We start from the raw sequence: 144,179 nt of genomic DNA, 5'->3' as shown, positions 1-144,179 counted from the left end.
GACCCAATCAAAATAGCCATGAAAGAAAATGCCGTTTATCCCAATACCAAGCCATACAAAATGAGTGTCGAAGTGAGAGCAGGAGTTGCCATTGAACTAAAAAGACTGCTAGAAGCAAACATCATACAAGAAGTGATGAGTAGCCCATGTAACTCACCGATAATTGGAATTAAGAAACCTAGTGGCAAGTACAGAGTAGTGCAGGACCTGAGAAAGGTAAACAAAATAGTTGGTCCATGTTGTCCTATTGTTCCAAACCCCGCAGTAATCCTGTATCAGATTCCCTGGGATGCTGAGTGGTTCACCGTGATAGACCTATGTCATGCATTCTTTTCAATCCCATTGCATCCAGACAGCAAATTTCTTTTCTCATTTGCTTTCGACAGTCACGTGTACGTTTGGAATCGGGTCCCTCAAGGGTACACAGAAAGCCCCTCTATTTTTAATCAGATTCTAAAAAAGTGCCTTGAATCTTTAGTCTTACCTGGAAAATCTGTTTTGGTGCAATATATAGACGACCTTTTGGTGGCGTCTAAAAGTCATACAGATTGTGTTATTGACACCATTGCTTTACTGAATCACCTAGGTGAAAAAGGACATAACGTGTCCCCTGACAAATTACAATTCTGTACAAAGTCAGTGAAATATCTGGGGCACCAGATAGAAAAAGGCATCAGAAAAGTTACCTCAGAGCGAGTCAAGATAATTCGAAACATGCAGTTACCCCGTACTCAGAAAGAAGTCAGAATGTTCCTTGGGGTGGTAGGTTACTGCAGGCAATGGATTGTGGGATTTGCAGTCCTGGCAAAACCTTTGATAAAAATGACAAAGAAAGGAGCAAAGGACCCAGTGGAATGGGATGATGAAAGCTTAACAGCATTTACTAAATTACGAGAATGTCTGTGTACAGCCCCTGCTCTAGGAATGCCCGACTATTCCAAGGAATTTTCACTATTTTGTGATACCCGAGATAATTGTGCACTGTCGGTCCTAACTCAGGAGCATGGTTTGACTAGACGTCCAGTGGCATATTTTTCTGCCACTTTGGATCCAGTGGCTGCTGGATTTCCTGGATGTCTGAAAGCAGTAGCTGCAACTTGCACGAGTTTAGAACAGAGTGAATCCATTGTTATGGGACATCCTGTAACTGTGTATGTTCCACATGCAGTTGTGATTTTACTGACCAGAACTAAAACTCAGTATCTCACCCCTAGTCGGCTGACTAAATACGAGAAGATTCTCGTAGGTGCTGCGAATGTAGTCATTACTCGGTGCAACATTCTGAATCCAGCTACCCTGCTCCCTGACTCTATGATTGTAGAAGCCAAAGGAGAGAACGAGCATGATTGTATTGACCTGACAGAATTCAGTACTAAACCCCGCCCAGACATTAAGGAAATGCCTTTGCCTGTGGAAGATGAGGAGCTGTTCGTGGATGGCTCATGTACGAGACACGAACTTGTAGGCCTAAGTGCTGCTTATGCTGTAGTCTCTATAGACACCATTAAAGAAGCTTCCTGTTTATTTGGAGTGAAGTCTGCACAAGTAGCCAAATTGATTGCGTTGATAAGAGTCTGTAAAATTGGAAAAAACAAGAGAATAACAGTATATACTGACAGTCAGTACTGTTATGGGGTTGTGCATGACTTTGGCCAATTGTGGCTACAGAGGGAGTTTCTGACTTCTTCAGGTACTCCCATCAGAAATGGAAAGATTGTACAAGATTTACTGGAGGCAATCCAATTACCAAAGGAATTGGCAGTGGTCAAATGTGCTGCTCATAAATCTGGCATTGACCATATAACTTTGGGAAATAACTTTGCTGATGAAGTGGCCAAACAGTGTGCCAAAAATCGCATGTCTGTAAATGTCAAACTGGGGGGACCTGGAAACAGCTGCCAACTTATGGTGTTTGAGGAGGTGCCAACTTGGGAAGAGTTGAGAGATTGGCAGCATGCTGTGCCTTCAAAGGAGAAGGAAAAATGGAAAAAACGTGGTTGTCGACCGAGAAGTGAGGATGGTGTCATTGTGGGCCCAAATGGTATGCCTGTGTTGCCTAGACATCTACTTGCTTCTATGGCCAGACTGATACATGGAGATTCACACACTGGTAGGGATGCCATGGTTCTGGTTTTCCAACAAACATGGTACAATCCGAAGTTCAGGAAGGTAGCAGAATCACTCTGCCAAAGGTGCTTAACATGTCAGCAGTTTAACGCTGGGAAAAGAACAGTAGTCGAATTGGGCAAAATTGGAAAATCAGGAGGTCCCTTTGTAAGGATACAGATTGACTTTATCACACTGCCTCGCTGTGAGGGAATGAGATATGTCCTTGTCATTGTCTGCCTGTTTTCAAAATGGGTGAAAGTCTACCCTGCTAGAAAGAATGACGCCATAACTGTAGCAAAATTGTTACTACGAGAATTAATACCTAGGTTCGGGGTTCCAGTCACAATTGAATCAGATAGAGGCGGACATTTTCAGAATGAGGTAATTGAGCAACTCTGTAAAGCATTTAAGATCACACAGGTGCTACACTGTGCATATCGTCCAGAGGCGTCTGGAGTGGTGGAGCAAATAAATGGCACTATAAAATCGAGATTAGGAAAGATGTGTGAATCTACGGGCATGAACTGGATAAATGCTTTGCCTCTTGTTCTGATGGGACTCAGAAGTATTGCAGACCGAAAAACAGGCCTGAGCCCCCATGAGATCCTGATGGGAAGAGTGATGAGACAAGCATGGGTACCAGGACATAAACTGCTAAACATTTCTGATGATTTAGTACTTGAGTACTGCAAACAACTGGGTGACCAAGTGCATTCTATCTCTCGCCAGATTGGGAAAGACGCCGTCGCCAATCCAACAACTCCAGTCCATAAATTGGTTCCAGGCGATTGGGTCGTAATAAAGAAGCATACTCGTACAAGTTGCCTTGCACCGAAGTGGGGAAAACAACGCCAAGTGATACTGGTGACCACAACAGCGGTGAAGTGTGCCGGCGTTCCAAAGTGGATCCATGCCAGCCATACACAGAAGGTGATTCCAGACGAGAAAACTGACGCTGAAGGTTGTCCAGCTGAGGGGTCTGCAGACGTTGGTCCTGAAGTAGCTGATGACGAACAACCGAGCACCAGTCAAGATGATTGGATACCCATAATCGACCTGACTAATGACCCAATCAGAACAAGAGGCCAAACCTACGAAGATAGAGAGTGGAATAGAGAGGAAGAGATAGGCACAGGCGAAGATCCTCAGATTATTGAGATTCACGTCAAGTCTGAGGAAGAAGAAGGTCAGACAGGGACAGAGCAAGTAATTGACACACCTCCACAAACTCCTGAAATCGAAAAGGGACAGACTAGAACTAGTGCAAAAGTTCGAGCAGAAGAAAATCAAGAGATCGAAGTGCTTGAACAGGATCAGATAGAACTAGAAGAACGTGTTCAGGACACAGGAATAGAGACACTCGAGAACCAAAACCAGAATACACCTGAACAAGGCCAGCTTAGCAACCAGGCAGAAGAAATAGATACAAGACCTGGGACTAGTCACACAGGAAGGGAAGAAGCAGAAGCAGAAGTGCCACAAACAAACGAAAATAAAAGAGCATTAGAAGAAAGCCAAATAACAGTGCCAGCTAAAAGACTCAAGAAAAAGAAACATATCGAACCAAAATATATTAAGAGACTGAGACTGAGAATAAAAACAGTAGAAGAGAAACTTGCAGAAAGAAGGAAAAGTTCCCGTATTATAGAACAAGCTGGAGAAAACTCCAAAAGAAGGAGTGGTCGAATAAAAAGACTGAACGAAAAATACCAGGATCCTGAATGGACTTACCTAATTTTGGAGGAGTTTGAGGATCTTGATATAACTGATGAAAGTGACGAAGAACAGATTGCTGATCAGTCTGCCGAAGAAGACGAACCAACCTGAAGTTGCGCAAAGTACGCTACCTGTGCAAAGTTACAAAGAGGGGTTGAGAAACTTCTTCTGAACGAAAATGTCTGATTCAAATGTGAATGGAAGGCCTAAACGCAATTGTTGCAAAACATGCTGCAAAGTATGTATATGTAGTATAGCTATAGTGGTAATAATATGGATAGGACTAACAGTTTTCATTCCTTATATGGTGAGCAAAAATACTAATATTGACCCTACACAGACTATGAACGCTGACACTGAAGAACTGACAACACGAAGTGTAGAAAGACGTGAAAAAGCACTTAGACAAACAAAATCAGACTTAGAAGCATCAGATGAGGAAGGACTACATTATCACGGAGTTAAGAACCAAACACGTTTAAATGTTTTTGCAAACCTTTTAGTACATTATGTAGAAACTATGGAAATAGAAGACTGCTATGTCTGCATGAAGCTACCTACTTCTGTAGCTGAAGGCGTGACTTATCACCACCTACCTTTGACCTATGGAATTTCCTGTAGTATTTTAGCCAGTTTATTTTACAAAAGAGGACCGTTACAGTACTACTATTCTAACTCTGATGTGATATTTTCTGAACTTCCTATACGTGGAAATCTGAATCCTGTACATACCAAAAGTGATGTTACACGTTATATGGGAGAATACTTTCTGACTATAGGTACCATAGACTCAAACGAAGCACACAGAGATAACTTGACCTGTTCATTACATGAACAAGAACAAATGTTTTTAAACATGGCAGAGAAAAGAAGGGAGAGTTTCCAAAGAAAGGCAAATGATAAAAGACAGAAAACTCCTAATGGGCTGAAAACATGGAAAGCACCTCAAATGGTGGGAGTGGTCCTGCTTTGTTGCTGGATTTCGAGAGAAAAGGGAAACTCTGTCTTCACCGCGAGAAGACTAGTTATTATAATAACATTTTCATTGGTTCCAGTCAATGTGAGCACAATTACAAGGTAATTGGAGGTTGGGGTTTTAAAAATGGGTCAGAACCTGTGTTTCCCGGAATCTATTATATATGTGGAAACAAGGCTTATTTCAAATTGCCGGATCACTGGTATGGAAGCTGCTATTTTGGCATTGTCTTCCCGAAAATATACCACGTGAAGGAAATTGCTGGAAGCAATGACAACACTAATGGCTTAGTGCGTAGTAAAAGAGAAAGCGTAGGTGAAATAATGGGTAGTATTTTTAGTGCACTGATACCTGGAGTGGGAGTGGTTCTGAACACACACAGAATTTGCAAATTATCCACAATAGTGGATGTGTTGTCTACTGACACAGCTCATGGATTTCTGTTGATCAATACCGAAATGGTTGCGATCAGATCAATGGTTTTGCAGAACAGACTTGCGCTGGACACCTTATTAGCAAAAGAGGGCGGAGTCTGCAGAATGTTGAAAGCACAACATTGTTGCACTTACATACCTGACAAAAGTGTACAACTAAAAAGGTATGTGAAAAATATTACAAATTTGGAAAAGGAACTCAAACCACTGGAGGTTAATAGTGCCTGGAAGAGACTTGTTGATGGTCTCTCCACTGTAGGTCATTGGTTTGCTAATTTAGGTAAAAGTTTATTGTTTAAGGTACTGATTCCAATAGGAGTGATAGGTTTTGTCATATTCCTCATATTTGCCTGCTGCAAATGTCGTAAACACACAAAGAAATACTCTGTGAATAGAAGAGGTGTGAAACGGAGGGTGGATGAGCTTGAATTGGAAGATTTAAATAATCAGATTTACAAAAAGGTGAAAAATCCTCACCCCAATAAAGATGTGAAGGAGAAACTGAATCGAATGTTGGAAGAGATGGAAATGCACAAAGTGTGAAAAAAAAAAGTTGGAATCTGGTTCCTTTAGTTTGTGATGATAGTAAATATCATCAAAGAGGGGATTGATGAAGCAAGATTTCGCATATTACGCGACTTGCTTGAATCAAGAACCTCGAATAACATTTTAATCTTATAATTCAACCTGTACGTTTTACTAATTCCTTTATTTTTGGATGTATGTGTATCTTAGCGACGCTTGCCTATGTGTTTTACTAATACGAATAACTCTGGTTCCTAAAATGGCCGCCGGTTGGGGATTCTCTACTGCGCATGCGTTAGTCACACTCACGTGACGTGACGTAGTTGCAGTTCTGGTGGGAAAATGTGCGCATGCGTACTAGGCTCAAAATGGCTGTTTGGTGTCCTAACGTGGTGAAGCTTGCGCAGATGCTCTTGTGTTATTGTTTGTTGCACTAATTCGTAATGGCATAGTATATGTTTATAGTAAGAAGTATAAGGTAACTATTCTTAGTATACAATGAATTCATTTATGTTTATGTATTAATTTGTTTTCGCTTACTTTTCATGTACCGTGGTATTGAGGGTCTGGTGTAATGCTCAAGACTCCATATTGAGATGATGTTCTGCGCATGTCAAGTTTCTGCCGGTGGCATTGACAAAATGCCAACTGAAGGTCCCTGCCAAGATGTGCCTGGGAAGATGCACCTTCACCCAGCCGGAGAAACTGAAATGTACTGCATTGGATACAATTGTATATCTTTCTATTGTATTCTGTAGAATAGGTCATGGGAACCCCAAATCTGCTAGGCGGTTCCATAAAATGCAAATACGAGCTTGTAGAAGTTTGTTCTGATTGGTGTGTTAAGCCTATCCTACTTGGGGTCCAAATCGAAATTGGGGATTTTGACACTTGCAACATTTGGGGGTGGTACACTGACCCGAAAACAGTATAACTAGCCTAGGTTTAGCTAGAGAAATTGTCCGACTTGTCTGAATAGCTGACCTGTCACTGACCCAACGCACTCAATAGGTGACTGATACAGAGGTGCTGCGGAGCACTCTGTTTGGATTTTGACCATAGACTCAAAGGTTTTACTAAACCTTAAGTGCTGGCGGAGCACTTTGCTGGGGAGTTCGCTAACCCAATCGGGGTTCTGACTGATAGCTGCAGAGAGGGTGGAGCGCAGGCGTTGCTTCCAAACTGCGGGTGCTGGTCGTGCCTTGGTGGTCCTGTCCTGATCCTAATCTGGTTTTCCTGTCCTGTCCTGGGGTATCCATTCTGCACCTGCTGTCCATAGATGACTGTCCTTCCTTGGGGTATTTCCTGTCCTTGACTGATCCGTGGCCAGGGTTGGTTTTCACACCATTCTAGGTAAATATATTGCCGAAAACTCTATACTGCACCTTCTATTTTCTGTCTTCGCTTCAATAAAGACATACCTTTGCATACGTAAATTTTCCATGCTTTCCGCATTTTACTATATGAAGAGTAAATGCATTTATTTCCATAGCATGTTCCTATGTTTCCCAACCTTTTAGAGCACATTCTCTCCATACTGTTAATGAATTATAAATTGATTTATACTTTTCTCCTGCAATCTGATTGAAGTAGTGAGGTTAAAACTATAGCGTGTTCCACCTTTTTCCCCTCCTATAGATATATAGGATCTCCAATCTGTATCCACTTCTGAAGTATTTTTCCGAAAATAGTAAAATTCTAGTTTGTGTTCCGTTCCTAACTTTGTTTAGCCGGTTGCACTTTGTTCTTATCTTCCTATAGAATCATAAATGGTTGCTTTAATTTTCTTTTTATATGGTTACGTGCTCTTTGTTATTCTGATTATAGACTGCCTTATTGCTGTAAATTGTATGATCTCAGAATTTGAAATCTAAGATAAACTTTTAAAACTTCCCAGTAGTCCGTGTTCATTTGATGATTATTAATACAAATAAAGTTGGTATTTGTATTTTGCCTGCCTTTCTTTTACAGCTAGCTCCCTGATCCATTGTGGTCATAGGTACCCGTAATGGTGGATTGGTAAGTCGGGTACACTAGAAATAAATAGGAACGAAACCAGGGTTACTGGTAGCAGAGTGTTAGGTCACCCGATCAAGGTATATGATAAATTGGAAATATTATGGGCCTGGTACGTGTATGGTGAAATTATATGGCCGGGTGACCTGCGATCTCTTTCAGATCTGCCACTAGAGGCTCAGGCTTAGAACCACCAACTTGTCTAGCGTCCGCGGCAGCAATATTGGCCCACCAGTCACCTAATTCAATCGCATGATCCTCATGACGAATCTTTGCCCATAGAGGTTGAGGTACTACATTACCCAACAGCATATCTATGTCAGCTAAATTCATGATGCATGCTTCAACTGTCTGGGACAATTCTTTGTAATAGCCAGCTGGATTCTTACGGGGATCAGGTAAAGACTGTTTAAGGGCCAAAACTTCTACTCTCTTCCATGGTACATGTACCCATACTCTCTGAAAATGAGGCATAACAGGCGGATTAGCGTTTGCGTCCCCTTCTCTCCAAACTGGGGGAACCTCTCTCATTGGATATTGTCGTACCTTTCTCCTAACTGCGGAATCAGGCTCAAACAGTCGCTGAGAAGGGAAATCGCTCCTAAACGCAAGCACCATCGCAACCGCATCCTCAATTCCGGGACCCACTATCGTCCCTTTCGCAAACTCAGACTGGACATTTAGCAACTCTACCGGGACTGAACCCAAATCATTATCTGCCCATTCCTCACGAAGGAAAGTACACATTACATCAAACACATATCTTTGCTTGGGTGCTTCCCACTGCAGGAAGACATCCATAACTGACTCTAAATTATACCTCGAAACATTCGAAATCCACCTGCGAACCAGGAGATCCAACACGGCCCATTCTTCGGGACTAGGTAACTGACTACGCAGTTGTTTACGCGCAAAAACGGGGGTCATACTCTACGACCCAAGGAAAGGAGACAAAAGACTAGTAACAGTTTCGGCCATCCGTTGTCGAGCAGAAGGAGAAGCCGTCATAAGGACAGGAGACAAAGTGTTTTGAGGCAAAGTAGCAGAAGTCAAAGATAAAGGAGAGTAAGGCAAAGAAGGTCCGGACAAAACTGATAGCAAAGTTTGCGGCCCAAGAGGAGGCGGGGCCGTAGGAGGAAGGACCAGCTGAAGGGGAGCCGGTGGGTGAGCAGGACCAGGAGGTGGAACAACTGGAGGTGGAGGAGGTGCCGTAGCGTTCTGTGCATAAGGGGGTGGTAATCTCAATAGATGCAACATTAAAGGGTCCTTTTCAGGGTCCTTTGTCGCCTTCTCAAGAAGAGGTGGCAATGCTGGATAACATTTATCAATAGCCATATTATGTTGCCTATCTGATACCTCAATTGCTTTATCTTCTTCGTCTTCTTTAAACTGCTTGGCAGCTTGCATTATCGACAACCCCTTTTCTCTCTTATCTTTTTTAGCTTGTTTGATTTCTCATTGTCTGGCTTCTTTACGCCAGAGGCTAAAGGAGTCAAACATCGCCGGCTGGGCTTTCTTTCTAAACAATTTAGTTTCTAAATTATCTAAAATCTCAGTCTCAAAACTACCATATTGGGGCCATCGTAAAACCCCATCTTTCCTAGTATAACGGGCCCATACTTCATTGAACGTAATGGGGCCCACGTCGTGCTTAGAATAGAGTTCATAAGTCGGGGTTCCAACTGGAGGTATCGGACATGAATCCTCCAATCGGGAATCCCTGTTACAACCACAACAAAATATCCTCCTAATTTTGCTAAGACTAGGCATCTTCGCTCACTAATCTAGCTTCAAACTTCAAGGGATTATCTACAACGATAGTCTCGCAAATATACGAGTTCCTCGGCTTTGGAAATTGCAATACCCAAATCAAAGACCCAAAAACTAAGTATTCAAAGAACCAAAAAACAAAGAACTGGGAGCGACCCACGTATACTTAACTAAGGTATCAGTCACGTCACCAGAAGACCCGTCTAGCGTCTTGCTTTACAAAGCTGCACAAAGGGGGATCCAAGACAGGGCGGCAGTCATGGCAGCGGTCCTTCGTAGCCGTCTAGAAAGCGGGAAACCTCGCAGCAAAGACCTTCAGTCCACGTTCTACATACCGGGGTCGATGGAGTGGGGGCCCTTCTTCCGGAATTTCCTCACGAAGCTCCTCACGATCTTCAGGCTTGGACCGGTACCGCTTGATGTCGCCCCACATTGGGCGCCAACTGAAGAACTGGGTATTTTAGAACCCGGCAGCGCCAGGGGCACGCCCAAAGTCTTCGGGTTCACCTGTCTTAGAATACAGAGACACGTGACTCTTCGTGGTGACGTCAAAGATCGAATTTTATTGACTGCAGCCAGTAACAGAAGTCCTAGAAATCATCACGGTATGAGTTCTCAGGAGACTGCTCAATTTTACAAAGCAAGTCATCCCTTTTTATATCAAAAATCACATTCCAGACAATTACCTAATATTTACGAACTGTCCAATCACATGTATCCACACCAAAAGTATCTCATGACAGTAAAACCCACTTTTCAGTTGTCCGGCCCATGATCAATCATCGGACAAACCCAACATTCTTCTTTAGACAGGCCAAACGAACCCATAATAAAGAGGCCGCGACCCATATCATAAATAGACCACAAAGAAAGAAAGAGAAACAGCTAAGAATAGGATAAGGCATATTTGTGTGTAGTAAAAACTTTACGATGCCCTGCGCTCTGATCTTAGTCTTGATCAGCTAGCGGGCAAGAACTGGCTCAGCAAGGTCGGCTTCAGGCAACAAGGTCAGTTCACTTCGGGTCATGTAAAAGTTAGCACAACCCCCAGCTAAAGGGCACGCGTCTTAAAGACCCAGTCAGCCGCAGTCATCGGCCTATGTGAGGGCAACCACAAATGGCTGCCTTACACAGAATTAAAACTATGGTTCGGAACGGAATCTTCAAATAGACTGTGAATCCTTGTGTGTAACATGGCGAAAACACTCGTACTTGCCGAATCCATTAGTTACGGTTCCTTGTTACAAAAATCGTAACGGAACCATGACATTTAACATAAGGGTTCAGAATTCACGGAACCTCAGTCTGCGGTATCAATAATGTCTAACACAAAACAGATGAGCCCTCCTGCGCTGTAGTCGGTGATCCCTATGATAATTGGATGGCACTATATACACTGGGAGAAGGAGAAAGGAGAGCTAAAATATTCAAGACCATCTACCATTCCTATGTGACTCTTAGAGTATATCCATTTGTATCCCTTCCCTATGTATATAGAGATAACTCTAATCACTAGTATATGCAGTAGACCTTTGTACTATCTACCATTCCTATGTGACTCTTAGAGTATATCCATTTGTATCTCCTCCTTGTGTGACTTTACATCTTGTACATTTGCAATTTTTTTTCTGTTTGTATCCTTTATGTAACGCATGTAATCCTAAGTCCTTATGTTTTTCAACTGGTTCTTATGTAAAGCAATCTGACACCTTCGGGTACAGTTTGTGCTATATAAAATCGCATAAATAAATAAATAAATAAATAAATCCAGAGAAAGCCAAACATAGGCGTGGGACCAACAAACACAGTAAGCATTGTGAGGTGGGCTATTGACAGTGTTCAGTATATAGGTGTAATTGCAATTACTCACCCCAACCCCAACTTTTCCTTTCCCTTTGTTGGACTTGGGCCTTTTTGGCAGGTTCACCCCTAAACTTTTTGCCTTTAGCCTCTGCCATGGTAGTAGTGATTTTAGGCCTCTGCGCACTTTAGCACTGTGGCCCAGTGTAAAGTGCGTGTGCACTCTGAGTGTGTGTGGTGAGAGTGGCCTGCCCTCCCATAGGAATGCATGGGGGATATGTGTGTCCATGGTAATTCCTGATATGAGGGGAGTGCAGGGTCAAGTTTAGTATGTACAAACTTGTGTGAATAAATGCTGTGCAATATTGTGCACAGATTTATTGTGGTTATTTTAGAAATGCCACTTTTAGAAGTTGGCATTTCTGTGTGCTGTGTGATGTGAATTGCCTGTCTGGCTTGTGAGTGACAGCTGCTGGATGGTGTTGCTGGCTCCAGGAGCCAGGATGAGTCTGCCCGGTGGAAAATAGGGAGATCTGCATGTAGATGGGAGGGAGAAGTTGCACCTGGGAACTGAATAGGCTGTGCTGTGCCTTCCCTCCACAATGCTGGCTCCACCTCTTGTGGTGCGTCTGATGTCCCTGGCCTGTCTTGTGAAAGGGAGAGAGGAGCTGAGCAAAACAAAGTGCTTCTGAACCAGTTGTATCTGGTTCTCCCCTTGCCCTACAGTTGAGACAAAGGATTTAGTGGTATAAAAGAAGGGGCTGTGACCCCATGAAAATGTTCTTGTTCTTGGACTTGAAGCTGCCAGGGACGTGCTGCCGCTGGAGCCCAGGGGAGGGCCTGCCTCCCTGGGGTCTGCCCTGCCCCTTGATGCCTGGAGGACTTCTTGGGACCCTTCTGCTTTGCTGGTTATTTCCTTTGTGCTACCTCCTGCGCCCTGGGAGCATTTCACTTTCACTTCTAAGGGCACCTGGCTCTTTGATGCTGCAGGGGGGAGCGAGGGCTTCGCAGCGTGGCACTGCAGCCCTTTAAGGGGGAGTCCCCCGTGTAGAGATTCCCCTGCGATGCCTTGTTCTCAATGCGGGTGCCCACCCCGCTTATTTTTATATTTAATTGCAGGTGCCCACCCTGCATTATGACAGCTTGTTTTTATCTAATAGTGCGCGTGTGCCCACCCCGCAACTTTGTTTTATTTAGTGCGCGGGTGCCCACCCCGCGACTTTGCCCATATTTTTATTTAAACTACACGGGTGCTCACCGGTTGTATATTTTTAACTATGGAGGGAACCTACCCCTTGTTGCCCCCAAGAGACGAGAGCACTGTCCATGGCCCACCTGGTTGTGGGCGGGGCCACCGGATGGAAGCGGAAGTAACTAGGCCTCCCGTAAGCTGAAGGGGTGACCCGGGTGTTGCCAAAGCCAGGTGGGAGCCCACCCCGCACTGGCGACCGAAGGAGAATCCAGGCGGGAGCCCACCCCGTGCTGGTCTGTAGGAGGAGCCCCAGGTCCCAGGAGGGGGCCCGGGTGAACAGACGAAGGCAGCAGAGGCCGCCAACGGCAGTGCGGGGCTTCTAGGAGTCGAGTGAAGCCCAGCAAGAGAAGTGCTGCCATCGCGGGAGTGGAGTCCTGCCTCCAGAGCCAGTGAGTGATGGCTAGAGGGGGGCGGTGTGGTGCCAGTCAAGGCACTGATCCCGAGCGGTATTTGTTTAAAGGGGCCCCAGTGGGGGTCCCTTCAGTGCTTTATCCCAGCTGCCCCGGTGGCAGAGGGCAGCTGCACAGTGCTTGGGGGCATTATTTACTTTTCAGAGCCAATGTGGCTCCAACGTTTTGGCCCCATTATTTCTAGAGCCTGAGTTGCTCTGACGCTTTGTCCATTATTTTAAGAGCCCCGTGTGGCTCCAACGAAGGGGGCATATTTGTGTAAAGGGCCATTGAGGGCCCATGCCGCATTTTCCTACTTTCCAGCTGCCCAGCAGGTAGTGGGCAGCTGCACCGTTTAGGTTTTTTTCTTTTTGGGGACAGGTGTGAATTTAGGCGTGAGACGCACTCCTTGGCCCCATCTTGACCTTCACAGCTACGCAGCACTTAGTGCCAGCTGCTACATTTAGGCCTTCATTTGAGATTCACTGCGGCCCAGCAAGTAGTGGGCAGCTGCAACGTTTAGGTTTGCACAAAGTACGCACCCTTGACTGTCGCTGCATTGGCAGCAGCCCTGACTTTTGGACAGAGGGCATTTGAGCCCCTTAGAGATGGCCAGTTGGCCAGGGGGACTATTAGGTTTGTAGGGCGCCAGGCCCTAGTGTGATTTATATAGGTGCTAGCAAATGTAATTTATATGCTATGTTTTATGCACCCTAATTTATGCTTATAGATGTGATTTTATGCTTATTAGGGTTTACCTACTGTCTTATGTTTTATTTGATTCTCTACTATGGTCTAGGTTTGATTTATTCCCTACTGCAGTTTATGTTAGTAAGTTTGTTTCCTAATGCGAGTTATGTTTAGGAGATTATGGTCTACTATGTTTAGGCTTATGAGGTTGGCGCAGAATAGATTTCTCACCTTATGTGATACTGTGCATCATATGATTTATGTTACAGGTTGACGCTGAGTATAGTGTCTGCCAGTGATTACTGGCTATGTTCTAAGTTCATGATATATTCTTACTTTTACTATTTTTACCATGTGAAAATTCTGAGAGTGGCCCACGTGGCCCTGTCATGTTTAAATAATCCCCTGTAAACATTGCCCATTGCCAGTTGACACAGTGTATATTGTGTGATTACCATCTAATGTGTTTTATGATAATACAAAGGCTATTTTTATATATACCCTTGTGTGGAGTTCCTTTTGTGGTGTGCCTAGTATGTTGTTACTGTGTGTGTTGTGCAAATGCTTTACACATCGCGACCGGGATAAGCCTAACTGCTCGTGCCAAGCTACCAAGGGGGTAGCAGGGGTTATCTTTGGCATGTAACTCCCTTTCCCTGACTAGAGTGGTGGTCTCTGCCTGGCTTTGGCGCAAGCCTTAGCCAACCAGAGATCCCCATTTCCAACACCCTTTTACACAAAAACTCGCTGTTGTTTTGACCACCGGCACTGGCATTGCCACATCATAGTAATATTACTAATTTGAAAACACTTGAAATATTCAGTGACATTAAAACCCCACAAATCCCACATTTCATTTAGAAGCCATGTTACATTTTGTTCTCTTTCATACACATTTCTGCAAGTTGGCGGGGACAATGTATCTGGGGTACCTTGGTCCCCTGGCGTAAACCCTTGAGGTACACGTATATACTCTAAGACATTTTCATAGTCGGCTATTGTTATATTCATAGTATTAGAATGATAATGAGTTTATACCTTAGTAAAGAGCTGGAACCATGCTCCACAGCTCCCGAGGTAAGAAAAAGGCATGGACAGTAATATATCATTCTTGTGTGTTGCAGAAGGGAGCAGTGCACAATTCCAACAATTTGTGGCATTGGCCGTACTGTGGCCCTTATGCAACATTTGGAGGAACACGTTATCTACATATGTCTTTCTGTGTTCACCTTTGTGAGGAGCCAGGGTGACAAACATGTGTTCAGCGGGGACAGGTTACCTCTTTTTGACCAACTGGACCAACCAACCCCATCCCTCTCCAATCGTGGTGCTGTAACAGGCTGTTCCTCCTCAACAATTGGGCGACCAAAAGGATACATGGTGATTAGAGGGGAAGAAATGCAATGCAATGGGTCTGGCGACAAGGAAACAAGAGGCTAGGCAAAATGTTCCCAGCGTCCATTAAAAGCCTCGCAGGCAGACTACTAATGAAACAAGTGAACAGGCACATATTCCCAGCGTCCGTCAGAGCCTTGCTAGCAGACTCCTATTGTTCATCCACGGTGGTGCTATTGAGCACTTCGGTGGGGAAGCACGATCATGGCCCTTGGAAGAAATCCCATGTTGCTCAGGATAGGGCACCCCCCTTTCGGGAAGACACCCTCTGTTTATCCTGTCCAGTGTCTTGGACAATGTACCAATATCCCTTTCCCCAAGCTATCGTTGGTACCGCAGACAGGGTACATGCACCACCCACCGATCATAGGGGAAGGCAACGGTACCTTGTGGCAGTGATTGGTGTGAATCCAGTTCTTCCGACCGGTCACCTTCACAGCACTTATGGTAGCGGCCAAACACGACCTCATATGGTGATAATCCTGTCCTAGTGTGAACCGTAGCTCTGGTGGACAACAGGGATAATGGTAAAGCATCTGGCCATTTCAACCCTGTGCTTTCCTGAATTGTTGCCATTTTCAGTTTGAGAGTATCATGGTGCTTCTTAAACAATTCTTCTGACTGGGGGTGGTGTGCAGCATGGAACTTCTGCCTGATGTGTAGGCCATCACACACCAGCTGGATGACTTTTGGATTGAAGTGACTACCATTGTCACTCCAGATCAAACAGGGCAAACCGAAACAAGGGAGGACCTCCTTTAGGAGGGCGTTTGCCGTCGCTAAGGCTGTATTCTCCTTAGTGGGGTATGCTTCAACCCATTTACTGAATGCACAAACAACCACTAACACGCATTTCAAATTGTTGACCCGTTCCATCTCAATGTAGTCCATCGGAAGGACTTCAAAAGGGAATGAAGGGGGTGCAGAATTACCAGGGGGTATAGGAGTGCCTTTTTCAGGATTATACACCATGCATACCATACAATATTTTACCTAGTGAGCAACGGTCTAGGGGATGTTGTCATTCTGCCACACAGGGTCTAGTAGTTTGCATATGCCCTCTGCGCTAATGAGAGCTGGCCCGTGTGCCATACTGACTACAGGAAGGACATAGACGTCCAGCAGCATCCGCCTTTGCTTTCTTGACTTATTTGTCCAGCACCCATCCTCGTCCAAACGTGCTGTGCTTTTCTGCCATATTGCTAACTCCTCAATCGTTGCCTCACTCTGTATCTCTTTTACACCCTCCAGTGTATCCTCAAACACAGTAACTTAGGGTACCCATCTAGCAGGACCTGCCACAAACATCTTTTTCATGTTCGTTTGAGCCATCTCCTTAGCTGTTTGATCTGCAAAGGCATTCCCCCTTCCCATTCCCCCTTCCTCACTCACCACAACCCCCCCTCCCAGCATGTCCCCCACCCTTCCGGATGGCGCTCCCACTCTACACCCCCCACACTGGACCAAGATCCCTGTCTACAATCGCAACAATCGCCCCCGTCGCCCATGCAACCCTCTCTCGCACTCTCCCACTCTACACCCCCCACACTGGACCAAGATCCCTGTCTACAATCGCAACACTCGCCCCCATCGCCCATGCAACACTCTCTCGGACCTAGACATACTCACCCTCCTCCGCTCCTACGACCCAGCTCCCCTAACCCACACATCCACCACACACCTCTTCATTCCCACGATACACTCAACCCCCCGCAGATCCCCCACACTAAACAACAGAATCTCAATCCCTAATAACCTTAGAAAAGTCCCCCTCTCTCTAGAACCCTCTACCTCCCTCGACACACCCCGTCTCAAATGCACTCTCCTCAACTGCAGATCGGCCTCTAGACACTCCTCCGCCATCGCTGATCTCATCCTGACATTGGACCTTGACCTAATCATCATGACTGAAACCTGGCTAAAAGAGTCCTCTACTCCTATAATGGACATTCTGGTTCCCCCCAACTACCACATCATTAGACTTGACAGGACTGGCAAAATAGGTGGTGGAATTGCATGCATATACAGGAACAACCTCTCTGTTCTGAAAGTCACCTCCCCTTCCTTACCCTCCCCAACTTCCTTTGAATACATCTGCCTCGATATTATCAGTGAGGGCAAACCGATATGCTCTCTTCACGGCATTTACCACCCACCTGGGGACAATCTCACCTTCGCCCAGCAAATCATGGATATGATCTCAACCAATTCCGGACGACAGCTCACCCAAATATACCTTGGTGACTTCAATCTCCACTGGAATGATTACAATGACGCGGTGGTAAATAGTCTTAAAAACTTCCTCAACGCCCTTGACCTCACTCAAATATGCAACAGCCCGACCCACGAGAAAGGCTCCATCCTCGACCTTATCATCTCCAAAGAGGACTCTATCCAACTCGAGTCTATCCAACCCTGTGACTGGTCAGATCATCATATTGTCACATTCTTCATTAATGAAAAATTCAAACTCAACCCGGTCCAATCCTCCAAGCCTAAAATCTGGAAAAGAGACCTAAAAAAACTCAACCCAGGCTCCCTACCCCCTGGCAGCTGCAACCTCCGACTTCCTCCTACCGGCGTTACGGACGTCCAATCCTTGACTGACCACTATCTCAACGCCATGACCTCGATAATTAATGAGCCTGCACCCATGCAGCTAAAAAGAATCCCCGCTAAAATCTCCAATCCATGGTACGACGGGAGTCTCAATGAGGATAGACGAGCAATGCGAATGGCAGAGCGCACCTGGGGATCAGCTCCCTCTGCATTACACCTAAAAATACTGAAGAATAAGAGAAACGCCTACTTCAGGAAAATAAAACGATCAAAATCAGTCTTCTTTAGCCTCCAGCTCGACCAAGCAAAAAACCGTCCGAGAAAACTGTTTGAGCTAATCAGAACACAATCCAAGGAACAACCCCAACCACTCAGCACTATGCGCGAAGCACCCTCCTGTGAAGACTTCGCCGCTTTCTTTATTAAAAAAACTGACAACATAAAGAGCGATCTCCTCATTGACGCAAGCCTTTACGCTAAACCCCACTGCATAGCACACATTGAACCAAAAAACGATGCCACTTGGTCATCCTTTGGCACCTAAACTGAAGAAGAAATTGGCAAACTGCTCAGCACATTGAAACCATCAAATCACCTCCTAACGCCATCAAAGTCTTCACACCTCTGCTCCTTCCACTCTGGACTCAAATTATCAACAGCTCACTTCAACAAGGAACCATCCCTGACTCCCTCAAAGTAGGACAAGTCACGCCCTTACCAAAGAAACCTACAGCCGACCCCTCTGATCTAAACAATTATCGTCCCATTACCAATATTCCCACTCTCGCCAAACTGTTGGAAAAATGCGCACAACTACAATTGACTAAACACATTGATCAGTTTGATCTCCTCAACCCTCATCAATCAGGCTTCCGAGCAGGACACAGTACAGAAACTGCTATGACTCACATAATTGACGACGCCCTTCAAATCCTAGATCAAAACGATACCTGCCTCCTCATCCTTCTTGATCTCTCTTCAGCATTCGACACCGTCAAACATGATAATTTACTCGAACTATTAAACACAAGAATGGGTCTATCTGGGACTGTTCTCAAATGGTTCACTTCCTTTCTACACAACAGGTCGCAGGTAATTCAAGAGCAACAACTTGATGTCCTCGCCAATACCTGTTTGCTAGGCGTCCCCCAAGGATCCTCCCTATCCCCAACTTTGTTTAACCTAGTTATGGAACCTCTCACCACCTTGCTACAAGCATCCAATGTACACTTTCACATGTACGCCGATGACACCCAACTATATCTCAAATTACAATCCCCCAAAGACATTTTGCTCCTGAACTCAACGATCAGAAGCACCCAATCCTGGCTTGCCGATAATCATCTCAAACTCAATGCTTTGAAAACAGAGTTCCTTCTGATCTCACCTCCCGCGAAGATCGCTACCACTCAAATTTGGCTTAAACACCTAACTGCACTCAATGTCCAACCCACCATCGTGGACTCAGCAAAATCTTTAGGCATAACACTCGACACCAATCTCAACATGCAGCAACATATCAGCAAGGCAACTAAGGGAGCGAACTACCAAATCAATACCCTAAGGAAACTTAAACCCTTCCTCCCAGCCAAAGACTTCCAAACTGCAGTACAAGCACTAGTCATCCCGTGAATAGAATACGGCAGCACCGCCCTCTGCGGTCTCCCCCTAACTACTACTGCACCCCTAGGAGCTTCTCTAAACGCTGCAGCGAGACTCATCACTGGGTCAAAAAAACACTCGCATATTTCCCCTGACCTGAAATCCCTGAATTGGCTGCCTTTTGAAGCCAGAATACATCTGAAAATCGCCTGCATGACACACAAGGCTGTACACTTGAGCTCACCCGGATACCTCAACCAGAAGCTGACAATTTTTGGCGGCTCTAGAAACACTAGAGGCACAAATAATCTTTTGCTAAAACCTCGAAGATTCAGGAAGGAAAAAACGTATAAACGCTCCTTCTCAGGAATGGCACCCAGGATTTGGAACTCACTCCCTCCTGAAACCAGGCTCATCTCCTCCACTACACTTTTTAAGAAAGAAGTAAAGGCTATCCTCATGTCTAAATACACTTGAACTATTACTGTGGATTTGTTAAAGACTCTGCACCGACCTGTACTATCCGCTCGATCCCTGTGATTGTTTTATTACTTGTACTATTGTCTTACCTGACTGTCTTTGCTCCAACTTATTTGTACTATTAGCATTATTGATCTACCTGTTTTACTATAATCCCCCATGTACCTACCTCACCCCACTTATTACCTGCAACCACGCTATGCCCAATGGACTGTTATCTACTCTCCTGTTGGTATCCATGCTTTGTAAAGCGCTCTGATATCTGCAAAGATCTTGTTCGCGCTATATAAAACTTTCAAAATAAAATAAAAAAAATAAAAATCATCAGTAATTGCCTTGTGGGCACTGCACTTCACTATCTCTAACTTCTTGGGGAGTGTGAGAGCTGACAAAAGCCTATGTCTCAATGGGCCATTCTGGATATTTAACCCGTGTGAGATCAGGAATCCTCTCTCTGCCCAGAGCAGCCCAAAATTGTGGGCAACTCCAAAGGCGTACTGCCTGTCAGTATAAATATTGACAGTCAGTCCCTCACTTAGCTCACAAGCTCAAAGAAGGGCAACTAACTCTGCATTTTGGGCTGATTGATAGGGAACTTGTGATGTCTCGACTACTCTGTTTAAGGTGGTGATTGCATATGCTAAAGTTGTTGTGCTATCCAGTAATTTGAAACAAGAGCCATCGACATATAGCTCCCCTTGGGGTTCAGATAGGGGAACATCAGTCAGGTCTACCCATCCCTTCGTCTCTTCCTCAGTCCGAAAAATGCAATCATGTATGTCTATTTCCTCACTTTCAGAAGGAAGAGGTAGTAACATGGATGTGTTCAGGGTGGCACATCTTTTGATCGTGACGTGTGGTGCAAAGAGGGTCAGCTCATAACCAGTCAAACATGCACTGGTGAAGTGCTGTGTCTTCGTCTTGTTCAAAAGTGTATCCACAGCATGAGGTACCATGACTGTGAGATAGGTATCAAGGACGAGCCCTGTCGATTGTCAGATAGAGACGGCCACGGCCGCAACCACTCTTAGACAGATTGGGAGGGCTCTTGCGACATTATCAAGCAAAGCAGAAAAATAAGCACATGGCCTCTGCTTACCTCCAAAGGCTTGTGTTCAGGCAGAAAGCGTGCAACCAGCCGTCTTATGTACATACCGCACGAACTGCTTAGCGTAGTCTGGCATACCTAGCACAGGCTCAGAGCAAAGCACAACTTTTAATTGCTCAAAAGTTTGTTATCATTCAGGCATCCAAGGCAAGGATTCATGCACATCTTTAGTGGTTAGATGCAGCAGCGGCTTTGTTAGTAAGGAAAAGTTAGGTATCCAATGCCAACAATACAAAGTAATGGCAATGAAAGCTCACACATCCCTCTGAGTCTTAGGGATGGGCATTTTAACAATAGCACTAATGTGTTCAGGTGTCAGTCTCCTTCCCTCCTTCGACAGTAGGTTACCTAGATAGGTGATCTCCTGTCAACAATATTGGACTTTTGAAAGGGACACTTTATGCCCGTGATGTGACAAATGTAGCAATAATTTAACCATTGCATCTTTGCAACCTTCTTCAGTGTCAGAAGCAATCAAGATATCGTCCACGTACTGCAGTAATACATTACCTGGGGGAAGTGTGAGGGAATCTAATTGGCCTTTTAAAGCTTGACTATATATGCTAGGACTTTCAGTATAGCCCTGAGAAGCCCAACAGAATCTAAAGCTTCTGCCGGCTAGGGCAAATCCAAATAGATGTCTGCTATCTGGATGGATCAAAATACTGAAGAATGCATTTTTCAAACTGATAACTGAAAAGAATTTGGCACAGGAAGGAATAATTGTCAGAAGGTCAGTAATGTCGGGAATCACTGGGAACTGAGGGACCACAATCTTATTAACCACATGAAAATCAAGCAAAAAACGATAGACATCAGGAATGTCATCGAAGGAACCCGAGGGTGCCCTCTTAAGAATGGGAAGGTTAGGGCTATTACACATGCTCACAGTCATCTCTTCAACAACCCCTGACTTAATCAAGTCCGGTATGATCTGCAATAGTACTCGCACCCCTGCTTGCGGTATTTTGTACTGAGGAATAGGTGGCAAAACGGTGTTGTCTTTAACCTTAATAGAAACTGGAGGTATCTGCAACAGCCCTACGTCCGTATCACCTGTAGCCCGCAATGTGGGCGGCACATCTTTAAATTCAGCAGGGAGGGCCGCAACCTTGGACAAACACTGCTTGGTAGTAACCACATTAAGACACCTTGTCATATAAACACCTGCCGGGGAACAATAAATTGTAGCATGCATCTTCTTTAATAAATCCAATCCCATCAAATTCTCTCTGCAATTGGACATCAGCAAAAATGGCGAATCAACAGTAAAAGGACCAATGGTCAGGGCAAGGGGTTTGGATATGGGGTTCACAACCAGCACACCAGAAAAGCCTACCGAAACATTATTATGGCCAGACAGGGCTACCCCGGGGACACTTGAATGAGAAACAGAGCTGTTCATTACGCCTGTATCCACTAAGAATTCCTCCACTGAGCCCTGCAAGTCAGCAGTAACATAAGGTCTGCGCTGATCTTCAGGTGTATGAACTGGTCCCTCGCCCTGTCCCTGGCTGTCCTAACTGTGAATCAACCCTGTCAATTCATCCAAATCATAGTCATCATGATAATACTGTCTCCCTCGATGGTCATCAAAATAGTTCTGATCAGAGTGACCCTGCAACGCCTCATCTTCCTGAACCCCATCATGACCACCTGCTCCATGACCCCATCCATGAGTACCCTGTCCTTTAGGGGCCACACCTTTCTGCAACAACGCCGGGCACTCCTTGCACCAGTGTCCATCATCCTTACAATATGCACACTGGTTCGGCCCCATGGGCGCATCATTTCTGCTAGTGTGGGGCAGCTGTCAGGCCAGACCAGTGCTGCATCCTCTTCCATTCCCCCTAGATACCTGCTGCAGCAACACCTTCATCTTTAACTCCTCCTTTTTCTTCTCCACCTTCTCCTTCTCTTCATTCTCTCTATGCTCATAATAATGTGCACTACACAAAATCACTGAGGGAGAGGAGGTAGTCCAAGTGCTCTCCGAAGCCTGTAACCGAGTCGCGATCTTGGGAAGCAGGTTCGTAACAAATCTGTTAACGAACAATCAGACACCTCCTTCCATTGATAAACCCTGACCACTGAAATCCAAGAACACACCTTCAAACCGAGTAAAAAAATCTGATACACTTTCATCTTTCTTCTGACAACTTGCAGTTAACTTGTCCCAATCTACTCTTCTAGGTGGAATAAGAGAGTGCATGTAGGTAATAATTTGACCTGGCAATGCTAGTATCTCAGCCTTAGGCTTCTCACCAGGCTTCCTCTCCTTATCCCATGCTCTGATCTCGTACCAAGCGCCACCCAGTTCCACAACGTGGTCCTGTGTATGCACCTGCCACCAAATATCTACTGGTACCAACAAACCAAAAAACATCTCAATGTCTGCGAACGTCATCACTGTTGACGATGCGGCCTCTGTCAATTCTTTATAATATGCTGTAGGATTGTTTCTAGGATCGGGTAACTGATTCTTGAGGGATAGAACTTTGCTTCTCTTCCACGGGGGATAAATCCAATGCTCCTGAAAACAGCCTTCCACTAGCTTCCATACAACATCTTGTGCATTTCTTACCTCCGGTATTTCAGGGTGATACAAAGGGTGGACTTCCTACATCGGAAACTGTAGTATCGCCTTTGGAATTTTCTGAATCAACCTACCTCAATAACCGAGTAACACTGCAACATTACCAAAAACCTGATTAGGTGCCATGTCAGCTGCATATACATGGTCCCTAATATCATAAATGACCTGAGGAGCCACTCCACCAAAGCACTGCTCCCATAATCCAATCAGGGTAGCCAACATGTGATTGAGGGCATGTTGTTGCACAAATGGCTCGTAGTCCTTTAACACACTCCACACATCATCTATGCTATAAATGTGGTTACAAGCCCACTGGGCTGATTGATTAGCTAACATTTTCTTCTCCTCCTCTCCCACATCCGATCATATCAATACCTGTCCCAATCGTTCTTTAGCAGCCGCCTAGTCCCCACTTCCAAATCCACACACTGGTGTTCAAATACTCAAGGATGTTGGGGTATGGGAGAGCTGGGAGGCAGTAACAATGGAAGCATCCGGTACTAAAGTCATCAGAGACTGTGAAGTAGATGCGAGAGCTGGGGAAAGAGATGCCGAAGCAACAGGCGTAGCAGAAAGACTGGCAGTCGTAATAGCCACAGGGAGAGAAGCTGAAAGAGAGATTGAAGAGGCAATGACCTAAGCAGCCTGGTCGCTAGCAGAAGAAGCAGGAGCCACAGAGACAGGAGCAGCAGATGGCTGGGGCTGTGGGATAGCAGGATATATTCTCTGCGGGGCATATGGAGGTGGAGGTCGGGTCTCCAATAGTTCCTCCACAAATGGGTTATCTTCCTCCCTAGAAACATAAGACTTATCGCATTGTAATCAAAACTTCCTAACCGCACACTCTATCCCTTTCTCTATTTTCTGTCTATCATACTCTACAGCTTTCTGAGTTACTGTTTGCGTCCTCCCTTTCTGAGCCTCTTTTTTTGCCTTCATCCACGTCCTTTTAGTCTCTTTCTGCCAGGTTTGGAGTGAATTAAACATTGACTGCCTACTTCTTTTTGCAAATGACTTATCTTGCAATAAATTCAATGTTTGTTCATCAAATGTGCTAGTCAACGGCCACTGCAACTCGACGTTGTCCCTCGTATATTTGTGCCATAATGTACTAAACATAACAGGGCCAATGCATTCTTTAGTTACATTTCAAAATTTGGTGTGCCTTCTGGAGGTGCAGGTTGACTCTTTTCCAATCGAGCATCAGTATAACAACAACGACATCCCACGCAACAAAACTTGCTCAGACAAGGCATTCTCTCCTAAAGACGCACATTCACTATATATACCAAATAAATATTTGCAAGTACCTTGATCAAAATTGGGCCAAAGACCTCGTCAAATTCAATTCTCAAATGGTACCATGTTCAAAAAGAGCCCAACAAAATCAAGCGCTTGTCCAAAAAATGATCTGCAGACCGTATCCAATTCAAACTAATTTGGAGCCACATTCACAAAGAACAAGGGCAAACTCACCTGGTGCACACAGGTCAAACACATTTATTCTCCACTGCCGACTCTTTGGACCAAACGGTCAGATCCAAGGGTTTCACCTTTCAGGACCCCAGCCGGGACGACCACTGGGCGAGGCACTGTCTGGTCAGACAGGCAGGGCAGCTGCAAGTTCTAGGCTGTATCGTGCAGGGATCCCCGATCCGCCCATCCAACCCAATGTGGTCCCATCCTCCACACCTGTCCGCCGGCAATGATGGGTCACTCGCCCAAAGGCCTCCCTGTTCAGGCACCAACTGAAGTAAGTGACCCGATTTGGGGCACCTGGGTTACTCTCGACCACCTTTCAGCCTTCCATACAAATGAAAAGTCAGTCAAACAGTAGAGAATACAAACCAAGTTATTTATTAGTATTTCGCTGGAGCGGAGTCCAGTCTGACTAGCCTCCTAAGATGCTACCATGGAGTCTGACCCTCACCAACATTACATCTGATGTTATACATTTCTAATGCCCAGTAAGACCCACCCAAAACTGGAAATTTCAAGTTGGAGCAGGTTAACAAAAGGAGACACAGCAGATGAGCTACACTCCTGGGATCGGGTAGATGTTGGGCCATATGTATCAAGCTAACTAGCATTCGCAAAGGCCGAAATTCTGCGAATTTCGGCCTTTGCTAATGCTAATTTGACAAATGGTATGTATCAAACATGTTTGATGCAAAATAAGGAATAGCAAAATTTGCAATTCCTTATTTTGCGATTACACTTAAGGAATCGCAATTTTTGCGATTCCTTAAATGCAATGTATCAAACAAAAAATATTCAAAAAATGCCATTAAGGATTCGCAAATTACCACCAACTTCTAGTTGGTGGTAATTTGCGAATTCTTTTCAAAAAGCTTTTTTCCAAAAAACAAAAGGTGCCATATGACGCCCATACATGCCCTTAGGGCATGTATGTGCGCCATATGCCCCCAAATGTCTTTTTCAGGGGTGCAGCAGGGTGTTCTTCAGACACCCCTGCACCCATAGAAATGAATGGGTAATTTGCGATTAGCAATTTGCTAATCGCAAATTAGGAATTGTAAAGAATCGCTATTTAATAGCGATTTTGTACATGCATACCGTTTTGCAAATTCCAAATAGCGATTCCTTAAAATTCGCTATTTGGAATTCGCAAAACGGTAGTATGATACATATGGCCCGTTATCTCAGCCTCAAGGTTACTCTGCCCGTGCCCGCCACTGTAAGCATGAGAAGAGGCATGTCTAACAAGGAAGGTAAGCAAAGGCACATATTCATTCGGACAACGAAGATCAGCCTTGGAGAAATACAAAAAATATCAAAGCTGCTTTCTGCTGAGGCAGGCAAAATTAGATAGAAGTTAGTTTCGATCATCACACAAAATGGCGGCCAAATACAAAATGTTGCCACAAATGCTAACTCAAGCATAATGAATGAATTTCTTTATTTGTGTAGTTAATAAAAACCATTACAAAAGATAAAATGCCGTAATATTAAGAACAAAGAATATTAAAACTAAACTGGAGGTACGTACAGAATTAGAAGTTAAAATCAAATAAAAAGGATGGCGTTTGAAGTTCAAGAGACAGTTACACAGGGAATAGTTACACAGGTATTATAAGTTCAGGGTATGAATTGGATCTTTTCCAAAGTTCCTCTCTTTAAGCATAATGCTGATAGGAGGAGTCGACTGGTAGTATTTGTCTAGTCCAACAGGTGGTCGCACGGGCCCCCTCCCCAGGCCATTCTCAGCCTCAGGGACCCAACCCCCAAGACATGGCCATCTGGTTGGGGACCGCGGGGAAGCCTGAAGGCCCCTGCGGCCCCAGCCGGCTACTGCATCCTGCTGCTGACATGCAGCGCCCTGGGTGTAAAAAGCAAAGTGTGCTCCGCTTTGAACAAGCAAGAGCAAAATGCACTCACTTGTTCAAAGCTGAGCATTATGATAAAATATAGCCCCAGGAGTGGTGGTCCCCAGGGCTGAGGGCCCACGTGGCCCCACACACTTCAAACATTTAGCCCCGGGGACTGTCCCCGGGGCTGCTGGGGCCCTCACAGGCCCGCGCATCTTTATTTTTACTAGCACCGGGACCAGACCCAACCAGGGGCCTAAAGTAATTGAAGCGCAGGAGCCTGCCTTTCATTTTTTTTTCAGGTGGATTTCCAGCTCGACCGGGACTCCCACCGAAAAAAAATGTAACGCTTTTTTGAGGCCCTGGGGTCCCCTGTGGGACTCTCTGAACGGGCCTAGGGCATCAGGGTTTTTCTATCCTGCCCCCTTTTCTTTTTTTTTAAACCTTTTTGCTTGCGACTCATTCAACCGAGTCACTAGATGGCTGCAAACACTTCCTGCTTTGAAGTGTTGGCAGCCAATCAGATCTCAGGCACGAGATCGGGAGGGTTCCCAGATCCACCTTGGCCAAAGTTGTATACCTGATAAATCTTAACATTTCTCAGGAACTCCAGAACGGATATATACAATTAAACAAAACGAGTGCTTTCTGGACCAAGAGCTACCTTTTTGCCAAATATGGTTTCATTCCATTCAGTAGTTTAGGCAGTAGCCGTGTCTAAAGTTTCCTATGGAAATTAACATGGAGAAAAAGCATTTGGGACCCCCCCTATTTCTTGGACCCGCTTGACGGATCACTCTGAAATTTTCAAGACAACAGCTGACGTGGAAAATATGGGGAAACATGGCAGCCGCGAGGTAATGGGGCCGCCGGAGAGGTGAGGAGAGCAGGTGTGTAGGCATGTAGCCCCTCCCCCCCCCCCCCCGCGGCCGCCTCCGACATGGATAGCAGAGAGCGGAAAACAAAATGTACCTGCCGCATATTGAGGGAATGTGAGGATGCAGCCTTGGTCAGTGAGTGTCACTTGTCTGGGGCACCGCCCGGAGGCAGGAAGAGCAATCCTGGCATGGGTGAGGGCCGCCGTACATCTGATCCACTCACGAGCAGCACAGGCCCTCTCACATAGCGGCAGAATCTGAACAAGTCCTCAGGAGGAAGGTGCGGGTGGGGAGAATAGTGCGAGGGGGTTTCCAGATGGAGTCAGCTATATTACGGTCTCCCAGCATGTAGGTGAAGGCTGGCGGAGCAGCAAAGGAGGTCTGTGAGCACAACAGTGTCTTCCTATGGAGAATAACTCATTATCCTTGGAGAAAGTAGCTGACAAGATTTCCAGGTATGCCTTGTGCACTCGGGCAATTAGGAAATTGACTGGAGTAAGTTCAGATTTACAATAACCCCTAGCCATGGTGGCCCTCAGTGATACGAGTGCTGGCAAAGTAGGGGGGTCTGCCTCAATGAAGTTAGTGAGAGCTAGGAAGTCTGTAAGGCAATTGGGTAAGAGTTCACATGGAAGGGGAAAAAATCTCACCCCCAGAGGTTAGGGTCACTCCCTTACTTAAAACATTCTACAGGGTCTTGACTCACTAAACAACATGGGGGGTGGAGGGTGGGAAAACAGCAGCCGTGCCCCAGAAGGAGCCTGAGATGGAGTGGGTTAACCTCACGCAGACATCAAAATAGCCCAGGAGGACACTGGAGGTGCAGAAGCAGGCAGTGGATGTGGATTAGAGGATGGCTGCACTTTACGGGTACCAACAGAGAAATGTTTTTAGTGTGCTGGTAGTAAGAGATGAGGAAGACTGTGAGGGGAGACAACGATATGGTAGTGGAGTCAGGGGGTCCGAATCTGCAGTCTGAAGTCCCGCTGGCCTCCATCCTTCTGAATTTGAAAGAGTAATTCAGAAACAGGTTTAGGACATTGGAAGCCAATCAAGCAGACATACAAGCCTCCTGCGTGGCACTCGCACAGAAATTACATGATGTTACGGTGTAGACGGGCGCATTAGAGGAAGAAGTAGGGCTGATGAGGAAGGATATAGCAAAAAACACTGATGGACTGGGAGCACTGGTTAAAGAAAACTTAGGACTTAGGAAACATGTGGAAATATTCGAGAACCACTCAAGGAGAAATAACGTGAGAGTCCTAAACATCCCAGAAGCTGAAGAGGGGACTAACATTAAGGCTTTCATAATCAAGCTGCTAAAGGAGACCATCTTGAAAGATAGGTCAGATATTAACTTGGACCATGAGATACAAGGGGTCCATCGGGACCCCTTTAAGCGGAATATGTAGAGACAGAAGCCAAGGAAAGTACTTGTAAACTTCCTCTCATACACGGTTAAAGAAACCATTTTAACAGCAGAACTGAGGAATGGCCCATACACAGCTCAAAATTTCACTTTCGCCATCAGGTCCGATGTGTGTCGCGCAACAGATCAGAAGCAGTGGGAGCTGGGCTAAAGAATGGAGGAGTTAAATAAACTTGGATCTAGTGCCCAACTGAAATTCCCGGCGATGCTTCGTGTTATGTGTAACAACCAATTGCATAATTTTTGGACAGTCAAAGAAGCAGATAGTCTGATAGTCATTATAAAAAAGGGTGGAGCATCTTGAAGAGAAGAGCTCCCGAATTGAGAAGTTGAGGATGTAGGCTAAGAAACCACAGGTTTAAGGAGGTCGGATGAGTGGCAGTGGGGGCGGGGTGCATTGTTATAGTGTATAGTCCAGGGAGGCATCTGCTCCTCTCTGGTGGTCCTACAGGCATCATGCCTGATAGTCAAGGGAGGGTTCCAATGGTAAGGAGAGGGGGTATAGGAGAGGGGGTAGGGTACTAATTTCTGGAAAGCGCACCGCCGTTTGGCGGGTCCGGGTCCCGGGGTTGGACTCTTGTGGGCGCCATTTTGGCTAGGGTTAGTGGAAATTTAGGCGGGCGCCATCTTGGAGCGTCCCGACGCTCGAGCTCTTCATTGCGACGCCTACTTAAAGTCGTCCTCTCTCGCGCAGGGGGACGCCGTCGCTTAGCCGGAGTCGTGCCAGAGTCCTGCCCGTCTGCGCTCGTCCGCGTCGAGGAAGCGTGAGCGGGGCCTGGACTCTGGCATTTAGTCATCATACCATCATGCTGAATGCCTTGACGCTCAGGTACAATCGCGCCGCTCTGCTTTCTATTAGAGAGAGGCTCACGGTGTGTGTTCATGATTCTGTGCACCCGCTTTCGGGTCCTTATGATTGCGCCTGTGGCAGTTTGTCACTTGATACCCCGTCTGGGGTGCGCTCTGTGGAAAGGAATGCCCCTAATACACGTACTAATATCTCTGAGCGTGTACTTAGCATCTGGAGTCTGAACGTGAGATCATTGGTCAAGCACCATCAGCCCTTACGTGACATGATCGAAAAGGACTCTCCTGACCTCATCTTCCTCACTGAGACTTGGCTTCAGGATGCGGACACTGCAATAATCAATCTGGCATTCCCTTCCAACTATACAGTGTTCACTCGTAACCGCACTTCTAGAGGGGTGGCATAGCTATGGTGATAAAATCCTGCTTCCCAGCTGAATGGAAAGCTCTTGACCTACCAGCGTGTGAGAGCGCTTCTTTTAAGGTAGCCTTCAGTCATCAGTTTACACTCAGCGGTATGCTTATCTACCGCCCGCCAGGGAACGACACTGTCTTCAAGGCCGCTCTTGCTGACGTGGTCAGCTCTTTAGCTCCGAGATGTGCTAATTTTAACATCGTAGGCGATCTCAATATCCATTTTGATCAGGGGTCATTAGCACCTATTAATACCTTGCTAGCGGACCTTGAAGCCATGCAAATGGTCCAACTAGTTACCTCCCCTACCCACACAGGAGGTCATATCCTTGACCCCTTCTTTACCACACTGGAGCGGGCTAGGGTCTCTGACCCGATGGTGGTAGGCTGGACTGATCATCTGCTGGTTAAAGTGTCATGTCCTATAGATGACCCACAATTTAAACCTGTGGACAGACTGATCCTTAAAAGAAATTGGCATAAGCTCAAACTGGAGGAGTTTTATAAGATCTTGGAGGCGCTGCCCCTGGGCAATCTGCTGAATGTGGAACAAGGATATGAGCAGTTTCGTAACTGGGTCCTAGCCGCCCTTGACTCTCTTATACCGATGCGCTGGTCGAAATGCCATGCTAAAGTTCTCAGCCCATGGTATAATGATACTCTTGCCGAGCTTAAGAGAACGTGCCGGCAAGCTGAGAGGGCGTGGAGGAAATCCTTTGATCCCACCTTGAAATCTTCGTATTTTGCCCAGCTTAAGATCTATCACAGGGCAATCTGTCAAACCCGGGCCGCACACTATGCCTCCGAGTTTCAGAATAGCCCCAACCCGTCTAAATTAATTTTTAAGGTTCTCAAAGACCTTATGGGGAAACGGGCCACCTCGGTGGAAATCTGCACGGACTCTCACTGTGAAAGTCTGGCATCCTTTTTCATGGAGAAAGTGCAGGCGATCTACCGAGGATTCACGTCATCTGTGCCCGATGTTGAGCAAACCGGTGTGATAGCTACGGTTCATGAAACTCTGTCCTCCCTGCCAGTAATGTCTGACGAGGTCTTTGATACTCTGAGCCTCAAAATTAAATCCGGCTCTCCATTAGATCCGCTGAAGCCAGGGTTATTTAGACTTCTCCCTCCCCTATGTCGTGAGCCTATACTGGATCTGATCAATCTATCGCTCACATCGGGTGTGGTCCCTTCTTCCTGGAAGCAGGCAGTGGTCAGCCCAATTTTAAAGAAGCCTAACCTTGACCCCCTACTCCCAGAAAACTATCGTCCCATCTCCCTCCTGCCCTGGACCGCCAAGGTCACTGAGGCACACGTGAACTCCATCTTGTCTGCCCACCTTTCTCGAAATAACATTCTAGACCAGAGCCAGAATGGTTTTCGTGCACAACACAGCACCGAAACTGCACTGCTTTTTATGACCGAGCACTTGCGAACGGTGCTGGATGCTGGGCAGACAGCGGCGCTCCTCCTGCTAGATTTGAGCGCCGCGTTTGACACGGTGTCTCACGACATTTTGATCTGGCGCTTGGAGGCAGTGGGAATTGAGGGGACTGCTCTCCAATGGTTTCGCTCTTTCCTCTCGGACCGGTTTTTTAAAGTGGCTATTCCACCGTGTCAGTCCTCTTTCCATCCACTGGGGCTGGGGGTTCCGCAGGGCTCTGCGTTGAGCCCCACTCTGTTCAACCTATATGTGAAACCGCTGGCTGCAGTCGTCAGACAATGTGGCCTTACCATGACATCGTATGCCGACGACACGCAGCTGGCGGTGACACTCAGTGGTGATCCCGAGGTGAACGCTCCCAGATTCCGTGCAGGACTCATTGCCGTGGCAAATTGGATGCAAACTAACTGTCTGCAGTTAAATGCCAAAATAAACGAGGTCCTGATCTTAGGAAAGCAGGCGGAGCTCTGGGGAGACCAGTGGTGGCCTCCAGAATTGGGGGTGACTCCCATCCCAGCTGCTGAAGTTAAGAACCTGGGGGTCTGGCTGGATCCTACACTCTCCTTCACCAGCCATACGAAGAAGGTTGCAGCTACCTGTTATGGTATTCTGCGAGGGCTGAGACCGGTCCTCAAATTCTTCGACCCCCCTACTCGGCAACTGGTGGTCCAAGCCTCCATTCTTTCTCGGCTGGACTATGGGAGTGCGCTGATGCTCGGAGTGAATCAGGCGGAGGCCACTAGACTGCAAAGGGTGCAGAATGCCGCGGCGCGAGCCATCGTCGGCCTTCCTAGACAGTGTTCTGTTTCTGCAGTTTTGACTTCTCTCCACTGGCTGCCGGTCAGACAGAGAATTAAATTTAAGGCTCTCTGCCTGACATTTAAAATCTTGAAGTTTTCCTCTCCTCCAGCCCTCGCTAAGCTTGTTTCCTCCTATGTTCCTACGCGGTCTCTTAGATCGGAACTTCTCCATCTGGCGGTCAATACACGGTTCAGACTGAGTAGGATGGGAGGTCGCTCCTTTCGAGTATTAGCGGCAGGATTATGGAATTCTCTCCCTGTCCATATTCGAGCCTTGAATAGCCTTACTTCCTTTAGGCGCGCCATAAAAACTTTTTGGTTCCCAATCGCTGACTGATTCCTCCCTCTTCTTCCCAGCATCGATTTGTTGTGTTGTGGTACCTGATCAGGCGCCGGGACGCCCCTTGGCTGGGGCAGCTGCGCGCCTTATAAAAACTACTAACATAACATAACATAACTGGGTGGGGAGCAGTGGGAAAAAAAAAAAACATATTTGTCCTCAGTATCAGTATAGCCTTGGTCTATTATCAACACAGATTACTATAGATTCCCAGGTGACATAAAAATTGCCCAACTCAAAGTAGATAGTTGGGGATGATAACAAGCTACAAATTTTAACTTGGAATGTCAAAATTATTTTATTCGGTAACTGATAAAGTTGACCATAAAAGTTCATATACCTAAATCAATACAGTTTAAAATACCAGTTCCTACAACCATTTAAAACCATATCAAGAACATTACAAAATAGATTTGCGGTATTAAAAAACATGTTTTAAAAATACAGTTACAGAAGTGATAATAAATTCATTGTCTAACGACTGCAGAAAACGAAACGCCAGTTGACATTGTGTCAGACCTGATCCTTTTAAAACTGGTATAAATTCACATTTTTCTAGGATTGGAGTAGAATTTACAAAAAAACATTATATGTAATGTCGATTGGGTCGAGACATCAGCACAGGGACATTTACATAAAATTCTTGACCAATCATTTGGCGCAGGAAAACTAAAGCTTCTGTGTAAAATATTCAATCTAAACCAGGTCAACAAAAATCTCTCGTAGTCATTTGTTATCAGGGTGATACACATTTGTATAGCAGTAGTTGTATAGGACATAGAACATGGTTGGACCATGGACTTCTTAATTTCTATGGTGTTTCTAATTTCGCCCAAGTATTGAATACAAATTGCTTTAAAATCCTTCCTAGAAACAGTACACAATGTTTGCGGTTCTTCATAATATTCAGGGCGGCCTAATTTGGTCGAGAAAATTCTTACATATTCTAGCCAGCTTATCCGCCTGGTTCCTTCCAACGCCTTGGCATCTGTTAATATGAAGTGGTTAAAAGCCGTCTCCTCTGAAGTCCAAAGTTTATACCATAGGAGGATAGGTTGGATCTTAATTAAGTCCTCCAAATAGGGCATACCCAGTTCTTGATGGCACCGCGGTCAAAACACCGCGGTGCCATTACGACGCGTCTTTTACAACGCAAGTCGTTTCCAATACTTGCGCTGGAGGGCGCTCTAGACTAAGGAATAATAGATTTACTATTCCAACACCTTCCCTACTGTACGTAGGCTGGAGTTGGAATAGTAATAACTTGCGTTGTAAAAGATGTGTTGTGATGTACCACGGTCATTTTGATCGCGTTGTAACATCGTACATCCATGTCATTTGATATACTGTCTGGGAGGCCTAGAAGTGACCTGAGTAACTTGTTTTCAGCAGATTGCAAAATATTTACACTTGCGTAACCCCATATTCCCGTTCCTTAAGTGGCAATAGCCACACATTTGGCGCTGCAAATCTGTAACATTTCAGAGGAGCAGCGTCTGCCTAGTTTTCTACTGAAATTTTGCAGAGGCATCAGGGATTTAATAAATAAAAGTCTTCTGGCCTTGATCGCCTGGGACCAAAGACCTGAGTGGTCAAATAAAATTCCAAGATAGGAAAAGGTTGTGACGATCTATTGGCTTAGATTGTATAAATAGGGGTTTTGTCTTCCTTTTTAGACCAGCCCGCAGTTCATTTTGTAAGTTTTCGAACAGTTGAAGGCAAGTCCCAGACCTGCCATGTAATTAACAAACGTGTTAACAACGTTCTACAATAGATTCCGGGTGCGGGCCGTGAGGACCGCTTCATCCGCATACATGAATGCGGGTATAAGCCGCGACGAAGCTGCTGGTAGATCCTTACACTCCTTGATCAGAACAATTTACAGGTTATTTATATCAAGTGAGAAGAGAAACAGGGCTAACATGCACCCTTGTTTTACACCCCTCATCACTTTGAAGTGCTTAGAGCACTCCCTCCCACCATACCGAACCCTGGCCTTTGCCCCTGAGTATAACTGCCTTAAAAAAGTAACTATTGGGGCATTTACTCCCATCTCCTCTAAAACCGACCATTTCTTCTCATGATTAACGCAGTCAAATGCCACTGTTAAGTCCACAAAAGTTAAATATACATTTTCCCTTTTGGCCTTTGTATATTTATCTATAAAAATGTGTAGATTTAGGCCCTGTCCGATTGTACCCAAGCCTTTTCGGAAGCCATATTGGAGATCGCTTAATATTGACTTCTCTTCCACTCACAGCTGTAACCTATCTAGCAGTACTCACCCCACTATCTTAATTGTGGAGTCTAGCAAACAAAGAGATTGGGCGGTAACAGGCTGGGTTTACCCTATCACCTTTTTTAAATATGGGCACCATTATGGATTCATACCAGGTCGGTAGGAAGCCTCTTGAGCAGCAAGCGTTAAAGACCTGTGTTAGTAGTGGGCCCCAGAATTTGACATTAAATTAAAAAAGATTTACTGGGATCCCATCAGGCCCCGCGGCCTTCCCCCCTTGACTCGAGTTAATGGTGGAAATTACCTCGCTAAGAGTGAAATGTAAGGGTATGTCGCTAAAAATAAGAGGGTGGTCGATTTCTACCTCGATTGCCGAATTGTCCTGGTCTGTTTGGATCAAATTTCCATATAGGCTTGAATAATGAGTGATCAAATCGTGCTCAGTTATTGCTATCTCTATTATGGCATTGTCGCTACCAGGCAGGAAGGGGGCATTTACAGCCTTCCAGAAGGCAGACGGGTCACGGTTGATCGAAGCATCGTGTAAGGCCTGCCAAGCATCCTCTTTTAACGCAGACTTTCTTAACTTTAATACCCTCTTATATTCATGTCTTGCATTTCTAATCTGGTCTAGATCTTTCAATTTAGCATGCAAGGCATTTTTAAGTTTAGTATGGGCCTTCATACACTTATTGTCAAACCACCCTTGTTTAACATTACTGTTCTTTCTCCCTTTTACATATAGGGTTTCTTTAATAAAGTTAGAAATATTTATTTAATTGTTTACGATTTCTTGGTGTGATGAGTACTCATTTAAGCAAATTGAAACCTCGTTGGAGCATCCCTTCACCACTTTCTCCATGAAAAACCCTGGGCCCACTTTTGCTCATTTGAGGGCATAACCATTTTGTCTGGTCAGGGTAATATTTTCAGCAGAATACATTGGATTACCACCAGTCTTGTTAGGGTTTTTAAGCACCACCAGTTCCATACTAATAGGAAAATGATCGCTTAGAGCAATCTCTTGTGTCCTAAAATCCTTGATATAAGTAGAATATTTACATGAGATTAGAACTAAATCTATTATTGTAAAAGTACCTCGCCTGTTGAAAGTCAGGCGAAAGGGGCCATAAGAAAACATAAATTATTTGCAAAACCCATATCAAGTTCAAACATGATATCATTTAGGAGATCTCCTTGCCTTGTATGAGAAAAATGGGGGAAGCTTGAACCCTTTTCATAACCCATGCCACACACCCATTTATCAATGTGTGGGCATAAATACGAGTTAAAATCCCCCACCAAAATAACACACACATCTTTAGGTGAACCAGCTTGTAGATTATACAAATCCCCGCACATGCTTCTCATGGTCCCCTTGAACAATTCAGGTGCCACATTATTATAAAAGTTCATTAACACAATACAGAAATCTCTATCGATGTGCATATTGATAATCTGATATTGCTTATCTGACACGTTAAGAACTATCTTTCCTATGTCCAAGAGATTAGAGACATAAGTATATACACCACCTTTGGCTCTGCCAGATGGTGATTGGACGGCTACAGTATGGAAGGTTTTATAGCCCATGATGTGAATAGGCTGTGTTGCCCAGGTCTCCTGAAGGCTCAAGATGTCAAACTTCCTAGTAAAGTCAATCCACATGGAATGTAAATGGCCTTAGATCTAAAAATAGACAGAGGTTGGTGATGAAATATCTGGATGACTCTAAAGCTCAGGTAGCTATCTTACAAGAAACTAACCCTGGGCGGGTAACTCTGCTCCGCCAGAGGAGTTTGCAGAGATTTGCCTACTCCGCGCTCTGTGGCTAACGCAGAGATAGGCAAAACTCCGCCTCCATGGCGGTGCGGAGCTAGTCGACCCTCCCCCTTCCAAATAATTTAAAAATAATATAAAGAAGGCACTTACCTGTGCTTCTGCTGCTTCCCCTGCCATGTCGTTCTCCTCCCAGCTCCTCCTGCACCCTTTTTCATAAAAGAAAACACTACATTATATGTCTTGTGAGTGCGCAACCACAAGACATACAAGGTAGTGTTTTTTTCAATGAAGAAGGACGCTAGGTGGCGAGGCATAGCAAGGAGAGCAGCCAGGCAGGGGAGGCAGCAGAAAAACAGGTAAGGGCCTTCTTATTATTATTTTTAAAGCATTTGAGAGGGGGGTGGGGAGGGAGCGTAGCTACTGAGTTTTTTTCAAACACCTTAGAGCTACGCATATAGGCACTAAGTAGCTCCACCCACCGTTACAAGAAGCCCAATTAATGGCAAGCGAAAGAAGGATCTTTACAGACAACTAAGATGGGTCTAAAGCTATGCTGTGAGATCAAGTAGAATACTGTAAGGGTGTTGAAATACTCATTAGGAGGGGATCGGGGTCAAGCTGATTTCTTCTAAAATGGACAGCTCTGGAAGGTGGGTTTTAGCAACCCTTAAATGCTCTGGTACAGAGTTTATCTGTGCTGGCTTCTACGGTCCAAACCTGGGTGACCCCCAGTATATTGTAGATCTACAATTGATCCTTGTAGGGGTAACCACCCCCATAATTATAGGGGGGGATTTCAATACCCTATTGAATCCAACTCTGGATACATCTACTAGTAGGAGGTGAACCCAAGCTCAAGCACCAAGGACAAGGCCGGCTTTTAAGCATATGATATATGAGACGGCTTGGTTGACACATGGAGATATTTAAGGGGACAAAAGCGAGGGGGCCTGGTATTCTACCTATTGCTTTTAGCCAGTTGGGAGATCTGTAAACATTGGACAGACCCTGTTTCTCCACATACCACAATGTGGTTAAAAGTGGCCAAGTGGACTACCAATATGGATGTTGAATGTAATCCACGAAGGTCAGGGGAAATTTGGGAGGACTTTATTAAGTCGGCAAGATAGCAACCATGGTACTACGTAGGGCTGTGACGGAATATGAAAAATCTTCCCATAGTCCTATGGTTACACCAGGTCATGCGTCCCACTTGATGCAACCAGAGTTTTGGAGGCTCGGGCAAGGGAACGCAATGGACCACCAGACGGCTCAAGGATGCCAAAATGATCCAAGATTTGCAGACACCATGGTGATATGAGGACAAGAAAAAAAAAGACAGCAGCTGACGTGACTGACCCATTAGTTTTGAAAATGTCGCGAAGATTCGTCAAACGGCGCCAAAGTTATAGGCAAATCAAAAAACGCTTTACCAATGGAAACTAGGTCCTAACTATAACTACCTACAGGAGACCACCAGTAGGTAATATATATGTGTTTGTGTAGGCGGGTGAGTTCATGCATGTGTGGTGTGTGTGTGCTTCTTGTTCATATAAAGTCATATTTAAACATTTTACACAACACAAATCAACACTACCTTGTAATGAAAATTATTTGGACAAATTAAAGAGTGCAGCAAGGTGCAACGCCTCTTTTTTCTCTGTTGCCTCCTGGTGTTTATATAACAGCTGTAGTGGTGGAGACCAACTCCAACTATGACCCTTTCTTCTCCACTGTACCTTTGAACCCAACTATGACCCTTTCTTCTCCACTGTACCTTTGAACCCACTCATGACCCAACTATGACCCTTTCTTCTCCACAGTACCTTTGAACCCACCCATGACCCAACTATGACCCTTCTCCACTGGACTTCTGAACCCACCCATGACCCAACTATGACTTTTTCTTCTCCACTGTACCTTTGAAGCCACCCATGACCCAACTATGACCCTTCTCCGCTCTACCTCTGAACCCAACCATGACCCAACTGATTCAATGCCCATTAGATTCCCCATGTTAGACCAATGTTCTGATTTGTTACCTTTGCCTCAAATTGTAAAGCGCTCTGATATCCTTCTGGATCAAGTTTGCGCTATATAAAACTTTATAAATAAAATAAATAAATTAAAATTAAAATTCGGGAGGAGAGTTCAGGGCCAGAAACATTTAGAAAATGTAAGTTACCGTGCTGCAGGCCGCCTCCTCTGACAGACTATGCCAACCCATCAAGTCAAGCAAGGAATGTACTTTATTAACAAAATATGTATATATATTAGAACCCAATCCTAACATCTCCAGTTAGTGGGAGCTGAGCCTTCTAAATATTGACATTGTATATGGGCACATGTATTGAGATACAGACACACACATGCAGAATATAACATGCTATTTGTTTGCCCGCGTTGATTGTGTTAGGGGCCACACCTCACAGGAGGCGGGCCCAGATGCTATCTTTCCCCTTCATCTGCAATGAAAATATATTGCTAATTATTCTGAGCCGATCTACGTATTCAGTGCTTTGGATGGTACGGAAACACGGGAATGTAACTCGAATCAGGGCACAATGGATTGAATATATGTGGTGAGATTATGTCTCATTAAATTCGCTTTCTGAGTTTGAGACCAGTATTTTGCTTGTGTACGACCACTTTAAGATTGCCTAGACAACCTGCATTGAGATAATAAAAATTCACATTTTTCCTGCCAGGGAGGCCGCACACACTTCTTAATACTATATTCATGCATTGCTCTCCCGTTATTGAATCGATGTTAATTTGAACGCGTTCCCGCTAGAGCAAGCACATATTAAACATTTCACACGTCACTAGAGCGCTAAAACATCCTGACTGAAATCTCTGCTGAGGAATGCTTACAATGTTGCTGTTGGTTTCCATTCGAGCTCCCTGGCTTTCCCCGATATTTCATATTTGCATCCAGCAGCCTTAGACGTTAATCTACTAACGCGCACACTTCATATTTCCAGAAATGATGACTGCTCGTCGTGGGCAATGAAACGCCGATAAAGCTGGCAGTATTTACACCGCTGCTGCCGTAAAACACGCGCCCGCGGGGGAGGTGGCGTAATGGCCGCCCCCGCCAGTCAAAGGCGCAGCGACCTGCTTAATTTAATGAGGGAATAAAAACTTCCTCCCCTGAAGGTTGTGCTTCGCGGTTATTGGCGTGGGGGTGCTGTTCGATGCTGGTAAAGTGCTGGCCTGTTTGGCACGGTAAAGCCCAGGGCGATTAATGGGGCAAGTGAGAGCACATGGGCCTCACAGGGGCTGTCCAGGATTTCGAGGTTTTATGGGCAAAAGAGCGGAAAAAAACCTGAAGCATCATCTCAAACCCAACCTCTCTAAAAGGGAGGAAGAACGCACTCACTTTGACTCTTAAGGAATAAGAAGGCTTTTTTCAGAGAGTGGCGCCGAATTTTATCATTTACGGAAAACATGCCCGGCCGCGCTGGCGAGCATGCTACCTTGCTAGAGTGTGCACGCCTCTCCCCAGCAACTAGGACTTAAGGTACCACCTCACTAGACAGAGCAGAGACTCCTAAGTGAGAGTAATAAAATGCAAAGAAAGATAAACTGGTGTCGGTCAGCAGCACATGTCAGCGTTCCTAGGTCCCAGGGGGCAGTCACTGTCCCCGCCATATCCCCTTGCAGGAGTGCGAGCCAGCCTCTCCAGTCGCACGCAGTCCATGGAGCCGGATGAAATGAGGAGCGATGCCGAGCTGAGGAGCGATGCCGAGGTGAGCAGCGAACCACCTGCAGAGACAGGAGCTGCAAAGAATCTGCAGCGCCTACCGCCAGGCTCATCCTTGCCGATCACGTGTTATTATGTCAGGGCTGTCAGGGCGGTGAAAGGCCAACTCCAGAGGTAAGAGAGCTCAAAGTGCACCAGGGGTCAGATGTTTCGAGCATGAAAGGAGTTGCACTAGCATCACAGACATTAAATCGAATACTTTATATGGTAACGGCAGTTGACAGTGCCGTACATGGGCCCCTGCGGCGCAAAAAAGGCCCCCAATCCTTCAGGGGGGGGCTCCATTCAGCACATAGCATGTCAGCGGGTTTGGGATAATCAAGTGTTGGGGGGGGGGGGGGTGTAGGGGACCATTACGTTAAAGAAGGTCCGTTTTTTTCTCCTTTTTAGGTGCAGTGATATTAAATGCTTTATGCAGAATCCCAGCGTGTTGAGTTGACTGCGGGACTCGAACCTGGCTCCCCAGTTTTCCAAAGTCTTACTAACCGCTGTCACCGACCCAGGCTTCTCCTAAGCAGACCCTGCCCCCGGCTCATTAATTGCACACTTTTGGGCTATCCTTCATCGGTGTCCAGGCCACGTGCAAAGCTATTAGTCGCATCCGGGAGAAGGAAACAACTGCTGCCTGAAAGCCAGAGAGCGGCTCTCGCCTTGTCAAAAATCACAAGACAAAGCGCGGAGGCGCTGTGCTCACTCACACCAGCCTGGACTGAAGTGCGGCGATGGAATCAAATACTCAGCTAAGCGACACTCTCTGCAACCCTTCAGGAATGCAGACGAGAATAAGTCATACCCCCCCCCCCCCACACACACACACACACACACACACACATAGGCGAAGTACACAATCTCTTTTAGGATTTTTTTTTATCTAAGGGACTTCATCCCCAAATCAAGACAGAGAACGCGGAAACAGGGCACGAGATTTTTCGCAGTCTCACACCAATGTAATTTAGCATATGTAAGTGCAATTGACATCATCTCAATCAAAGCGTACAAGGGCATAATTCACTATAAGTCATTGATTGCATGAAATACACGGCGTTAAAATGAAGTCGCGTTTGGCAAATGCTCCATGGACAGTTACAGTCACTTTTCATGCAGCATTAACACCATCAATCGCATTACACTTTGCATCCACAGTAGCGTTATGAAGCCCGCACAGCGCGCTTGGACGCGCTTTAGTCCCCCTTACTGCTGCTGCTGGATGTTTATAAACAAGGGAAGGAGCGTGCAGGCAACAACCGCGTCCTCTCCGGCGGGCTCCTCCGTTCCCAGACCTCGGCATTGAGCTGTCATTTCACCGGCTGTTATTGACGCGAAGATGCGCGCAGATTCCGCGAAACAGCCACGTGCGCGCGCAACTGGCGATCACTCCAGCTGTCCCGCGCGCGCCCAGACTGGACGTCTCCCTCTCATTAAAGGGACGGGGTGGGTACCTCGGGGGTGCACTTGACTCACTAATTACTTCCACGGATTCCCTTTTACGAGCCAACAGGTAGGATGGGAGGCCTCCCCCTGATTGCGCGCCCCCACCCCCTTCATCTCTTATCAATTATCTCTCAGCTTCCAGAGAGCATCGATCCGCGCTCCCGTGATACCTGTCAGTCCCGGGGCGGGAGCGGATTATGAGAGACACAGACTATTAACTAGGGGCGCCTCGCCCCCAGGATCCGCTCCAGATCGATGCCAGCCCACAGGCCCCGAAGCAATTCGGCCAATATCCACACAGATCCCTTTCGAGTGTGTGCATTGGGGGGGGGGGGGGGTGTTACTCAGTGCTTTAATTTAATGTTTAGGGGATACATGTTCGTGCGTTCATCTTTGGGAGACTGGGCATTTTTTTTAATATTTCATTTAATTTAGTAAATAATGACACCCTTTCAATCGTTTGCTTTTGGGTGGGATCTGGTTAACGGAGAACATTTCATGTTTTTGAGGTTAACACTTGTTCCCCTTTGCCCCTGTCTGAGATGGTGTGGGGGTGTACTTTGATTTTTTTCAATTCCAGCATGTACAGAATAGATATAGATCTAGTGAGGGTGTATTTATCTTTTCTGACTTCTTCTTCCAGTGCCCCAATTTTTTACGTGGGGGGGGGGGGGGGTATTTTATTTGCATTTATTTTCCTAAATAATGTTTCTATAGAACAGGATGTTATGTTACTTATATGTTTGTTATATGTGTATAATTGTGCCTGTGTGTGTTTTCTTGTGGAAGTTCCTTTGACTTTCTTTTTAGCATCCAATTATTTATAGAATGCAAAGTGACCCTTTTTGGAGATGCGGCCCTTGTTTCCCTTTTCCTGTTGCTTTTCCAATGAAGGTACAGGTGTGGGGTGTATTCTACTGTTTGTACTTTTTGGCACAGTGTTTTCGTGTTTGATTTCACTATTAAAACCCACCAGCTCTCACCTTCCTTGCATAAAGGACCTGGTTGGCCTGTTGCGTTTTTTCCATGATTATTATTATATTTGTTGTTGTTGCTTTAGAAGGCATCTATGCTTGATTTTCGGCGGGGGAGGGCGGGGGGCGTGTCCGCCCCGCCCCTCGGTAAGTTTTCTGCGGGCGTGTCCCTTCGCCGGTGTGCCTGCCTCACCTCCCACCCAGGCAGGGGCCCAGGGCGGCAGGGCGTGATGAAGTGAGCAGGGGAGCCAATTGCCTGGCCGAGGAGGGGAGAGATGGCTGGCGGCCGCGGGCGGCGGTAATTGCCGGAGACAGGCAGGGCTGGGGGTTGGGCCGAGGTGGCCGCGTATATATAGTGAGAGCTCTCAAAAATTGAGAGGCATAAATAACAGCCGGAGTGATCTCAGCCCGCACAGCCCCGCTCGGACGTGCTCCCGCCCCCCTAGAAAAAAAGAGGAGGAGGAGAGAGAGAGAGAGAGGCCCGGTCCAACCGAGGAGGCAGCAGCGGGTCCGGGCTCGCACTGCCCGCCAAGGGAGAGGCCATGGAGGAGCTCACCGCCTTCGTCTCCAAGTCTTTCGACCAGAAGAGCAAGGAGGGTTTGGGGGGGCTGGGAGGCGGCTGCGCCCCGGTGGCCGGCCGGAAGGATGGCATCACGTACCGGGAGGTGCTGGAGAGTGGGCTGGCGCGGGCCCGAGAGCTGGGGGGGCCCGAGGACGGGGGCCCGCAGGAGCCCGCCGAGGGCGGCGCGCACCACTGCCCCCTCTTCAAGGAGCTGCCCGAGGCCGAGCGGGACAAGCTCAAGGACTTCGGCCGGGGGGGCTCTGAAGGTAAGACGGCACGGGGGAGGGTGGCACGCGGCAAGGGGTGCACGAGGAACTTTGGACTTAACAATATCACCTAGAGATTAGAACACCTCCCCACGTTAGCACAGCAATATTATCACGTCTACATTAAAATCTCACTTTATTCTCTCCACAGTGCTATCTTTAATCCATCGGGCTTTATTATTACCTACACGTTACTTGTATATATATATATATATATATATATATATATATATATATATATATATATATATATATATATATATATATATATGAGATGTGTGTATGTATGTTATATATATGTGTATGTTATATATGATATGTATGTTATATACATGATCTGTTTGTGTGTTATATATATAAATGTGTATGTATTATATATATGTATGTATTATATATATATATATATATATATATATATATATATATATATATATATATATATATATATATATATATAGTTTGTTTGGAGTTCCAAAGGGCTTCATGGCCTTGTGAGTAAATAGCACACCACATCCACAGTATCACATACATAGTATCCACCCGCAATAACACAATACTGACCCTTATTATCTTACACACAATATCGTAACGTGCACGGCATGACTTCCGCTGGGCACTCTCACTTTATCCCCTCCACAACATTTTCGCACATTATTGCCTCCACATTACCGCCTACTCAATCACTCTCGTTTCACATTATCCCCCTCCACAGCAGTACATGTGTATTGTCATCCCACCTTGTCATCTCCACGTTATCCCCGGCACAGTATCAGCCCACAGTGTGACCAGGCAGTATCAATGCCACAGTGCCACCTGCCAACACATCTCACACGCTGTCACCGCCACAATGTGGCCGGAACACTGCAACACCAGAGTACCGACGTAGAGCAGTTTCACAGTGACACTTCCACAATATCTGGTGTTTGCGCCATGGTAACACCACGGAAACATCATCCACACGCTATTGGTCCAGCGATATTACGACTGAAGACACGTCAACGCCACAGCATCACTTTAAGGGTAACTGTAGCTATCCGTCCAAGCCCCCCTGCCAACGACTGCTCCTCAACAATTGATATGTTTCTTGCGCGCACTAGCTGTGTTCCACCTAAAAGTGACTAAACAATGCATCGATGTTATATTAATTTATTCAAATGCAAGACCTGCATAGCGCCTCTATGGCAATGTTACGGACTGGTGGCTTTTTTCCGAGTATTAGCATTGATTGAGGGGTGTGTAAGGAGGGTGACAGTAGAACAGGTTACAGAAGACGATTGTCAGTCCTAAGTAGGAAGAATTGATGTATGGGATAGCGCACACCACTGTGCATTAAATCGCCTCTGGGCGCTTTGGCATATAGCCTGGGCTAGACCTACAGAGCAGCAGCTCGCTGCACTTCCTGTATTCAGACTCGTAACACGGACTCGCTCTCTCATTCACTTGGACGGGTTATCTGTGCACCGAATGTCAAGTTCGCTTGTTATTTGGGAATTATTATTGCTTTTTTGTTTTGACTCTTGAAACAATTTTCCAGGCAGTGCAGCGGTGGGCTCCTTTTTTAGGACCCAGGGTAACAACAGACAGATGTGTCGGCGGCTGTTTTCCCATTCACAGCGCAGATGCAGGAACTGTTTCCAATTTGAGGGGGGTTGATGGCGCGGAGTCCAGCGCTCTGACGGGACATTTGCATTTCAAACGCTGCAATCTTTCCCAGCTCGGCACAGCCTCCTTTCGCTGGGAAAAGCTAGGACCCTGTTTCAGTGACACCAAAGGCTTGAAACGACGAAAATTCTCCAGATCAGGGGGTTGGGTGAAAATGTATGGCCCTATAAATTAAACCAGGTAGAAGAAGGTTGAAGCATGCTTTACCCCCGCAGAACAGGGCACATATGGGAGAAGGTGAATGAGACCTGGACACGATAAACCAATAGCAACACGTGTGTGAGAGTGTGTGAGCAAGAACACACACATGCATGCACTATTTCTCTTTATGCGTGCACTTCAGCGCAATGTTAGTTTTTTAACTTAGGTATTAAATGAAGCGCTGGGCGACATTTTGCTTAACTTCAAAGCGCTGAACAGTAAACGGGTGGACGTTTTTATGCATACATTTTTTTAATAGATAGAAGCACGGGTAGACATGTAGATTGATAGATGACAGAATTTAGCTAGAAAAAAACACAGAAAAAACATTGTTTAATTGGCAGACGGAGGGTATATAATTAGATAGAAAGAGACATATATTAGATACATGGATGTGATAGCTAGGGAGATGGCACCGAGTTCTTTTAAATTAATCTGTTGCTCCTATACATGATAAATAATCCCATACGTCTTGAATTCACATTTGTAATATGTCTGTATTTAGTTGTAGAAAAATAGATCTATCTATCTATCTATCTATCTATCTATCTATCTATCTATCTATCTATCTATCTATCTATCTATCTATCCATCCATCTATCTTACACCATGTCAAGCAGTGGCACACAGGTCCCCCATCCACTATCACAGACACACGAACACATTGTCAAAGGTGGTAGGCCTGTCTAGTGGTAGGTGAAGCCCTCCACCCCGCAGAGTCTGGCCTACCCTAGCCGGGCTGCACAGATCCCTGTTGGAGAACGCAGCCCCCCAGGCCAGCCTCAGACACCACCTCGTTGTCACTCGTGCACCCACAGTGGGGGCACCCGTCTCCACTTCGAGCTGCGCCTGCCCCGGCTGCCTCCGGGAGGGTCGCCCACCCGTCTGAGCCCGGCCGCCCCTCCAGCTCGCCTCTGCTCTGCGGCAGTCCGAGCAGGTCCCGCTCACTGATGCACCCTGGCGTGCCTTTAGGGAGGGGGAGGTCAGAGGTCATGATTTCCATCCATACAGTGAGCGTGTCAGTGGCACGTGGGCAGCGTATCTCAAGTCGCTTCACTCCCTCTTGTGATCTCCAGTCACAAGGCGCCCTGAAGAGAGACAGCTCACTCGGCACACGGCCTGTCTCCCCAAGGCCCGGCCTTGACCTCTGATGAGAGGGCCGTCCACCCAGGGTGAGGCGGAGAGGAGACGACGTCACACCTGCCGGGCTGGAGGGACCAGCCGGCCCAGGGCAAAATGCACCCCAACACCAGTTCGTGCAGGGCACTACGCCGCTTCCGGGAGTGTCTGCTGCGCATGCACACTCGCGCGCGCACGGATGTCTATACCATGATGCTTTCTTTATATACACATGCGAATATTTGCATCTACCATATATGTGTATGTGTGTTACACACACACAAGGGGGACCAAATGCAATGCTCTCACCGCCTGCCTATATTTTTGTTAATGTTTGCTAATTTATCATTTGTTCAGCATTTATTTATTGTATTTCTAAAGGGAAAGAGAAAGAAGAAATAGTGTATATGCATGCATGCACACATATATTAAATAGTCTCTGTAAATATTTACTACAAAATACTTGGGATTGGTCACTATAACAGACTCCCGAAATCTCAACTGGACATACTGTGCATACGCTTCTCCATAAAATAATTTCAAACTGCCTGAAGAAACTGTCAAGATCTTGCCTCCAAAAGGGCGAGGACTGGAATTAGAAGAGCAAATGAGCCCTGAAATAACATTGGCAGAAATAGAGTTTGTCCGAGTTTATGAATCAAATGCAAGTCAAAACATTTGTAGGGAGACACTTTTTTTTCAAACCGGCATATTTCCAGGCTGTATTTTATTATTTTCAAAAGATATTTCTGCAATATAGGACCATATACATATACTTACTCATACCTAGCAATGATGTATGTCCATCCATCTGTTGACGTCTACATTAATAGATAAAGTATCGTATTTACACACACCTGCATACTCTTGCATTTATAACCATGAGTATTTGCCCACATATACTTACGTGCACATTAACGTAGGTAACTTTTACGCATTCCCTCTCTCGCTCGCTGTGTATATATATATATACACAAACATGTGTGTATATATATATAGATATATGCATCTCTCTTTCTGTATATATATATATACACACAGGCATATATGTACACACACGTGTGTGTATATATATTTATGCATATATATCAATATACATCTTTCTCTCTCCCTCTTTATATGTATACATCTATACTCTATTGAGAGAGATAGATAAAGGCGTATATACAAATCAACACATGACTGCTCTGCATCTATCGGTAAATATATAGATTCAACAAACTGTTTATGTGCTTTCGTGTGTATGCTTTCTGAATGTTGACGTTACTTCCTGTACTTCTCGGACATCTGTGTTCACAAGACCGAATCCAGTGCAGGGAAACCGTGAGCCTTTTTATCGATTCGAATTAAATTGCAAATTGTAGTCATGCCACAAAGGCTCACCCAAATATTCCAGCCTCGAGCAGAGATGGCTTGTACATCCTTCTCCACCTGTGGACTGAATGTCTCCTCCCGTAAAGTGCGCAAAACACTGCGCTTCTTCTGCGCAATGTGTACTTTAAATAATACCAGACTTGTTTCTTTCCTTTTAATAGCCACGTTTGCGAAAGTGTCACAGTTTGTTGCTTTCAAGTGTTAGAAAAATCGAGCTGCGTTTGTTCATCTATTTAGCAATTCGAACGTGAACCTAAAGAGTGCGCCTTCGTCGCGCAATATTATCCGAGCCAGTGTGTCACAAGTAACACGTCATCACTAACTATCCTATTTTGTCGTCCGGCCCCAAGAAACTGGGAAAGCTGTCCATAAAATCATTAGCCAAAACAATACACGCAGAAATGAGGAAGAGAATGTTAAAGAAGGGACAGTGCAAACGTAATTACAACACACCGTTCTCTGAACTATGCTGTTTGCACAATTCGGTTATAGTTATACAACGCTCTAAAATAGATCTCGCTGTTACATTTATTTTGAGGGTCACATGAGCACTGAACAGAATCTGGAATTGATGCATTTGCAGAATATGCAACTGGGAGTTTAGGCCGCTTGTCCGCGTGCCATGTCGGCACCATTTTGAGAAACTCAGAGGGCCCCCAAGCTCCACTGAAGATACGAAAAATATTCCAAAAACTAAATGCGACATAGTAATAATTCATATTTTCTAATCATCTGGCAGATCTAAAGAAAGTGTATTTGTGAGTGATTTACATAGTCTATACATGCGCTGCCTTGGCATGTCGTTTTCAGGCAATCCAATTCAAAATATTAAATGTATGTATTTGTAGTCGAAACATTTTAGGCTGGGTACCCACGGTCTGCTCTGTTCTTAGCAGTGACATGTCCACGTGTTCCCCTCCGGTGCTGTTGCGCTGCGATCACTTTGCGCTGACTTTTCCTCTTGCGCCTGAATGTCAGAGGCCTGCGCTATCCGCCCAATCGAAACCTGTGCAGAAAGGCGGGTAAAAAGTTGACTGCACACAGAGAGGGGGTGCTAAAGGAAACCCCCGGGTGAACTTCTTCAGCTGAGATCTCCTGCTATGTTCTTTCACGTTGCGCATTTTTTCATTGTTCTGTGATCTACAATTTGTGCATTTGAGAATTTATGCGCCTATATGTATATATATATATATATATATATATATATATATATATATATATATATATATATATATGGACATTATTACACAGAAATATACTGCTTAATTTAGTGAATACAAAGACAAAACATCACAGAACAAGCCATAGCGACTCTGCAGTTATATTATCATTTTACTTAAACTTACGATCGCATTTACCTACACTTCATTTTCTGTTCCACTAAAGAAAAAGTCTATTCTTTTCAGACCACCTTTAATTTAGTGACCTGTATTTATTTTATATATTCGCTCAGTCTATGATATGGAATCAGGTGACGTGTGTGCTTCTTGTCCATTACAGCACTCCCATTTCATATGTTCCTTAAATAACCATGCGGGACAAAACATTAAGCGAGCAAAAATAAAAATAAAATACAAGTAGGAGATGAATTCTGTTTCTGCTTCGTTCGGATAAGCGCGTCATCAAAACCAATTGTGCAGTTTCATATAATTACATTATGTGATATTGACACGCCAGGGCGCAGATAAGGAAAGTGAGGCGGTCGGAGGCAGCGAGAGACAGGGTTAGAAAGACAGAAGGAAGTAACAGAGAGGAATCGAGAGACAGAGTTGGAGGAGCGACAGACAGGGATAGAAAGACAGAAGGAGGTAAGAGAGAGTCGGAGGAGCGAGAGACAGAGGTGCAGGGAGAGAGACAAAGAGAGACAGGGTTAAAAAGGCAGAGGCCCCGAGAGACAGAGTCGGAGGAGCGATAGACAGAGTTGAGGGGAGAGAGACAACGAGAGACAGGGTTACAAACGTAGAGGCACCGAGAGGCAGAGTTGAAGGAGCGAGAGACGGGTGAGATGAGAGGGGTGGTGAGAAGAGAACAGAGCAGTGAGGCAGGGGAGACAGATCAAGAAAGTAAAGTAGTACCGAGAAAAGAGTTAGAAAACAGAATTGAAGGGGCAGCGGGGGGCAGGAGTAGAGAAACGGCGAGAAACATCGTCAAAGAGAGAGGCGGAAAGAGGAGACTGGGGAAGCCTGTGAGAGAATCCGACAACAGAGTCACTCCGTCTACTTTATCTGGTTGTAGGAGTTTATAGTGCCTCGAGGGCGCTCCGACAGAGGCGGGGGAGACTGGGCAGCCTTAGAAAAAAATCAGACAGTCCGCTCGGTGCTGTTTTATCAGATTATAGGATGTTATTCAGTGAGAGACGGAGGCAGCTTGAGAGAGAGCGGGTCACGGAGACACCAGGAGTGTCCTGCTGTCTCCTCTTCCACCCCAGTACTCATGCCTGGTGGCTGCCTGCTCCGGTGCAGCGCTGGTCTCTCTCTTCTCGCCGTGGGGCTTCTAGGCACCGACCGGGGAGCTCTCCGTCTCCCTGCCAGCACCAGTGCTTGTTGCATTCCCACTGCCTCGGGGCAGGGCAGAGCAGCAGCTGCCGCCGCTCGTGAGGGATGGAACTCGTGGACGAATCTCTGAACCCCCCTCACCCCCCCCCCCCCCCTCCCTGCCTCACCATGAGGGTTGTTCCTCAGAATCACGCTGACACAGACTGTGGCAAACACACACTGGGGCAGAACAGACTGTGGAAAATACACTGGGACAGAGGCAGGCTGTGGTATACAGACACTGGGGATAAACACACTGGGACAGACTTGTTGTAAACACTGCTTCACAGGAACAGTATACGTATATATATATATACACATAGATGCAAGGATGCCACAAGACTGTGGTAAACAGACACTGGGGCAGAGGAATAGGTTGACTGTGGTAAACACAGAATGGGGCAGGGACAAATTGTGGTAAACACACTGTGACAGGGCAGGCCGTGGTAAACACACTCTGGGGCAGGGGCATACTCTGTAAACACACACAATGGGGCAGAGACATGGGCAGACTTTGGTAAACACAGACTTGGCCAAGGACAGACTGTGGTAAACACGCACTCGGTCAGGGGCAGCCTGTGGTAAACACACACTCGGTCAGGAGCAGGCTGTGGTAAACACACACTCTGTCAGCGGCAGCCTGTGGTAAACACACACTCGGTCAGGAGCAGCCTGTGGTAAACATACACTCGGTCAGGAGCAGCCTGTGGTAAACACACACTCGGACAGGGGCAGCCTGTGCTAAATACACACTCGGTCAGGGGCAGCCTGTGGTAAACACGCACTCGGTCAGGGGAAGCCTGTGGTAAACACACCCGGTCAGGGGCAGCCTGTGGTAAACACACACTCGGTCAGGGGCAGGCTGTGGTAAACACACACTTGGTCAGGGGCAGGCTGTGGTAAACACGCACTCGGTCAGGAGCAGGCTGTGGTAAACACACACTCTGTCAGCGGCAGCCTGTGGTAAACACACACTTGGTCAGGAGCAGCCTGCGGTAAACACACACTCAGTCAGGGGCAGGCTGTGGTAAACACACACTCGGTCAGGGGCAGGCTGTGGTAAACACACACTTGGTCAGGGGCAGGCTGTGGTAAACACACACTCGGTCAGGGGCAGACTGTGGTAAACACACACTCGGTCAGGAGCAGGCTGTGGTAAACACACACTCGGTCAGGGGCAGCCTGTGGTAAACACACACTCGGTCAGGGGCAGGCTGTGGTAAACACACACTCGGTCAGGAGCAGCCTGTGGTAAACACACACTCGGTCAGGGGCAGGCTGTGGTAAACACAAACTCGGTCAGGGGCAGGCTGTGGTAAACACACACCCGGTCAAGGGCAGCCTGTGGTAAACACACACTCGGTCAGGAGCAGGCTATGGTACACACACACACACAGTCAGGAGCAGCCTGTGGTAAACACACACTCGGTCAGGGGCAGACTGTGGTAAACACACACTCGGTAAGGGCAGCCTGTGGTAAACACACACTCGGTCAGGGGCAGGTCATGGTAAACACACACTCAGTCAGGGGCAGGCTGTGGTAAACACACACCCGGTCAGGAGCAGGCTGTGGTAAACACTCACTCGGTCAGGGGCAGCCTGTGGTAAACACTCACTCGGTCAGGGGCAGGCTGTGGTAAACACACACTCGGTCAGGGGCAGGCTGTGGTAAACACACACTCGGTCAGGGGCAGCCTGTGGAAAACACACACTCGGCCAGGGGCAGCCTGTGGTAAACACACACTCGGTCAGGGGCAGACTGTGGTAAACACACACTTGGTCAGGGGCAGACTGTGGTAAACACACACTTGGTCAGGGGCCGGCTGTGGTAAACACACACTCGGTCAGGGGCAGACTGTGGTAAACACCACTTGGTCAGGGGCAGGCTGTGGTAAACACACACTTGGTCAGGGGCCGGCTGTGGTAAACACTCACTCGGCCAGGGGCAGACTGTGGTAAAAACACACTCGTTCAGGGGCAGACTGTGGTAAACACGCACTCTGTCAGGGCCAGGCTGTGGTAAACACGCACTCTGTCAGGGCCAGACTGTGGTAAACACACTCAGTCAGGGGCAGGCTGTGGTAAACACACACTCGGTCAGGGGCAGCCTGTGGTAAACACACACTTGGTCAGGGGCAGGCTGTGGTAAACACACACTTGGTCAGCGGCATGCTGTGGTAAACACACACTCGGTCAGGGGCAGGCTGTGGTAAACACACACTCGGTCAGGGGCAGGCTGTGGTAAACACACTCGGTCAGGTGCAGGCTATGGTAAACACACACTCGGTCAGGGGCAGCCTGTGGTAAACACACACTTGGTTAGCGGCATGCTGTGGTAAACACACTCTCGGTCAGGGGCAGGCTGTGGTAAACACACTCGGTCAGGTGCAGGCTGTGGTAAAACACACACTCGGTCAGGGGCCGCTTGTGGTAAACACACACTTGGTCAGGAGCAGGCTGTGGTAAACACACTCGGTCAGGGGCAGGCTGTGGTAAACACACTCGGTCAGGGGCAGGCTGTGGTAAACACGCACTCGGTCAGGGGCAGCCTGTGGTAAACACACTCGGTCAGGGGCAGGCTGTGGTAAACACGCACTCGGTCAGGGGCAGGCTGTGGTAAACACACACTTGGTCAGCGGCATGCTGTGGTAAACACACACAAACACACGCACATGAAGATAATACCCTTTGTAGCTTCAAACGACCAGAGTGTGACCGAGCAAACAGTGGGCCCGAGTGTGGTAAAATGGTGTGGGACGGGGCAGGGTGTGGTAAATACATGCTGGGGTGACGTATGATGGACACACACTAGACTAGAGTGTGTTTAAATAAACATTGGGACTGAGCGTGAGAATGCAGGGCTGAGTGTGCTAAAGATACGAGACACGCAGGGTCAGAGTGTGTCAAAGGCAGTGTAGAACAGTTTCGTAAACACTGCTTGGGCCCCACAGGGGAGGAGTGTCTTAAACACAGACTTCAGCAGAGTTGAGAAAACTCGGGGGCAAGTGTAAAGTGTGGTAAACAGTGGGGTAAACACGTTGGCAAAGTGCAGAGCATTTTCTAAGTGTATGGCAAAGATTTGTAAATATACACCGGTGGGGGCAGAGTGTGGTAAACACGCGGCGACAGATCGAAATTTGGCAAGCACAAACCAAACCGAGACTGTGTGTGACAGAGAATAATCGATCAAAGTGTAGGTGAACAAAAATTGTAGGTGAGTGTGACAAACACAAGCAGGTGAGGGTGAGTTTAAACCAAATGTGTCGGGTCGAGAGTGATAGATAGATAGCTGTGTGGTAAATATCTTGGTACATGTCCTGTGGTAAAAACACTGGGGCAAGGCAGAGCGGTTTCTGGACTTAGACTTAGACTATGGCAAAGTATTTGTGAACACAATGGCGGAGGGGCAGAATGTGGTAAACAAATTGGGACGGGCAAACTGTGGTGGGCACGAACTGCCGGGGCGCGTGACGCCGAAAAACGTCACCACAGTTTAGGCAAAGAAAATAAAAAGAATTTGACTGGATGTGATAAACGCAGGCAGCGGTAGTTTGTTGTATACGATGGGACGAGACAGAGGGAGATAAACACGAAAACGGGACAATGTGTGATAAGCACACACTGAGGCTGGGGGTGCCCTAGTAATACATGACCACCAGAGTGTAGGCAAGCTAACCCTCTCACTGGATGTGATAAAGTCACGCATGGCGGAGTGTGGTAAACAGTGGCACGAGGGTGCGAGGCCGAGTGTGGTAAATACGGTGAACACGGCAGAGGGTGCTAAGGGCGCCGGGCATGGCTGGGGCACGGTGTGGTGGAGAGACTCGGCCCGGGGGAGGTTAAAGCCCTCTGGTGCTGTCAGGGGTGGCGAGGCATGTGTTCTCATCATGTCCGCTCTTGCAGGTATCTACGAGTGCAGCAAGGACAAGCGGGACGACGTGAAGTCGGAGGACGAGGACGGCCAGACCAAGCTGAAGCAGCGGCGGAGCCGGACCAACTTCACCCTGGAGCAGCTGAACGAGCTGGAGCGGCTCTTCGACGAGACCCACTACCCGGACGCCTTCATGCGGGAGGAGCTGAGCCAGCGGCTGGGGCTGTCCGAGGCCCGGGTGCAGGTGAGGAGCAGGCCCGCCTCGGCCCGGGGAACTCTCTCATCGAGCTTTGGGGCGGAGGGGGGTCTGACCCAAGTGCTGGGGCTGTCAAGGCCCGGTCCAACCGAGGAGCAGGTCGTACCACAGCCTCGTCCCGGGGAACCCTCTCATCGAGCTTTGGGGCGGAGGGGGGCTCTGACCCAAGTGCTGGGGCTGTCAAGGCCCGGTCCAACCGTGGAGCAGCTTGTACCCCAGCCTTTACCCCCAGAACTCTAACACCTAGTTCCAGCTTTAGGGCAGTGCGACTGGTGCGGCCGCACTGGGTGCTCACCTGTGGAGGGGGCGCTGACCTCAGGGCGAGGTGCTGTGTTTAGCGATAACTAATGATTGGAGAGATAAGGGGCACTTTTGCCTGGTGGTAGTGAGAGAATTTGCGGAGGAGGTCATTGGGGTGGGGGCACCAAAAATAATTGTTGCACCGGCGCCACCAGTGCTAAAGCCGGCCCTGCTAACACTGACCTATGGGGGGGGGTGCCTTACCCAGCATCGGGGTACGACCGAGTTCACGGTGACCTTTAGGAGCAGGCCACCGTACCCACAAACCCCATTAACATCCACCTTTTTGGGGAGCTTAGACAAAGGCCAGTGTTGTTTGGGTTCAGGCACGCAGAATGTCCTGACCCACGGAACCCTACCACCACGACCTTTGATGAAAGGGAGGAGCTTAGCCACAGGCTGGGGTCGACTGAGGTCATGGCGCCCCTCAGAGGTAGGCCTTCAAACCCACAAACCCACTTCAAGAACACTAACACCGACCTTAGAGGTGGGGAGATCTTAGCTAGCGGCTTGGATAGGGCCAAGGCCATGCTGCATGTGAGAAGCAGGCCATTGCATCCACGAACCCCTCTTGAAGAACCCCTTATCACCAGGGCCACTGGAATTATGTGGAAGGAGAGGACCAAATTATGCGACAGAGTTGACTTAATTATGTGGCGAAAAAGGCACATTTTGCAGCATAATGTGGCATATTTTGTGATGGTATTACTTCATTATTTGGTAATTTTACCCATGTTAGCACTGTTTTAGCAAAAATGTCACCTAATTTTTTCCACTATAACACCCATTTTCAGCAATAAGCAACTGAAAGATGTCCAGCCACCTTTGAGAAGGCCTTTCTATAGCTCTGCAACAGGTGTTCCTCCTTTTTAGTAACTTTTGATCCATTTGAGCAAGAAACAATTTTTTTGAAATAAATTCAGCGAGTTATGTGGCAGACAATGGATTATGTGGCGAATGAGGCAAACCCATAATCATGCAGAAATCACTGCTGCCGCACAATAGCATAAATTCAATCAGCCTGCCTAACACTGGACGTAGAGGAGGTGAGATCTTAGTCTGCGGCTTGGACAAATCGAGTTTTTGCTGCATGTGAGGAGAAGGCCGCTATACCTACAAATCCCATTTCCAGTGCCTTCATCCCGAGCTGTTTGGGGAGCTAAGACAAAGCCTGGTGCTTCCTCGGTGCAGGTGAGCAGTAGGCCTTGACCCTGAACCACAGCTCTCAAAGCCCTAAGAGGATCTCTGCAAGAGAAGGACTGAGTCAGGGACTGTGAGGGGCTATGGTCTGGGTGCAGGTGAGAAGCAGTCTTATTACTCCTAGCTACTGAGGGGGTGGTGTCTATGGTTAGGTGTAGTGTGGAACAAGACTGTCAGTACATGACAAACATTGTATTCAATGGTGCTTCGGAGCCACTCTGAGCCAGGGCCCTCACGATACACTGCAGGACATCATAAGCTTAAAGACCACAACGGCGGACTGTACATACTGCACCTCACATCTGGTTTCTTTAATTCAAAAGGTCAAGTGCACTACAGTTCCTGTATCAACCATTGTTTGGTACTGCTGCTAGGCAGAATAATAATACTTGAAATGGAATGGTGCACCAGGAAGATCCTCTTATCCAAATGAATATTCAAAGCAGTCTTTGTAGATATTCCTTTTTATTTTGTATTTTCCTCCTTTACATTCAGCGTTAATTCCTTATAAGTAATCCATGCATATACAGAAACATGTGCTATTTGCTGTCTTTCTCTGGCACCTTGATGCCCTCGGGTTATTGTTGCGCTATATAAATATTAAAATCAAATCAAAATCCAGCCAACGCGTTTCGTTCAAAGTATTCAACTTGAACTTCATCAGGGCTCATGTATATCAATTGTGAAGAGTATTTCCAGGATTGGTATAGATTCATCCGTATGTAAATAGATATAGATATAATATTCCTTCCTTTTTTAAATGGATCCTCTATATTTCTTATATTCTTGAGGTTTATTCAATCCGTAAATACGGAAGCGGGGATTATTAGCCCGCCAATAGTACCTCCTGTTGTCCGGTACCTTCCTCGCGCCAAAATCTACATTTACCAATCCTGGAAATACTGTTCACAGTTGATATACATGAGCCCTGACGAAGTTCAAGTTGAATACTTTGAACGAAACGCGTTGGCTGGGTGTTTCTGTAAATGCATGGATTACATATGAGGAATTAACTGAATATAAAGGAAGAAAAATCTAAATAAAAAGGAATATCTATAAAGACTGCTTTGAATATTCATTTGGATAAGAGTATCTTCACGGTGCACCATTCCATTTCAAGTAGTACACTGCAGGACATGCAAATGTGTGCACACAGTCTAGGGACATGTCATGGTATGCAATCACTGATGGAAAAATATTGTTTGCAGAGACAGTCAATAACTTTAGTTAAAGGCTGTTTCCCTAATCTACAGGCCCGAATGCTGAGAACACTTGGAGAGAATGGTGATAATAAACAGTATATCGACTGTCGCGAAATTTAAAAAATGCTATTCGTAAATTAATTGTTTATTTCGAGGAAGTTTCAGGTGAGGGCCTGGAGCAATCCTCACATACTTCATTCAGGTCAACCAGATTGGCTGAGTTGCTGTAGTCATTTTACTGAAGGTGCTCATGTAAGATTTTTACTGAAGTACACAAAAAACGTGAAGTATGGAATGCTTACGATAATCTCAGCCACTCGGGCCGCATCTCAGTCCATCATTATTTTGCCCCCATGCCACCTCCATTTTGTACTCAGACATGTCCAAATCAGTCTTGAATTTGCTCTATTAGGAACAGTCCAGCCTGCAATACCAGTTCCTCCCTGAACCAGAACACAAACAAATCAAGACTGGTTTTGTCCTTATTAGAGCTCATTAGTCGCAAATAGCTTGGTTCCAGTGGCACGGTGTGCACGGGAGCCATATCTGGGCATACCTGTCCAACTTAGGGAGTCATATTGAAGTATACAGAAAGTCCATCATTATTTTTGAACTATGCTCAGTTTGGCCCTGGCCATGTGCAGATCAGTTAGAACGATGGCTAGAATACTACACCAAATGACTGCCAGTGGTTGAACTTATTGCAAGCATCCCTTCCATCGTCTTTTGTATGTTTTATGGAAGTGGTTGGGAGACAGACAAAAGAATCAACAGACAGCAAGGTAGAGTAGAGAGAGAAAGAGAATGAGAAAGGGAAAGAGAAAGAGGGAACCTGGAAGAGAGACAGAGCGGGTTAGAGCAAGGAATAGTAAAACAGACAGAGCAAAAAGGGTCAGAAGAAGAGAGAGACCAAGGGAGCGAGAAAGGCAGAGAAAGAGAGAGAGCATAGGAAAGCCAAGCACAGACAGAGCAAGAAGGGAAGAACAAAGGGAAAGAGAGAGAGAGAGAGGCATCCAGAAGAAAGATGAAAGTATCATCGACAAACCGAAAGAGTTGAAACAAACACAACAAGGAAGTAAACAGAAACACAACTGAAAAAGAGTCACGAAAGGGCAGAGGGAAAACTATATAGAGAAAGAGAACTAGAAGAAATGCAAAAACAGAGAAAGTGAAAGTAAAAGAGAAACTGAAATTTCTGGAGAGTCAATTAGACAGGGTTCGAGAAAGAGGGGCAAAAGAGAGTGCTCGAACAGCCTTGAAAGGAAGAGCAGCTGAAAGAAACAGCTGGCGTGGGAGGCACAGGGGTGGAAAGAAGGGCAGATAGGACTGGGAGAGAACTGGAGAGAAGGGATGACGCGAGCGAGGAGTACAGATAGTGGGGGAGGGAAAGAGGAAGGGATCATAGAGAACGTGTGGAAAGAGGGGTAAAGTTGGGACGAAGAAAAAGGATGGGGGAGCGAAAGGAGAGGGCGCAGAGTGCAGAGAAAGCGGCTCAGAGGCAGGAGTATCCGTATGTGTGTCCTCGTTGCCTCCTCTTCGCCCCCCCCCCCCCCCTCCAAACAGGCCTGTACTGTGGCTCTTGGCGCTCCTCCTAGTTTCATAAACATGACGTTATCTATTTAAGGATCGACAATTAATCACCGGCGCATATCGATTCCCTCGCAGTGCACATTACAGGCCGTGAAGGAGTACACGGGAAAAGGTCGACTGTGGGCTCCTCGCCCCCGCCCCTCCCTCCCTGCTGGTGGTGGCGGAGGTTGGGTGGGGGGAGAGAGATTATCTGCTGCCGGAGGGTGGAGGCCCCCGCAGCCCCAAAGGCAGACATATGGATTTTCGTCACTTAAACCCGGCCCATCTGCTGCCGGCCGGCCCCCATTCCCCCCAGCGCTGTCAGATGTCTGAAGGCCTCAGACACCCGGACCCCTCTGCAAGGGCAGCCCGGGGGGTAGGGAGAGCGCCTTTCTCCTCCATGCTTGATCTGCCCACTGTGGCGCGGCACCCAGTGTGTGGGAAGTGTACCCTGCCCCTCCTAATGTTAGAAATCCGTCGGTGCTCCCACGCGAGGTGGTATCTTTAACAACAGGCGGCCTGTGCACGTATGCACGCCCTGCTGTTTGTTGTGCACACAGGTGTGCAAGGGACAGCACGGCTGGTGCCGGAGCCTGCACCGACGGTACTGTCCTGTCCCGTGAGCCCCGAGAAAGCTGCGCTGCCACGTGATCTCGCCGCTTAATAACTCATCCCATTAATTGTACATCTGTCATTGTCACCTTGGCGCGGCACCGAAATTGAGTAAAACCAATACATCGTGTTCTAATTGTCATGTGGATTGTAAAGAGCAACGTCATGCGCGGTGCAGGAAAGAAGAGTGCTGGAAACACGTGGGTGCAGGGGCCGTTGTTTGACTATAAAGTCCCCCACCTCTCTCTTTCCCTCCATTAGAAACACGCGAACTCAGAGGTACACGCGCACAGGTATTGCTACTGATTCAGTCTCTCTCACACACAGATACATACACATCAACGCTCTTTCACACACTTATTCGCAGTCTCCCATACATATTAAAGTTCTGTTACTCGCAAACACAGATAAATACTCAGAGGGACTTAAAAACGGTACACACAGACACAGACACACTTCTAAACACACACTGGCACACACGCAAATGTATGCGAAAATATATATATACGTGTTGAAACACGGGAACATAAACACAGATAAATACCTAAATCTAGTTTCCCTTTATAGATAACATCAGAACGTAGAAAATATTTTTTTCTCCAGAAAATGTATTATTAATTTTATTATCATCCCATGTCATATCAAAGTACCGCATTTTTCAGTCTGTCACTCTATGCACAAGCGGTGCATGTGGTCTTGATGTGGGACTACATTTTCTCCTGGGCCTCGAGCAAGTTGAGTGACAGAAAACTTCGATGAATACACTGCTCGAGCCATTAACGCGCGAATCTCAAATCCACATCTGTGTATGTGTGTATATATGTGTGTGTATATATATATATATATATATATATATATATACATACATACATACATACATACATACATACATACATATATATATATATATAAAGATAAAGATAGATTTGAAAATTCCGCCAATGTAATGTAACAGAAGGCATGGACGATGTGACAGTTACTTTTCCCGTGTAGTCTCCTGTGAGTAGGTAGATCCAACCCGCAAATCAGCCAAGAACACGCCTAGACCCCATCAATATCTCTAACACTTTAGTGCGCCTGATACCCTTCAAGGCCTGCGTGGTACATGCGTGCAACACACCATGCTGATAATGCACAAACAAAACAGGGACAGACTGATTCAGCTCATTAAAAATTAAGAACATATAACAGCCATTAGAAAACTAAATATAATTTCCACCTATTTAAATACGGAAACGCGGTGACGGATAAAGGTTAAAATAAGCGCACACTGGACAAGAAGACGGGTTTATATGGCCCTCTCTGCTCCCCACATCGATTGCTCTGCCCCATAAATGAACGGAGCGAGTGGTGGCCTTTCAGAGGGTGGAGGCCTTGCGTGACATCTGTCCGCTCTCGCCACAGCCCTGTCCCACGCCCCAGGCCGCTTTGATGTACTGTCTCCATAACCAAGAAACGGTTTGTAATTGAATTCCTCTCGCGAGCCCTTTATTGCTATCGAGCCGCGTCATTTTGGACGTAGAACGTCTTGTACGTGCGCGTGCGAGCTCGCGCAGAACGGAGCGTTCGCGGTACAAACGATGCGTGATTTGTTCTTACGCGCGGAGGCAAGGGTTCGAATCCCCCCTCGCGGCTGTGCTAGAACTCCCGTGAACTAAAACAAGTCGCTTATTCCACTGTGACACCTTGTAAATATTTCTGATGCAAGAATAGCTACAGTCTGCTTCCTGGAAACAACCGAAATACCCTTCTCGACCTTTCTCATCACGTTCCTCGGATCCGGTCCCACATGCAGCATTTAGCCCCTTTTACCAGTTCGACACGGTTCTTTTAGTTAGCACAACGTGTTCAAAGCGCTCCTTCTTTCTAGGAGCGGGCTGCCCTTCATCGACTATTTCGTGCCACCCACCAGGAAATATTTTATTGCACAAACTGCTCATGAGAACCGGCCAAACAAATATGATATGTAACAGACTGGGGTTAACAGTGAATCCATCAAAAAGTGAACCCATCAAGGAGAGGTGAGAGACATGTTCTAAAGACGCATTCTGGGAGTCGTGGTCCTGCCTCACCTCATTTAACCTGCTTTGTAAAAGGAAAGCTGAGCACTGGCACTAACCTAACCAAACTATCGTGCAAAAAACGAACAAAAACAACCGTATAACAGCAACTCTAACACTAGTAAGTTAAAGACTAATTTTCTGAGTCCTGTTTGGTACCAGATAGAGCTGTAAATACGTATCGGTGTAAAAACTATTATTGTGACCCTTTCAAACTCGATTGCTGCTGAAAATAAGTAAAAAAATAAATAAAAGCTGTTTAACCTCCAACCCAATACACACATGTGTGTGTGTGTATATATATATATATATATATATATATATATATATATATAACGAAATGCGGGTAGAGCAAGTACGTGTGGAGTGTAACTTGCTTCTATTCGGAGTTCAGAAGTCGACTCCTAGAAATGCGATTTAATTAGAGCGGTGGATTCGACTCCTATCCACTGGAAGGGGCCTGGACTGCGGTCGTTATTAAGCTTGTATTTTTAGCGGCCCGGGTAGCCCACAGCGCCCAGCTGTCAGGGGCCTAATCTGAAGTTATGAGCCCGGAGTGAGGAGCCGGCAGTAATTCAATTACCACGAAAAATCTGCGGCTTTATGGAGCAGCGCTAAATTAAATGTCATTATTCACTGTCTCTAATGGAAATCAAGAGGAAATCAGATTAAAGCGTTTGTGGAGGAAATCACGTCGCGAGCCCTAATGAAGAAGTAACTGTCTGGAGCGCTGTTCTACGCCGTGTAGCTCATATTCGGGCTAATTGCAAAGGGACTCGGACTGCGCTTGATTTATCATCGCTAAACCGAGCGGCTGATTGTGCGTTTTCATGCAGCATAACTAGTTGTGTTTCCCGCGGCCTCACCCCAACCTATTCTAGAGCATCCGAATTATTTAGACCGCCTCCCAGCCTTTGCTAAACTTGGAGCCCCCGTTTCGTGCGTTTGTTTTTGGGGAAGGGGGGTTTATTGATTCAAACAAAATTAACCATCCCTGGTGAGATTCCATTAATTTCCACCAGAGGCCTCTCCGATTAAATCACCCGAAAGTTTAGCACGAAATATGTCAAAATAAAAGTTAACTTTTCTAAAAAAAAAAAAAAAAAAAAAAAATGCATTTCCCTGCATATAACGATCGCGACTTAATGGTACATTTTTATAGTTTGTACTTTTTAAAGCGCCGCGCGAGACTGGGCAGAAACTTCAAGGTGCTGAAAACAATTTAGCGCATTTAAAAAAGAAAAAAACATATGTGTGCGAAATAATACGCACCCACGCATGCGAATATCAGACATAACAGGCCATAAATAGCAATCAGTGGGTTTGTGGATGTAAACCCTGTTGCTAAGCTAACTTAAACAGCTAACTCAATTAATAGTTTAACATATTTGTAAAGCCCGCCTTTACCCCTCGGGGTACCCTGGCGCGCAGTCGTAGGGGTTACATCGGTAGGTGACTTGTAATTCATTTATCGGCCACAGAAGAATGAACGTCTGACTCGACGTTCCAGTATTCGAACCCCTGCTCAAACACAGGTTCCCGCAGTTGAAGTATCGGTCCCCCGAACCCACTCACGGCGAAAACAATTGCTTGCAAAATTGCCTTTTTGCGCCTTCATCAACAAACCGTAGCTCTTTCCGCCTTCCTGATCTCCCGCTAACATCATCTGACCCCTTCCCTCACGCAAGCTCTGCAACCGTTTGAATTTAAGAGTGAAATATACTCCTTTCTAAATTTCGCGTGATTTACCTTTTGCGAAATTTCTTGTTAGAGCAGAACATAGATGTGTTTCTGGAAAACACAGGGATAGGTCACCTGATCGAGGTTTAATGTACACCCCTGGCCCGAGATGAGTGGAAAGAGGCGGATGTATATATTCTTCGAGAAATGCGCCAACTTTTGAGGATAGACTATTGGGGACCTCGAAGAGGCTTTTTAAGACATGGGGCAAAATGGGTAATTGCACAGGCCTAGATGTTCCAAGGGCCTCACGTGAAAGCGAATTCTTTCTTTAACTTCTGCCAATTTCTTTATCTGAATCTTTGACATATAATTCAACATTGATTGATTTAATAGGGCTTGAATGAACAGAAAACGTGTATTAAAATTCAAAGTTACTTGAACACAGCTTCCCAGAATATTTCTTGCCCAGGACACCCAAAATCATTTAGCTGACACTACGATCTTGAACAGTCTGAGACTAAAATTACTTTAGTTTTTAGGTTCCAGGTTTGTCCACGAGAAAAGAGATAGGGTAGGGTTTCAACAAGTGATGCTGCTACCACGTTTGACTAATTATGCTTCACACTTCCTATTAGAGTGTGCTACTTTTCATCAATAGCTCTGAATTATTAATGCGCATAGAGGGTACAGAGTTTACAGCATGTTCGGTGTAGACTTCGGCCAAAGCCGTACTATTGAGTCCTACTTCGGGCAAAGCCTTACGATTAAGTTCAAGTAGGTCAAATAGCTTGTCATCTCTCCAAGGTCGATAAAAAGGATGCTTTTGAGATGGGTAATATTTCGGTGTAATTATTTTGATTTATGTAATGTTTACATATTGCATTCTAGACACTTAGGTGACGTTTAGTAAGAGTGGAAACAAGGAGCAAACTAACGATATTGAATTATCATACTTGTAAAAAAATTAGAAAATATATATAATATTTAGCGCTACGTAGCTGATAAAGCGACTTTCCAACATTGTACGTGCTGTTTTTATCAGTACGTCATAAGAGATTGGCGAATTCATGAAGATTTGATCTAGTTGATTTATCCCCCCCCACCCCCCGAAAAAAGACTCCAGGATAGTCCACTTGGCTAAAGACGCTTTGATCTTGGACACAAACCTGTGCATTTTCCTTTATCAAATAAAATGGGAGCAGTCTGATAACACGAGTCTAAAGAGAAGGAGTAACTATACTGTTCTTTTTTGTCAAAGCGAATAGGACACTGGGTAAAACTCCGACTCAGCCTGACGTCCCTCTGGGACAGCTAATGTGGGTTTAATTATAGTGCATAGTAGTACTGTTGACTATTTACAGCGGCTTGAAGCTGTACGAAGCTGTAACAATACATGAAAACAACCACTGTTCGAAGATTTGCTTTTTGGGTTAGACGTAAACTGTCGAAGTCTGGTACACAGCTCAGCGCTTACACGTTCAGTCTGTGGTCATTAGCGCTTTATTTCACTAAATTTAAATTCGCCACATAAAAGCAAGCAGCTTTGTGGAGCAAGTTACACGTTTAGTTGAGACCCCGAAGCCAAGGGCTGTGTGTTGACCACCCTCTGTAGTTAACAATACATCATAAAGTAGATCTCACGAGACCCGCGAACCACCACGGACTCATGTTAGCTTGGTGGTTGTAGTGGTCTAGTTCTTGCTGCTCAGCCATTAGTAGTATGAATGTTAGTGGAATGTTGGTGCGCGCATGAGTGGAGTGTTGGAATGCTTGTGTGTGAGCGTGAGGATTCAGTTAGAGTCGGGCTGAGCAGCAAGTGAGCTGCTCCTGGTGGGGTCCCCCTATGATACTTACCATCTGATGAATAAAGCATCCTTCTAATGCTACACCTTGTCTACATTCATCATTTATTCATCTTATTACATTTGGCGACGAGGATGGTACTCAATGGTCATAGTGGCTGAAAACGATCTTCATATTTGGACAGGTCAGTGAGCTGGGTGATTTACTCTGGAGTTAATGGTTGACAACTACCTGCCTTTCATCGAGCATAGAATGAAATCGGTTAACTATGCGTAATCAGTGACCTCCTAGTAGCATGAGGATCAAACGTCAATCTGCTCACAATTAAACTTTCAGCCTTCAGACAAACATATGAAGAGATCGTTTATTCATATTTAAACATTGAATTTCTGGGGCTGACAGTGTGAGGATCAAGCGCCATCTAGTGAATTTTTCTGAGTACTTCGCCCTGCTTAATATAGAGGTTTATTCGTCACTTTTATCTGTTCAGTGACAACAAGATCGGTGTTCGGAAGTCATTGCCGTCTAATACAGGTCAGACTGTGTTTTAATTCATACTTAGATGGTTTTAATATTATTGATGGGCTCATCCTCAGCGTCGTGGGAATTTGGCAGTTGCAGGCATGTATCATGCGTCATTCGAATTAACCACGAGACTCATTCTTACCTCGAGCCTCCGTCTCATGAGCTGGCGTCGTCACAAGAGTCTCTACTCTCTACACAGTCCATATCGACGTGGTTGGAGTCCGTAAGAGCACGCACCTGCCGTGAGCCACACGGTCTAAGCGTCACAAGGCGTGATGCCTGCTTCAGTGTCTTTCCATTTCCACGGGTTTGCTTACCACTTATTTTGGTGTTTACATGACGCTCTGCCCATTTTGGAAATATCGAGTGTCTCCTCATTACATTGTGAAAGGAAACCCTTATCGTGGAGTCCACTTTATTGGTGAGAATTGATCGGGGTTTAGAAGGAACTCACATCTTATTTAAAATGTATTTCCTCATTGACACAATGGACCATTCTCAACTATCTACACATCGCATGACCTACTAGAAATGCCAAGGTAGAAGATTTGTTCACAGAACTTTCTTCTTTGACAAAGTTCTCGGGTGAGAGGGTTCGCTCACCGGGGGCTATCCTATTTGCTTTACTGTGTTTTTAGTTTAAAATTATTAGAGAGTTGGTAGTAATTTTCGTTAAAAAAAAAAAAAAAAAAAATCGAAAAGTTGAATTTACCTGTGTTGCATCTTCAGCAACACCATGCTTTTGGCTTATTTATGTAAAGAAAAGTGTAATGAATTTGCCTGTGTTGCGCAGTTTTGCTTTCAGCAACACCAAGCCTTTAGCTACTTTATTTACAAAAATGTAATGAATTTGCCTGTGTTGCACAGTTACGCTTTCAGCAGCACCATGCTTTTGGTTTATTTATTTAAAAAATGAAATGTTGTGAATTTGCCTGTGTTGCGCAGTTTCGCTTTCAGCAACACCAAGCTTATAGCTTACTTGTTTAAAAAAAAAAATGTAATGAATTTGCCTGTGTTGCGCAGTTTCGCTTTCAGCAACACCAAGCTTGGTAGCTTATTTAGTAAAAAAGAAAATGGTTTGGCCTGTGTCGCACTTACAGCAACACCGAGCTTTTTAAGCTTTATCTGCCACTGTTTATATTAACCATTTAATTTGCTTGTGATAATTTATGCATATATTTACATAGGTGCTACAGTTTTATTTATAGGCTGTAGGCTATACTATTCAAAACTCATACATTAATCGAGTGTTTTGCTTCCAGGGAATGCATTTATATGTTATGGATTTGGCCAATCTATTTATTATCAATGCACTAAGCTTTGACTGTTTTTAGGGTAGTTACGTATGGGAGCTGGTCTCCATACACTTGTTTTTTATGCTTCAGTGTGGGTGATGCGCACACCTTTTTACACTGACTTCTCCCTGTTCAGTTTTGTGCTTAATGTTAGTATAGATTGTTGCCTACAGCTTCTTAATTCAGCCAGTAACAGAATTTTCATAATACGCATTCATTGCCTGTGTCATTTTAGTCATACTGGAAATGCCTCATAACTTATTAATGTAAGTTAATTAATTTAACTATATGATTATAGTTTGTTTTATCAAGGTTCACATTGTCGTAGCCTTCGGCTACGTGGTCTTCCCGGCTTCATTTAGTTAAGGGGTTGCCACTTTTTCCTGTGTACGGGGATTTCCACTTTATGTGGATAGGTCACTTTGTGATATTCACTCTTTCGTGCATATATCACCTGCTGTGTCTCTACTTATTTTGTTTTAATTTATTGGGTTTAATTATCCACTGTGTGTAGATTCTACGGCTTCTGTAATTTTGTGACTGTATGTGTTTTATTCTTTTGGTTGTGGTTCATTATTCCACACCTTACCTTGTCTTCTTAATTAATGCAATGTATTTTCTTTTACGATTTATTGCATATTTCTTTTCCTTCACAGCCTGTGTTAGCAATTTTACACCAATGTTAATTCATGTTGTGAATGTACTTACAGAATTTTTGTTTCTGTTCAAAAGGGGGAAGGTGATGTAGTGGTCTAGTTCTTGCTGCTCAGCCATTAGTAGTATGAATGTTAGTGGAATGTTGGTGCGCGCATGAGTGGAGTGTTGGAATGCTTGTGTGTGAGCGTGAGGATTCAGTTAGAGTCGGGCTGAGCAGCAAGTGAGCTGCTCCTGGTGGGGTCCCCCTATGATACTTACCATCTGATGAATAAAGCATCCTTCTAATGCTACACCTTGTCTACATTCATCATTTATTCATCTTATTACAGTGGTTCAATGGGTTAACGCACGCACTGTAAAACCTCTCACGGTCACGGCAAGGTCAAAGGGTCTGATCACTGCTGGTCTAGTCAACTCCTTACACTGTTAAATTCCCCCAAATGGTTTAAGTTAAGTAAAGATAACACTAAATGGCAGTGCAGCTTTTACGTGTTTTACGCAGCATACAACTTTTTTGGTGTCTTTCTGTCCGCCTCGATGTTTGTGTGTTTTTTTCAGAAGAGCGCTGCGCATGTTGATCGGACCGTTGTAAGTTTGGACCTACAAGTCCCAGCATGCACGGTGCTATTGGATAATAATCCACGACTGGCTGAAACCATCCTCGTGATACGGAGACAGACAGTTGACAGCTTCGGTAACAGCCAATTGTCCACGCGGTGGCCGCAGCTTTTGACACGAGGCCACCCTTAAAACAAGAGTCCATGTTATCAGCAGTCAGTTATCAACTGCAATGGTCGCTGATTTTGCCAGCGAACCGCCCTCATGGCACGGGCCTGGTGACCCCTGTGCTAATATTACCAGTCAATAATCTACACCGTAGCCCGTCCTAATTACACGGAAGTAGTTGCCAGTTATGTCATCCTTAGCCGTCAATAATCCACACTGAGTCCATTGTGGTATTTTAGCAGTCAGTAATCCATGCAGTGGTAATTGCCTAAAGGAAGAGTGGCCAGCTGTGGTATTATTGGCAGTCAGTAAACCATATATTGGCCTCTGCACAGGTGCCACTTACCAGTTGTGGTGTTGTAAGCAGTCAATAATGCACCTAGTGGCCACTGGTCATAAAAATGCTAATTGCCAGCTTTATAATTAGCAGTCAATAACCCATGCATTGTCGCTGCCCAGGGGCCAGTTGCCAGCTGTGGTATTATTGCCAGTTAGAGATCCCGGCACTTTTTGTCCGCTGATGTGTTTCAGCAGTCAATAATCCATACCATGGCAATTTCCCAAAGGGGCCAGTTGCCATCTGTAGTATTATTAGAATGCAATAATCCAGGCAGTGGCACTTGCTCATGAAGGAGCCAGTTGGCAGCCATGATATTATTTGCACTCGATTACTCGATGGACACGGGGTTAACAATGAAGGCCCAGATCCTCGGAGTGTCGGGTATGTGTTTCGGCCTCCTGAAGATGCTCCGGAGGTTTCTTCCCCTACTTTCGGAGGAGCACAGGAGGCTGACTGTGCAGGCCCTGATAGGCTCCAGGTTGGATTATTCTAACGTTCTATACCTGGGCCTGCCAGAGTACCTTTTACAGCGGCTGCAAGTTGTGCAGAACGCTGCGGCGCGAGCAATCTACGGATTGAACAGACGTGCCAGTGCCACGGCTCTGCTTCAGACCTTGCACTGGCTGCCAATCCGTAAGCGGATCGCCTTTAAGACCTTGACTCTGACTTACAAAGCGCTTCATGTGACGGGGGCTAAGTATCTCCAGAGGAGAATCACCTTTTACCAACCGGCGCGCTCCCTGAGGTCAGAATCCTTACTTCTGGCGACCGTTCCACGAGTGAAGCGAGCACGCCTGGGAGGCCGCTCCTTTGGTTTGCTGGCGCCCCAACTGTGGAACTCTTTGCCCCTGTCACTTCGAGGAGCCTCTAGTTTATTAGCCTTTAGAAAGGACCTTAAAACGTGGTTATTTTCCCAGTAGGCCCCCTGTGTTTTGTTTCGTTATTTTGTATCTGTAATTCTCTTTTTTTAATGTGTTATGTTAGTTTTACTGCAGCCTCGTTAATTAAAAGCGCCGGGACACTCTTTTTGAGTAGCCGTGCGCTCAACAAAAGCCACTATAACATAACATAACATAACAATAGTGCCGTGGCCCAGGCGTAGTTTGCCAACAGTGGTATCGTTAGCAGTCCATAATTCACAGAGTGGCATTTGCTCATAAAGGAGCCAGTTGGCAGTTATAACATAGCAGTCAACAATCCATACTGTGGTGGTTGCTCAAGAAGGAGTCAGTTGGCAGCTATGATATTATCAGCAGTCAATAACTTAACAGTGCCATGGCCCCGGGATAGTTTGCCAGCTATGGTAATATTAGCAATCAATAATCCAGGAAGTGGCACTTGCACATGAAGGAGCCAGTTGGCAGCTATGATATTATTAGGAGTCAATAACTCAACACTTCCGCGGCCCAGAGATAGTTTGCCAACAGTGTCATTAAAAGCAGTCAATAATCCAGGCAGTGGTGCTTGCTCATTAAGGAGTCAGTTGGCAGCTATGTATGATATTATTAGTAGCCAATAACTCAACACTACCACCCCCAGAGATAGGTTGGCAACTGTAGTATTATTAGCAGTCAATAATCCACCAGTGACACTTGCTCACAAACGTGCCAGTTGGCAGCTATGATATTATTAGCAGTCAATAACTCAACTCTTCCGCGGCACAGAGATAGTTTGCCAATGGTGGCATTAAAAACTGTCAATAATCCAGGCAGTGGTGCTTGCTCATGAAGGAGCCAGTTGGCAGCTGTGTATGATATTATTAGCAGCCAATAACTCAACACTTCCGCGCCTAGAGATAGGTTGCCAATTGTAGTATTATTAGCAGTCAATAATCCAACAGTGACACTTGATCATGGACGAGCCAGTAGGCAGCTATGATATTTTCAGCAGTCAATAACTGAACACTTCCGCTGCCCAGATATAGTTTGCCAACTATGGTATTATTAGCAGTCAATAATCCACGCAGTGACACTTGCTCATGAAGTAACCAGTTGGAAGCTATGATATTATTAGCAGTCGATAACTCAACACAGCCGCGGCCGAGGGAAGGTTTGCCAACTTTGGTATTATTAGCAGTCAATAATCCACCAGTGACACTTGCTCATGAACGAGCCCGTTGGCAGCTATGATATTTTCAGCAGTCAATAACTCAACATTTTCGTGGCCCAGAGATAGTTTGCCAACGGTGGTATTATTAGCAATCAATAATCCACCAGTGACACTTGTTTATGAAGGAGCCAGTTGGCAGCTTTAACATTATTTGCAGTCAATAACGCAATGGGGATGTGACCTAGGGGTAGTTTCCTAGCTGTGGTATCATTAGCAGTCATTAATTGACGTAGTGGCATTTGCTCCTAAAGGAACCAGTTGGCAGCTATGACATTAATAGCAGTCAATAATCCAGGCAGTGGCACTTGCTCATGAAGGAGTCAGTTGGCAGCTATGTATGTTATTATTAGCAGCCAATAACTCAACACTGCCTGACACAGGGATAGTTTGCCAACTGTGGTGTTATTAGCAGTCAATAATCCACCAGTGACACTTGCTCATGAAGGAATCAGTGGGCAGCAATGATATTGTCAGCAGTCAATAACTCAACACTGCAGTGGCACAGGGATAGTTTGCCAACTGTGGTATTATTAGCAGCCAATAATCCAGGCAGTGACACGTGCTCATGAAGGAGCCAGTTGGCACCTATGATATTATCAGCAGTCAATAACTCAACACAGCCGCGGCCCAGGGACGGTTTGCCAACGGTGGTATTATTAGCAGTCAATAATCCACCAGTGACACTTGCTCATGAAGGAATCAGTTGGCAGCAATGATATTGTCAGCAGTCAATAACTCAACACTGCAGTGGCACAGGGATAGTTTGCCAACTGTGGTGATATTAGCAGTCAATAATCCAGGTAGTGACAAGTGCTCATAAAGGAGCCATTTGGCAGCTATGATTTTATCAGCAGTCAATAACTCAGCACTGCAGTGGCACAGGGATAGTTTGCCAACTGTGGTATTATTAGCAATCAATAACTCAACAATGCCTGGCACAGGGATAGTTTGCCAACAGTAGTATTATTAGCAGTCAATAACTCAACAATGCCTGGCACAGGGATAGTTTGCCAACTGTGGTATTTTTAGCAGTCAATAATCCAGGCAGTGACACATGCCAGTTGGCAGCTATGATATTATTAGCAGTCAATAACTCAACACCGCCGCGGCCCAGGGACGGTTTGACAACTGTGGTATTATTAGCAGTGAATAACTCAACACTGTCTGGCACAGGGATAGTTTGCAAACTTTGGTATTATTAGCAGTCTGTAATCCTCGTCAAGGCCGCAGCCATCACTCCCAGGTACGGCGCTGGCGCTGCAGAAAGAATGACCACCCCGGGTAATGAACGTCGTCAGTGGCGGCTCTCCGCACTAATTACTCTCTTGTAAATGACCGTCATTAAGGCAGCTCCCGAGCTCGGCGGGCGCGTGACGCGGAAAGTGGAGTTAGTATTAATTAACCGCTTGATTACTTGGCAAGTGCGGGGAGCAGCCAGGTCTTGGAGGTGTTTGGTTTCACTTCAGCTCCAATCAGCGTTGAGAGATGGGTCTGCGTGCACACTCCCGCACCGCCCCTTCCGGTGAAGTGAACCCTGATCCTGCAAGGGGCACAGTGACGGAAGCTTGGCCAATCAAACACGCTGCTCTAGACTACTGGGGGCCTCCAGGCGGAACGCCACTGTCAGTTGGTGCACGTGCCAGCATAGCAAACTGCTTATTACACAGCGCTTCATATCAGACTTTTTTTTCTAAGAGCTGTAAATAACATTAATTACACCATTTCATTATGTCCAGTTAACTAGCCTAGAAAGTACTGTAAACTGAGTCTTTGAACTCTTGACCTTCAGATCACTAGTGATGTCAGCGATGAGCGTTATCTAGCAGAGCCATCTTGCCAAATGTACCCCTCGCCTCACTTTCTATTCGTCCAAATTATGTAACGTTAGCTTGTGTGCCAGTGCCAGGGAGCGCAAGAGCTTGGGGAGCGTCACAGAATCTTTGCACTAGTGCAAAAAAAAGAGCAAATCAATTTCTACCCCCCTTTTTTTGCTTGTGTAAGAAGGAATACAGCAAACTCTATACGGAACAAACCATTCTTTTGCACCAGGGCAAGACAAGGAGCAAATTAATATCACTTTGTTTTTGTCGTGGTAGCTCGATATGAAAGAGTGATAATAGATGCTCTCCAATTTTTAAAATGTTAAAAGGGATTAGAGTTGAGGCAACACCAGTATGTGTTTTTTTTTATATATAGTTAAAAGGAACTACTCAAATTTCGCTTGATGTATTTGCTTTAAGAAAGTTATTCAAGAACTGGGACTTCGTCTGTAAAATCTTTATTATGCAGGTAAACATACCAATAACATGTATGTGTGTATAAATATATATATATATACTAATGTTATACTAATATTAATGAGAGTATCACAGAGGCCCTGTACTAGTTAAACAAAAATAGCCATGGCAAATTTACTTGCTCCACTTTTGCTACTTGTTTTCCGCAGACTGCATCAAATTGTATGTCGCCAGATCAAAACACGGAACACAGTATTTTTGATGCTTTTAAAATAGTACCAAATGGATAAAAAAAGATTTCTCCACTTTTTAAATGCAAAGGTGGTGCTAAGCTTGAGGTAAACTATCAATCTGTTCGATTTGTTTATTTTATTGACTTGATTTATTGCACGGGGCTAACATAGGTCACAAGTGGCTTCTTACCACGAAAGGAGAACAATGAGCGCAGTAGGCTAAGCACAAAACAAGCATTAGCAAAGCTAATAGGTCCCACCTATAAGACCTATTGGCTTTGATAATGGTTTTTATTGGTGATGTACAGCATCGCAGTTGCTGTGAAGCACTGCTAAACATAAAAATAAAAAGAAAAACTGCAACGATGGAGCAAGGACATAATTTTATAGGCTTGTGCATTTGTTCAACACACATGCATCTTCCTACAAAAGTTCTTGTTTTTCTTCCATCTGTGATTGGTATATACAAATAAGTTAATGCAAAGAGGAAGAGAATATGGGTAAAAGAGAGCAGTGTGGAGGGTGCAAAGCACATGGGTGAGAGAAAGCAACAAGAGTGCAGATTGGGGGAAAGATTAAAGAGGCAACTGCAAAACACATGCACTCTTAAAAAGTTCTTAAACAAAAAAGATAAAAGTAGTTCCCTAAAAGCAAGCAGATAAAGCATTGCAACCAGCCAGTCAAAGATATGGTAAAGTCTATGCTCCATGGGAGGGACAAACACCAGATTGACAGGAAACCCATTAAATAAGATGCAGCCAAATGAGAGTTCCTGGTAAGCCAACCAATGGTAAGCAGAGGGCGGTCTCCAAGCTTCTATATGTTCTCAGTAAGCCCACAACATGTCTTTTGCAACCTGACTGCTTGTGCTATCTAGTGGGCTTGACATAAAGAATCTACCAGGCACCAATAAGGTTTTGAGGGCCTTCATAAGTGTCACATGCTACACTAATTGTTCAAAACCAGTTATAATCTTCAATACATATGTTAGACTAATGTAATAATGGTTTAAAAATTGTTTTTCGGCGTTTTCTTTTGCTGCTGCACATATTTTCCGTGATATGAATTAGTGAAAGAACAAAATGTTGTAGATTTCACTCTAAAGTCACATCTGTGTAGGCAGGAGTGGCAAAATGTTTAAAACAGGTAAACATACCGGATAAAAGAAATTGTACTAAAAATAATTTGCCCTATCATGCCAGAAAATTATAACTTTCTGTTAAATCATTTTAGAGCAGGGGTCTCCAAACCGGTCCTGGAGGGCCGGATCCATGCCAGATTTTGTGCATATCCCCATTGAGATACATGTAGTTATTTTAAAATTCTGGAAGGGATCCGGCCCTCCAGGACCGGTTTGGAGACCCCTGTTTTAGAGTGTTAACACACATGTTTTGCATGTGGTTGAATATTCCTCAGGCACCTTCCTTTGTTTAGGGTTACATGCCTAGAGCTCCCACTTTCGAAACCTAAATTATACTGGAAAAGGACAACATGTTGTTGTAAATTGTACACAACTAACTTCTACTTTGTTATTTTCCTACGTGCATCTTAGACATTTGTGAAACACATGCAGATTACACATGAGCAAATCATCATACTTTTTTTGTGGAACAAGATATTTATTTTTTAAGGGAGACGTAAGGGAAAAGCTTTCCGCATCTTGTCCTTAGTTTCTATTTGGAAATAGGCACACTTTACTCATGCCAAAATACACTTCTAAGATGGATGGAAGACCATTTGTTACAGCCAGTAGATGTCAAAGAGGAGCTTTCTCTTCTTAGCAAGGTAGTGAGCTGCAATACATTTCCTAATTCTGGCAAGACCAATTCAACTTTTCATTCTAACATGATCAGTAAATTGAGCACCATTTAATTGTTTAATAGTAACATCTTTTATGTGGGTGTACGACGGTACAACGCATGCAATTACTTTGCATGCCTTTGAAACACATTTTTTTGCACCATGTTTTTACCGCAAGTATGCATTTAAAACGCATGCCAATACCACGCATTGTTTTTAGATTTAAAAACAATGTATTTATAAGGGGAGACCCCTCCCAACTTACCTTAAATGCGTGGTATTGGCATGCGTTTTAAATACATATTCGTGGTAAAAACATGCGCACAAAGAAAGCGTGGTAAAGGCACAACGAGGTAAAAACCTTGTTGTAAAGGCGATTTCCATGTTTATGTATGCCACTTAGAAACCACTGCATTGCTCTATGAAGTGTTCTATAAAAACAAGTCGTTATTGTTAACAATTTTTTTTACAAATCACCTCTTAGTGTAGTTGAGGTTATGAGCAGTGGTATTTAGACACTGCAATTTGTAATGCAGGGTAGGAAACCTGAACACCCAGTTTGAAGAACTTTATGGAACTTTCTTCACTGACTTACTGCCCATTATGCCGACTGGCATGTAGGGCAGCAATGAAGGACCTCCAATTCTATCTGTCTTGGTCAAGTTTCTGTACAGTGCAACGACTGTGGCTCAGGTTTTTAATTTCAGTTTCAAAAGTTCTCCTGAAGGTGTTCTTTGGCCTGACTCAATTTAGTTTGCCTACTGGGGTCCATTTGAAAACTGTTCTTGTGATGGAGTCTTATTCTCTTCTGATGTGTGTTCTACCCTCTCCATATTTTCTCATAATGATGGTGTACATGCTCTCCTGCTTGTACCTGGGTTTTATAGAATAGGCAGAAGAAACCAGGGTATTCTGTCATTCCCCCTATCCAGGCGTCATACGTTTTTGTGGAGGCAAGTCAGCTTATTGAACGGGGCCACACATGGGTGTTGAATATTTTTCTAACTTTAAATACATCTTTGAGGTTTAGAGAAGACAAGGTAGAGTTGTCCTATATTTTTATGTGTGGACCTGTAAAGATATTACTAGTGAAATGCCTTTGAATAGCACAGAATCGTAAACTTTGTGAATCAGGCCCTCAGGTTGTGTATACCAAAAGGTAGTAAAGTTACTACAGCCAGTGTAAACTTACACAAAAGTGAAAGTTTACCTCATGACTGTACCTACTTAATAATTATCGTTATCAGGTAATAACATATCTAAAGATAAATAAAGTGGTCCGTAAAAGAGGAAAAGCACAACAACATTGTAAGAAATAGCTAAAGAACCCACTTCCATAAATTGGAAACCATCCAAACAGTCATACAGCCACCAACAAGGGTATGAAAAAGTAAAGTAAATGAAAGTGCTACTTATCGGAATGAGGAGCAGCACTGAAAAGAGGAAGGTGATTCCGAGCATTGACTATTTATATGTGGGGGAATGTTCTATTCTGGATTGTCACTGCTTATGATGGAATGTTCTTTAAAGTTCTGTGTTGGAGTGGCATTAAAACGGATTTTAGCATAATGATAGCCTCCGGTCTTGTAATGAAATTGTTTCTCAGGTTCAGCTTTTCTCCCTTGTCACAGTACTTACAGAGCTCAGTCTTTCTGGGTTTCTATCCCTGTCTGTGGCGTTGTGGTAGAATCAGTAGTTGTGCTCAGTAAGCCTGTACCTGTTGAGTGTCTGTCAGTACTGAACATTTTGCCACAGATAAGATACATTGCTGAGCTATGGTGCATGTTCAAGGGTCTATACCATGCCATCTTTGTGTTCCCCGTCCTTGTTGTATAGCCTTTCAAAGGCTTGCGTTTGTTTCTTGAGTATGGCTTTCACCCTTTCTCTCTCTCACACTCTGCCTTATGCTCTCCCTAGCTGCCATCAGCGACATTGCCAGATTATACTTACTCTCTATTCCAATGTCTCTCTGATGAATCCCTTCTTCCTTGATCTTCTCTCAGGGGCAGCCAAGGCAGACCTGTCATCTACTGAGTGAAGAAGAACTTTCTGTGTCTCACTTGGTCCAAGACCGAGATTCCTTTGCTAGATCTGACTAAAGGGACCAATATCTTAATTGATTGGCATTCAGACGTGTGGGCAAGATTAATGCAAACGAGAAAATTGAAACCCCTTTGCCGCTGGTCGGCTTCCTATCACCTCCTTCAAATCAGGATGTAAATGTAGTCATAAAGATAAACAACACACCAGCATAGATTTAGTATTCAATTGTACTAACAATACCTCAAATAAAGTCCAGCTTGAGCTATATTGAATTACCTAGGAGCAATGCCAACACCCCAGAGGTCTCAGGGGCCTACAACAAATGTTTGCCTTAAACAGAGTAAAATGGACCACATCCACTGGCAAAGATAGAAGAATGACCTTAACTTAAGCTTTATTCATTTGTATTACTATTTGGAAGCAAAGGGTCATAATGTTACTAAAAACAAATTCACATTCATAGTCAAGAATTTGTAAAAAAAAACAATCCATACGCACTTGAGTATCCAGACATTGGCAAAACAAACAACAAAGACCAGTCTTTGGGCTTCAAAGGAGATTTTTTTAACTCCCTTGTGATTTTTGCTCGACCAAAAAATGACCATAATGCCAGCAAGAGGTCATCTCATGCATCTCAGCACTTGTACCATTTTTCATCCTACTGTTTTCCTATATCACCTTGGCAGAATTATCTATCCCTTATCCTGTGACCCCAAAGGCTGCCAACGTTTCAACCTGTCATTCCGATGTTCCATACTTCTCCATTAATTAGTTATAAAAATTAGCAATAAAACTCAAAAATATACCATCTGGCAATGTGAAGCCAATGAAGTCTCTTGGATGTCCAGGAAATGTGGTTCTGCGGCGACAAGCCTACTTCCGCCCTAGTAATGGTGTTCTGAATTATTTGGGAGGCAATGCAGAACTAACTAAGTGGTGCCAGGAGAAACAGGGCATAATTAAACCAGGCCGCCAGCCACTATGACACTTTCCAGTGCAGCCCTATTTTTTTCAGGGAGGAAAGTTTAAGTCTGATGAGCTGGTAGATGTAAAATCTGCACATCCTTGTGATGGTGCTAACATGATCCTTCATAGACAAATAGTTGTCAAATACTGCCCAAGTGTCTTTAGTTGATAGGGTCGTCTGAACTCAGCTTCACCCAATCTTCAAGTTCCTTGCGTCTCCGACAGTTTCACCACCCGTGTGCTTGAGCCTACAAGCAACTAGCAACCAATTGTCGTTCTCCTCTCCATGATTTAACAGAGAAGATAAGTCTATATTAAATTGAACTGAGCTAAATTGAGGTGACCTGATGCTCCTTACACCCTGGCTGAGGCAGAGGCCGGGAGAGGATGCAGGTGCAATTAGTTGCCCCGCGAATTGGAAAGAATGGATGCCAAGTTTACGGAGGCTCTGAGGCTACAGTGAATCAAAGACATGGCAACATCTTGTTGTCCCTCTACCCACCATGACAGTAGATGCACATATTGTATATCACAGCTTACACTTAAAGTGTGGCACCATGCTGTGTTTATTTTTATTTCAAAGAATTTTTATTAAAACATTTTTACACATACAATTAACATCGCTTTTCCTTCGCGGGGAAACATTCCAAACTGGCTGTGCATGACAATGGTTCACGTAGAATTTTAATACATGTTCGGATGATCCCCTATCTCCTGTCCTACTATAAGAGTGAAAGTAAGTGAGAAAAAGCAAAGGATGTAGCAAGAGAGAAAAAAGGAAAAGAAAAAAGGGGGGCAGAAGAGGAGTTGCTTGCGGCTGTGGCATAACTGCCAGGCTGCCTAATCCATTCTCTTGCTTTCATGCATCCTATACACCAACTATTGCACCCCGGCTTTGACTAATAAATGAGTTAATTCGTTTTGAAAGTGAGACATGGGATAGAATCTTGATCACTTCCCATTACATTTCTCCTTGTGACGTCTCTGCAGGTTTCCCATGTTAATTACTTTCCCTTCCACTATTTATCTGTAGGGCTTGTGTCCCGCCCAGGCTCTATCCTCAGCATGCAGGGTGCAAGCTTGTGGAACTCCCTGTATCCTCTTCTAAGAGCCCTTTTTCGCCATGAAGAGGGCACTGAGAACAATGGTGTTCATAGAGACTGTCAAATCCTAGGCAGGTAGGGCTGGGATCTCCTCCCTGTAATGAGGGACAGAGCATCACCGGGGTCTGTCAAGTCTTTGTGCGGCCTCTGCCTACTGCAGTGTCCTTGGGATTGATTGGCTTATGTGCTTTTTTTGGGAAAGATCCCATCCACAGGCTCCACATTCATAAATTCCAATGCTACTAAGTTGTTTCTTTTGGCACGTTACACACACATTTCAAATTTTGGTGCTTAACGAAACTAAAAGTTAAATTAAAAGTGTATATATAAGTGGAAAAAAAAGCTGGTAACGGTAACCAACTCTCTACACTGGAAAGGGCAGGACAGTAATAATCTTGCATTTTTCCAGACTGGACCATCACCTACTTCATTAACTCTTATTTCACTGGAGAGTTGTAAGGGGACTAAAATATTCTAATGGGACAAGAGGAATTTAGGTACAGCACCTGAAGGAAAATGATGTGCCAAGTGCCAAAGGGCACATAAAATCACAGATGGACTAAAGGCAGATGAGCATAGAACCCGTATTAATAGATCTTAGTATTAGTACTGAGTCACACACATAATCCCCCTTGTTATGTACCCTGAATATGAAATCTGCCATCTAGGTATGCAAATATCGAGGACGAATATTAAATCTAAACTTCTGAACGATAAGTAGGTATAGATTTTTCATAGTAAGTACACACATATGTACAGTAAGAAAATAAATAAATAAATAAATAAATAAATACATATATATATATAAATAATTATATGTATATATTTATATATATATATTTATATATATGTACACACACATACATATATTCAAGTTATGTTGATGTGGAATTCGGAATAGAACATTCAAATTTCCTCTAAGTCCACTTACTTTGTGATATTTAAGGCTTCGATATTTTGTCCATGCTATTCTTGCATCTCAATATTCTCAGTCTCGATATTCAGTGATACAATCCCCCCCCCCTTTCCCATGTGGTCTGCTCTTGCAGAGAACACTCACAGAGAGCCGGTGAAGGATTTGTCCAATAGTTCAGTTCTGTGTGATCCTCCACGTACAGCCAGCAGTTCATCTGTAGCTTCAAATGAAGTCATACACAGGCATGTACACTCATCACACATTGGGCACAAATCATGCCATAGTAATAATTCTAAATTAATTGGACTGTGATCGAATGTAATTTTACAATTGATGGAGGACACCTGAAATCTGTATCCTTTTTAACATGCATGTGCTTTTATGGTTATATCCAACCGAAATAAAGTTTTTGAATGAATGAATAATTCTAAAACGTCTCTTGAAAAAAGTAGTCACATGATTCTTCAAATTTCCAACAAACTGAAACAAAATAACTAGAGTTGCATGTGCCTTTCTCCTGCATAGTTTTATCTTTTAAAAAATGTTTTTTTAATTTTGTATATTGCTTTTTTATATAGTACTTGTTCAACCATTTAGTCCCATAAGGAAGGAGCGGGTTAAGGAGTAGTCCTGTCTCGTGACGGGAGGATAACAGTGGTAACAGGGAGTTGATGGAGCCGGGATTTTTTACTAGGAATGGGATGTAGAAGAGTAGGTAGGAAGGAGCCCTGTGAGTTCAGTGTTCTGCCTCTAACATGTCTCTTGATACATGGAGAGCTTCTTGTCTCTTTTTTAGACATTTGACCTCAGTTTTTGTAGTAACTGTAAGTATGCCCTTCTAATTGTGTCAGTGTTAAAACTTGTTTGATAGCGCACTATTGCAGATTTCTCCGTAGTGGGCTATGGACTCGATTCCCAAGGTCCGTATTGAGCCCAGCTATGAAACCAAGGCATTATTTTGATGCCTTGTATTGTCTCAGTGGCGTCCTGGTTTCGAAACACTTCCTGTATCTGGGATTCTGGTTAACTCAGGGCGTAAGCACTGTCTCATTGGTGCACTCTTCTCACACTGTGCCTCGTTTATCCGATTAATATCACATATTCTCCTCCTTTCATGCTTTCACTAGTGATAGTTGTTCTTTTTTAGGTTTGGCGAAGCAACCTTTTGTGTTGAATACACAAGGAGCGGGCTTTGGGTCAGCCCGCTTTAATCCATTGACTTGCTTATGTGAGCTCCCTTCAGCCATTGGCTTTAAATATAGGCTGGAAGGTATTTTATTCTCACCATCGTGCTGTTGAATGTATTCTTCCACCTCCTAGGTAGCGTTTTCATTCAATGCATAAGGGACTATGGGCCATGTGTATCAAGGCGAATTGCGATCGCAAACGCTGAAATTCGCAGAATTTCAGTGTTTGCGATCGCAATTTGGCCTAGTGCTATGTATGAAAGCACAACCATCTCGCAAATTAAGGAATCGCAAAATTTGCAATTCCTTATTTTGCGAAGGCATTTAAGGAATCGCAAATTGTTATTCCATAAATGGAATGTATGACGCACTCAAGTTGTGCGAATATGGCATAAGGAATCGCAAATTGCAGGAATCAAAAGTAAAGAGGACTTTAACAACCCCACTTACTTTCTTTAGTTTGCACGCCTTGCCTTTTCCCTAGTCTCTCAGAAGGAGCAGGAAGTTGGTGGTTGGCTAAGGCTGGGATGAAGGGCTACGTCTTTGATGTCATCTAGGGTCAAAGGGTGTGAGCCTTTTCCATTACACCTAGCATTGTTGGTAGTTCGTCAAGTGTACCCACACTATAGTCTTCTTCATAAAGTCCTTCATCTCATGCTATCCCTCTTTAGTGCATTCCTGCCTTAATTTTTTATTAAATGTTCCTAAAAATTCTTCTATTTGGACCATGAACAGCTGCAACGTTTTAAAAAATGTCACTTTAAGGACCAAATAGTTAAGAAGCAGTATATCACCTTTTCTCCTCAGTTCAAGGGAAAATACTATTTTAACTTGGCGAGTCAATATGGTCAATGACTGAAAAGTAAGCCAATAGAATCTGTAACATATAATTATGAACTTCATTCATAAGTAAACCACAGGTTCTGGTTGCTAGGAAAATGAGTAGAATATATAAGTTCAGGGCTACTTACTGCCATGGTCTGCTTTTTCCCCTCTCAAGAGCTTGCTCCTTATGTGCTTTCCGTCATCAGTACCTTTAGCTTATGTTATTATATGTCATCAATTTCATCCCTTGACTTTCCATTTTTGCCCTTTCATCCTGCACCTCTCACACCCCTATCATCGCAATTTGGCCTAGTGCTATGTATGAAAGCACATCCGTCTTGCAAATTAAGGAATCGAAAAATTTGCGATTCCTTACTTTGCGAATGCATTTAAGGAATCCCAAATTGCGATTACTTAAATGGAATGTATGACGCACCCACATTGTGCGAATATGGCATAAGGAATTGCAAATTACCACCAACTACAGATTTGGGGTAATTTGTGATTTCTTTAAAAAAATGCACATTTTTGCATCTTTAAAATTGGCATGTGGTGCACACACATGCCCTTAGGGCGTGTATGTGCGCCACATGTGCACCCATGCTCATTACAGGGGTGCAACAGGGTGTCCTTTTGACACCCTGGCACACTTAAATTTGCATTCTCAATTTGCGATTCTCTAATTGGGAATCGCAAATTGAAAATGTCTTCCCGTTCATTCCCATGGGCCTCTAGGCCCATAGTAATGAATGAGGAGGTATTCCCTAATTGCGATTCGCAATTTGCGATTCGCAATTAAGGAAAATGTAGGATTCGCAACATTTATTGCAAATCCTACATACATAGCGTTTTGCAATTCTCAAATAGCGATTCTCAAAAATTCGCTATTTGAGAATCGCAATACCTAACATTGATACATATGGCCCTATTTTTCATATGAAAAATGCAAGCATCACACATTTGTTACATTTCAGTGTTTATCTTATTATGGCTTTGTATACAAAAACAGACATTTTATTTGCTAATTTTTTCACTTACAAGACAAATTGGTTCTTTTTACGGCAAAAACAAATGAAATGCTAGGAAGCCTTGCACACATGGTTTCCAATCAGAGGAATGCCTCTTTGGCATCCCTAACAACTGCATTCAGCTGCATGGCTGCCAATAAAATTCAGCCCACTCAGCATGTCCCCTGTTCCTGCTGCTGGGCCGCTGCTGAAATACAAATTCTGCACACTTGGTAGCTTTGACAAAACCAATAGGTCTGACTTATGTAAGCCAGACCTATTTGTTTCTTCAGTTCTTGTTGTTCATTAGCCCCAGCTCCCTCCACTGACGCCCTCTCAACAGCTGCTACCCTTTGCTCGCTCTCTGGATTCTAGGGCACGGTCCTTGCTATCTCCCCTCTAACTGGTCAAGAAAAGAGAGGCAGGAATCGAAAGTAAAGAGGGCTGTAAGAGCCCCACTTACTTTCTTTAGTTTGCACGCCTTGCCCTTTCCTTAGTTTCTCAGAAGAAGCAGGAAGTTGGTGGTTGGCTGAGGCTGGGATGAAGGGCTACGTCTTTGATGTCATCAAGGGTCAAAGGGAGTGGGTCTTTACCATTACACCTAGCATTTTTGCTAGTTCGTCAAAGTGTACCCACACTATAGTCTTCTTCATAAGGTCCTTCATCTCACTATATCCCTCTTCAGTGCATCCTTGACTTTATTTTTTATTAAATGTTCCTTAAAAAATCTTCTGTTTGGACTATAAACAGCAGCCACGCTTACAAAAATGTCACTTTAAGGACCAAATAGTTAAGAAGCAGGGTATCACTTTTTTCTCCTCAGTTCAGGGGAAAGTACTATTTTAACTTGGCGAGTCAATATGGTCAGTGTCTGAAAAGTAAGCCAATAGAATCTGTAACATACAATAATGAACCTAATTCATAAGTAAACCACGAGTTCTGCTTGCTAGGAAACCGAGTAGAATATATAAATCCAGGACTACTTACTGCCATAGTATGCTTTATGCCCTCTTAAGAGCTTGCTCCTTATGCTCTCTCCATCATCAGTACCTTTTGCTTACGTTATTATATGTCACCAATATCATCCCTCTACATTCCATTTTTGCCGTTTCAGCCTCCACCTCTCACACCCCTATCATCAGTACTATTCCCTCATGCGCCCCTCAAGTTTGCCACTATTAAGCTCTCTCGCCGACTCTCTCTGTTCACTTTCCTCTAACACGCCTGCTACCCTCTTACAGGTATGGTTCCAGAACCGAAGAGCAAAATGCCGGAAGCAGGAAAATCAGATGCATAAAGGTGGGTCCCTCGTGGGTCTGTGGTGGGGAATGCAGGCAATATCGGTGGGCATCATCTCAGGCAGTGGTTTATATGGATCTGAAAGACAAAGAGATTGAACCCTCTGTGATGGGTGGCATGGCTGATTTTTTTTGTTTTGTTTATTGGATGCAGAAGCTAAATAGCTACAGTTCATGACATTTCGCGTCCATGTCTTGCGAAATATGGAAAGCAAATTTCGCCAAAAATGTCACATCAATGATTTGTTGTTTCTCAGAGGTTTGTGTTGTATTTATGTAGAATGATTTGTCCACCTCTGGTAGCGATTTTAAACTTTCATTATGAGAACCTGTTGCAACAGAACTGATACACAAAGTGACATTCAAAATGAGCATATGTATGACTGTAGCGTACATTTAAGAGACATACATTGGATTGTGCAAATAGTAGGAAGCAAGTGTGGATAAAACAATTTATCACTGTTATTACAGGTTGTGAACCCAGGTGGTAATAGGGATTACACTAACACCAATGGTAATGAGAAACAACGTTGAGACCAATTATAGTGACATATGCATTGAGAAGTAGTCCTTGGGTGAGATTTACAGTTTTTGCCACCGGCGGATTTTAGGATTTTTCTGAACGACTTCATGTCCTTCACTTCGACACCCTAGAACAGGTTAATCTGTCATCAAATGAGTAGTGAAAAAGTTTTCTATTAGATTTATGGCAAATGGGTGAATTCACTGGCAGATTTTCCAGTAACGTACCGTGGCTCTTTCATAGTTTCCACCCATATGCGCGGGCGCCAGATATATACATATAATGAAAGGGTACATTTTCCGTACACATATTCTCATATCAGGGTCATGTTGTGGAGAAGAGCTTCCTTATGTGACAAGGTTTACTGCCCTTTTCACAGCAGCGATTCCAAAAACTTAACCTTGATAAAACACTCCAGCGCTTCATGAGGGGTCTGAAGCGCTATGTAAATTAAATCAAAAATTTGCAAATCGTTGCAGTTATCATTTGGATATTCTGATCTGGCTGCAGTAGATTCAGCACCACGTTTTCAGTGATGATGTCAAGTTATAAGAACGGAATTAGCATGAAATCAAACATGTCTGATTCCATTCCTGGTGTGGCTAGCTTATTTGCCGCCATTTTGATGACCTTGCCGTTGGTTCCTTCCTCTAATTCAGGCCCCTAGAGAGGAAGGTAGATCATTCAAAATAGTTATTCAGGGAAGCCACCGAAAAGTACGGAACAATATTTAGCATTTATTTTTTTTAGCAAAGGTGGTAATGAGATACCATAAAATATACTGTACAATACCAGCCCGTTTTAACTTTCCCTCAGATGCATGTAGGGGGTAGAGTATTTTTAGGTCTGGCCTTAGCCAGGCAATTTTGATTTTACAAAAATGTTATATATTATATACATACTATATACAGGCTTGCAACTAGCCCTTTTCATCATGGCCTGCTGTTGTGTCATTCACATATATTTTCAGCACACTACAGAGAACAGCATGAGGCAAGTCGTCAGCAGACTTCAGTCATTGACTAACTTCCTGAGAGAGACTGCATTATGCTCTTCCCCAAGAAGCACACACACACACACACACACCACACACAAAGCAGTTATCTGAACATCAGATGCTATTATCACCCTATATGCTTTTTGGCTCTAAAAAATAGTTTTTGCTTTTAAGAACTTTTAAAAAATATATATTTGCAAAGGTCCAGTAGCTCTCCCAACACTAACATTTTATAAAAGCAATGCAAAAGCAAAACAAGATTGGCAAAGATAAAGGGCTACCAGCCAGTGGCATACTGATTGGTTTTGCAGATGCTTTTTCAGCTAGTCAAGGAAGGGAATGCTATTGTAGATGCAGTTTATTTAGCTCTAGGTAAATAGTCAAGGAAAGAGAGGATAAAGGAAGATTCATAACGTACAGTCAACGATTTTAGATGGGCACCTATCTAATTACTTGCAAGTGAACCATTTCTTGCTTCTTCTCCCAGGTGTGATCCTCGGCACAGCCAGTCACCTTGATGCCTGCAGAGTCGCGCCCTACGTGAATATGGGTGCACTGAGGATGCCTTTCCAACAGGTAGTTTGTTTTTTTTCCAAGCCACAATTTTTGTGTTGGATATATTTGTTTTGAATTCGCTGGCCTATGGTGTGTTAACTCAGTCACAACTTTTTTCAATACTTTATATGTTTTGGTCATCGTGATTGGGCCTACTTTGGTGTTAAAGAATTTCTTAGATGTGAACTGAATCTGAACAAAATTGTTGTCCAATCTGCATCTTATATTTGCATTAAACCTCCGGACAGGGGCAAACACTTGGTTCTAAAGGGATTACTGGAACAAAGAGAGTGGATAATGTGGATTTTCTTACTTGAAAATGTACTATTATTCTTCAAGGAAAAACAGGTGGCCTGATTCATGAGTCTATCCACAGAGCATACTTTTTAAGGTTATAACTTGGTTGGGACCTCTCGTTGATAGAATTATTTGTAGAGCAATGTAATATTATGCAAGTACAGAGGAGGAAATGTTTGAGTATGAAAGCTGCGCTTGTGGCTTTAGCAGAAACTACCATACAATCTTGAGCAACATAACTATAGAGTCCTTTTCTCCATTTACAATCACTTGGATCTGGGGCATGTTCCACATTTCCTTGTTTTACAAATTAAATGTCACCCCTTAAGTGTCTGCTTTTATACATTCACAAATCTTTCTTACTGTTCAAAACGAAGCCATTAGGCCATTCTGCCATTCAGGCCTTTCTTCAGTTTTTATGATATATTTCTACTTTGGTAGTTTCACTTGGACACCCATAAGCTTATCTTGTAAAAACACGAAGTGGAATGCAAATTTGATCTTTAGGTTGGGAATTGGATAATTAAAAAAAATTACAATTTACGAGTGCAGAGTTATTTTGAAAAACACTATGTTGGCTGCTTGCTTGTTTTTGCCTTACACTATAGTTTACATGTGTGCACTAAACAATGGAAATATCATAACATAACCTGAATCAGTGTAAGTTTTGGTGGGTAATGCTGCTGGTTTAAATTAGTTTTTGGTAAACCTTAATGTAGTAATTTATGAAATGTAATCACCCCGGGAATTTTAATGATGGCCTTAATATCCCATTATTGTAGCAGTGCAAACATCAAACACTGAACATTTTAGAGCTGACAATTTAAATTATGTCTAATAGGTTGTTCCACTAGCAAATCTAAATATCACCGACACCAAATCCATCTAGGTCATATGACCTATACCACTGACAAATGAAAATGCCACAAACACAAATCCATGCCATGATTCATTGTATGCTTTTTTATTTTATTTTATTTTATTTTATTTTATTTTATTCTCCATCCCCTTAGCCCATTCCTTAAATGTAATTTACTTATTTCTGTCAAGTAAAGGCTATCATCACCTTGACAGAAGCAAGTTTGTTTTGGATCTAGGCCTAATTTAAGAAAACATCTTTCCTGCACATTTGTGCCAGTTACATTGTTTCTTAAGGGGTATTAGGCAGTAACTTCGCACACTTAAAAACGATTACATCTGTGCAGTGAAAATATATCAGGGTACAAATATGCACACAGGCATTTTAAAATAGGCTCCGCCTGGACTGACATGTCATCGAAGCTGTAGCCTAGCCTACGATTACTAAAAGTATTTAAAATTAAAATATGTTACTCGCTCATAATAATTTGCCCCTGGGATGACGGCTAATTGCATCCTTTGCCAGACTCCAAAGCGCTTTTGGAACAAGCTGAGCATTCTTCATGTCCCAAGTCCACATGGATCTGATTTTGTGTGCCTCGACAGAGCGCGAGGCGGAGTGGACTTCGCATGCATTTGAACCCGTGACCTTCAATGTGCAGCTATTACAGCTGGTGCATTAAACCCTTGAGCCACATCCTTTGAGTCAGCTATTTTAATTGAGACCTATTAAGTCCAGCGACAAAGATCACATGCCTCGTAGCGGAATACCGAGGAACACATTTAAATTACATTACACTTTATTACATTTTACCAACTGAGGTAAATGCCTTGCGAAGCACAGTTTCTATTTTGGACAAAGAGAGAAGTTCGGGGCATTCTAGAAAAAAGTGCAGGTTTCCTGTTTTTTTCTAATATAAATCACACAAAACTGAGGAAGTTGTTGTCTCTTAGTGTGAAATAGCATTCAGTCTCTCCTCTTGCTACCAGGCGAGTTTTTAATCTCATAAAAAAAAATGATTTTAAGAAAGTATATTGTAGCATATACCTCATTTCCTTGATGCTAGGCTTCCCGGAGAAGCAATTTAAACATGCAGATTTGATTCCATGTCCTTGTGACAACAACTCACCACAAACTGACCTTCACCTTGTCTTGTTCTGTACATTTTATCAGACAGAAAGAAAAGCTCAAATTCTCCCAATTTTAAGGCGGTATAATTGCTTTTATGAGTTGTGTTGTATGTATTTGTAGCTTGTATAAAATGTGTTTGTAATGAATTATGTCCTTTTATGATCACTACCAAGTGACCAAATAAAGATTTTAAAGTAAAGTATTATATAGTTTAATACATTCATGGTTCATAGATTGAATAGAAAGCGAAGGAGACTTCTGAGAAAAACATTTTGATGTCTCAGAGCTAATTTTTAAAATAGCCAATATTACATCTGGCTTCAGTGACAAGAGCCCCCGAACAAGCAGAGTTGTGTTTATCTTTCAGACACCTAGTGGGGCAAAATGTGGTTTCAGAGCCGCCAGTGGGCACTTTCGTGGTGGCACATAGGTAAAACCAAAATGTTGGTCAATGGTCACTCATTTTAATTTGCGAGTCACCGAGTACGTAAATAGTTTATCAAAGTGAGTCTGTGCGCCTTATATATCCAACTGTGCCAAACATGGACACCTTAGTATTGACAAATATGATGTAAGATCTATGGATTCTGGATTTCACCAATTAAGGGTCCTCCTGGTGTTACTCTGTCTTTGTCCCTCCCGGTACTTAGGGCCATGTTATCAAGAAACGGCGATACATTATTGCCGCTTTTATCGGCAGGAAACTGCTGATAAAGCAGCGATAATGGGCTTGATAATATGCCCTAGAGAATTCCCATAGAAGCCCAGGTTAACACCAGAACCTGGGCTTCTATGGGAATTCACAAGGGCATATTATGAAGCCCATTATCGCTGCTTTATCGGCAGTTTCCTGCCGATAAAAGCGGTGATAATGTATTGCCCTTTCTTGATAATATGGCCCCAAGTCACTAGTGTGCTAGTGCATTAGATAATGCCAGATCCCAAAAATAGTGCTGAGTATCGCCATCTTTTTTTTTAATGAGCATTCTCTTCATGAAAGATCGACAAACTTGAACTTTCTAATGGCAATCTGCTCCTATTGTTAGCAGGAACTTGAGGAAAGCAGCTCCAAAGTTTGGCCTGGGCTACGTTTCAATTAGGATTGTTTAATCTCACATACGTTTGCATTATTCTTGCTATGAGAAATGCACAAGATTATGCCATTATGCCATGCGGTGTAAGTATGTGGCATTGATCACAAAATGTTAGCATGGGAGCAGTGGAACAGCACAAATAACCTCAATGTTAGCGGCTGCTGTATGCAGCATTTCTGTTTTTTGCATTACTATTTTAACATGAAATCCATTTTCACGTCCAAAATGGAAAAACATGCAAAAATATAGAGCTAAATGCTAGTTTTGCATTTCCAGTAATTGCACATAATTTTTGCGGACTCCTGCAAAATTGCATGAAAGCAAGTACATGAATTTCATGAACCCCTATTCAAAACCCTCTCTATTCTACAGAAAGAGTGTGCTTCTTAGCACAGCAAAACCTGTATTCTCAAAAACTCAATTTCCTGTTTGAACACTTTGCTTTCTTTTTGCTGCTGGGTAGCACATGTACGGTACGTTGGTCCAATCACACGTTTGGGTAAATGGCTTCATAAAAGCAGCCTCTGCAGAACTTTGACATTCCCCAATGTTTAGGTAGTAGCCTCTTCATGAAAGTAAAGCAAAACAGAAACATTCAATTTGCAGTCAGGACCCATTTAAGCTTAACACTACAGGAGTAAGTTCAAACATCTCTGAGCTTATATATTGCTCATTGTTTAATTAGAAATCTATTTGTGAAAGCCAAGTAGAACCTGAACATTCTAAATAAAATGAGGGCCCATTGTTAGCTGAATGTTGTATGTCTAAACGCACACGCGTGCAAACACACGCATACGCACAATTACACTATAAGAAATTAGGACTTGAGTAATCATTGCTTTGTAATTTGTCTTAGTGTTTGCTCCCACAGTCTGACAGTTTATCAGTACTGCCAAATAAAGCTAACTTTCTGTAAGGAACAGTCTACGTAATCATAGTAGGCATTTTCTGTTTGTTTGAACAAACAAAACTATTTACCATTTAGTATTTAAGATACACCTTTCAGAAATAGGCATACACATGTAGAACCCTGAACAATGCATGGGCCATTTCACCTTTCATATGATAGTCTTGTTTGTAAATCAGTTGGACATTTCAGTATTTGTCCTATCATCCAAACCCCAATTGCCTGTAGTCTTTCCTGTCCATAGAACATTCTCGGTGGTCTCCTGCATGTATCCTTATTCTACGTGGATAGCTAGAGTGTTCGTAAATAATGCTGCGATTATTCTTGTCTCCCTAGGTTTTCATATTTGCAGGTTCTCCCCAAATCTTAGCTGAAATGTTTTTACACCAAATATTGTATTTCTGAGTTGAGTTTAAGAAAAATAAAAAATAGGGCTGCAAATGTGAATAGGTTAGATGCAAGGAAAGACTGTTTCTGGAGTGAAAAGTCAACAGAAGATCAGTTTGAGGAGTAAATGGCAGTGCCATCTTTCAAATATGTTATCTCCACACAGACCTAAATAGGTCTGTGTAGAGTTAACATATTTGAAAGATGGTTTAGTGACAGCAAATGCTGCCATAGCGGAATGGCTAATGTCAAAGAAAATGTATCTTGATCCCACAATGTTTGTGGCATGTGCAGCATATGAGCTTTTCCCATAATGCTTTGTGTGCCATGAACTTGCTCTATTGAGCAAGGGTGGATTTCCTTATCTGTTAATGTTTTTGAATAGAGCCCATAGATACCTTTGAGCTACACAGTGTGCGAAAATCATTGGTTTGTACAAACTTGAGGTTTGAAGTGGTCAATGGTAACATTTGGTGGGTCATCAGTGAAGTGTCATAGCTTTAAGAAAACCCCTTTCGATGAACTGAAAATCAATTGTAACAGATACAGTATAATATGAACCGCATTCCACCTGCCTCTCTGTATCTTGAGCACTTGTATGATTCCAATAAACATCACTCTAATACTCCCAAGACAGCTCAATGTTATTTACTTCCTGTGCAGATCAATAGACATATTGATCAACTCTGTACACTCCCATTATATCTCAATATTCCACTGTCTTTCTTCACCATAGAAAAACAGAATTGTATGCTAGAAAACGGCTTCCTATAGCATCGTTTTCAAATGCCTGTCATGGTAGAGGAAAGGACACCAAATCCATGTACTCATTTCATTTTAAGGGTTCTAGGAGACACATTGAGGCAACAAGCATCCACCTTACTGGCATAGAATGTTACACTGAGTAGTTCAATGCTGTATCCATATAAACAACTTGAATTTATGTTTTCCTGTTAACTACTGTTACCAAAACCATACATTGTATCACCTACTCCTTTCTTTTTCTTGTTTTCCTTCTCTGCATTTCTTTAAGTTTGTCTACTCCTACGTATTTTGTGATGTGGAGCATACATTTTATCTCACTTGCACCAATTCTTTCTTTCTTAGTATCCCTCTTTAGTCTACAAATATCCCCTGTTTAATGATAGTCAATGCCCACACATAATTTTTTTCTTACTACTCATCTCTGTGTTTAAACTATTCCTCTAACACATGCGCCACTTCCTTTTCTCCTCATGCAATGTTTTATCCGTATACATAAAGTAATCTTATTTTTATTCATGGGTATTATTTTTCTTTGATTTTTCTGTGAAAATAACCAAATTTCATAATACAGTTATGCGTTTATCATATTTTGTTGCGGGTAGGAAAACACATTAGTTTATCTTTTGAATCCACCTCCACCAGCAAATATTCATAAGAATGCTGAGCATTCTACTGCATGCTGAATTAAGAAACATAAAAGAAAAGCTGAATGATGCAATTGTACTGTAATATTTTTTAGTGTTACAATAAAATGTTTTGTTGAAGAAATTTTATAATGGTACAAAAAGTTGCTGTTCCCCAAAAAATAATTGGGGTGATCCTTAATCAACATGTTCAAACATGGCTGATATACTAACGAACAAGTTACATTTTTATGATCTCATAATGATTAAAATCTTTAAAAACAGTGTTCCACAATATATCAGCATTTTATACAGCCGAGAACCATCCTTCTTCAGGCTCCCCTAATGTAACCCAAGGTCAAACCAATGATCATGCCGCCTTAGTACGCAGTACTCATCATCTATCCTCTAAAGCGCCCCCTGCATGTCGAATAGGTAATTCTACTATGATGATAAGTAGTGTGATCTCTCCTTTATTCACAATTTGATGGATCACGTCAACAACTATAGTCATGTAATAAGTAATGTTCTTTTTTCATCAATATTGATAGTGCTACGGCCATGCTATGCCACACACCGTTTCTTAATTTTGGCACACATTTTTATTAGCAACTATGCCACTGTTTCAAGTAGTGCCATGTTAATTGTACTTAATCCTTCCCTTTTATCATGTGAACCATAGTGTTATTGTGATTATCAATTATTACGGGTTCATTTACTCCACTGAACATTTTATTATCTACATAAAGGCTGCAACCAAGACATGGGATGTCAATTCCCCGGAATATTTTGTATAGGAGTGATTTATTTCGCATAATGCCTGCTGCCCAATGTATCACTAATGAGATATTTGCTGGATTTAAATAGTGGTCGTGCAAGTACTACATTTGTAGTACAAAAATTAAATTCCTGCAAACCAAAATGTAAGCTTTCTTTGCAGTATATTCCAAAAGGCATCATGCTCCTTAAAGCAGGCGAGAATGAAGCTCGGGATCCAACCACATTTATTTGTTGACATCCTGTGAGGGACGCCCAACAAGGTTGCCTCACTTGTATTGGACATGGAGGACACTAAGTAGCAACGGTTTGGTAATTCCTTAGAAATGTTTGAAGGAATGGATTGTACCTAATTCCTCCATGGGAGTGACACATTTTATAACCTTTTTTATGTATGCATTTTCTATGCATTTGTGTATGGACGGTAGGGCTCAGGCTGATGATGGTAGTGTCTGCACTCAGCTTATCAATGCACTCTAGTAAAAGTACCAGAATGGCTGCAACCTCTGCCAAATTTTCATTTCAAAATCACATAATTACAAATGCATAACATCCTCATACAATGCAATATTTACAAACATATTGTTTTTCCATGGAGATAAATTCAGGGAAGACGGTGAATGATAAAGAATGTGTGGCTTTCTAATGTCCACAAATGTGTACATTATGTTTTCTTATAAAAGGCAAAGAAATTTACAATTGAGCACAATCAGGTGGTCAATGAATGTGAATGGTGTAGCAGAAAAGTCACAAACGTGTGTTTATACAACACCTCTCTTCTACTTATTTGCCTTATCCTTTCATTAATTCTTAAGGGTAGTCGGAATATAAATAAAATCAAACATCTTGTGACCATTTTCTCACCCACAGTTAATATTTTAGTTATTTTCCACTTAAAAAAGTGATAATCCAGGTACTCCCTTTTCGTGTATTCATATATCATGATCACGGTTCGATGGCATGTCTGGGTTATGATTGACAATTTGCATTCCCTTACTGCCTCATTTTAGGTCTCGTCTACAGACAGCTTCAGCTGTCTACTGTTGAAAGACCTATTGTGGGCTATAGTAATTCGTGCAGTGGGTTTTGGGTCATTACAACTGGTTGGCTTCCTTATCACTCACATTTGCTTGATTTTAATTTAATTGCTTTCCTTCCTCCTCTTGTATTTGTCCCTCTCTGGAGTGTAGCTTCTTCACTGTCCTTTTAATTGGATAATTTGTGTCCTTCTACTGTTTAGAATCAGGGAACAACTTTTTTCTTGTGCTTTCAGCACTCCATTACAGTGCAAGTGTTTTCTTGCTCTCTCCCTCGAGTGCTGATTTCTCCCTCAAGTTACCACTTATGTGCCCTCAGTGGTCCCTCCACTCTGTAGCCCCAGCATGTCCATTGCTTCCTCTGGACCATCCTGCATTTTTTTTGCTTTCTTCATTCAGTTTTTACTCCCAGCTCAGCACCTTCGTCGTTGCCCTGTCGACTCCCCTTTAGTTCCCACACCCTACGTTCATTTCTCCACCAAGTGCTTCTCTGTTGATCCCCATTCACTCCAGTCATGCTCTTTATTGAAAAAGTTTATTTTTACATTTTGTGAGGGCCTGGCTGCTGACATTTGCTGTGGGGACACACTTTTTTTTCAAATGCGCTTTCCACGTGTTTAAATCATTATTTTGATTTATAGTTTCAAGGTTTTAATTCACTATCATGGACTGATGAATATAAAAAGTAAGCAAAATGAATGCCGCGTCGTACCGTATGAGCCTGAACGCATGGTGAAACATGGGTGAACACATCATCACGCTAGGTTATCTTGGCGTCAGGGCGCAAACATGTGCAGGGGTCATACGGCATGCATGCGTTCAAGTAATTCTTTTTTCTGTTTTTGAAGATGCTGTAGCTTCACCCAAAACATATTGTTTGCTTATTGCGAACCCGATTGGCAAAAACATTGACAAGCCTGTAGGTAGAAAAAGTGAGACCTGCTGACTTTGCCACTGCTTGCTTTACTGCTTGCCTCTACATAGAGCTGGAAGTTGTTGTGGTTCGGAGAGGCACTAATTTGTGATTAAGGCAAGCTTTGAAGGGTTTGCTGGCTTTTTGATTCAATAAACACAGCCAATCATGGACATTTTTCTGCGTAAATAACACGTGGTAACTTTATAAATGTGCCTTGCCCGATGGCGCATGAGCCATGCTGTAAGGAAAAGCGTGCCATACACCTGCGAATGATATCATAATGACCCTGAGAGATAAAGGCAGTGTAAAACTAATTTCTTTTTTCTATCTTTAATGAGGCCAATGAGTGAGATACACCAATCTAGGTGCTCTATTAATGAAGGGCTATCTGACAGATGGTCATGGCAGTGGAAGCCACCCGAGCCCGCTGTGGTGATCTCATCCCTGACTTACTCTGATCACGTTGCAATGTCCACTTTTTTTCTTTCAGTTTCATGCTGCCCACTATCAACCCTTGTCTGGGGCAAAAACCACTCATCTATTGAGACAGGCACGGAATGCCATTTTACAGAAAGGATCATTCTCAGTCAGTAGCCCAGAAGTTAGGTGATTCAAGCCTGGCAACAAATGATCCCCCATCTGACTCCCAAATGTGCTTCCTTATGCATATCAGGACTTCGCTGAAACCCTCTTCCTTGTACAAGTCATTCATTGTTGCCACATGTTGCATTAAGAAGACATTTCATTCTTCCTGGCTCTCTGCAGGCCACACCTTAGTTAATATAGGAATGTGAGGCGAACAGAGATGTATCTGTACTTAAATTGGCAGAGTCCTTAACAGAAAGAGACAAACCCCTTTACACACATCTTGCTCATGTACTCTCCCTGCAACCAAGAGAGGAGGACCTCGGTGCTATCAGTCAGAACATCCTCGCAGCATTGGCATAGCGAGTGGAGGGATAATACGACCTCAGCTTCATTGCTATTCTAGATTATTATTCATTTATAGCAGTTATTCAGTTATTTATCCCATCATTGACAATTCTGGCACAGCTCTATCTATTGTTCTTCTCTAGAACATTTCCCATCTGAACCTCTAGAAAACCAATATTCCTGGCACTATGAAGCGTAGGGTTTTACCCCCCATCATTTTAATGACCCTCGCAATTAGTCAGTTGAGCACTGTAATGACGTTTCCCCAAGTTGTTTTTAAGATCATCACAGCCCAGTTGCCCCTTGCCAGCTCTAAATCACATTGGTAAAACGTCCATGCTACCATGTACATTTTCATTGCTCCCTCTCAGTTGTACATTTTCTGGTCTACATTATGAAAATACGCATGTAAATGCGTAATTGATTAAAACAATGTACTCTACAGCCTGCGGTATGACTTTACAGCATTAAGTATTATTGTCAATGTTTGCGAACATTGCATTACATCTCTGGCCAAATAATAGCTGGTTAATAGTGGAGACCATTTTCCAGGTTGTCTAAAGCATTTCTCTTTGCTGCTCACCTTTTCCACTTCACATTGTTTCTGGTTTAGGGTTTTGAATGTATGCCTTGATAGTAAATGGTCTCGTTTGCCACCTTTGTCTCGTGTGACTAGGTACCTTCATACTCACTCTTTCATTGGCATCTCAAGTTCTCTAATCAGTATAAACAGGTTGTAACTAACTGTGTTCATATTAACATTTTCTTTATTGCTGTATTACAGCCACCCAATCCAACAAGTGCATTAATTCATTAATGCCTTCCTTTTACTTTCATCTTCTTTTTCAACTTGGTTCCCTTCCTTTCTTTCGACTTCTGGTCTTTTGCCTATGACCATCCTCCCTCTACCTCTCCCTTTCCCCATCCCTCTCCCCCTCCACCTCTCTTTCCCCTTCCCTCCCCTCGTCTCTCCCAGCTGCGGCTGGAACAGGTAAACGCTGTGGGGTGGGGTAGAGGCAAGGAGTTGCGGAAGGCGGTAAGTCGACAGACGGCAGAATAGGTATAATTAAATAAATAAATAACCAGCCGCGGTCGGTAGGGGAGTACCTGCTGGGGTGGTGACGTGGGGTGGGGGAGGGGCAGGGTGGGGGGTAGTAATGTATGGATAATGGAGGTTTGCAGATAAGTAAACATTTAAATAAATCAAACGAATTTCGTTGCGTGCACTGCATCCCCCAATGCAATGCAGTGTGCGCAACGAAATTCGTTTGATTTATTTAAACGTTTACTTACCTGCAAACCTCCATTATCCAAACATTACTAACCCCCACCCTGCCCCTCCCCCTCCCCACATCACCGCCCCGGCAGGTACTCCCCTACAGACCGCGGCTGTAAATAACACCTATGCCGCGCCCTGACTCGCCTCACCGCGCTTACCTGTACCGGCCACTACTTATCCCTCCTCTCCTCTTAACAAGTTTTCATACAATGGTTTGTGATTTTACAAATGGCTTGAGCAGAAGCGTAGAAAGGATGCCATGGGCCTTGGTGCAAGCAAAGAACAGTGGCCCCTTGACTGCATTTTAGATTGTAAAAGACAGCAATTAGCAGGAATCAATGAGTCCTTCAGTGCTGTGCGCCCAGTGCCACTGCACCTGCTTTACCAACTGCAGCCTTGTCCCTAGGTTTGAGATCCCATTATGAATCTTTACATTATTATATGTTTGGCTGTTTCCTATAAGGAATGACATTCAGAAAGTTTCATTTATAAATCTCACAATAATCACTGAAGCAGTGCGTTATGTAATAAAGTATGGGCTATTTGTAAGTACAATCTACATTGCATTTTCTGCCGTAAATAAAAATAACAAAATGACCTTATGAGGGCAATGGAAACTGTACTAGCAATCCTCAGACTTTGTGTAAGTTGAACAATTCAGAGCAATCAGTGCACTAGAAAATGACAAAAGAAAATGTTTTATACTGATGATATTACAAGTAAAATTAAAGCTTTCTCCGTTTATTTATCCATCTTACAATTGGTTGTTCCTATTTTCTACAAAAGATTAGCTCCGCAGTTAAAATGGAGATGCCCCAATTTAAATAGCAATAACTTAATCAATTCTAGAACCACACAATTTTGAATCTTGAAGTAGACGTATACAAATGTTTTCCAGTGGTCTCTCTCCCAGAGCTGTCTTGGTTTTGAAAGGTGTAAAGGGACCACTTCTAAATTCTTCAGTTTTGCATCTTTTGGGTCAATTTTTATAAATAACCAATGTTACAAATATTGCAATGAGGCATTAGAAATGTCCTCTCTTTGTACAAAACATCAGCCAGCCTCTCAGTTTTCATCCGGCTACCCTATCACTATATGAAAAGCGCAGCTCATCTAGTCACTTCCCCTTATAACACATGTTTCTGACATTTAATCTTCACACTAACTTGACTGAGTAGACTTTGTTAATATATACGGATTCTGTAGGGCACACTGCTATTTTCACAAATTAACCCCCATTAATTGCGTCTGAAAATAACATTTTGCTTATCTACTTAATCTAATTAGAGGAGTTTAGGATTGCCAGACAGTAGGAGCTGTCAGACCAGATGACATTTTTAAAAATTGAATTTGCCTCTTCACCGATCATATGGCGGATAGCGTGGGATAAACTTGGCAACTCGTTGATCCCTATTAAATTTTGTTTGGCGTGTCTTAAATGTATGTTATGCTGCACAGCTTGTGCCCCCATCGAGTATATAGTGATGTGAAGGCTGAAGGCTGATCTGTTTCTAGTCAGCATTGCAGATATCTCTTACAGCGTCATATATCCATATCCTCTTAATTTTAATAGGTCTCGGTTTAAATAGGGCTTGCTGAAAGATTTCTGGAAATAAATTGGTGAGAGGTTTTAGAATAATTTCAAATTTAACCTCTGTAACATTCATTTACATTACTGACTGCATGAGATGAAGCAATGAAGAAGTACAATCCATCAAATTTGTTATTTTTTTAACCATTTTCCCTACCGGCTTCAATAATTCGGCTATTTGCACTCTTCCTGCCTTTTTGTTTTTACTATGTAATAGAACATTCCATGCACGGTGCTCCAAAACTGCCAAATTCGGCTACGCTAAAATTCCTTAAAAAAGAAATAATAAACTGAGTTCATGTTAACAGGGTGTTCTGTCCACCAAGCTCACGGACCATTACTCGGTCTTCAAAACCTGATATTTTTCTTCTCAAGCTGTTCCTCTGTAATGGAACCCTGTTTAATCCTCTATAGAAAGTGTAAAGGACTATTTCTGAAATGCAGCAATCCAAGTACCCTGTATTTTTGTCAGTGCGGTCTTCCTTGAAGAGGCCTGCACTGCTCAGCTATCTTACATTTCTGTTCAGTGGATCCTTCATCAGTAGCCCCACTTTCCCTTTGTTCTCTTCTCAGCCTTTTACTTAAAAAAATCTCTCCCTGTGACTTATAACAACCAATCAGGGGCCATATGTATCAAGCAAAATTGCATTTGCAAACGCCGAAATTCTCAGAATTTCATTGTTTGTGAATGCAATTTTGCCAAATGGTATGTTTTAAGGCAAAATAAGGAATCGCAAAATTTGCGATTCCTTATTTTGCGATTGCTTTTAAGAAATCGCAAATTTTGCGATTCTTTAAATGCAATGCAAGAAGCACCAAAAAGTGCAATTTGGCCTTAAGAAATCGCAAATTACCACCAACTTTAAGTTGGTGGTAATTTGCGATTTCTTTGAAAAATTCACTTTTTGCATTTTTGAAAAGTGCAATGTGAAGCACATACATGCCCTTAGGGCATGTATTTGCGCCACATGTGCACCCATGCTTATTTCAGGGGTGCATCAGGGTGTCCTTTTGACACCCCTGCACCCTTGAAATTATTCTCAATTTGCGATTCTCAAATTGCCTACTGGCCCATAGAAATTAATTGGAAAGTATTCCTTAATTGCGATTCGCAATTTGCTAATCGCAATTAAGGAATATTAAGAAATCGCAAAAAAATTGCGATTTCTTTACATACATCCCTATTTGCAATTCTCAAATAGCGATTTCTCAAAAATCGCTATTTTAGAATCACAAATCAGGATGTTGATATATATGGCCCCAGGTTCCTACAATTGCAAGCCATACTTCTTTGCTGCTAAATGAAAAATGTGAGACACTCTGACTAATTATTTTTGGCCGGCCGATGTTAGAAAATACTATAAAGGGATGTCTCAAAACAAATAAGAATACTAGCCCACAAGCGCTTTTCAATTTCAATGCCGAAATGTCAGATTTGTTAGTTCCCACTATAATTATTTAGTAATGTCTCTATTTATATTATTGCATTTTTGATCACAAAGTATCACTGACTGATTCAATTAATATTATACATACCCAATGATACCTATAAGTGCAAAACTTAAAATATTGGAAACAATCTAATATTCAACACAAGAAAGACATTTTTTAATTGTTAAATGTTTTAGTCGGAATCAATGTCACATTGCTTGGCTAATGTGTCTGATTTTAAAATTTAAAATAGTTTATAAATATATCAATATTTTCAACAGTCTTTAAGTTCACTAATACTTTATCATACTCATGTGAACTTCCTAAAATACATTTTTCATTATAAAACGTTAGTATACAAATAAAACGGGTCTCTAATCCTGACAAATGATTTAAAATTGATTGTTCATTGGTCAGCAGGTTGGTAGTATTTGATTGCATTGTTGCTAAAAAATCTGAGGTGAACAATTCCATTGCTTTCCTTTTAGTGGCATTTTATGGTGTGCAGAAGGGGGATGGATTGTGTAATTTCAACTCAATTGCTAACATTGAAATCTAAATGTGTTACAGTGTCCATTCAATGAATACACTTGTATTCTAGTGGAAAAGCACAAGAGGTCTTCTTTGTGGTTTACATGAATGACAGCTATGATTCTGCAAGTAATGGAATGTATTCAGTGTATCCTAGTAATATACATGATGGCTTTTAGTGTGGTTTCTGTGTTAGTGAAAGCTTTGTTATCAGAGTTGAGCACTGAGACAACCATGTTGTATTTAGGACTCAATTAAAGGAAGATTTTTAAGCAAGTGTTTATGTCGCTTCTGATGGTGCCATGCTGTTTATACAAAAAGTCTCATCAGCATTTCATAATCCGCTGAATTGCTAACAAGGCAATTTCCCGTAAAACTCTGAAACCAGTCCCGTCATCGCGCTTCAGTCTTACATGAATATACATGAGGATTTGTGCTAACTGGCTGTAGACTCGCTACCAGAAGGGTATAATGCAGCCTTCTAAGTTCCAACTTGATATGCGATCATATTCAATGCCGTTTCATCTCTTAAAGCTTGATTGTTAAAAGATTGATCTTTTAACACATAACATTCGAGCTCACCAGTTACAAATGGGTTCCAGTGGATCCAGTTGCTAGCATTTGTGAGTTTTAGACCACTTATTAACTGTGGCGGATGAAAATTCATGTGATTCCACATAGTGGAAATGGTTAATAATGTCTGAAGAGTTCAATTGAATTAGTATGTGTTTGTTTCTGGACACTATTGTAAATCCTTTACCCCCACCAGACATATACAATCAAGTGTCAAACACTCCTATGTATCAACCTGTTACATTAGAAATCATTTGCAACTAGTCAGCTGGCATTTCTATCAGGGAACACAAGAGTAACTATTTGCATAAATGATGATATTAAGCTAGATTTTAAAGGAAACTGTAATCTTCATGCAAGTTAAATTAAAAGTCAAATTATTTCTTTATACAGATTAAAATTAATATTTAATATAATATGTTTTGTATAGCGGTTACACAGTCTCAAGTCCCTGTAAGGGTGCTTGAGAGAAAGGGAGACACAGAAGAGAACAGGGGTCACCTAGCTGTAAATTAGTATGGTTAGTGAAACAGTTACTTGCAGACTACTTAAGCAGTAGATGCTACTGTATCTGAGTTTGTGTGCTTCCTGCTGGGGATTTATCTGAGTGCTCGAGGGAGGTTGCAATAGTCAGCTGGTAGAAAAAGACGTGCAAATTTACAATCACTAAGATGGAGGCAGTGTTTTTGTTAGGAATTTGTCCCTGATACATCCTGATGTTATTCTTGAGTTTGGAGTTGCCAACCTTGTCCTGACAAACACAAATCTTTAAAAAAAAAAGCCACTAATATACCTGCAGTCAGTAACATTAGGCATGATAGACCTTACTTCATGCAAAAAAAGATCAAGGGCCAGATGTAGGAGCCCAAATACCGGCCAGTAACGGCCGATTTCGGCCGTTACCAGCCGGTATTTGCGTTTTGCTATGTAGGGGGCTGAAATTTACAGAATCGGTAAAATTACCGATTCGGTAAAATTACCGATTCGGTAAATTACCGAATCGGTAAATATACCGATTCTGTAATTCCAAATGTAGGTGGCACAGTTTACAGTGCCAAAGGCCCTTGGAAATTCGTTATTTACCATGTAATACTGTTGCATGGTAAATTACGAATTTCTGTGTACATGCACATCTGTGCATGTACACCTGTGCAATGTGGTACACATACATGCCCTAAGGGCATGTATGTGTGTCACATTGCACACAAGGGAAAAACTGGGGTGCTACAGGGTGTCAAAGTGACACCCTGTCCCCCTTGGCAATTCGGTATTTTTACCGATTCTGTAATTACAGAATCGGTATTTGCCAGTGATTTCTATGGGCTTCAAGGCCCATAGGAATCAATGGCAAATACAGATTCTGTAATTACAGAATCGGTAAATACCGAATCATACCGATTCGGTATTTTTTACCGAATGAATACCTACATCAGATTTACCGATTCATGAATACCGAATCGGTAAAATTCGGTATTTATGAAGCGGTAAATCTGATTTACCTACATCTAGCCCAAAATCTCTAATCCAGAGGGTGATTACATTAAGGCTGGCATATATTACTATCCAACCCTGAGCTCTCTTAGTAAGCATGTATATACTAGAAAAAAACATAGATTGAAAAAACAACATTCAGTAAAGTGTACTGCCAAAATATCCAACATACATAAATATTTCACTACAAAAACGTTGAAATGCAATTCAACACACTACTAGACACGTCTTCCTAGATATATTAAGATTTGCGTTAGAATCGTTTAAGGATTCATTCCTACTTAAAGGGGGGTTTCTGCAATTTAGGAAGAAGAATCAGTAGTAGAGTGTTGTTTGAGTTTTTGGTGCTCTAGAGACTCCTGGTAGCACAACAAATCACATTTAAAGCAACTTTGATGTATTTCAAAGGTGATTGAGTGTTCCCTTCAGTGCTTAATTTCAGCTGGTGGTTGCCGGTGGGGGGGACACTTAAACTAATTTTCTGGGACTGCCACTTATTTTTTGGAATCATGTATTTCCTGAAATAAAAAAGAGTGAAAACAAACAAAATGGAAAGAAGAGAAAGACAAAATAACCTCTCAAAGGGATAAAGAAAAAAACTGCAAAAGAAAGATATAGGGGCAGTGAGTGTCTGGTAGTGGATTAAAGAGGGATGAGGTGGATTTAAAGCTACCAGCTTTGGTGTTAGGTGTGCTGACGTTAAACTAAAACTGCCACAGGCGTCTGAGCACCAGCACTCTACTTGTTTTATAAATTAAGCACTGGATCTCCTGCTAGACTGAGATATATTTAAGGCCTATATCCCTACAGTTTCCTCAAAACAACCTGTTCAAGAAGGCTTTTACTGAACCAGAGTTGGTTGTGAGTTGGGCCCACTTATCTAATTCACCCACAATATGATGAGTAATACATTTATGAGGAGACCCTGCAGTATTTCTTAGCCCTAATAACAATCCACACTCTGGGGCAACTTCTAGAAGGCATGTAAGATCATATACAAATGCTCAAAAATTTGATATGGAGGAATCCTCTTTATATTTATCAGTGACACATGTATGTTAGAACAGAAGGAAGGGTTAAAAGTCTGTGGAAACCTAGCTTCATCAAAAAACTCAGAAATTTAGTAGGAGGCTTCCTCATACATTTGCAGTTAATCTCCAATTTTTGGGAATTAACAAAGTTTTGTAGATTTCTGGGAATCTGAAACAGTTGCAATTTCCATGGTATACTCCTGTAAAACATTTGTGAATTCCCATTTATGACTATGCAGACGCATTTCTGCATGCAAAAATGTTAATCATATTCATGCAAAATGTATCAGTTTAGCTCATTTGTGATTTCAAGTTTCTTTATTTTCCACTTGAAGACCCATCTTTCTACCCCAATTTAGGGCATCTTTCTACCCGTTTCGACCTTGAAATTTGATGTACTCCAACCCTTGACCGGAGTAAATCTCCAACCATATCCAGGACTAGGATCGACAATGGATGTATTCGTGAATTTCCATAACCAAGTTCATTTTTAGGTGTTCCCAATGCTTCAAGGCGTACCTGGCTTGGGAAGTTTACATCTCACCCCTTGCAAAAGATTTACTTGATCAAAAGTATGTTTGGCTAAACCTTTTACTTGAGTAAATTTCACGTTTGTGTCAATTTAACTTAAACATTCACATGGCTTTGTGATTTGGGGCAGTACTCCGCAAAGCCTAGCTTTGGAGGCTATAGTAATTTAGCATATTACATTGATGTGAAGAAGTCATTGTTGCTTTGTTCATCATTTGGTTCATAGGTTAACATGATTGTTTCTACAGGCTTTGTCGGGTCTAGATGTTTAATGTCAGAAAAAATGTACACTAGGATTTGCAAACTCTAAATAGAATGAATGTCACTTGGAGTTAGGAGAACCGGTGCATCATCTTTCAGATGGGGCATATTCTAGCCTGGTGGGGTATGGTCTGGCCCATTCTATTTTAAACCCCCGGGTATAGTTTAGCCTAGGACACCTTATCCCCCCGGGTATACTCTGGCCTGGGCCAAACTATGCCTGGCTTTAATCTGGGCAGGGGTATTTTTGGCCTGCAACACCTGTAGAAGTGCTGTAAATCAGAGATTATCCCTCCCGATTTGTGGACATTTCCCTGTGGGGCAAACATCGACTCACTCTTGAAGCTGTTGTTTGCCTCGCTTTTTCCTTTACAAGGCTGCCCCTTGAACCCCTGCTTCCCTTCCGATTCTGTCAGCAGGCATTTCCCCATCTACAACTGCAGCACTGTTTAATTAGATACTGCAATGTAAGTGGCTAAATGCTTGCCTGCAAGAATTGCACAGCACAATACATCCCTCCCTCAAAATTGGTTCACAGGCGCATTTTGCAGTAAACCATAGTATTAAGTACAGATTTGCATTTCATATAATTACGCAAATTTCACACCCCCCTAATCGGAAACCTTTGACTTGCTATTTATCTACAGTGGGCTAGTGACATTGTTGCAGTGTTGAAAGGTACCCATAACAGAACAAGACTTCTAACATATATCTTTCACGCAAAGCATAGCAGAGCCCTGCAGGAAAAAAATCACTATTAGCCCTCACATAAAGAAAGAAAAATCCCTATTTTGGGGGTTGGTATTTGAGATAGAAAATAAGTAAGGACCAGATTTACAAAGCCCTTGCATCACGCAAGCAGAGAGGCAAGGGAACACACGTGCTTAAGTGATATTTACTAACCCATGCAAATCTACCTTGAGCGCCTCTGTGTTGCTTAGTAAATCTACAGTAATGTAAAGTAGTGCAAATCGCTGCCTTGCATCACTCTGCATTGGGAAGGTATTCCATGGTTGGAGCATGGGGGTTCCCAGGCATCCTCCAATGGATTTTGGTGCATTCCCAGATTTACAAATACTTGTAAACTTGGGAATGTGTCAACATAGTACACCTTCCCAACAGAAGTATAACATGGAGAAATATCTTTATTCTGCATTCTGTAGCACATGCAGAAAGAGAAAAATGCCTCAAAGGAGGAGGTGTCCCTTCCTACACAAAAATAATCCTGTCTGTAGCACCTTGGCACAAGGGTACCTGAGCTGGTGCTAGGCAGCACTTAATGTGCAAGCACAGGGAGAGAGCAGAAATGCATCATATCTTAGTAGATGTGGCACATTCTTGCTCTCTCAATGTCAAGCAGAACCAGTGCTTAATTTCAGACGGTGGTTTCCGGTGCTCGGCACTGGCACTTAATTGTCAACACCATCACTTGTAACAGTCTGCCGTAAGGTGGCGCTGTCTGGATAATTTAGAGATGACCACTACAACAGTTATATATTAATTCAATAGACATTAAAATGACAATTACCTGCTGCCCAAGCCATTGTTATGAGTTTTGGGGGACTGAAATAGTCTTGATTGTCACACTTGTAGGAGTGTGAGGGTTAGTAGTTATGTTGTTACTATCATCGGCAGCATGGCATGGGCAATGTGTGGTCCAAGCTGTAGTGGCCACCTAAAAAGAGCTCTGGCACTTATCTTTTTGCACATTAAGCACTGCGCGGCACAGCGCAGAAAGTTGTCTCGCTGCATTGCGTGATATTTTGATAAATCTGGCCTATTGTGTCAGTTGAAGCGTTTCAGTAGCACGTTTGGCAAAAAGATTCCTACTAAGCTGGCAGGAACCACTAATTTCAGCAGATGGTCCTCTGCTGGAATGGCAGAGGCAGGCTTCTGCCTCACCTGTATAGGATGGTGGGCCACCTCCCAAACTCTAACATCTCTATCAAAAACAGTGTGACAGAATCTGAGATTAATATTTATTGAGCAGGTTTTTTTCATTTCTAAATTGCTGCACTTAAAATACAATTGTCTAATCACAGCAGAACACTGCACAAGGTGCAAATATTGCAAAAACATATTGATGTACGGATATGGATGTAGTCTATCATAATAGTGTACCGTAACCTCTTTAAGCAGACCCTACAATTGTTTATGTCTAAAGGAAAAAGGCATGAATGTAAACATTTAACCTATTTTCAATCCCTAACAATACTTTTTTTTAAAACTTTTTTTCAGGTCCAAGCACAGTTGCAACTGGAAGGAGTCACTCATGCACACCACCACCTTCACCCTCATCTGGCTGCTCACGCGCCATACCTTATGTTCCCACCACCCCACTTTGGACTTCCTATTGCCTCACTGGCGGAAACAGCCTCTGCGGCTGCTGTTGTAGCGGCAGCAGCAAAGAGCAACAGCAAAAACTCCAGCATCGCCGATTTGAGGCTCAAAGCCAGGAAACATGCCGAGGCGTTGGGTCTTTGACAATTCCAGTCCTTGGTAAGAAGGTGAACTGAGGGTCTTCTTCTTGCCATGGGTATTGACTCTACAGGCACAAAACTTGTTAAGAACATGTTTTTTGCTACAGACAACCTAAAAGGCCTGAACATGCTTTGCTCTCGGTTGGAGGCACTCTCCGATTAAATTGATTGAAATGCGGAACCTCGGCCTGCCCTCGCCCGCCTCCCACACTTCCCGCCACCAAGACAACACAGATCTGTAGGACACAATGACAGATTACATTTTTCTGCATCCACCCTCCAAGCTGTCAGACTTTAACAAATGGCTCTAACCAAGAACAGAAACTTTTCATCAGCCTTTGGAAGATGGGGGAATAAATACTGTACAATGTCTCCTGGCACTTATTTGAAGACATGGGACAACTTGGAAATGTTTGACCCTTGGTGAAGAGCCCTCCTTGCCAGCAAGCCACCCACTGCTGTCACTCCATCCTTCATGTGCATGTGTGTAGCTAAACACATTTCGAGGGTTAAAAGTTAAATATAAATATGTATAAATATAAATCTTTATCTATAAAAATAGATCTGTGGGGCTGGTCTCCATGAAAAACGTTTCTCCATTGCCAAGAGTATTATTTCACTGCTCTGAAAAACTTCCACCACAAAGCATCTGCTGAAGAAATAGTTTGAATGTAACATTCAGATTTTCTTATCTAGGTCGGGCGCAGTGGGGTTACCGGCACCCTCCCTCATTCCTTGTTTTTTTTATACAAGCAGCAATAACACAATTTGTGTCTCAAAATTAACATAAAATGGCGGAAGGTATGATGTCACTGGTATTGTGACTTGAATGATCATCAAGTAGAGTGCACTTACTTGCTTAACCCCGAGATTCCTGCACTATTTGAGAACATGCAAAATGGAAATGGAGTATTTTGTGCTGCTGCAACAAACTGATTTTTTTTCTCAAGTTGACCATGGTTTGCAGTTTGAAAAAGTTATTACTTTCTAAATTATGATTAATCAATGTTTTCCGGGGAGGATGGGGAGGGTGATAAAGAGGTGGTGCTGAGAACAGGAGGGAGAAACAAAGTTTTCCGAAATAATACGGATGCAGCATTCATTTTACGAACATGCATTTAAGTGCAGCTAAGTGCAATACTGTAAATACTATAGATTTTTAATGAATTATCTATACATTCGTTTTCTGTTAATAACGAACTCTGCATTCTCCCAATCCTGGTTATCTTCCCTTGCACTGGGTGCCCTGCTGCATTTTTGCTTTGCCAAAACGTCAGGGTTATAGTTGCCAAAATGACACCTTTTTGCCAAAATGTCAGGATGTGTTTTCGAAGAATTTGTCAAAAAGCATGATCCACTTGTTGAAATAAAAATATGACATATCTTTTTAGTGCAATGCATCTGCAGTAGCTCCAGGAATTTAGCTAAAACTGCCCTGGATTAATAATGTTCCAATTGTTATTACATCCCCAAAAATCATGTTCCCCTAAAGGATGGTTGTACACATGTTTTTGTTATATACAGAAGCCATCTACCTTTAGCTGGGGCCATTGGTTATTTAAAATGGAATGTAAGAGAGAGTGAAAAGTGTGAAGGAGAGTCAGTAAGAGAGAGGTATCAAGGCAAATAAACGAAACAGATGGTAGAAGATTGATTTCCATTTAGATAATTCCTACAGATGATCCATATGGCTTTATGAGGCCAGTTTGGGGGTTTGGTGACATGTACACAATACTTTTCTTCAGATATATGGTTTATCACAATTTAACCACCAGAACCCCTCAATTGATTGTAGGAACACTTCGCAGGGCTCCTGTTATCCTTCATACCCACATACATTTAATGTCTCAACGTGTTAATAAACCACTGAACACATATAGATTCTATTTTTCCTTTCACATCATCATGAGTCTGCAATAAGAAAATTGAATACCTCTTTCTTTATTTCTTACTGCCTGACAATTTGTAAAGTTACTACTTTGGGCCAACAGTAGCAGTGCCATTCGATACTTCATAATTCCAACAAGGATGACTTGGCACACAGGTGTGTTTAGAACTGGATTCCCATACAATTTAGGCCTGTCAACCCTTAAAAAGAACAATTTCTAAATTCTCGTTTACCCTCCTCTGTGACTAGCAATATACTGATCAAGCAGAGTTTTGGGTATTTTTCCCGTATAAAGCAAAATTGAAGCCTCTATGGCACACTGTGTACATACACATTGTATCAGAAAAATAATGTGAGTGGTGATGCCAGGAATTAGTTAAGTGAATATCTGAACTCCTAAACTAAGCCTGTTGACAGCAGCTTCTTCAAAAACCTAATTTATTGAAAGTGTAAGATCACCAGAACTTTCTTTACCTTGTATTTTAAACAAAAAAATAACATCTGTTTGCATTTATGAGTGTAACACTATGCTGTTATGTAGCTAGATCCACTCTTGAGAAAAGCTAATCAATGCATACCCACCCACATATATACATTTATGTGCTGCTTAATTTGTAAAAGAATAAGTGTTGGGGCCCAAAATTTCACTCAGAGGACTGTGGCAGCACTATAGGATGTCCAGGTGCCAAATAGCAAGGTTTCATAGTCTTAATTCTATCTACCTCATAGGCCTTTCATCCAACACCAGACACTCCCTTCCCATTTAGCTCACTCTTTTAGGGTCTTTTTCAACCCTGCTTTCTTTCTTTGATATGCTTTTTTCCATCTTTGTCTTCTTTTGTGTCTTTTTCTCTCTCTTTTTCTGGGTCATAGACTGATGAAAAAAAAGAAGTGCCATCCTCTAAAAATGAGTCCCGGTGGTCCCCACTTGCAACCTCCGGCTCAAATTAAGCACTGCATACATCCACATAAATCTTTATAACCTTTTCTTTCTAGCCTATATAATGACACTATAGGATCTGTAACCAGGAAATAGATTATGCATAATCCATATAAAAAATGTGAAAAACAAAAGCAACAGGCTCACAGTAAGGGACCGATTACGATGTCGGGCCGAAAGCCATCCGAAAGCTGGTTGGAGGCTTTCCTCCCGACATTGATGTTTTTCCTTCAACCGCCGTATTACAATGAAAGCGGTCAGAGGGAAACCCATGGGGGGATTACACTGTGCTTTCAACATGGAAAGGCTGTCGGAAAGGGACTATAGGGTCCCCTGGTGGAGCCCCTGTCCCAGCATGGCCTTTGCTTTGAGGCCTGGGGACACCTACAGTGCCCACCTAAACATCCTTGCACCGTGTGGCAGGCACAGCATGATGCCTACCACACGGTGCAAGGAGGTTTACAAGCATCCATTTTTCAATGGCAACTTGTCCTGCTGGCCTTTTCTGCCCGCTGCACAAGCGGCCATAGAAAAATGGATGATTCTGACTGCCCATAGGGTGGTCACATCCGACCGACATTATAATTAGGCCCTAAATAACTGTGGTTGGCAATGACGATTTGCACCATTTTCCAAAATTAGTAAACCCGTTTTTTGATGGATACTTGTCCATATGCTCTCCACTCATCAAGATGATACCATGTCATATATGCTCCAACAATAGTTTTTAATTTTTTTAATTTTTTTAACAATGGTGGAAGTTCTGGTTCACCAGTTATAGTTGTTTTTTGTTTCTTACGTTGTGGATTGAATTTTTGGACGTTGATCCATGCCTTCTACTGAAAAAAAACAAGAGGCGCTCTACTGGTTGCCCAAACAATGCCTAATGCAATACCAGCTGAGGAGCAATGGGGGCTCCTACAGCAAGGGGCCCACACCCTTCGGATAGACCCTATAAGATCACAGCCTAATATTATCTGTGATATGCAAGAGTTTGAGGCCCCACACCACATTCTGCAGGAGGACACCATCATTTTGTGTTACGTCAGTGACCGTCAGACACCATCAAGATCCACAATGCAATTAGAGTGAGCAAAACGTTCCTTCATATTTTGTCAAAAACATATAAGTTACCAACTGAATCCAGTAGAAACATTTGTAAATGGTCAACTGGTAATTTTACCAGGAGTTACTCTTTTTATTAATGGCAACCTGCTCTCTTCATAACCTTCTCCCAATATCTCTGCTTCTTATCGCTCTCCTCTATGTAGTGAGAAGTATTTTTTTGTCAGGATCAAAACCTCAGGCTAAAAAATCGTGGAGTAATAAAAACAGGAGAGCAAAAATGTAGCAGTCAAATAATCCAGAAGGGTGCAGATATGTATTATCAGGCAAGGATGGATGTTATTTTTTTACGCTTAGGTATATTGCTAGGACAGCATTTGGGATAAAAGGGAAAATGTTAGGCTAAGGAAAGGAAAGGAGAGGGTACAAAATTCTCAATATAGAAATAAAATGCAAAGGAAAAATCTGAAATGTGTGTGGAATTTCCAAAAATAAATAAAATGAGATTAAAATACGAATAATAATTTAAAACAAAAGCTGGCGATTATTCACCCAAGACTACTCACCTGTGAGTATCATCAAAGGGGCCGATTCATAAAGGCATTTATAAGTACGTGAAGTAGGAGAATAGGACTACTGCTCTGCGTACTCACACATGACTTTGTGGCTCGGACCAGAACTGTCCAACTCACTTAAAGTAAAAGTGCAAAAATGACACAGACCTTTTTAAGTGTACTAGCTGTATATGAATAGCCCCTAAATGTTCCCATTTTAATCCCATTTTAGATTGTTTTGGAGCCAATTCTCAAAGACATTTTAGCGTACAAGAAGTGCCGGAGTACTACTTTACCTATTCAAGATGGCATCATGAGCAGTCCCCAAAGTGATTAATTACCCTTAAAAATGTCCCTGTGCGGATCTCTAAATTTCTCTGCCACCCTACACTTTCACCATGTAATTACTTATCAGATCATCCATTTTACTCCCTCCCTCTCACCGTGGGCCTGATTCACACTTCTTCTGACTTGGTTTGTAAGACATGTTTCGTCACGGAAACAAATATGGCGAATGGGACTTCAACACGTGGCACAGTGCATTATGTTTGTGAGTGGTTACTTGAGGACTATTGCCAAGTGTCACTATTGCACTATTTATTGCTTGCTTCAAGCGCTTAGGCTGGTCTGGTCTACCTCGAACTAGACGGTATACAGTATTTTACTTCATTGTCTTGGCATTAAATATATGACCACATCCACGACAGGCAAAGCTCGTTTCCTTCTAATGGTATATGTCAATGTTTTATTTATTGTTCCTTTTGAAAGTTTATAAAAGTGTAATATTTTAATTATGTCGAGTGTAAATGTTTAAACGCTTCGCATTTATTTTTATATTTTTTTCTGACGGGTTGCTTGTGCAAAACAAGGTGCAGCCATCATGATTGACATTTCCCATTATTTTGGTCACACAGAGGGTGCTTGGTTCTGCAGAAGTTTCAGGGATTGCAAGTAAGAGGGGGAAAAGCTAAGGACTAGCTTGCCAAACCCAACTGGGATTGCAGTTTCTAACCCTATCTTTTCAGTGGCAAACCCTTGCCTATGTTTTAATTTGTTCGTGCCAGCATGCTTTTGCATTATTTTGCCCACCATGTTAAGTTACGATTCAGAGTGTAAAGTGTTGACTCACAAGGTATGAGTGTAAATCTTGTAAATTGAATAAACATATGCATATTTGTATCTGTGTGTAAACATGCCCTTCTCTCGCAAAGCAAAGGTGCCACGGTGCAATGAAGCTCAGTGGCCCAAGTAAAATACTATTTTGTCTCTGATGTGCTCCCCGTCAACTGACATAAATCAATTTTCGGCCGTTTCTTAAGATATAGCACCTCTATCACATGGCACCATGAAGCATCCACCTCACCTCACCTTCCTAGGAATAAGGCAAAACACAGTGCTTAATTTGACACGGTGGTTTCCGGTGCTTGGAACTGCCACTTAATTGTCAACACGTGCACTTATGACAGTCTGCCAGATAGTGGCTGTTTGTGTAATGTATAAATGAGCACAACAGCTGCTTATTAATATAATATACATTAAAAATGACTACTACATGCGTCTCAAGCTATTACTATAGCTTTGGGGGCCTGGAATATTTTGAATTGTTACACGTCTAGGAGTGTGATGGTTGGTAGTTGTGTTGGGGCTGTCATTGGTACCCGTCAGGGACAATGGGTGGTGCATACTTCAGAGGCCTCCTGATAAAGGCACTGGTACTTTTTTTTGTACAAATGAAACACTGGCAAAAAGTCAAAATATTCAGCTTTTTCATTTATTTCTTTTTTAAGATGTTACATATCGATTGCCCTCAAACTGCAATTTTATTGTATTGTAATCTAGCCTCGACTGCAACATGTAAACCGCTGACTAGCTGACTATATGATTGATTGAGAGATGCATTGTTTGTGAGACTAACACTGAAATGCTTAAAATGCCTCACGCACATTAGACTCTGAAAAGCGTGTGTATGAATGTATGCACTTAAAAGAGAACAAAACATCATGTGGCTGATGAAAAAGCCAATTTAAAAAATCAGATGGGGAAAGTAATACTACAACTTTATTTTTTATGGCTATTTAAACCCTTCACAATATAAAACAGCAATTACAAACAGGCCAAATTCTTGCAAGTAGCACAGAGCAAAATTCAGGCATTTAAAACAATGGCGCATTTTGGATTATAAAAACACATACTGCAGTTACCGCGTTGGTTAACTATATACATGCAGATACATTTACATGTTTACAACTTAAGAAGAAGGCACAGAGAATAGAAAAAAATGCAGGTACACTGATGCAGCAGGCCTAGTTTAGGACGCCATTCAATTATAGATAAGAGCAGCCGAACGCAAATTCAACAAAGTTCAGGTGCTTTAAAACAACTCATTTTCAGAAATCAGCTATAAAGGAAATTAGCTAAGAATGCACTTGATCAGAATTGTTACCACGTCAGGTAATTGTTAGATGGAAGCAGCAAACTATTCCTAAGGTACGGCAGCACAGGATTCAATAAAATGCAAGTGCAAAAAACAACTGATTTTGCTAAAGTCAGCTATAAAATTGAGACAAGCTAGAATTACCCTTGAAAGCCCAGGATAGATCAAGTGCAAGTGCTGTGAGGCGGAAGGCCTTGTTTAGCACATTTTTTTTAATTATAAGTGAAAGCAACATGCTGTTCCTATGTTACAGCAGCACAAGGGTTCAATAAAGTGCAAGTGCTGTAAAACAACACATTTTTTACAGGTAGTCGGCTATAAAAAAGACGAGCTAAAAATTTACCTTGGCCAGAATTGTTACCACGTTAGATAGCTGTTAGATGGAAGCAGCAAGTTATTCCTAAGTTACTACAGCACGTATTGCAATAATATGTGAGTGCAATAGAACAGCAAATTTTACAAGTGTCGGACATAAAACAGACCAGGTAGGATGACTTGAAATCAGCTGAGTTGAGGTTTCCAATAACTGATCCACAATTAAAGCAAAAAGCTAAATAAAATACAAATCAGACCATGGTCACTACTTAGGCCCTCATTAGGATGTCGGTTGGAAAGCTTCCAACAACATCCTTTGTTTGAATTCCGACCACCGTATTAGGATTATGGCAGCTGAATTCAAAATGGCCGATCATTCGGGCTGGCTTCCAACGGGCCCATGGAACCAGTCGGTCAGTCCAAAACCCAACATCATCCCATGCGGATGGAATTTCCGCTGTCAGGATTATGATGTCGGGTTACAACTGGCCTTTCATGTCAGGCTTCCCGACATGGAAAGCCTGTCAGAAAGCAACTTTGGGGGACCCTTGTAGGGCGCCCTTCTCCCTATTGTCTCTGGTTGGGGGCCTTAGGTGGTACCTTTGGTGCCCCCTGTTAATCCCTGCACCATGTGGTATGCTCCGTGAGGGGCCTGCCACACGATGCAGGGATTTACACAATCTCCCATTTCTCTAAGGGAGCTTGTGCTGCAGGCGCATCGAAATACGGTGTTCGGAACTGCTGACCTAGGGTCGGTCGGATCCGACACGAAGACGGTGTCAATCAGAGGCAACTCCAAAGAACATTGTAATAGGGGCTAAAATCTACACAGGTGAGGCAGCAAGTTATTTCTAAATTAAAGTACCCATAAATGTTCAGAAAGTGCAAGTGCACTAGGATACTTTTTGTGCACAAAGTAATGTAGCAGGTCAAGCTCGACAGGTGAACTAGCTGAGTGAAAACATCCGCTAAATGCCATACTTTAAAAACAACACGAGGGTTGGGTACAAATCTTGTGCCTTGAATTGTCTCTCTGATTTCCTCTGCCAGAGCTGCTGTGATGTTCCTAATTACCAGGAAAATAAATTACCTTTGGTTACAGGAAAACAGTTCTCATGGCAGACGCCCTCTGGTTTGTAGTGATCTAAAAACTAATTTGGTGTTGGTATTGCTAGATGCAGCTGGTCACTTATAACAGTTAAGTCAGGGGTGTACAAAAAACAACATTTTAACTCCATGCTGGCTGAACATTTTGGCTGCAGTGGTGACAAACCTGGTCAACAAGATGTTCGACTGTACTGTCAGCATTTAAAGATGCAATGATGGCCTGCTGACGGGTATGAACTCCCAGCGTGTTCCATTCTCTTCATAGGTTAGCCATGCATTCATTCAGCAGAGCTGGGCATAGGCATACTACATGTTCAAATCATTCCTCGCAGGTACCATATCCCCTGCAAGATGTATTCCCACTTTGATGACGCCAATTGGGTAGGTAGAAAAAACAGCAATGGACCGCACACCGCTAGCCCCTCCTCCGGGTCGCCCCTAAGCACTCTGGTATGTGCAGTGCCTGAAGTTCGAAGAATTACTGAAAGTTCGTAAGTGGTTCACCTATGTAGGTGCAAGTAGATACTTGTTGTTACTCTGATCTCTAGACCCGGGACATGGCCCGGGTTTCGGGATATCTTCCCTCATCAGTAGAGAAAGTCAATAGGGGTGGAAGAGAAGGCCGCTTCGTAACCGTCACGGGCCTCGTTGCCCAGCACGCAGGTGCGTCATCCAGAAGCTCGTCAGCTTGGGAGGCTGAAGGGAGCCCTTATGTAGATAAAACAGCAATGGACCGCACACCGCTAGCCCCTCCTCCGGGTCGCCCCTAAGCACTCTGGTATGTGCAGTGCCTGAAGTTCGAAGAATTACTGAAAGTTCGTAAGTGGTTCACCTATGTAGATGCAAGTAGATACTTGTTGTTCCCCCGATCTCTAGACCCAGGACATGGCCCGGGTTTCGAGATATCTTCCCTCATCAGTAGAGAAAGTCAATAGGGGTGGAAGAGAAGGCTGCCTCGTAACCGTCACGGGCCTCGTTGCCCAGCACGCAGGTGCGTCGTCCAGAAGCTCGTCAGCTTGGGAGGCTGAAGGGAGGCCTTATGTAGAAAAAAAAGCAATGGACTGCACACCGCTAGCCCCTCCTCCGGGTCGCCCCTAAGCACTCTGGTATGTGCAGTGCCTGAAGTTCGAAGAATTACTGAAAGTTCGTAAGTGGTTCACCTCTGTAGGTGCAAGTAGATACTTGTTGTCCCCCCGATCTCTAGACCCGGGACATGGCCCGGGTTTCGGGATATCTTCCCTCATCAGTAGAGAAAGTCAATAGGGGTGGAAGAGAAGGCCGCCTCGTAACCGTCACAGGCCTCGTTGCCCAGCACGCAGGTGCGTCGTCCAGAAGCTCATCAGCTTGGGAGGCTCAAGGGAGCCCTTATGTAGAAAAAACAGCAATGGACCACACACCGCTAGCCCCTCCTCCGGGTCACCCCTAAGCACTTTGGTATGTGCAGTGCCTGAAGTTCGAAGAATTTCTGAAAGTTCGTAAGTGGTTCACCTATGTAGGTGCAAGTAGATACTTGTTGTTCCCCCGATCTCTAGACCCGGGACATGGCCCGGGTTTCGGGATATCTTCCCTCATCAGTAGAGATAGTCAATAGGGGTGGAAGAGAAGGCCGCCTCGTAACCGTCACGGGCCTCGTTGCCCAGCAAGCAGGTGCGTCGTCCAGAAGCTCGTCAGCTTGGGAGGCTCAAGGGAGCCCTTATGTAGAAAAAACAGCAATGGACCGCACACCGCTAGCCCCTCCTCCGGGTCGCCCCTAAGCACTCTGGTATGTGCAGTGCCTGAAGTTCGAAGAATTACTGAAAGTTCGTAAGTGGTTCACCTATGTAGGTGCAAGTAGATACTTGTTGTTCCCCCGCTCTCTAGACCCGGGACATGGCCCGGGTTTCGGGATATCTTCTCTCATCAGTAGAGAAAGTCTATAGGGGTGGAAGAGAAGGCCGCCTCGTAACCGTCACGGGCCTCGTTGCCCAGCACGCAGGTGCGTCGTCCAGAAGCTCGTCAGCTTGGGAGGCTCAAGGGAGCCCTTATGTAGAAAAAACAGCAATGGACCGCACACCGCTAGCCCCTCCTCCGGGTCGCCCCTAAGCACTCTGGTATGTGTAGTGCCTGAAGTTTGAAGAATTACTGAAAGTTCGTAAGTGGTTCACCTATGTAGGTGCAAGTAGATACTTGTTGTTCCCCCGATCTCTAGACCCGGGACATGGCCCGGGTTTCGGGATATCTTCCCTCATCAGTAGAGAAAGTCAATAGGGGTGGAAGAGAAGGCTGCCTCGTAACCGTCACGGGCCTCGTTGCCCAGCACGCAGGTGGGTCGTCCAGAAGCTCGTCAGCTTGGGAGGCTCAAGGGAGCCCTTATGTAGAAAAAAAAAGCAATGGACCGCACACCACTAGCCCCTCCTCCGGGTCGCCCCTAAGCACTCTGGTGTGTGCAGTGCCTGAAGTTCGAAGCATTACTGAAAGTTCGTAAGTGGTTCACCTATGTAGGTGCAAGTAGATACTTGTTGTTCCCCCGATCTCTCGACCCGGGACATGGCCCGGGTTTCGGGATATCTTCCCTCATCAGTAGAGAAAGTCAATAGGGGTGGAAGAGATCGGATCTAGAGATCGGGGTAACAACAAGTATCTACTTGCACCTACATAGGTGAACCACTTACGAACTTTCAGTAATTCTTCAAACTTCAGGCACTACACATACCAGAGTGCTTAGGGGCGACCCGGAGGAGGGGCTAGCGGTGTGCGGTCCATTGCTGTTTTTTTCAATTGGGTAGGTGTTTAAGGAAAGGCCATTCCCCTCTCCTAAGTGCCATAAATCCTATCTTCTAGTGGACGGTTTACATGCAGGTAAAATGTGATGCTGTGGTGACTGGGTGATACCTGATAATGATTGACCAGACATGTCTGCATTTGGCAAGTTCTGCCCTGTCCGAGTGAAATGACCAGAGGTCTTATGTTCATTTTGAAATGTTGTTGGGTTGGATTACTATCCCAGAGCTTTTTTACTTCCAGGAGCTGCAGACTGACTACTGATAAACTAATGGTGTGCTTGACCTAGCTGGCTACGGCTAATTTTTTACCATAGCAATAAGAAAGGCACCGGTGCCTTCCACCCATTGGTATGAAAGGGGAAAGTAATTCACACCACATCTGGTGTATTACAGAACAATGATAACATCCAACACATTGAAATACATTTCTAATGACCCACAAATGTTTTTAATTTTCTAATGAAGAAAGTTGAGATAAATAATTTTGGGAACTTGAGAAAACAAATTTCACACAGGGTGCTCTAGAATTGTAGGAATCTCTTAACTGGTGCACGCTAGCATTTGAGGAGAGACACTGTTGCAGTGCTTAATTTGAGTTGATGGATGCAGGTTAGTCACACCTATATCTATTTTTGGGGACCAGCATTTATTTTTCCTCATCAGACTTTAGCCCAGAACAAGGAAGAGAAAAACACAAAAGTGTGAAGAAGTCAGAAGAGAAAGACATAAAAACTGTGACAAAAGGAGAAAGTAGGAATGAAAAAGAACCTGAAAAAGTGAGATAAAGAGACAGGGAGTGTCTGGAGGTGGATGAATGTGGCAGGTGATATAAAGACTACATAGCCTTGGCGTTCAACACTCCCGATCTTCAATAGTGCATTCTGCGGGCTTCTGAACAAAATTTTGGGGCCAGCAATTATACTTTTACATATTAAGAGCCACACTGATGTTCTGACTGCATAAATGGCACCTGGGGCCCGATGTAGGTAATTCTTATTTACCACTTCTTAAATACCGAATTTTACCGATTCGGTATTTAAGAAGTGGTAAATATGAAGGGGGGAGATGTAGGTATTTCCAGATGTGGAAATACCGAATCGTTAAGATTCGGTATTTACAGAATCTGGAAATACCGAATCAGTATTTCCTATTGATTCCTATGGGCTGTGAAGCCCATAGGAATCAATGGGCAATACTGATTCTGTAATTACAGAATCGGTAAATACCGATTTTAGCAAGGGTGCAGGGGGTGTCACTTTGACACCCTCTGGCACCCCAAAAATAGGCATGTGCGCCATGTGGCACACAGACATGCCCTAAGGGCATGTCTGTCTGTCACATGGCTAGGTGTGCATGCACACCTGAATTCGGTATTTTAACACCCAATTGGATTGGGTGTTAAAATACCGAATTTGTAGGGCCTTTGGGACTCTGAAGAGTCCCACCTACATCTGAGATTTACCGAATCGGTAAAAATACCGATTCAGTATTTTACAGAATCGGTAAATTTACCGAATCGGTAAATTTACCGATTCTGTAAAATTGTGCTCCTACATGCCAAATCTGTAATACCGGTCGGTAACGGCCGAAAATACCGATTTTCGGCCGTTACCGACCGACCTACATCTGGCCCCTGGTTCTTTTATTGTAATTGAAGCAATGCAGGCCATTCTGGTGCATCAAGTTGCACATTTAAAAACAAAATGTATTACAAACCATATTGAGGCCGTGGTCTAATCCTAATTGGCCAAGGGGCAAAGACAAGATTGGTGGGTCATCGGTGGGTGAAAAATAGCAGTGATGAGAAGAGCCAGGACCAGTGAAGAGAAGAGTTTGGGACAGTAAAATCGGACAGAGAGTGGGGCGTGGATGGAGGATCAATAATTGGAAAGAAGCAGGGTGAGGCAATGAAGGGCAGCTTGTCTCTGCAGGCAATGGATGGAAAGCAATACTAGTCTTTGAAGGGGAGCATGAGTGAGAATCACTTTAAATGGAAAGGCGGTCAATGACACGGAATGGGGCAGGAAGAGAGAATAAGGGCACTACTGGTCAATGAAGAAAGATGGTTCAAAAGGTGGTTCTAGAATATGTAAAGGAGTTCTACTTGTGTATCTCCCGTTCTCATTGTGGTAATGCAGATCTATGCATATCTCAGCTTGATGTCCTGATTAAAAGCATAAGTAATAAATGTTTTCAACTGAAGTCATTGAAAAGACCCAGAAGCAGATAAGAGTCTATATATGGTTGAATGGTACCATTTTACCGTCAATCCATACGACAGCACAGAAGTAGTTCATTAAAAAGAAAAGCAGACATGTACTTCGCCTATCATGGTAGAGTAGAGAGGAAGATCAAAAATGCGAAAGACAACTAAGCTTTCAAAAATGTCCTGGAAGGAAATGTAAATCTAATAGGCACTGAGAGCCACAATAGTAGTGGAGCTGCACCCCTCATCCAGACACCACTTGGACTTTAGTGGTGACAGAAGCAGGTGGTTCCACATGAGTTGTCAGCTCCTTAGACACACAGACTTTTAAGGGATTTTAACGCAACCTTTGTGGCACAGAGTCTGCTCCTTTCCGACCAGACCAGGACTTCTCTATGGGACATATGGAAATTCCCCAGTAGATTATGGAATGGGGGCTACTGTTAAGGTTGAAATGAAGGATGGATCATTACCAATCCTCTTGACAAACAGCAGCGAGGGAACCCACAATTTTCTTGTAGACACACATCTCAAATCCTCCTGGAGTCTGTAGGTCTCATTCGGTACACTCACTCATTCTACTCGAGGGCTGGTATGAACACAAAGGAAAGTTGTCAAAGGAAAGTTGTCACCTTCAACTATGCAGACGACTTACAATTAATGTTTACAATGGACAACTCACCGCAGTCTCTGACTTCCAAGCTACTATGTTGCACGTCCGCCACTGGATGGACTGTAACCATTTAAAGCTTAAACCGTACTAGTCTTGACAGGGGGCAGCCACAACTTTTGGGGTCCACACTTCTGTTGGACTTTTGGGGTCCAACAGAACTGGGACCCTCCCCGTTCCCTCCTCTTCTGCAAAAAGCCTTGGTGTCACGATAAATAACGACCTGTCATTGAAAACCCAAGTTGGCTCTGTGGTTTCTACTTGTTTCTTCCAATTACGAAAGAACAGAAAGATCAGCAGACAACTCACACAGGCAGCACTGATACAGGTTGTGATTGCTACGATTATATCACAACTAGACAATGCCAACTCAGTCTACCTTGGTCTGCCACTCTTCTTAACTAAATGTTGACAGATGGTGCAGAATCAAGTGACCAGACTGATTCACCAGCAACCAAGATGGCAACATGTCACCACCACTTTTGAGGAAGCTGCATTGGCGTCCCATCCCCCAGCCTTGTGCTTTCAAAGTAGGACGTTTGGTCTTTAAATCTTTACATGGATGGAGCCCTACATTTATTGACAGCCTTATTCAAATGTACACTCCCCCACGCAGTCTATGCTCGGCACACCTCCATCTTTTGGCAACTCTTGCCTTTAAGTTGAAGCGACAAGGGGGCTGCAGTTTTGCAACTTCGGCTTCCAGGGTGTGGAACTCCTTTCCTCTGGAAATTAGACATGCACTGACCTGCTGAGTTCTAGGAAATCTCTTAAGACTTGGCTGTATACTCAAGCCTAAGAATAACTCCAACTGGGTTAGGCAACTCCTAGAATCAGCGCCATAAAACAAATTGGTGTACGTGTGCTTTACAATATCATTATAACATAACTAAACAAATTCCAGGGCTCCTTTTAGCTCTCAGTCCACCACAGCTAATGATCCAGTAGCGGCCGCCAGATACAAAAGGTAGTAGGGTGGGGGACGAATACAAAAAACCCAAAAAACTTACCTTAAGTTGACAGCAGCGTTCCGTGTCGCATTGGGTGCTTCTTCTTCTGTGTCTCAGCTGGCGCTGGGGCTGCATCAGACTCCCTTTCTAATCCCTGACGTGGGGATTGGCCTGAGAAGGCTAGAAAGCCACCCTGCTCATACCAGGGAGTCTGTCGAGTTTCTCTAGTCCAGCTGCACTATGCAACAGGGCTGGAGAAACCTAAGTGCGCATGTGTGTTTTGTTCGGCCTGAGACGTCCAGCCAAATATGCATGTGCACTTAAAGAGTGCACATAGTACTCCTTCTACCCACTCCCATGCCCCGCCCCTCCCTGCACACACTGGCTGAGCCAGCTACTTCAAAATAAAGCAACAATCAAATATCGTTTTATTTTTTAGCTGCTGGCTCTGCCAGTGGGGCAACGCTACTCCGCCATTTCGGAGGAGCCGCCCCTGGGATCTCAGAAACAGAATTGTATTTTTGCTGTCTAATATATATGCATTTTTGCCCACTACCCCACTTATTGTGCTTGCTCCCCAAATATCCTGACCACGGAAAATCCGTATTTGTAAAGCGCTAACTACTCACCCTTGCGGGTCTCAAGGAAACAAATGGCTTCAGGAATCACCTCTCAATTAAGCACTGTCATTGCACAAAGGAAACGTGCCACAGACAATTTCCACCCCTCCCGTTTGTCTGTCAATTTCCTGAAGCATCTGGACGCAATATTGGCTTTCAGTGTTCCAAGTGTGCAGCTCGGCCGCCGGTCCCTTCCTGACCACAAGGGCTCTGATGACCAGCAGCTTTCACTGACCTCTCAGCTGTTCTCTCACAGCCCAGCAGCTGCACCCAGGTGAAAAGCTAAACCGATGGAGAGATAACGTCACAGCACCACCAAGCAGCAGTCGCTGCCAGCAGACACTGAAAGCATCTCGGCTTTCAAAGAAAGTCAGGCGCCCGCCCGCAGCCAAATCACTCTCAGGTCAGCAGGGCCTCTTCTGTCCATGTGTCATTAGTAGAACAAGACACGCGCTAATACAGCCTTGAGAGGCATCCATAATCAATGTTCATGGTCCATTTGCTGCAGCAACAGGTTTCTTCGTTTTTTGAGGCTCAATAACACGAAATCGGTTTCCGACATTTCCTGCGTCGACACCCTTGCACAGTTTCGGCCTCAAGCTAGCAATATTTCCTCGCACGTGCTGTGGAATTAAATATATCGTTTTCTCAAAAATTTACTTTAAACTGTTGTCCACACGACTTTTTCAGACTCTATGGTGGCTGAATTTTTTTTCCTCTCGAAGCGACTTAAAACGGTTCGAAAATCCCGATTGTAACAAGAAACCGTACATTCAGAAATATTTGCGAAGTGTTTATTGTATTCACAAGAATTGCAGAATGTGTGCAACACAAAAACTTCACAACTCGCCCTCCCCGAGCCTTGTTCGTGTAGCAGCCACGTGCATATTTTAACTGTGGGTTTCTGTGTGGCTCACAGAAGGCTGACGTCTCTTATGTCTATTGACCAGCATAGATTAATCCTTATTTCCGTAGACGAAATGATTTCCAGACCCAGCCATACATCTAAATTATCCGGCGCTTTTATAACCTCCACACAGAATGCTGGCTATGGCAGTCTGATTGTTCTATAACAGACCCAGCAGTAACTTTTCTTCTTCTTCAAGACACATGAAAGGCATGACTCACATTTTAGGTCTGACCCAGAGGAAGCTTTAGCTCGTGTACGAAGAAAAACCATACAAATATCTGTAGATTTACATACATAGAGGGGACTGAATCAGCCTTCTTCATCCATTGGTCTGTAAAATTGTCAATCTCATTTTGCTTCTGGCCACCTCTGCAGACAGTATAGGGCCATGTGCTAGCTCGCTCAATACACTGGCTCTCCTGCTCTGCGAGTAATGGCATTTACCTGCTATCTGAAAAAAGTAGTGTATTTTAGAGTGGGTCAAAGTTATATTTAATGTAATTTTGTTTATTTATTAGCGATTTCCTCCTGAGGCGAAAAGCCGGGAGTAGGCCTGTCTGTTTGTTGTATTTTTTAATCCTTTGAGAGTCACCTACCTATTTACTGTTGTTCTTAAAACGCCCACTCCCCACCTGACCAGGGCGCATTCACGACCTTAATTTACCGCGCAGCGGAGTCTATCGCTGCCGCGGGACCTGGGAACCGCCGCCATCAGCGACGCCCACTTAGGCCACGCCCCTCGCTCGAGAGGCCACGCCCCCTTACACCGCTATATCTGCCGCTGATTACAAGCGGACAGACGATAGCGATTTCCTCCTGAGGCGAAAAGCCGGGAGTAGGCCTGTCTGTTTGTTGTATTTTTTAATCTTTTGAGAGTCACCTACCTATTTACTGTTGTTCTTAAAACGCCCACTCCCCACCTGACCAGGGCGCATTCACGACCTTAATTTACCGCGCAGCGGAGTCTATCGCTGCCGCGGGACCTGGGAACCGCCGCCATCAGCGACGCCCACTTAGGCCACGCCCCTCGCTCGAGAGGCCACGCCCCCTTACACCGCTATATCTGCCGCTGATTACAAGCGGACAGACGATAGCGATTTCCTCCTGAGGCGAAAAGCCGGGAGTAGGCCTGTCTGTTTGTTGTATTTTTTAATCTTTTGAGAGTCACCTACCTATTTACTGTTGTTCTTAAAACGCCCACTCCCCACCTGACCAGGGCGCATTCACGACCTTAATTTACCGCGCAGCGGAGTCTATCGCTGCCGCGGGACCTGGGAACCGCCGCCATCAGCGACGCCCACTTAGGCCACGCCCCTCGCTCGAGAGGCCACGCCCCCTTACACCGCTATATCTGCCGCTGATTACAAGCGGACAGACGATAGCGATTTCCTCCTGAGGCGAAAAGCCGGGAGTAGGCCTGTCTGTTTGTTGTATTTTTTAATCTTTTGAGAGTCACCTACCTATTTACTGTTGTTCTTAAAACGCCCACTCCCCACCTGACCAGGGCGCATTCACGACCTTAATTTACCGCGCAGCGGAGTCTATCGCTGCCGCGGGACCTGGGAACCGCCGCCATCAGCGACGCCCACTTAGGCCACGCCCCTCGCTCGAGAGGCCACGCCCCCTTACACCGCTTCCTGTCCCCTATAAAATGTGTAATTCCCGTCCGCGCAGCGGACGGGCGCAGCGGGCGCGCCGTTTGCGCGCCGAAGGCGCGCCTAAGGCAAGCCCGTCTGCGCCCGTCCGCGCCAGGACGGGCCACGGGACACAACACTCTGGACTACCCCTTTCATATACTTCAGACCAGCTGCGCTCGCTGAATGCTAACTGGCCACTGAATCAAGCTACAAGGTCATACACCCACAAATTGGGCATCGCAGGACCGGACATCATTACACAACCCTTATCCCCCTCTATCATCACCACCTCAGCCCTTCTCCTTAACACGAGATCAGCCGTTAGGCATCAGCTTGAAATCTACGATCTTTTGGATTCAAAATCACCAGATCTTCTGTTCCTTACAGAAACCTGGTATAAACCTGACTCCTTGCCTAGCATCCTTGCCGCCCTTCCACCTGAATACTCAATGCTTCGCGTTGATCGACCTGGAAACAGAGCAGGTGGCGGCGTAGCTTTGATCGCTCGCAAGGAGTTTCATTTCCAAATTCTGGCCTCGCCCACGATATCAGCCGCGGACTGCCTTGTAACACGCTCCACCTACCTCAAGACCCCTCTTACATGCTTACTGACGTATCGGCCCCCTCAGTCGTCCCCTGACTTTCTCCCCGCCTTCCAGAACCTCCTGGCCACTCTGGTAATTAATAACGCCTCCGTTTTGGTTCTGGGCGATTTTAATTATTGGCCTACCGATCCCGCCGAAGACTCTACGTCCAAAGATTTCACTCAATCCCTCCTTAGTTTTAACTTTATCCAGCATGTCCAGAGTCCCACTCACATCGGCGGCCATATCTTGGACCAGATCTGGACACTCAACATACCTACTTCCCCTCCCACTGTTTCGCCTTGTTCCTGGTCAGATCATTCCTTACTTACCTTCACCATGGACCTGAACTTAAGAACATCCCCTCCTACTCCCCAAAACATCTGGGCTAGGAACTGGAACAAAGTAGATATCACCTCCCTCTGTAGTTCGTTAGTAGCCACCTGTCCTGGCATTGTGGGCTCAGATCCCCATTCCGAGATAGTCACACTTGATCGTTGGCTCACCACCGCCTGTGACCCTGTAGCTCCTTTAAAGCGAATAACTATTAATCGCTCACATAAGGCCAACAAGTGGTTCAGTCCTGACCTTAAAGCAAAAAATTGGAGCTTAGACAGGCTGAACGAGCCTGGCGCCGTGCTTATTCATCCATCTGCCGGCAACACTTTATAACTGCACTTAATGAATATAAAATCTCTATACTCAGAGCTAAGACCGAGTATTTCTCCGGACGCATTCTAGCGGCGGAATGCAAATCGCGTGAGATCTTTTCAACGGTACATGAACTAGCTTCATCGGATAGAGCCTCACCTAGAATTCCCCCTTCCCAGGCCTTATGCGAATCACTCAATGATTTTTTCATTGATAAAATAACTCTGATTAAAGCGAACATTCCTCCCCCTTCCCTCACTTTCTTTCCCCCTCAACCTCCTGAAAATCACTACTCCCTGACCTCAATTCCTCCACTTGTCAGAGAATCACTGTTCTCCCTACTCAATCGAGTTAAGTCGGGCTCTCCGACCGACATTGCCCCGGCACGTATCCTTAGCCAGTTTTTTACGGCTTGCCCTTCACCAGTCCTGGCCTTCTTGAATAGCTGTTTCACGTCCGGACAGGTCCCGGCCTCCCTCAAGACCGCCATAATTCTCCCAATATTAAAAAAACCCGGAGTGGACCCCTCCTCCCCTGCAAATTACCGCCCCATATCCCTCCTCCCTTATTTGGGTAAAATAGCAGAGTCCCATGTTTCCCAGGTGCTTAGCTCCTTTATTGAAAGCAGCAGCTATCTTGCACCTTGCCAGGCGGGCTTTCGCCCCCGGCACTCTACTGAGAAGGTGGTTATCTCAGTCATGGACCAACTTAGGGAGGGCCTAGACACCAACATTCCCCAAGCCTTGGTCCTTCTGGACCTTTCCGCCGCCTTTGACACGGTAAATCATCCCATCCTTCTGTCCCGTGTCAAGGCGGCGGGCATAGGGGACCAGGCCCTCACCTGGATAGGCGCTTTCCTGAAGGGACGAACTCAGGCGGTTCATTTGGCCGAATTCTCAGCTTCACCCAGCAAGGTGAACTGTGGCGTCCCCCAGGGCTCCTCCCTTTCCCCTCTTTTGTTTAATCTTTACATTTTCCCCCTTATTTTTGCACTTCAACAAATGGAGGTCACAGTCTATAATTACGCTGATGACCTCCAGCTTATATTTAATTTTTCCTCTGCTTCATCCGCTGCCACTAACTTCCAGTCGGTCCTTCTGTTTATCCGAGGTTGGATGAACGCTAACCATCTAAAGCTCAACCCGGATAAGACAGAACTGATCTTGACTGGGGGGAGCGGCAATCTTTGGTCACCATCCTTTTGGCCTGTCTCTTTCGGTCCCTCTCCCACTCCCTCTCACTCTGTCAAAACCCTGGGCATTATGCTCAATAACCAGCTGACACTCCACACCCACATTAGTTCTGTTGTTTCCTCTTCCTTTTTTGCTTTACGTACTATTAGGAAAGTATCTCGCTTTTTTTCTCCTTCTGCACTAAAAATGATTGTTATGGCCATGATCCTATCGAAACTCGATTATGGCAACATCATTTATAACGGAGCCCCGGCCTATGCACTTCAACGCCTTCAGCTGGTGCAGAACCAGGCAGCTCGCCTGGTACATGGCCTTCCAAAATTCCACCACTCCTCCCCTCTTCTTATTGCCCTTCACTGGCTCCAAATTAAGCAAAGAGCTTGGCTGCCTTACCTTTCAGGCTCGGGCCGGCACGGCCCCTACTTTCATTAATGCGGCTATAACCAACTACATTCCCGCAAGAGAGTTGCGCTCTTCCTCCGAATCTCTGCTAGTCACTCTTCGGTTTAAGAAGAGCCGCTCCGGCGGTCAGAAATTCTCGGTGCAGGCCCCCACCTTCTGGAACTCTCTTCCCTTTTCCCTAAGATCCCTGTCATCCTACACCGAATTCCGGAAAAACCTTAAGACTCTGCTGTTCCAGCAAGCGTTCAGCTCATAAATCTCCCCCCTCCCTCAGATCGAAATCCTATAGCGCCATGAAACTGCTAGTGAACGTGCGCTTTAAAAATAACTCAAATTCAAATTCAATTCATGTGCTAGCTCGCTCAATACACTGGCTCTCCTGCTCTGCGAGTAATGGCATTTACCTGCTATCTGAAAAAAGTAGTGTATTTTAGAGTGGGTCAAAGTTATATTTAATGTAATTTTGTTTATTTATTGATTTTTTCATTAACTTTAAACTTGTAATTTTTGTGGCTTACGCTTGTAAAAAAGTACATGACAAAAAAATGCATTCTAGTGAAAGCCAGCACTACTGATTTTACAAATGCTTGTTTGTATTCTATGCAGTATTTCCATGCAGTTAAAAAAGATACCTTGTTGGCCATGGGCCTTTTGGCAGGGTTATCCTAAAACTTTTTGCCTTCTCCCTTCTATTTTTCTAAAGTTTTTGTTGGCTTTAGGGCTCTGGGCACTTTACCACTGCTAATCAGTGCTAAAGTGCATGCGCTCTCTCCTTTAAACATGGTATGAATGATTTAGGCATGTTTGTCATATTTAATTTACACGTAAGTCCCTTGTAAAATGGAATCCCATATACCCAGGGCCTGTAAATACTACTATTGGGCCTGCAGCGCTGCTTGCACCACCCACAGAAGTAGCCTTTCAAACCTGTCTCAGGCCTGCCACCGCAGGGCCTGCATGTAAAGTTTACTGTCCCATTGACTTGGCACTTACCACTACTTACCAAGCCTTAAACTGCCCTCTTAGTACATATAGGTCATCCCTAAGGTAGGTCCTAGGTATCTTACTTGTATGGTGGATTTTTTATTACAATTTTAGAAAAGCCACTTTTAGATATTGGGCACTTCTCTGTGCTTATCTGTGTGCTTTGCAGCTTGACTCCAATCCACAGCCGGACCTGATTGACAGCTACACCTTGTGCATATTTTCCAGACAGCAACCACACAGGAAAGGCTGGGTGGACAAGAGAGGCATCTGCATCCATCTCCATACTGATAGTCTTCCTGGGCTGGGAGAGAGGGAGGTGGCACACTCGTAGGGTTGTCTATAGGCTGTGTCCTGCCCTCACACAAATGTCTGGTTTACCACCTACTGTAGGCCTGGATCCAGGGCTGAGTTGAAAGGGGCTGTTGTGCACTTCTAAGGTTTCTTTTGAAGTTACACCTACACCAAAGTCACTTTGAGTATAAGTACAGGGGCTCTGACCCCAAGTTCTCAGAGCACTTTTGGAACTGGGACAATTTCCTGCACTGAACAACGGACTCATCTGGACTGCTCTTCTAATCTGTTGTTGCTCTGCTGGCTACTACTTGTTGGGTGGACCAAAAGGACTCACTGGATTGATTTTCTGCATGTTGCCCTACTGCCAGCTGCTCCCTGACTCTGCTCTGACTAGACACTGCTGTGCTACAAGGAGGAACAAACATTACTGCTACCTGCTTAGTTGTCATCGGCCTGTTGCCTCTTACTGCAGGAGGGACTACCACTTTCACTAGCACTGATGAGTTGAAAGGCTGCCTATTTTGTGTTCTTAATGTGTTCCAAGGGACGAGTGGGCTTGACTTTTTAGTGCGTCCCTCCCAGGAGCATCAAAGGATGCGCCTGAGCACCTCTGCTTCAAGACTCAGTTGCCTGAAAGTCCAGCAGCAGAGTGCTCATAAAACACTTCTTTGCTCCATTGTTCTTTTTTTGGACAGCTTGTGTTGAGCACTCCTATGTCTTTCGCCAACCAGAGAGCTGATGCGCTCTACCGAACAGCACATGGCTGGCTTCCATGCGGTAAGGAGCCACGTAGCACATCGTGATCTTCCAAATCCAGCAACCATCGTGAGAAGGAGGGCCCTGTGGACTACAGGGCAGAGAGCACTGGGCCCACTATCACCTCCCTCCTAGGAGCCAGAAGTCTGGTGCTGCGGACTGCCTTTTTGGCCAAAGTCTGTGGACACCTCACCTGAGTGGCCGCAGGGAAATCCTCCCCTACACCGGATTGCCAGCGCCGTGCATGATGCCACGACGGCCAGGGCCCCTCTAGTGGTCCACACCCTTTGGAAGCTGAGAGGGAATCCCCACACCAGGACCTGCTCCTGACAGATTGCTCTTACAGCAGCTGCGCCACACACTCATGGGTAGTTGTTCCTTTCGTGATTCTGCATGCAAGGAGGGTCCCAAGGAGGGTTTCCACGTGATACTGCCTAAGGTGTGTGCCCCCTCCTCTCGCTCCTTACTTGGGGAAGGGCCCAGGGGCATTGTTGCTCAGGGGTGAGAGTCACTATAGCGATTCCCAAGCGAACCAAGGGATCACCTCCATGAATAGCTTCACAAATTGCTGTATATCGTTTGGTAGACGCGCAGGGCTTCTGTCCCCTATGATTTGCTAATCCTTGCAGTGGGACCCCTCATTACAATATTGCACCTAATATGAATGCAGAGGTGCTGCACCCTATGTCCTGGTGGGGAATGTGTTATCCATGCTTGAATCGCAAACTGTGAGGACTCATGAGCGTCACTGCTGCATTTTCATACCCTGATGTAGAATGTATACTTTTTATTCTTGCACTGTCAGGATAACTAGTATTACTTCAGGATTTGCATAATATGCACAGATCTTATGATTGAAGTCGTTTCAGTCTCTGTTTTATGTCCAATGTATGCATTATTTATTATATAATACTGTGTGGAGTCTCTTTTATGGTCTATTTATTGTGTTTCTGGTGTGAATGTGTTGCGCAAATGCTTTACACATTGCCTCTGATGATAAGCCTGCCTGCAATGCGCCAAGCTGCTGAGGGTGACTACAGGTTATCTTTGGTGTGTTGCTTACTTGCCCTGACTAGAGTGCTGGGTTCTGCCTGGTTTAGGTGCATACCCTAGCCGACCAGAAACCCCATTTCTAGCATACCTTTTCTTCATGAAAAAGCCAGTAGAACACATTTGTACTTGATATTGCACATGGAACCGTTTTGCAAAAAATTGCTACTCAAAAATACTGGATAGTACCCATGTTACTACTTTTGAAATTGAATTCTGGTGGAATTTACCCAATTACATTCGCAAATTTACAGAACATTTATTTCTCTCAAAGTACCATTCAAGTTGAGAAGGCCAAATTTAGCTGATCGCTTGCAGTATCGAAAAGGTCTGGTCTCCAGTCATTTCCTCTCTTTCTTCAGTAAGTTGGTGTGAATTGTCAATATTTTATATATCTACACTTAAAAATAAAATGTTAGAACAGTTCGCCGAAGTACCTATTTTAATATGTGATTTCTGAGACATAATTTCTGCTATCTGATAGGCTGATGAAGTAAATTATCTAAAACTATTAGTTACTGATATAACCTTTTTTCAAGCTTACTGTGTTTTGACTTTAATAGTCGTCAAAGGACTTTCCGAGTCACCTAAGAAAAGTTCATTTTTTCTTTAATTAGATGAAGCAAACATTGTAAATCACACAACTCACATAAGTGATTAGGAGTCTGTAGAGACTTCAACTGAAGTAACTATACATGAAAGAAAGGGAGCTCGTATGTTCTGTTTTAGTATTTACAATAAATAGATCAAGAAGAAACAAATCAGTTGATCAACAAAACATTGTCATTAGCTATCTGTACATTCATTTTCAAAAACACATTGTTTTCAATGAATTCATACTGTATCACAAAGAGAAAGAGTGGATCAGGTTCATTGCATCATAGGTATTTCATTGTTCTTGAAATAAAAGTGTGTACTACGACAGAGATCTAAAGGTACTCTACCTGGCGAGGGTTAAGATTTATCATAGAGCTGTCTGTCAGGCGCGGGCTGACTACTATGCTGGAGAGTTTCAGGCCAGTGCCAATCCATCCAAGCTGGTCTTTAAGGTCTTGAAGGAGCTCTCTGCAAACAGACTTCCTAACACGGAGATCTGCTCCCTGGCGCACTGTGATTTGTTAGCCAGCTTTTTTGTGGAGACGGTAAATACCATCTACCGCTCCTTCCCCATAGCTGATCCTGACAGTACGACCTTTACTTTGCGTACAACACAGTGCCTGGCTATTCTTCCCACACCGTCGGAAATGGAGTTTAATCTCCTAGTAGCCAAGGTTAAGTCTGGGTCGCCGGATGACCCTCTGAGACCGGCCCAGTTCTTGGACTCGGCGTCTATTTGCCTTCCGCCGATCCGAAAATTGGTGGATCAATCCGTTACCACCGGGTCAGTGCCACCTAGTTGGAAGGCGGCCTGTGTTATGCCCATCATAAAAAAGCCGGGACTGGATCCAGTGAAGCCGGAGAGTTACCGACCCATCTCTCTCCTTCCATGGGTGACAAAGATCACAGAGGCCCATGTGAATAACATCCTAACGAAACATCTGAACTCCGCTCACCTTTTGGATCCTACACAGAATGGTTTTAGGTCTGGCCATAGTACAGAGACGGCACTCCTATATATGGTTGAACACCTCCGCTCTGTACTAGATGCAGGTCAAACGGCGGCACTGGTCTTATTAGACCTAAGTGCCGCCTTTGACACTGTATCCCATACCATTCTTATCCGCAGGCTTGGTGAGGCGGGCATATCTGGCAAGGCGCTGGATTGGTTCCAGTCGTTTCTCTCGGAACGATCATTTCAGGTAGTAGTGCCACCATTCAGATCAAAATCTCACGCCATTACTCAAGGAGTTCCGCAAGGTTCGGCGCTGAGCCCCACTCTCTTCAACTTATACGTCCAACCCTTGGCGACGGTTGCGAAGAGTTGGGGTCTCACAATGGTATCTTACGCCGATGATACCCAGCTGGCAGTGGTTCTTGATGGGGACTCTGACCAGCTGGCATCCAACTTTGCGGATGGTTTGAGGGCTGTTGCTAGCTGGCTTACTACCAACTGTCTACAGCTCAACGCCCTCAAAACCAAGGTGATGGTGTTAGGGAAACATTCTGATCTGTGGGGTGCGAGTTGGTGGCCTAACGAGTTGGGCCCCCCGCCTAAACCCGTTTCTGAACTCAAAAACCTTGGTGTGTGGCTTGATTCCAAACTTACCTTCTCGTGTCATACGAAGAAGGTGGCATCTACATGCTTTGGCATGTTGCGTGGTTTGAGGCCTATCCTCAAATTTTTTGATGCCCCCACCCGCCAGCTGGTGATTCAAGCCAGCATAGCATCTAGGCTTGACTATGCAAGTTCACTGTTTTTAGGCGCCAATCAGTCGGAGGTCCAGCGACTCCAACGGGTGCAGAATGCGGCTGCCAGGGCTCTGGTAGGCCTGCCGCGGTTCTGTTCAGCCCGCAGTACAATTTGCAAACTACACTGGCTGCCAGTGATTAGGCGTATAGAGTTTAAGACGCTGTGTTTTGCATTTAAAATTCTAAAAACCGACACCCCTTCCATCCTCCAACATCTTTTGACTTTGTATACGCCATCTCGTCGTCTTCGCTCTGCTAGTCAAAATTTAGCGCATGTTCCGCGCTTTAAAAAAAGTAGACTAGGTGGTCGTTCTTTTACTGTATTGGCTGCCAAGCTGTGGAATGCGCTTCCTGTGCACATTCGAGCCCTGGAAGATCTTCTGGTTTTTAGGAAGGCTATTAAAACGCATCTCTTTCCCCTGCCTTATTGATATTTTCTGATCTTTTCTGTTCTGCTTGTTATGTTGCTTTTCCAGTTATAGCGCCGGGACGCCCCTTGGCTGGGGCAGCTGTGCGCTCAAAAAACTTAGTAACATAACATAACATACTGACCCCAGTTAATAAAGTTGGGGCTGAGTGATTAGACAAAACAAAGTTTCGATGTTCACAAAAGATTCGAATAGGGAGACGTTTTCTGCAGGCAATGCAGGTTGCTTCTGAGTTTGTTTCTAGGGGAAGATAAGTCTTTTTTTGAAGTACCAGTCTGATATTATTTTTTTTCCATCTGCTCTTACTAATGACAAGGGATATCAAACTCTGAGCGAAGCCTTTGAAGGACCACTTTTTGTTCTTTGGTCCTTTGGTTAGGTCTTTTCTGGAAAACTTCATTGCACCTGAAGATTGGTGCCAATGTGTTTCGGCCCCATCTTGTCCTGAGCTCTCATCAGGACAAAGATTTAGTGAGATCTATGTCTGTTGGCACAAAGGGAATTTCACAAGGTCCCTTTCTTTTCATAAACAGGTAATGTGGTCCAACCTCTTCTTTTTTGGAGTAGTGACATTAAGTTGCATCATTTGACCTTTAAAGCAAATGATAGTCTGCTGCACATTTACTCTAACAATAATTCTCGATACCACCAGGCTGCAGCATATTACTAAACCGTGGGGTATATTCTCAAGAACGTGTGATAACCATTGCAATATTAACTTAACGCAACTCTCCACATCGCAGTCTATCGCAGGAAAATTATGCTGTGTTAACTAAGTATTACCAACAAGGCGGTACTATGTGATTGTCTCATGATAACACGTCAAATGATACGTTAAAACAAATGTGACGCCGCAAAAATGCGAAACATAAATGCAAAAAAAGCTGTGATGAGGCCAATCCCGATACAAAAATCAGCGAAAACCAGTGACAGGCCTGCAATTCACACACGTCAGGTGGGAAAGATCATCATAAAAGTAGAAAAAAAAAATGCTTAACAACATTGAAGCACAATGGATGTAAACAGAGTAAGTCCGGAGGACAACCAGAACCCCACAAGCCCCCCGGAGGACCGGACCTCGGGGTCAGGGAAGGCCAAGGAGAGGAAGAGAAGGAAGAAGCAATTCAGTCCGCAGGAAAACAGGATCCTGATAATGAATTTGGTAGAACACCATCAACAACTGTTCGTCACCTCCACTGTGTCATTGGCAACCAAAAATGGACTATGGCAGTCCATCGTGGACAAGGTGAATGCAGTCAGAGTGCTGAAGAGGACAATGGAAGAGGTCAAGAGGCACTGGAATGATGTCAAGCACAAAATCAAGCTGAATTTCGCCAACAACCTGAAGGCAGCAATGCAGAATAGACTGGAGGTGGCAGTCCTGTGCCACAGGGGGAGCTGGACGAGATGGAGGAAATGGTTTCCACAGTCATCAGTGGGGAGACGGTGGAAGGAGTTCGGGACTGGACACTGCTTAACATGACCTGACACAACAGCACCAGGGTGAGTATCGACCAGGGACTGGGGGGACAGGGGGAGATGGGCACAATGCACACATGTACAATTGAGCTTAGCACATCTGCAGACAAACCATGCCCCAGCTCCCAACTACCACCAAGAGACCTATGTACCCAAGTATGCAACATCTGAGCACTACATAAGCACAGAACTCAAAGGCACATCGCATGAAATAGAGAATGTGCAGCAAAATCACAGCTGCAGGGGCGACTCCCCCGAAATGCAGCACATACACATAACATGCAGAGCACATCAACACTGACAACAATGTGGAACAAACCCCAACACATCCACAACAGAACACAGGACACAAATGGTGCAGTTTGTGGGTAGACACTGACCAATCACATTTGGCATTGCAGGGAAATGTGAGTGGATAATATACAAGTACAAATACACATCCGTTATGTCGTCGACATGGACACTGACCACCATCAATTAGGCAGCTCCTCCTAAACAGCCACAATGTACACAGTCATGCAGTCTGTATTAAAACACGTACAATGCGATGACCTACATGTGAACACAAAGTTAAACTGCATCTCCCCTTCACATTGCAGAGGAAGAATCAACACCTCCTGCAGAGCAGCCTGACTCTCTCTTCTCTGATGACAAAGAGGACCACCACAGCTTCGACTCTGACACCCTCCAACAGCTCATGGAGACCCTCTGCAACCCAGCTCCAGGAGCAGGGCAGCCCAGCTGCTACGAGGAGACTCCACCCACTGCAGAGACAACACACCAGGCAGCACCCACCACTGCGGCTGCCTCTCAGGACACCCACAAAGAACACATGACCTTCTTACGCCTTGTGTTGGGGTGCCAGGAGCAGCTGGCTGAACAGGTGCAGGTGAGGTTTGACCGCATTGCAGCCAAACTAGATGCTGTACGTGGGTGTCTAAGTCCCATCAGGGACCACTCACAGTCCCTAACGGACACCCACAGTCCGCTCCATGCTCTCCAACGGACCATGGCTGACATCGCTATAGCCCTGACTCAAAGAATAGAACAACTGGCCAGTCAGAGTGGCTCTAGCGATGTCACACGGGAGTTGGGAAACATGCAGAGGTAAATGGAGACCATGGAGCGGAAAGCGCAGCTGCCACGGATGCACACCAGCGAGTGGTAGCTGTGTTCTACAATGACCTCAAGGCCATCCTCATGGCATTGCTGCCACAAGGCCTGGCACTGATGCATGCGGCTGCTACCACTACATCCACATCTCTGGCCCCTGAAGTGTCAGTGCCACACAGTGCTGGAGAAAGACCAGCACCACCCACACGTGAGGCACATGAAACAGCTGAGGACAAAGATGCAGATGATTCTGCCTTAGTGGTAAGAGTGATGCATTAGCATCCATCTCCCCAAAATAGCATGTTTCAGCTTGGTACTGCCCTCTGCATCATCACCTTCCACTGTCCCTCGATGCACTCTGCAACACTCACCTTGGACCTCTTCATGGACTGCCATATTCTGTTTGTTCACCAATGACACAGCTATCAAACTGCGGACTGTACTCTTCCTCTTCCCTTGCACTTGTCATTCCCTGAAGCACTCTGGCTGGCCATCCACGGGCCGACATTGTAATGTGGGGTGTACATGGCCCTGTACTGCTCCAGATGCAACACTCCACTGAATGTGCATTAAACATTCATAATCACACAGATGTGTCATGTCTATGGTCTTTCAAGTGTGGAAGTTTGGATGAATGTAGGCTCAGTGAAATCCTCTTATGTTCATGTGGCTCATGTTGTTGGACTTGGGTCACAGGGTGATACATTGCCGGTAAACAACGTTTACAACGAAACTTTTACCACGCACTACCATTACAACGCAGGCATTACAACGCAAACCATTACAACGCATTGCGCTGGGGGGCGCTCTAGGATAGGGAATACGTTTAATTTTCAATCCAACACCTTCCCTAGTGTCCACGGGGACTGGAGTTGGAATAGAAAATTATACTTACCACTATCCAGCACCTCTAAGCGCTATGCGTTGTAAAGGTTTGCGATGTAAAAACCGCGTTGTAAAGGTATGCGTGGTAAAAGTATGCGTTGTAACGTCATACATCCTACATTGCCGAATGTGGTCCGGGTGGCGCCGACACTACAACAGAGACACACGCATTATTAACTTCCTTGTCCAGCCCAGTACGAAACCACGGCCAGAGCCCCGGGGTCATTGTTCACTTCCCTATGTTGGATTGGCATACGCCTGGCCGGCCCACTCCACTTACGCTCACAGGGGGGGGAACAATGCTTCATGTCCCAAGTCTTCCCTGTAGTGATCTGCTGGTCACAGGTCTAGTTGTCAGCATGCCACAGCCACTTCCTCATGGCTTGTGTACACCCACACCACACCAATCCAACACAGGCGTCACAGGATATGTGACCCTGCCAATAAAAAGGGCCAGGCGCACGTATTCGACGCCATTTCCACTCTCTATCTGGGTGTGTTTGTGTGCTTATTATTTATGCGTGAGGGCCTAGGGCCCTGCAACTTAACATTCCCCCGGCCTGGAAGTGACATGCTATAGTCCGCACCACGATACTCAATCATGCAGGGTCCATGATTTTCGGGGCACAGACTTGGTGGCACGGGATACACTGTGGCCGGCACAGGCACACTGCAACATGGCGGTGACTTTCGGTGCACTGAGGTAGGGGTACCTTAAGTGCTGACCAGATATGCAACCTGTGATGGTGCCCCGTCCTGGCGGTCCGGAGTGCTAAAGATTTGTGTGCCCTGCTGGACCGCAGTGTAGGCCAGAGCCAGCGTGCAGCACGGACCTACCGTCACATGGAATCGCCTCCCAGATCGCAGAGTTAGTGGCACCTATAGGGCTGAGCGGGTAGGTGGTGGGCCCTCATTGTGACACGCCGGTGGCAGCAGGTGAGCAGTGAGGCCTGGGTGCGCAGGGGGCAGGCATGCACTGCTGGGCCGAGGGGTGGGGCTGGGGTGCAGATGGCTGGGTGCGCAGGGGCGGGCATGCACTGCTGGGTGGTGGGAGGGCCTGGGTTGCAGCTGGCTGGGTGCGCAGGGGCGAACAGGTGAAGTTGTTATGTGCTATTGTATGTACTTTGTAACCACAAGGGTCCAGAGATGTCTGGACCAAGGGAACCAGAGGCACGGGGTACCAGGAGCAAGCAGCCTCCAACACTAATACTGTAACACACTGAAGCTGCTCCCAGTGTTGAAAAAGTTATGTGCAATTATTTCAAATTTGTGAGTGCTGGCATCTCACAAAATGTGAAAAACTGGTCTCACACACCACCTGGTGTCATGCTTCATCATTGACCAGTCCTCGCCCTCTAAAAACTCGGTTTGATAGAGGGCAGGCATACACCTGACGACAGGGATGCACTTCTAAACTAAGTGGGGGCCCAAAAGGAAAACAAAAAAGTGAGTTAAAAAGCCATTACAGATGTCTCATTAATTTTTAATATTACGGCCTCTGTATGGTACTTTAAAATAATGGACGGTGTGCTGAGGATATGATGATCCTCCCACCGAGGTCAAAGGGTCAACATGTTTCTGCCTAATGGCCCAGTTGGGTCCTTGGCATTCATCAGGACCTATGTATAAGGGCTCCACTCTCACCGAGCTACGGTAAGAGGACATCCACTGGGTGGGGTTTAAAGACACTCTCCACTCAAATGTTGACTTTGGTGTCTAAAGTCCTATCATAGGAGCAGGATGCCCCATAGGAGGGTGAGGGATGGGACCCCTTTGGTCCAGAGCTAGATGTATGTCGATCTGCTCTTCGCCGTTCCACCTGACTGCATCCTCTTCCTCGAGAGAGGAAGAGGATGCAGTCAGGTGGAACGGCGAAGGATGAGGAAGAGGATGCAGTCAGGTGGGACGGCGAAGAGCAGATCAACATACATCTAGCTCTGGGCCAAAGGGGTCCCATCCCTCACCCTCCTATGGGGCATCCTGCTCCTATGATAGGACTTTAGACACCAAAGTCAACATTTGAGTGGAGAGTGTCTTTACACCCCACCCAGTGGATATCCTCATACCGTAGCTCGGTGAGAGTGGAGCCCTTATACATAGGTCCTGATGAATGCCAAGGACCCAACTGGGCCATTAGGCAGAAACATGTTGACCCTTTGACCTCGGTGGGAGGATCATCATATCCTCAGCCCACCGTCCATTATTTTAAAGTACCATACAGATGCCGTAATATTAAAAATTAATGAGACATCTGTAATGGCTTTTTAACTCACTTTTTTGTTTTCCTTTTGGGCCCCCACTTAGTTTAGAAGTGCATCCCTGTCGTCAGGTGTATGCCCGCCCTCTATCAAACCGAGTTTTTAGAGGGCGGGGACTGGTCAATGATGAAGCATGACACCAGGTGGTGTGTGAGACCAGTCTTTCACATTTTGTGAGATGCCAGCACTCACAAATTTGAAATAATTGCACATAACTTTTTCAACACTGGGAGCAGCTTCAGTGTGTTACACAATTGTATGTACTTTGCCATTCTTGTATCTGGACTCTGTTTCAGATGAGGAATCTTTTTCAGATGAGGGACCAGGTGAACTGCAGTACATACCGGCACGTGGTTGGAGACACACCAGTGGCAGCAGGTGAGCAGTGAGGCCTGGATGTGCAGTGTCAGCATTCTCTCTCCCTGTCCCTCTCTACTTTTCTCTGTGTGTCTCTCTCCCATTCTTTCCATCTTCCTCTCTCTCCGTCTTCATCTCTCATCCTCTCTTTCCGTCTTCCTCTCTCTCTCTCCCTCTCTTTCTGTCTTCCTCTCTCTCTCCCTATCTTTCCGTCTTCCTCCCTCTCTCCCTCTTTTTCCATCTTCCTCTCTCTCTACCTCTCTGTCTCTCTCTCTCTGTATCTCTCACTCTCCTTCACTCTCCCTCTCTGTCCTTTGATGGCCGCATGACACACCTTCTCATTTGGATTTTTGTCTTGCAGGCTGTGTCCTACTGATTGTCCTGAGGAGAGCCGCCATGAGTTGTCATTGATGTTCTTTTGAGTTATTTTGAATACATTTTTTCTGGTACTTTGATGGTGAATGTGTGATGCTCCTTTTTGTGATGACACATGCATGTTACATGTGATTGTGCAACATCATTCGGATTCTTTTTGTACATGATTTTGTGTAGTGGATGCAACATATCTTTGCCCGGAGGGGGTCTCGGGGGTGGTGACAGTGGGTGTTGTGGCCTTGTTGGGTCTCCCAGCTGCTTGATCGTTGGCTCCATGACTTCTGTTGCCCTTCAGGTGTTGCTCTGGGCTGGGCTCCCTTTTGTGGTGCAGGCTGTCGTCGGGCTTTACACCAGGTCAGAGCTGGTGTTGATTTCCTACTGCTAACGCGCCTTATCGCTTGTTTTGGGATCTTATCACCAATCTGGCTTGTCGTTGAGAATGTTGCAGAGTGGTGTTGTCGCTGCTTTTTGTACGGGAATGCCTACTCTGCATCTCATTAGAGATAGTTGCAGGTGTCATCTGTGGTGATGTATTTTGTGGCTGCTATTGCAGGTAAACTGGTGATATCGGCTGTTAGCAAAAGCTTGTGAATAGGTCGATATATTTATTGCCACTTTGGCTGCGATAAAGTGCAGTTAACTCGGCGATAAGTCCTTGAGAATATGCCCCCTTGAGTGGTAAAAAAAAACATACGAGGAATCACTATAAATAGCACAAATTACTGCCTGTCAATCAAAAGAGATACAATACACTTACTCAAAAATGCCCCCCTCTCAAACTACTTCTAATATGACTTTACAACGACCGAATAAACATATTCATTAAATCCGGTCTGGTATGTTTATTTATATCTTCTATTCATATATTTTTAGAAAAGTTTTTCAAATGGCAGAGAAAAATACACATATCAAAAAGTATTTACATTCTTATTTGATTAGCAAAGTGCATTACGATCTAACATAAACATATACAAACATATTTACAAACAACTCGAAAAATCAAAAACATCCAACAAACATAACAATTCATCAATTTGCAATTTTTGCAATTCACTAAATCAATTATTAAATTCCAATTCCTAAACAGAGAAAAATTTCATCACAAGAGCTATAATGTCCATTTCAATCAATCAAAAAGGGGCACTGAATGCAATACTTGGCTCTTGATAAATATGCCGACGCGTTTCAGGTTCGGAACATAAATCTCCAAACCCTCATCAGGGCTCTGTTAATCATGACGCGTTTCAAGTTCGGAACATAAATCTCCAAACCCTAATCAGGGCTCTGTTAATCATCTGTTGAGGATGCAGAAAAACATAAAGTTTTAATGAACCCATAATTCCCTCAATCCTCTACTGTTCCATTTGGGCTAGGTGTATATGTACCTGTATCTTTCAATGTGGGTCGCCGCTAGTAGCAGCTGTTGGTAACTGCACTCCTTTTTCCAACTCTGTATGTCTAGGGATCAATAACATATTGTCTTTGTTCATGGGAAAGACTCTTAGAACAAAAAAACGTTTTTATTATATTATCAAGAATTTGGAGATCCATACCTCCGTCTGCGCGAGCTGGCGCTGCCGAGGGAGTGGAGGAATTTCTGCCTCTTGTCTGTTTTTTAAGTCCTGATTGTAAAAAGACACAAGGTGCTTTTAACAGTAATGTTATTTTGCAATTAGCGTGCTGCATGCGTGTATGTATTCCCGATCTGCCCTACCTTTTTGTGTCTTCCAGTATTACACTGCAGCCAAGCTGCTCCGTCTGTTCAAAAAGCGGCGGTCCCTTGCACCTAGTTTGGACAAAACATGCCGTTTAGTCCACTCTTTTGAAACTTAGATCTACTGTGAAACACTTTCCATTTTCTTTTGTTGCATGTTAGAGCAAAATACTCCCTACCTTTCTCTTTCAATACAGGCGACGAAAGGGTTCGTCTCCTTCTCGTCAGGCTTCCGCCAGGGCTCCGTGAATGTCCAACTGTTCTAAAAACAAAGCGGACGCGGTAAGGTATAACTCGCGTTCGCCGCTTAATTGCCCTGCGCGAAGGACTGCAGCGTTTCTGATTAGAACGGTACCTGATTCTCAGCTGAGATGACACCGATGCTACCGGCTTCCTCGGTGGCCGTTCCCTACTGCGGCCGCCATATTGGAATCATTAAAGGGTTCCATATCATGCTCAATGCCTTATGGGAGCTGTAGTCCGTCCAAGATGCATGGTTGCGTACTACTCACGAAAAACTTTCAGAAAAGGAGAATTTGTGGAAAGGGGACTTTCGATCTATATGAGACTTAATGGTGTGACTCGCCATAGGAATAAAAAGGAGAGATGGCTCACTTCTTCTTTGGTATAAAGTATGAAACAACCTATGGGGCAGGGGCAGTGTGTATATACACAACGCAATTATTTATGCTAGGTCTTCCTGCAAGCTACAGCATATGCGAATCAGCAGTATGACGTCAAGCATTCAGATTCTTGACAACTCTGACATGCTGTTCAAGACAGTCATTATGCAATTAAATTTGAGGATCAGATATGCTTCCTTTTCCAGGAGCATCTTGTCGATATCAGCAGAGCGCTGCACATTATTCATTGTGTGTAGAACTGACCATTTAAAGTCGTTCTCATTGTGGGACATTTCAACAAAGTGCTCAACCATAGGAGCAGTGAGCACCTTCTTTTTTATTCTAGACCTGTGCTGGCCTATGCGGAGGTTGACCTGCTGATTTGTCTTGCCAATGTAAATCCTGCGGCATGGACATGTAATTAGGTAGATTACGTTTTTTGTTTTACAGTTTGAAAATCCAAGGTGCTTCCATTTCACCCCCTGGTGTTGAAACTCACTTCCTTCGATGGTGTTCGCGCATGAGACACAGTTGCCGCATTTATGATGTCCTTCTATTGGTTTCAAATCCCACAGGGCCAGGAGATCATGCTTAGGTTGGGGCTTGGAGAGATCAGCTCTCACAATCTGTTGTCCCACACTCCGATTCTTTTTATACGCGAAAATGGGACGCGGGCAGGGACATACTAAATCTTCCAAGAGGTGCCAGTTCTTTAGCACAGCTTGCCTCAGCTTGTGCGTGTCTGGCCCAAAGGTAGTCACGCAAACTAATCGGTCCAGCTCTTTCTTTTCTTTAGTTTGCAATAACGATTCGCGTGGAGTGAATCGAGCTCGTTTGTACGAGTGCTTCAGCAGTTTCCTTGGGTACCCTCGATGGAGCATCTCATTACAAAATGACTGGGCATGATGGTCGTAATCCTTTATATCGGAACAATTTCTCCGAATCCGTAACATTTGGCCATACGGTAGATTTGCCTTCAAGCTTCTAGGGTGATAGCTCTTGTGGTGTAAGATGGTATTCTTATCC

At 44.2% G+C, this 144,179-nt stretch overlaps 1 protein-coding gene across 2 annotated transcripts; it reads left to right on the top strand.

Annotated features, from left to right (window-relative positions):
* The first annotated feature begins 43,461 nt into the window (after positions 1-43,461).
* SHOX (SHOX homeobox) lies at positions 43,462-113,223 on the top strand. 2 transcript variants are annotated; one of them, XM_078658210.1, is made up of 5 exons: positions 43,462-43,884; positions 54,678-54,889; positions 84,541-84,598; positions 86,605-86,693; positions 107,356-113,223. In XM_078658210.1, exons 1-5 carry the CDS (start codon positions 43,599-43,601, stop codon positions 107,599-107,601), a joined length of 891 nt encoding a protein of 296 aa, XP_078514336.1. In that variant the 5' UTR covers positions 43,462-43,598; the 3' UTR covers positions 107,602-113,223. The 2 variants fall into 2 exon arrangements, with proteins under 2 accessions (XP_078514336.1, XP_078514337.1); XM_078658211.1 differs by having other exon boundaries at positions 86,605-86,696.
* Positions 113,224-144,179: the final 30,956 nt, after the last annotated feature.

Source organism: Lissotriton helveticus, chromosome 8, assembly GCF_964261635.1.
Source record: "Lissotriton helveticus chromosome 8, aLisHel1.1, whole genome shotgun sequence".
Lineage (NCBI taxonomy): Eukaryota > Metazoa > Chordata > Amphibia > Caudata > Salamandridae > Lissotriton > Lissotriton helveticus.
Note: the sequence above shows the minus strand (reverse complement) of the source record. Positions and strands in the feature narration are given on the sequence as shown.

Coding starts and splice junctions, on each gene's coding strand:
- SHOX (XM_078658211.1), top strand. CDS start 43,599: ATGGAGGAGCTCACCGCCTTCGTCTCCAAGTCTTTCGACCAGAAGAGC. Junction 54,890..84,540: donor TGTCCGAGGCCCGGGTGCAG/GTGAGGAGCAGG, acceptor ACCCTCTTACAG/GTATGGTTCCAGAACCGAAG. Junction 84,599..86,604: donor GGAAAATCAGATGCATAAAG/GTGGGTCCCTCG, acceptor TTCTTCTCCCAG/GTGTGATCCTCGGCACAGCC.